General features: G+C 42.3%; 1 protein-coding gene across 1 annotated transcript; it reads right to left on the bottom strand.

Moving 5' to 3' along the window:
• Positions 1-48760: 48760 nt before the first annotated feature.
• MEOX2 (mesenchyme homeobox 2) lies at positions 48761-136146 on the bottom strand. Its single transcript, XM_054991688.1, has 3 exons — positions 135400-136146; positions 67491-67663; positions 48761-50078 (listed from the first exon to the last, which is right to left on the bottom strand). Exons 1-3 carry the CDS (start codon positions 135935-135937, stop codon positions 49854-49856), a joined length of 936 nt encoding a protein of 311 aa, XP_054847663.1. The 5' UTR covers positions 135938-136146; the 3' UTR covers positions 48761-49853.
• Between the last annotated feature and the right edge of the window lie 8033 nt (positions 136147-144179).

Genomic DNA, 144179 nt, shown 5'->3' with positions numbered 1-144179 from the left:
CCTCATACAGTTCGTCTCGTGTGTTTTAGCTCTTAGTCTCTGGCTGACAGAGTTACACCAAGGGATCCCAGGCCCCTGTTGGGGGTGGGGGTGGGGGGGGACTTCCCTGCTCTCAATCTCATCTGGCTGGTAGGGGGAAAGGTGCAGGAATGGGCCTGGGAGCCTCGCAGAGTGCTCCCATGCACTCTGGAGCACTTCCTCGTCATGCTAGGAATGATCTAATTCCAAGCGCAATGCTGAAGCTATGCGTCCTCCCAAACTAGCATTTGGGGACAATTTTTATCAAATTGGCCAGCAGCAGGACCCTCCCCTTCTGCATGATGTCATTTTTAGAGAATTGGCCCTGTTGCTTCAGTATCACACCAGAAATGTCATCATTTTCCATTGCTGTGGAAGTGCACATGTTCACTCACATGTTTAAGGCTTACCTCCTCTATTTTCTGGCACCTTTCCCTCCTACCAGCCAGGTAAGTGGTGGTGGCAGACAGAGACTGGCACAGGATGAGGGCATGAGATCTCCTTCTACCGGGGGTGGGAGTGGAAATGGCAAGCCTGGAGGGTAGGATATATTGAATCACATCCTTCCTGAGCATCTCTCCCCAAACTCCTCCCAGGCTACACCCCTAATCTCCAGGAATTTCCCTGGAGTTGGCAGCCCTATTGAACTGAGCATATGACCCTGAATCACTACTGCAAATCCTATGTACAATCAGAAGAGGAGATGGCTGTGTGTGCAGATGACCTAACTCCCCTATTCCTTGTGTTAAGCTTGTATAACTTCCTCAGAATTCAGGGAACATAGGACCAAATGCCTGAGAGTCTATTGTTGACTTTTGTAGTAACCAAGAAACTGAACTCTCAGAGGAAATTGAGGAACTGGCCCAATGTGATTTTCAGGCAGTTCATATTCTTGTTTTCTGTGAAGAACTCTGTCCCACCCACTCTATGAGCAGAAAACACCCAGACACTTCCTGTTTGGGTCTTTGCAGAGCTCTGCAGCAACATTAAATAATAATCTCATAAAGGGACTTGGGTTAGATTTGGAATGAGTTGGGCAATACCATTTGCCTTGGCAGCAATTCACTGCAAAATGAAATTGTATCCAGACGTAGGCTAAGCATAGTTTGTTTGAATGATTCAGAGTTCAACAATAATATGGGAAATAGTTTAAACTAATAAATAATAACATTGTTTTAAAATTAAAAAATACTTTGTCGTGTGTTCTTAGTTCACTAGGTAGCCTCAGATGTGGCAATATTGCTAACAAGTACAAGTTAATTTAATTGAATTCTTGTTAGCCAGTGAAGAATGAGTTTTCCTGTTTCATTCAAAACTCTTGTCTTGAGCAACACCTGCATTTGCTTTAAATTTCCCCACCACTACAGACAAAAAGAGCTGTGGTTCTCAAAAACTTATGCTAAAAAAGTTGGTTAGTCTTAAAGGTGCTACTGGACTCTCCTAGTCCGACGCTACTGTGGTCCTTGTCTGGTTTCTTCTAGGTGCTATCACTTGTGTGCACCCCCACCTTGGCCATTTCCACACGTCTTACCTTTTGCTGGCACATCGCGGAAGACAGCGTCTTTGCACGCGAAATTGTGCCAGGAAGATACTGTTATCACAGAAGACAGCGTCTTCTCCTGCAATTTCACGCGATAACAGCGTCTTCCTGGCGCAATTTCGCGCATGAAGACGCTGTCTTCCTCAATGTGCCAGCAAAAGGTAAGACGTGTGGAAATGGCCCTTGAGGGCAAGACTGAAGACATATTTGCTTTAACAGGTGGGAGAGGGTCAAAATCGAGCCCCAAAACCCAACAGGTAACATGGTGGTGGCAACATTTCCCAGTATCATCAAATAATTAAAAGTAAAAAAAAGTGTTCAAGCTGCAACTCCACAACGTCAGTTCAATAGAATTTGCTTCCTTGTGAGGATGTTTAGGATTGCAATCCTGGTTGCTGTAAAAACTCAGCGTTTTCTACTTCATTGCCATTCCAAAATTCCACATACTCATGAATGGTTCCAATCCATTAAGGAGAGTGTCAGAAAGGAATATCATAGCTATGGAATTCACTCAATTATGTTCAGTTGGGATGAATCTGTCAAGTGCAGCAAATTATTTTTGCAGCAGCTGTGATCAAGATGTGAAGAGATTGTTCTCTGTATGTTTTTATTTACCAGTCCCTTAAAGTCTGGAGACTTAAGATTTTATCCAAAGCTCACTGGTGACAATGGCAAGCTTTAATATAAATGCAATATTTTACTTTATATTAAGAACAATGGACAGAGATAGAATTTTGCGCTGAGAGAAAACCAGTTGTATGCCAAGAATCTGTTATTCTCAAGATTACTTATCAAACCATTGATAATCCCCTGGTAATCCATTGGTTTTTCAGTACAGTATAAAACTGGACTACTACAATGTGCTGTATGTAGGGCTGCACTTGAAGGTAACCGAGAAGTTTCAGCTGATGAAGAATGGAGCCACCGTTTTACTTATAGCTGAAGGCATATAACATGAATTTTGAAGTAATTGCATCAACTTCTGATTTGTTTCTGGATTCTTTTCAAAGTACACCTTTGTAGTGGCTAGAGTGTCAGATTAGTATCTGGGATCCCCACTCTGCCACACATGACCTTTTAGCCTGCCCCCACCCCTCTTTCAACCTAACCTGCTTCACAGAGATGTTGTGAGGCTAAAACGGAGGGGGAAGAATGATGTCACAAGGTACTTTGGATGTCACTGGGGAGAGAAGTGGAGTATAAATGAATAAATTAACAATTTAAAAGCCCACAGGTACATGTTAAAAAATCGTCTGGCCATGTCTGAGTCTGCCATAAGGTCTTTCAGTCAAATATTATTTGAGTTCCCCGCTGGGAACTCAATTCTCAGGCATGTCAGCACTGACTTGGTTTGGGACCACTGAAAGTAGGGCTGTTTGCCTCATTGATTGGGGCTATTTGCCCCATTGAAACCTAGCTGTACCCCATCAGTACATGTGTGGACCCCAAAATGACACCTAATGCTCCCTGGGGCCATTTTAGTACAGGTAAATGGTGGGGGGAGGCATGAGCCTGTTTTCTCTGGGTGCCATGGTCTTAGTTTGAACGTAGAGTAGTTAGACTCTGAAGTGTAGTTAGACTCTGAGAGAAGTGCAGTTAGACTCTGAGCTCAGCCACCAATCCCTTTTGACTCTCCTCTCTTCATAGATAGTCCACCTGGATTTGCCCAGGGACTGGGCCTTGTCTATGTCTATACCCTGCTTCACAACAAGCTCCTGGAGGCTGTATACTAGATCTCCATTTATTTAGCCAGACTTTTTGAGGTCTTTTGATGAGACCAATAATATTTGAGGAATAAAGCATTTGCTAGCTGTGTGGAAGGTGTGACAATGAATCTTTATCTGTCTGATTATAGGGTGGATTTTAATACTTTTAAAATACTAGAGTATATTTTAACATTTTGTTGTCTGCCATGCTAAGCTCATTGAAAGATTGGGTATAGATGTTTTAAAGAAATAAAATGTGTGTAACATTCTTTACGTGAGCCTGTGTGCCATTTAGAAAGGGCGGGAGATAGGGCTGCACTAGTCAAGTTGTGAAAATGAATCACATTAATTGTTGTGTTGTCTAGTTACTTTTAATCTCCACCTATTAACTATGACCAAAAAAAGTTGGGAAAGGATCATAGAAAATATCCTTTGGCTCATGTCAGGATTTGCTCAGACTGCCTTCTGAGACTTTAGTGAAGCTTGTTTAGGAGAGAATAAATGATGGAGAAGGGAACTATGCCCTCCAATCCTTTTTCGTTCCTCCTACAGTACCTGGTCCTGCATCTGTCCAGTTAATGTGCAAGTAGAATTTCCTGTGTAGAAGGCTTGTTCTTGTGTTTTCCCCAGGTACTGAATCTTTGACAATTTAATAGTAAAACACAAACACAGTAGCATTTAGCATTTATCCTTAGCTTGCAGAAATGGAAAGTCCTCAAAAGTCAGCTGAAGGAAGATTTGAGTTGCTATTCTGAGCACACCTCCCTCTTACTGATTTCAATTGGGTTTCATTAGTTTTCATGAAACTTAGTGTCAGTGAAGTGTGAACTGAATTGCACCCTCAAAGGCTAATACTTTCTACTCAGAAGTAAATCCTATCTGTTTAAAGGGGACTAACTTCCAAACCAAGTGTGCATATTATTGTGGATCAAATATCTTCCAAAAACACACTGTGCTATTGAGTCTGTTTTCTGCACAATGAAGAAACTGACTACAAAACTTAAGATTAATACCAGTCCTTCACTTCAGCCAAACAACCATCAGAGGTGGCCTTAGCCATAGGGCATTTGGGGAAGCTATGCTGGGGGGGGGCATGCTGGGCCCCAAGCTAGGGGGGCATGCTGGGAGCCCTCACCACACTGCTGTCAGTGGCCCCAGCTGCAGCCCTAAAGCTGCTGCTACCCCATATTTGCTGCTGATCCCTTGTGCTGCACGATCCCTTGCACTGCCAGAGTGATTCTCGGGCTTTGTCCTTGAGTTTTGCCTGGGGGCCCAAAATCACTAAGACTACTCCTGACAATATCCCCAAGAAGTGCTGCCAACGGCTCCTTGCCATTAGGATGCTTGAGTGCTGCTTTAAGTCCCTCACTAAACCTAATGCTTTTCTTAATGACATACCCAATTAAAGTGCACACACAAAAGATTTGAATATGGAAGATCATCAGCAACAGGAATGATACTCTTTCTTCAGAATACACAGCTTAAAAGAGGACTACTGTGCAGTAAAGTTAAATGGGATCTCAAGTTTTTGTGAGTGTTCAGAATGTTACAGAACCCACCCATCTCACAGTTTGAAACTAGGTTGTATAAAAAGAAAATAATTACAGACATGTTGCTTTTATTTTGATAAGCCAAATAGACTTGAAAGAGATAACATAATCAAAAAGGATATGGATTCTCCAACTATGTATTGCTGCTATAAATCTAATACAAACTATCGAGGCTTCCAGTGTACTTTTCCCTGTACCTTTTATATAGAAAGTAGTAATCTTGAAACTTACCTGTAATAACTACTCATTTTGATTTTTTAAAAAATAATCCTACTTTAGAGTGTCTGCAGTCTGCTGCAATAGAACCCTCTTTACTGAAAGGAAATGTAGGAAAGAAGATGGAGGAAGGGGGAAAGATGGAGCAGACTATAATCATTTTTATTTCAGTATTTGTATCCTGCTTTTCTCCCCAAAGGGACTCAAGGACAGGGGGATAAAACTGTGTTATAAACTCTTTCTTGTATTTTCTCATTGTCTACAAAGATACAAAACAAATCAGTGATGAGATTGTGAACCGCAGAGAGACTGGCTAATCTTCCTGCCTTTCTGCATATACAGCGCTCGTTTCCTGTGCTGCAGTTGTGTTGATAGCTGCTAACAGTATGTGAATGATTGCAAGAGCATTGCGTTATGAAACTGCCGCTACTTATTCCTGAGCCTAGAAATTCTATTTACTTTGTCCTGCAACTAAGTGTTAAGTTTCTTTGGAAGCTTACAGTAGTGTCACAATTAGACACGGGCACGAACAGCATTACAAATGGAAAAAAACCATGAACAGCCCATTCGTCTGTTCGCAAACAAACCGTTCATGAGGCTCCATTCCAAACAAACAAGTGGTCACTGCAAGCCTCGTTTGTTGCCTTCGTCAGCTGTTCATCAAGCCAGACAGTCGGGGGCCTTTCAATCAATTCCCCTAGCAACGGCAGGGACTGAACTCTGTCGGAACTCCTTCTGGCTTTCCTTCTAGCTTTAGCCCTTCGAAGTACTTCCAGCAGAGAGTCCCGTTTTTGCCACTGTGAACAGAAAATGACAACAAAGGGAGGGACCCATAGACCATGCCTTTGCCGGGGTGCAATTTCTCTGAAACTTGGGGAGTCTTCGGAGGACAGTGAGTACTATGCCCCCTGCAAATTTGGTGGGTATTGGACATTGGAAAGGTCAGTTTGTAACCCCTCAAAGTAGCTTCCACCAGAGAGTCCCGTTTTTGCCACTGTGAACAGAAAATGACAAGAAAGGGAAGGACCCATGGATCATGCCTTACCTGGGGTGCAATCTCTCTGAAACTTGGGGGGTCTTTGGAGGACAATGAGGACTATGTCCCCTGCAAATTTGATGGGTATTGGACACTGGGAAGGTCAGTTTGTAACCCTTCAAAGTAGCTTCCAGCAGACAGTCCCGTTTTTGCCACTGTGAAGAGAAAATGACAACAAAGGGAAGGACCCATGGATCATGCCTTTCCTGGGGTGCAATCTCTCTGAAACTTGAGAGAGGGGTTTGGAAGGACAGTGGGGACTATGTCCCCTGCAAATTTGGTGGGTATTGGACATTGGGAAGGTCAGTTTGTGTGTTGTTTAAAGGGCCCTGCCCCTTGCATCTTGCAGGAAAGGGCCCTTTAAACTATCAGCTGGTAGGTGGCAGGGGGGATTCCCCCTGCCACCTGCCAACTGATAGTTTAAAGGGATCTTTAAGGGGCCATGAACAATTAACAATGAACATGTTTGTGAACAGAGTCATGTTCGTTACTGTTCATTGTTCATGGATGGCAACGAATAACAAACAGCTTGTTCATTTTTTTCCCCGTTCATGCCCATGTCTAGTCACAATTCCACAAACTCCTCTTCCACCTTTCTTCTTGCTGTTCCCTGGAGAGCTTCCATTCCCATGGTAACAATGTTGATCTTTTCAATAACTGGGTTGGATCCACTGAAACAGTTCATAATGACAGTTCAGAGAGTGGAAGTTTAGCTACCTTCTCTTAGAAATCCACCATTTGTTCCAAAACTGAGGATTAGGAAGCCCTTGCAAACAAAATGGACCATAGGATCAGGCACTGCAGCAATAACAACAACAACAACAACAACATTCAATTTATATACCACCCTTCAGGACAACTTAATGCCCACTCAGAGTGGTTTACAAAGTATGTTATTATTATCCCCACAACAAAACACCCTGTGAGGTGGGTGGGGTTGAGAGAGCTCCAGAGAAGTGTGACTAGCCCAAGGTCACCCAGCTGGCTTCAAGTGGAGGAGTGGGGAATCAAACCCGGCTCTCCAGATTAGAGTCCCGAGCTCTTAACCACTACATCAAACTGGCTGTCTCTCAATGAACTGGGATCAGGTAAAATACCCTCTTCCACTGACAACTTGTGTCATTGGAGAGCGAGAGAGAGGCAATTTTACTTGATTCACCACTGCAGCACCCAATCCTGTGGCCCATTTTGCAACTGAGTCCCTTATGATTCTCCATGAGGATTTTTGGAGCAGATGGTAGGCTGCTTGGGAAAAGGAGAGGGATCCATTCTGCCAACTCCTTCCATGAGTTCTTCCACTAGATCCAACCCATTATTTGCTGTCTATAGAAACAGCTGAACTTACACTATCTGAGTCCTGAAGGCCTGAAAATCTTCAGGACACAAACAGGGAACAACTCACGAGATACATGGGGAAGAGAAATTCTTTATACCCAGCTGGCCACCCTTACCATTTTCACTCCCTCTTTCCCCATCATTCACCATTTATATGTCTGTGGATCAGAGAGACTTTAGCTCAACTATTGTTGTAAACTATCATCCTTTAGCCAACACATCAATGAAATGTTACTCAGTCTCTTGATGATGAGGATCTGCAAAGAAGGGGACAAGATGAATCATAAAAGCCCCTGTCCACAATGATGGAAAAACCATTTTGTCTCTCAGCTGTCTTTGACTGCAAGCCACCCAAACCAGTCTCCATGTTAACCTGGACTCTTTAATGAGCACATGTTCCTGAGACAAGGGAAGAGCTTTCATCACTGAACTGGGATAATGGTTTTTAAATGCTTTGCAACTTCAAGGATCAATTGCCTCTCCTAATTTCCCATCATTTAGGGTATGTAAAGAGTTGGATTAAGAGGAACATGGTTTATGGCCGTCATCACACGGGCATCTCTTCCGTTAAATTTACAGCATATAGCGTCCTACCTGTTATCGGCACAGTAACATTTCTTTGGGTCACCTAACGGCTCTTCGCGCCACCAGCTGTCCACACCGAAGCACTCTGTTCTGTTCTCTCTAACCGCGCAGAAGCAGCTCCTCCCCCTTTTTTTTATTATTCTGGCGTTTAATTCCGCTATAACGGAATAACAGCATATAAACATTCCATTAGAGCAAAAAATTACGACCCTTTTGTTTTTCCAACTTTGAAATTATATAAATAGCCCTTTGCCCGCAGAAAACTCCCTGTCTAACGTGATCCCCATTGCTGAAGACTCTGCCATGGCGATTGAGTCATTTTTACTTCAGCAGAAAGTTTGCATTGTGTTATGTCATTATGGCGTCATAAGGACATAATAAAATAAAAAAAGGGGCGTCGCAGGAGGAAATGGATTCTGGGATTGAAGGGAGGGCATAGGACGTTGCGAGGCAAAATACATCGATGTGAGGCATTCACACTGAGGCACAAAATAGCGCAACTATCAAGCACAAAGCAGAAGAGAGAAAATCGCTACAGTGTTAGAATAAGGTGGGTGTTTGCCGGGAAATAGCGCCATTTTAGCGCTAAATAAAAGCCCGTGTGATGACAGCCCGTGTGACGACGGCCTATCTTTCTTGTGACCTTGCTCAATCTGTTGAGTCTGCTCATGATGTGTGCTCTTTTAATATTTCTTTACTAAAATATCTTCACTTTTTCAATGCAATTTATATCTCTTCATCCTCAGAGTGTGCAAGTAAGAGTGCAAACCCTGCAGTAGCTAATGCAAGTGAAGTGGAAGATATGAAAATGAGGCAGAGCCTTTAAGTAGCAACAGAGCAGAGGTGGCTTGGGTTCAGATCACTCAGTATAAATTTCCCCTAGTTCATTGCCTGTAGTGGTGGCAGCATAACTTTTCCCAGAAAGAGTGAACAAGGAGTGCAGGAAGAGCCTGGCAGAGCAAGATGAGAAATTTCTTCACTCCTGCATGGAGAGAAATACATAGCAGCTCCATAGCAACTGCAGGGAACAACTATTGAAAAGTCTCCAGAGACATAATTCAACTCGGGATTTGGGGGAGGGTCTTCCCTCCATGCCAGTTTCCTGAGCTGAAGTGGCTCTGGGGAGAGGGACTTATTTGCCCCATTTTGGAGCTACACATGCACCTCCTTTCTCTCCCACCCCCAAACTACAGTCTCAAGCTCAATTGGGTCCCAATAGACTTTTTGTTCTTCACAGCTACTGTGTGGCTCAGGGGAAAGCATTTCAGGTCCAGGGGAACTCATTAGAAATCATAATGTGTAACTTGTACAGGTGATGCTGCTTCTACAGGTTAAACCTGAATATCTTTTGCTGATTTCCACAAATGTTGGCTCAAAGTTCTTGGAAATTCATGCAAAGCTTTCAGATGTTTTTTCATGCATAGTGTTTGCAGTAAGTGGTAGGAAAGAAGAATCTGAGTACGAGTGAAGATTTTATCATTTTCACGGTGATCCATGCCTCTACCACATCAACCTAATGTCAGGTCTTGCCAGGTACTTCCCGAACACTTCACTGCATCACTCAGGTAGATGAGTTAAAGTTGTTTTTATTAAAGAAAAATACCAGTATCATGATGCTATGACAGGAGAATTGGCTGGAATGCCTTAATGTAGTGAAACAAGGTTAATTATAGGTTGATGTCCCTTCCCCCAGTGGGAAGAAAAGTCCGTTAGGAGTTTTGGAGCACAGTGGCTGGGAAGAGGGGAGGAGGGCTTAGTTCAGTCTCTGTGTGTGGAATTCAAGGTCAGGTTCTCAGGCTTTTTGGCCGGAATTCAAAATTAAAACACCTTGCCTGCAAGATAAGCAGTTAGCAACAGCACAACAGAAATCAGGGTTTACTCTGCATATACTCAGAGGCATAGTACTCTAGCAAGACACAGTTAATACATTGCAGATATGCTGGAGGCCTGGTGAGGCCTCCAGCACCTGGTTCCTGGTGAGAGTTAGTATTATGATGCACGGAAGGATGATAGTCTTCTTTCTCTTAAATCTCCAGCCATTATTGGATATATAGCTTGCCATAAATTAGTCTCATAAACTAGCTCTCAGGCTGAATGGTTTTAAAAGGCTTCTGAAATGCTATGGTTGCTTAAGAAGCTGTCTCATAGTAATAAAAAGTACATGGGGAAAAATAAAGGCCCATAACTGGCTTCTTGGAAAACACTGGAATGTTCTGTTGTGTGCATCCCATGGAAATGAATGGGAGTCATGCTCCTAGTCATGTAATTTAACATTTTTATTCAAGAGCAAACCGATTGTACCAAGTGATTTATGTGAACTTACTGCTCAGTTCAGTAAGACTGGCCAAATTGTCAGTGTATGTCTGTATTTGGTCTTCTGCATCTCCACCTTTTGAGCATCAACAATACTATGAAACCCAGCGAGAGAAGGAGATCAGGAAGTGTCAGGAATAAACTGGAAGTTGGCCAGAAGGAAAACCTAAGATGTATTGGTGCATGTTGGCTTGGGGATTTACAAGCTGACACTTCTGTCCCTTGTCAATATTGACCTGATATCCTTGAGCAACCGTTCACTTAACAAAGGAGATATAAAACTGAAGCCCAGGCAATGCACATCGATTGAGAACCACAGATTTTTTTATACAAGCCTAGAAGTTGTATAAAGCAATGTCTGTAATTTTCAAAATGCAATGTGAACCCTTAGAGATCTCTTAAGATGTTGCAGCTGAGGTCTGTGAGAGTGGAAGGATCCTGTTCATAAAAAGACATCTTAAAAAACACATAAATCAGCTCCAAAATTCAAGCCTATTATGCTTATATAATTTGAGTTTCTAGCTGACTCAAGGAGCTCATACTTTTCATGCAGCCTTTTCTATCTAATTATTCAGAAGGTGGTAAAAAATCTAAGTTTGCCACTAATGCAGTCATGGCCAATACAGACTCTCTAATAAGCATATTACACCTCAGATGTCATACACTCAAATTTTAAAGCATATACGTAGAAAATAATAACATTCTTTTTTCTTTGGTGCATAGGGTTTTTATCATTCTCAGAGGAGGGAGATATTTAGTCTTGCCAAAAGGTATAGGTAGGCTAACTCCCTTGCTAAAGGCAGACCAAAATAAGAGAGCAGACTGGTGTGAGTCCATGGGCATGTGGCTACAAGAGACTATGCGAGCATCTCAAGCGCTTTTAAAAGTTTCATACACAGGAGGACCATAAGAAAAGTCCTACTGTATTACTTCCCAATACCATGTTTCCCTTGTAATCATAATGAGAAACATTTAAAGGGGAAAAAAGGTAAAGGTGCAAGCACTGAGTCATCACTGACCCATGTGGGGGGGGGGTGTTGCATCACAACATTTTCTTGGCAGACTTTTGTTATGGGGTAGTTTGCCATTGCCTTCCCCAGTCATCTACACTTTGCCCCCAGGAAACTGGGTATTCATTTTACTGACCTCGGAAGGGTGGAAGGCTGAGTCAAACATGAGCCTGCTACCTGAACCCAGCTTCCGCCAGGATCGAATTCAGGTCGTGAGCAGAGCTTGGGCTGCAGTACTGATGCTTACCAATCTGCGCCACAGGACTCTTGTCATTTAAAGGGGAAGAACTGAATAAATTAACCGTACCTTGCAACAAGTGCCCTACCTTTTTATGTTAACTATCAAATATACCTTGGAATAGAACTTTGTTTTAGCTCTGAGTATAAATAGAGAGGCTAGGCTGTCCTGCTTCTATTAACACACTCCATGTCTGACTTGCAAGTATAATTCCCTCCCGGTACTGGATTTGCAGGAGGACTAACTACCTATGGATGTAAATGGGTGTAAATTATACCATGGAAAGTATCATCAGTTCAATGAGGACTTACTTTCCCCCCAGCAAAACACCTATGCTTTTAACGGAGCTTGTGGGCAGATTAGTTCATCCAAAGCAAGGTCAAAAAACAAAAGCTATGTAATATTTTTGTTGGTTGTTCTAATAAAAAATAACACAAAACCTTTTGCCAACCTTCAAGATCTCTGGAACTCTTCATCACGCCCCCAACCTCTCACCCCACCCCACCCCTGGAGGATTCTTTAGGCATGACCTTAAGTCCCCTTGCCTGCATCAAGCATAGAACAGGCAGATTTTATTAGATAAAGTAAGGATGGAGGGAGTGGGTGTCAAATTGCACCTTAAGATTTCTGAAAGAAAGTGGTACCTTCTAGTTGAAAAAAAGTTGCTGATCAAATTGTTCTTTTACACCAAGCACAATACACAGAAGTAAAAGGCTGAGAGCAGAGGAAAAACATGGTAGTCATTATACTACCAAAATAAGATTTGTTTTAGATGATGCACCAGGTAAAGGGTGCATGAAAACCATATTGGTTAATTTTATTTGTTTGTTTGTGTTATTTATAGTCTGCCTTTCTCACTGAGACTCAAGATGGATTACATATGATCTAGAGATATGCCAAGAAACACACACCATAGAAGCACAGTTTTTCCTATGAACTTTTTCCTCCTGTGTGTTTCCACTGGCTGCCCCTCTTTCCTCGCAGGCACCCCACCTCTGCAGGTGAGGCTCACCAGGGAGGGGGCACTGCCCCTGACCATGGGCCTGCACGGTCCATGCCTGCCAAGGAAGCATACAAACAAGGAGCCTTGCTTGGCACAGCTGTTATGGGGTGGGTGGATTCTACTGGCTCATGCTGGGCTTCCCATCTTAGAGCCAAACTACACGAGATGAATTACACGTGTACGACATGTGAACACACATGTGTTACCCCATTGCTTTCCTGTTCACTCACTCATTGTGGTCAGACTGCACTTGATCTGCACTCGATCCCATGCTCAGACTGGCACGTGTTTCTTCCCCATTCCTCTCAGACAAGAGATGGTATCCCATGATGCACCTTCTCTTCATGCATGCTCAAACCTTCCTCTGTAGCTTTTTTGAGAGGGAGACTTGTTTACTCAATTGGACATATCAGGGGGGCGAACCCACCAGGTTTCCTGGGGGTGGCTAAAAAATGGGGGTTTCATACCTCTGCTGAGATCTTGTAGGTCGGCTCACCAGGAAGGGGGACATCTATGCAAAGAGGGGTGGACAATCCATACTTTGGAAGCCACAGCAGCCTTTCTTGCTGTCAGTCAGAATCAACTCTTTCCTGCCTGTTTGTCCCCAGCCACCTCTGATCTCCATTATTCCCTATGAAGAAAATTATGGGGGCTATCCAGGGGAATGCGGGTGGCATTTTGCAAAATAAATCTACAAACTTTTCAGAGGACCTACTGCTAACTGTCCTCTAAAGACACCCTCCCCCCAGGTTTCAGGAAGATTGGACCTTAGGGAGCCATTTTATGGCCCCTCAAAGAAGGTGCCCCAGCCACCCCATTCATTCCTATTGCAGGGAAAAACTGACAGCAACTGCAGAAACACATAGATCATGCCTTACCCAGGGTCCAATCTCCCTGAAACTTGGAGGGGGGTGTCTTTAGTTAGGAATAGGTCTCATACAAATTCTGTGGATTTTGCTTGCAAAATGCCACCCCAGCCACCTAGATAGCTCCTCTAGTTTTCCCCATAGGGAATAATGGAGATGAAGGTGGCTAGGGCACCTTCTTTGGGGGCCCATAAAATGCCCTCCAGAGTCCAAATTTCATGAAATTTGGGATTCTAGATAACAGCTAGAGGTAGGTCCCCAGAAAATTTGGTAAAATTTGGTCTTAAAATGCCCCCCAGACCCCCAGAAAGCCCCAAATCGCATTTTTCATTGTAAACAATGGCCACATTTTACCCAATTTGCTCTGTACTGCTGAACCAAACTGGCGAATGAGTACCCCCCACCCTGTCCTTTTCAGGTTCATGTATCAGGCATGTTTCTGAACTTTTGCTCAGATGCTAAATTGTGTTGCCACGATCTTTCTTCCCACCTCCTCCTTATCCTGACCGAAGATGTTGCATGGAGAAGAGGAGGAGGAAGTTAAAGGGGGAGGAGGGTGCAGGAAGGAGGAGTAGGGAGGTGGTGGCATCAACTAGAAAATGGGAGAATTTAAAACATGCCAGATTAAAAGGAAAACAGTTTGGTTGTAAGCCGTATCTAAGGGCAAAAAGAGGAGAGAGGGAAGTGGAAGCTGCCCAAAATTGATGCTCTGCAAAGGCAACTCACTGATGATGACCATGCACACTTGCAACCACCATGGCTACATCAGTTACCCAACACATACACCGACCAGGGCTGCAGGACATATGTTCACCGGGGGTAAATGACCACTGGCAGACAGGAACAGACATGATTCTAGACTCTTGCCTAATCTCGTGTAATTTGTCTTGTCTAGTTCAGCTTTTACACCCTTGGCTGGGCTCCCCTTTCAGGAAGGTTGGGGTGGCTGGGTGTTCGTTCTCTGTTGATGGTAGGTGCACAGCCACTTGACTGTCTCCTTCACAGGATCAGAGCTGCAAGCAGCCACGGGAGTGGACCATCCAGATGCAGATGAGGAGTACTGTCCTGCCAGAGGGTCAGGCATCATCTGGTTGCTGGCAGCACCTGTGATAATGGACTTGGCACCGCTGCTCCCAGCCATAGACACCTTCTCAAAACATGGCAGACTGGACTGGGGCTTGGACAAGGCAAGGCCCCCAGCCACATATGTGTCTGTTTCTCTTTCAGGCAGGTTGCACCCATCAGGGAGGCTAAGGAGCATGGCTGTCCCAGCCCCTGATGAGCCCCCTCGACTGCCATTCAAGTCCAGCCCAGGGAGTGGTCCCCAAGGCAGCCCGCATCTCAACTTTGCTCCTGTGAAGGCAGCACAAGGAATAGATCTTGCAGCTCTGACTGCTGTGCAAGCTGGCTTTGCTTCCTTCCTGGCTGGTTGACATTGGGAAGACATGTGTCCAGACACCTTCACTTCACAGTTCAATAAAATATGTGTTAAACAACAGTTCTTCTGGCATCTAATAAGACAGGCAGAGGACCTCTGCATGCAGGGAGCAAGGTTGTTACCAGGGGCAGGGAATGTAAACCTCTCGGGGGCTCTTCCTCTGCGAGGCCATACACCTTTCCCATTTGCCCTTTGCAGAGGTGGGAATGGACTTTGGGGATCTTGCACTGGGAAGTGGGATGGTGGTCACCTGAGCAGGTTCTCTGGCCCTGCAGTCCATCTTTCCATTCTGGGTGGGTGACATCCTGGGACTGGAGCATGGCTTGTGAGGTCCACCCTGCATTCTCCTCATACCTTTTTGATGTGGTGATGTGTAATGGAGCTGCTGAAAGTCGATGGGCATTGGTTGGCCATCAAGTCCAATGGTCATCCCAGCCTCTCTGATGGTTTCCAATGGGCACCCCGTCAGTTGTTGCAGTACCCGGCCCCGCTTGCTTCTACATAGCTGCCTCTCCTTAAACTTCTGGGGCTGCTCCTGGGTACTGGGTCCCACCACCTTTCTGGTCTTACTTTTCAGGGAGAGAGAACATGTTTCTCTGGGTGGAGGTGGGGATTTGCAAGCGAGCAGAGCTCTTGCCTTCATCAGAAATGGGGGTTGGGTGGGTGAGAGGGCAGGTGCCCTGTCTGCACTTTCAGTGTTACCTCCCCCGCAAAAGTCCACAGGGAGTGGTGGAGCGACACCACTTTTATGTTGATGAGCCGGCACAGGCAACAGCCTGGCCCTTTGGATTGGGCTGCCCATGCATTAAATTGAGCTACTTCTAATCCAAATCAGGGCCTAATGTTGCCAACATTTAAAATGGTCCCTCTAGCTAAATGTGCAAGTTTTTAAAGAGTTGGATCCAGGTTCCCCAGACCTAATTCAGGTTCCCTGCAGCCACACAGCAGCTGTGGAGAATGACTATTAAGAAATAAAGGAGAGCCCACATGGCCTTGGAATACCATCACAGGGGAAGGGAGAACTCTTGCCTCCCCCACCCCCCGCCATTTCCCCATACAAAATAGCATGGGGGGGAGGTATTTCCCTGTTTTTACTTCTCCACATATACCAAATACTCCATGTGGAGCAGCAAAAACAGAGACACCCCCTCGCTACCTATTTTGGAAAATGGTTTGAGGGGGGAAACAGGAGTCCTTTCGTCCCCTGCAATAGCATGCCTGGGCCATTTGGGCTCTTTCCCCTCAGGTGCTTTGTGGTTAGAGGGAACCCAAGTTGGGTCTGTTTTTTAAGTTCAGAAGATGAAAAACTTCAACAGCCTATTACTGCTCATTAACTCTCTATTAAAATGACAAGGCATTTTTAGGGCCTAAAATATTTCCCCGCCCTGCCAAAATAGTGCAACAATGAAAATTTCTGAAGAACCTGAAAGGCTGCAGTGCACACAGATAACTGCCACTTTTTTTGTCCTTTAGAAACGTATTTGATGGCTTTTGTGCTTTTAACAGTTACACCAAAAACAGAAACCCACCAGGGGAATACATTCATTGAATACTTTATATGTACAAAACAATTTCTACGGTCTAACATGTTGGGTGGTCTCTGGATCAGGGCCCCAAATGTGCCTTAAAACTGGACTCATCAACACACTCTGGACTATTGTCAATTTGTTTTATTCAACACTACTGAGGTAATTTGCTAAGTTTATCCTTACGCAGTCTGCGTTTAATTTTAGCAAGATCTTGGCTCTTGTTTTAGCCAGGTTGTCTCACCACACATGTTGGCTTTTTAAATTCATGTTGTGCTCATCCTTGAAAAATTCCACAGTAACTTTGAACAAGAATCTGGCACTGCCAGAAAGGAAACAATCCCAGTAGTACAGCATGCCCGTTGCTTTGTGTACATCTCATTATCCCAGGTCACTGAAACATTCAGATACTGAGCATATTAAGAACACCAGGACCAATCCTTCATCACAGTACAAAATTTCTTTTCATGGAGGTATGGTAGCAATTTGAAATTATCCAGATGCAGAAGAGCAACGGCAAAAATCAAACCATACCTTATACACAGTAGTCTGAGTTATAGTTGTGAAAAATGACTCACACCTTCCTTCACACTCTCTTGCATACACGCCTTGATCACCAAGAAATAGGGAGAGAAGATTGAATAGCATTGCACAGTGTTAGGGAGACATGCATTCTCTCTCCTGGTGAGCCAGTGTGGCATAGTGGTTGGTGTTGGTCTTGGACTGGGGAGTCCTGAGTTGAAGTCTATAGTCTATGAAGCAAACTGGGTGACCTTGGGCCATTGGTCTCTCTCAGTCTATACCAGGGCTTTTTTCTGGGAAAAGAGGTGGTGGAACTCAGTGGGTTGCCCTCGGAGAAAATGGTCACATGGCTGGTGGCCCCGCCCCCTGATCTCCAGACAGAGGGGAGTTTAGATTGCCCTCGGAGGGCAATCTAAACTCCCCTCTGTCTGGAGATCAGGGGCAGGGCCACCAGCCATGTGACCATTTTCAAGAGGTTCCGGAACTCCGTTCCACTGCATTCCAGCTGAAAAAAAGCCCTGGTCTATACTACCTCAATGGGCTGCTGTGAGCTGAAAAAATGTGAGTTCACTTCCTGAGCCCTTGGAGGAAAGAGAAACATAAATATGAGAGTTATTCAGTGATGTCGATAATATTACTTGATGTGTTCCACAGATAAGCCCTAGTGTCCAAACCTATTTTGAAAGGCTGGTTCAAATTAAGCTTGCTGAGAACTTCACAGCAAACATGTCATTTTTAACAGGATTAGTCATGAGCTGAGCCTCATATTGGCTTTTCTTGCCTTTACTGTTTGGCACCTGACTCGAGCATCATGCTGAGCAACTTTGTGGCTGCGTAGTTACTGGAGTGGCGGAGTTTCATTTCCTTCTGCTTTTTGGCCATTTCAGCCACACAGGGGGAAAAGTCAATCCCTGCCCTAGGGTCATGGATGGTTGGGTCAGGGAATGGACACTAGAGTGCATGCATGTTCATGCATGTGCAAAGCTGCAGCTCGAATGGGGGCTGCATGCAATCATGCACAGGCAAACTGCTCCAGATCCAGGCAGATCAGAAGTCTTTAATCAGACAGACACATTTCACCAAGGTGCTCTGGGGCACATAGGAATTCTGATTTTGGAACAGGAACAGGATCAGACAGACATGAACAAACACCAAATAGTAAAGCTTTTTAAAAAAGTGTTTATATTTTATATGACTGGCTCCTTTTGTTCATTCTTCATTTTAACAATTGGTGGTGGAGTGCAGTGAAGCAGTAGCAGTGAAGGGATAGATCCAGAGGAGTTAGCTGTGTTAGTCTATAGTAGCAAAATAATAGAGTCCAGTAGCACCTTTAAGACTAACCAATTTTATTGTAGCATAAGCTTTCGAGAACCACAGCTCTCTTTGTCAGATGCATCTGAGGGGATGTATGTGCACCACGTACCACTGTATGTATATGCTGAAAATAACCCAGCAAGCAGACTTGAGCAACCAGAATTGTTCCCTGTTCCCAATGGGCCACAGAGAAATGTGAGCCAGATTGATGTCTGCTCAAGCATCCCATGTTCAAATGTATTTATTAGTATCCTGACCTTCCTCCAAACTGCTTGCAATGCCCATTTAGCTTAATAACATCCCTGTGAGGTAGGTTATACTTGAAAGATTGCCTCAAACCTTTGTAGCAAGAAAAAAGAATGAAATGTGTCTCTTCCACCTAAGTAAAAACAAGAAGTAATTGGTGCAATGGGAGAATTAATTTTAATTTTAATTTTAATTCACTCTGAGACTCTTACATATTTTGTAGATGCTTCAACAGGGTATCTGAAATAAGCAGAAGAATAAATAATTAAAATAATTAAAAACATACTTTTAAAAGACAGAAAGAATCATGCATTTGCAGAAAATAAGCATTCCAAATGTCAAATATCCAAGCATATAAAACTGGGCTCAGAAAATTCTTTCACAAATGCAGTACAGAGGCAGTTGGCACATTTAGATATAATAAAGAACACTTCATTTTTATAAAACATGTTAAATATACAGAAATATCACATACCTGTAAAATATCATAGTCAGAACACTTCCCACAGCAACATTTGAGTAAAAAGAGAGGTGCTCTGGCATTTTATTTATTTATTTATTTAATTACATTTTTAGACCGCCCTCCCCGTCAGACCACTGGTAAGAGCTCCAGGCTTTCATTTAATTTATAATGGACCGAAGTCTATGGTTTTACCATGGCATTTCTGGTGATTCCTAGAGAGGAGTGAGGGGGATCACTGATGTCCCCACCTCCCTGAACTCTCACCAGCTGACAGACATGGCCTGGCAACCCTGAGGGAGTGAAGTGGGAGAGTCATGCCACATACACTCTCTGAAATTGCCACTCCTCTGGAGGAACTGATCTATGTCGTCTGAGATCAAGTGTAATTTCAGGAGAGCTCCAGCCCCCACCTGGAGGTTGGCAATCCTACCTGGAACCCACAAACAAAAGAATAAATAAGGGGGGTGTTTGCTAACTATTAAAGTAGATCATGGTTCCTTTTTATATCAATTTGATCTGAAGCAATTATTAAAGCATGATCATACGGTGTTCCATACCACAGAACTCTTGTTTATTTCTGCCTATCATATCCCTGTTAACAGCACAGTTTGATTTTTCCTCCATTCCTGGCCAGTTGGCAATATTTGATGAAATCCCCTTTTAAAATCCAGCTTTCTCAGCATTGTAAATTCCTTTCATCTTATTTAATTTTATTTTAACTACTGAAACAAAGTCAACACAATCCAAATGTGACCAGCACAGTCAATCCAAACAATCTGGTGGCTGGAAAAAATTAAGGCAGCAACAGAACCAATTCAGTTCTGGTTACTGAGAATAGAGAACTAGGCAAGAAGGGTTCAAAAACAGGCCATAAATTAACAAGGATCTGACAAACAAGTTTATGTACCATACAAGATGAAGTCTATTCAGATTGAAAACCTCATACCTCAAGACTACTGATATATAGGACATAGATCCAGAGGAGATAGCCGTGTTAGTCTGTAGTAGCAGAATAGAATAGAGTCCAGTAGCAACTTTAAGACTAACCAACTTTACTGTAGCATAAGCTTTCGAGAACCACAGTTCTCTTCGTCAGATGCAGATGCAGAACTGTGGTTCTCAAAAGCTTATGCTACAGTAAAGTAGGTTAGTCTTAATGGTGCCACTGGACTCTATTCTATTTAGATGTATAGGACAAGATTTTTTAAAAAAACATCTGTCCTACTAAAGGGTTCTGGAGAACCTGAAAGCTTGCAAACTGTTTTGTGTTGTAATTCTGACTTGCAAGCCATTTTTCTTACTCCAGGTAAACAAAGGCTGGCTAAAGTCCAACAGTGGTGAGGAAAAACAGCCCTACATGCTCAGAGGTACTCTGGTCGTTTAAAAGGTTATAGTTAAATATTTAATATTAATACTTTGCAGATGCCTATTTGTCAGAAGCTGTCAGCTTCTGATCAGTGGATCGGCTAGGGAAGCCAGGCTTCCCACTCTAGCAAGATATCTCCTATCCTGCAGTCTCCGTCTCCCACTGCTTCTTGATACGGCAGCAGGGGGGGGGGTTGATGGGGGAAATTGTTGTTTTTCCAATTCTGCAACTTCACTTCTAGTGTGAACCTGGAAGTGAAGTTGGGGCAATAAGATGAAGTCATTTCTGAGTTTGCACCAGGATGGGCTCAGAATAACCCCAGTTCCACCTCATCAGCTGATTCCACCAGTAAAAAAGCTTTGCTGGTTATAGAGCAAATTTTCCCCAACAGGAGATCAGAAGCTGATTCCCAACTGATTCCTCATCTGCTAGGAGTCAGCTTCTGATGGCTGCAAGTAATCTGTGCCCACAAAGACACACAAACAGCCTGTGGATTAACTGGCTGCCTGATCATTACAGCAACTAAAAATTCCAAAAAGCAGATCCACAAACTATAAATTGAGAAGGGTTTTTTGGTAAAGAATCTGGAATGGGGCAGATATGATCCAGTTGCAGGAGACAGAGAAAGGAGACAAGGGGATTAAACGTTCATTCAAAAAAGGTCCTCATTTTCAATGTACTGGGACAGACTGCAAGAGAATATATAGCACCAAATACTGATAAAGACATTGTGGTTTTAGGGATGCCAGTCCTCTGCTGGGGGTGGAGGACTCCCACTCCCAGCCTCCACTCCCCCCCACCACCACTCAACGGGCTGTTGGGGAGAAAAGGCAAGGGAATGAGCCTCTCAGGACACGCTCCCGGTCCAGCATGATGACATCACTCCCAGGAGTAACATTGTCATGCTGGCCTCAGGAGCACTCCCGCACTTCGCACCAAGGTGATTTGGGCCCCCAAAAGCTAATTCTTTAAGAATTGGCCTAGTGCGAGGAGTGGGAGTGCTCCCGGGGCCTATGCAATGACATCACTAGCAGAAGTGACATCATCATGCCATGCTGGGAGCATGCACACTCAAAGCGCACCTGTGAGGACATTGGCAAGGTGAGTGCTGGGACCCCCCTCCCATCAGGAGGGTATGGGGACCTGGCAATGAGACATGGGCACGAACGGAGTTAAAACGAACAAGCTGTTCATTGTTCATTGCCATCCATGAACAATGAACAATGAACAGTAACAAACATGACCCTGTTCACAAACATGTTCGTTGTTCGTGGCCCCTTAAAGATCCATTTAAACTATCAGCTGGCAGGTAGCAGGTGGAATTCCCCCCTGTTGCCTGCCAGCTGATAGTTTAATGGGCCCTTTCCTGCAAGATGCAAGGAGCAGGGCCCTTTAAACAACACACAAACTGACCTTCCCAATGTCCAATACCCACCAAATTTGCAGGGGACATAGTCCTCACTGTCCTCCGAAGACACCCCAAGTTTCAGAGAGATTGCACCCCGGAAAAGGCACGATCCATGTGTCCACCCCTTTTGCTGTCATTTTCTCTTCACAGTGAAAAAAAGGGACTGCCTGTTGGAAGGCAGCTACTTTGAGGGGTTACAAACTGATCTTCCCAATGTCCAATACCCACCAAATTTGCAGGGGACATAGTCCTCACTGTCCTCCGATGACCCCCAAGTTTCAGAGAGATTGTACCCTGGGAAAGGCATGATCCATGAGTCATTCCCTTTGTTGTTATTTTCTTTTCACAGTGGCAAAAATGGGACTCTCTAGTGAAAGCTACTTTGAAGGGTTACAAATTGACCTTCCCAATGTCCAATACCCACCAAATTTGCAGGGGACATAGGTCTCACTGTCCTCCAAAGACCCCCCAAGTTTCAGAAAGATTGCACCCCGGAAAAGGCATGATCCATATGTCCCCCCTTTGCTGTCATTTTCTGTTCACAGTCACAAAAACGGGACTCTCTGCTGGAAGTACTTTGAAGGGATAAAGCCAGAAGGAGTTCAGACAGAGTTCAGTCCCTGCGTTGCCAGGGGAATTGATTGAAAGGCCCCAGACTTGATGAACGGATGACGAAGGCAATGAACAAGGCTTGCAACAACCCCTTGTTCGTTTAGAATGGAGCCTCACGAACAGCTTGTTTGCGAACAGACAAACGGGCTGTTCGTGGTTTTTTTTCATTCATAATGCTGTTCGTGCCCATGTCTACTGGCAACCCTATATGATTTACGACTTTAGTCTTTATGTAAGAAAGAAAAAAATATTTAATGTTCTGAAAATGCTTGGCAAAAAATGACATTGTTTAATCCTAGGATTGTTTTTGTTTGTTTGTTTTAAAACAAATCCTAGTCATTTTAAGGTGAAAGAGAAACATGTCAGCTGTTTTCATGATTTGTGTTATCATCTCTTTGATTCTGGCAAGGATCCTGTGTTTTCAAGATCAACTTTTTGCATGACAAAAAGAAATTCAACTTAGAAATTTCTGCCATATCTATACTTGTTGGATATGCCAGCAATTTATGCCTGATTTGCAACTGTTTCAAGAAACCCTGCCAGAAGGATTTGGAAGCACCATCCTAGACTGTGAATGACAAGGCTGATGTACTGTATTCCAACATAAACTTAACTATACACAATATAAACACTGTATACATAGTTAGTTCCTGGGCATAGTTAAGAACATAAATGTAACAATGCATGAAAAGTGTTGTCATTATAAGTTAATGAACATGAATATTATATGAAAAAAAATCTTTTTGATTCATACAAAAAACCTATTTTCAGTTAATGTATAGCTGAATTGATTATTTGTATAGAAGAAAAAATTCTGTATTTTGAAAAGATTCTGAATTAGTGATCCAAAGAAGTAGAAAAGTAGGGCATTCCTAGAGCATAACCTGAAAATGACGTCACTTCTGGATCAGACACTATCTCCCCTTTTTGTCCCACAGTGAACACCAGTGGTGGCAGGAATGTAAATGCAGCAGAGGACTGCCTACTAGAAGCAGGCCCTAAAGCTCACTATCATGACAACTAAAACCATTATAATAGAGACTGGTTAAGAAACCACAGTATACAGGAACAAAAAAACCAGACGCACTTAAATGCTGACTAATGAAAAACACGTGCCAAAGACTACTGATTGCTAAAGGCCTTTCAAGGTAGGGCCCAAGGAAGAGGTACTTCCCTGCAGGCTTTTTGAAATGCCAGCTGGCTGGCAAAGATGGCTTGTTGCATACTCTTTCTGGGAATCTGGGTTGCCAGTCCCCTGATGGAAGCAGGGGATTCCTTGCTCCCCATCTTCCGTCCCTGCCACCATTCAATTGGGCAGCAGGGGGGAAAGAGTGGGAATGGGTCTCCCTGGTGTGGTGTGACAACATCACTCTCAGGAATGACGTGATTGCACAGGCCAAGGGAGTGCTCCTGCACTTTGCACTGGACCAATTTGGGCCCCAAATGTGCAGGAGCACTCTCATGGCCTGCGTGATGATGTTACTCCTGGAAGCGATGCATTGCACACTCACTTTGCTCATGAGGACATTCAGAAGGTGAAGGCTGAGTCCTTCCTCCCACCAGAAGGGTAAGGGGACCTGGCAACTCTAGGGTGCCATAAGAGAAAATGTATAGGGAAGGACAATACATATGTACACCATTGTCAATGAAGCACAACATATAAAAAGTGTAGCAGGCACACAGATTCATACAGGAAGAGGCAGTGAAAGCCTTTAAGAAGGCCTTTTCTTCACACAGCTGAGAAGAAGCACCATTTATATCCGGATGCACCTTATGATATGAGCTCTAATCCATGACAGTTTATGATGAAAAATCCTTTGTTAGTCTTTCAGGGTTCACTGAACTCCTGCTTTATTTTGCACTTATATATTGCTCATCTTGGAAACAAACAACAAATGAGCCAGTACAACAGTTTTAAGCTTGTTTGATATGTACATAATGAATAGACCCTAACTGAAGCTTCCAAGATTATCTTCAAGGGCAGCCCCATATACATCTTGTAGCAGTATTCAGTCTGGAAGCTACAGAAGTATGGATAATATGCTGCCATCCCAGCACTGGGGCTTAAGCCCCTTGTGATGGTGGCAGTAATTTGCCTCCCTGGCAGGAGGGAGGCAGACGAGCCTGCCCTGCAGTAAGGGCATAGCCTCAGGGAGGGCGGAGCTACAGGGCTGCTTCTAGCCGCTCCGCCCTCTTGGGCTCAGTCTCGCCTCGTGCACGGAGGAAGCAAGACCTTTCAGTCGCTTCCCCTGCACGAGGCCTTCGAGGGAGCAGAGAAACGGTTTGTCGGCAGCGGCGATCCGGCCGCCGTCGGGTGCCTTGCCGGCCTCGCCGCTCGTTCGTTGGGCGGCCAGTTTCCCGCCGCATTCCCGGCGCGCTTGTCGGGGCCGGCCCGTTGGGGCGCCGTTTGCGCGCTCCTGTGCCTGCCAGGCGCTCCGTCCTGTTCCCTGCTTGCCAGCCGTTTCGCCGGCCATTTGCCGACGTTCGGCCTCGGGGGTGTTTACACGCCGCGTCAGCCCATATACAGCTAGAGGCTGCGCGGCGTTTTTTACCCCCTTACCAGCCCGGAGCCCGCTCTGCGCCGATCGCGTCGGCGCATGCGGGCGCTTCCCCCCTTGCGGGCGTTTCCCCCGCTTTTACCTTGTCGCTTGCCGGGGCCCAGACGGCCTGCGTAGGCAGGCGCTCGCCCTCCCACTACCTGGGTCGGCGCTAGGGGCGAGGGTCGTTCCTTTTTGCAGGGACCCGTCCTTGGCTCTGGGTACCTGGAGGCCAAGACAAGGGGGAAGAGGAGGCAGTCGTTAGGTGGAGGGTGGCATTGACGGCAGCCATTTTACACGGGCCTAAGGACAACGGCCATTTTGTGGGGCAGTTTTGAAAGTTTTGACAGGGGCCATTCTGGGAGGGCCTAACAATTTTAGGAGGCGGCCTTTCTGGATCTGCGTGCCTTGGTCATAATTCATATTTACACTGGTGTGCGGGCCTATTAATTGGTCGCCTATTAATTAATCGCCCTGGTTGGCGGGTTGCCGGGTAGCTTTGTGATGGGCCCTAAAAAAGGGATTGGTAACTCCAAGGGCAAGCAGCCCGCCCCGCGTCCCGTTAAAAGGCCAGCGGTTGCCCTGTCCTCTGATGAGGATGATGAAGGGCCCTTAAGACGTGAGGTGTTAGCGCGGATAGCGGTCCTGGAGCGGGCAAGGGCGCCCCAGGGGGCCAGGCAGGTGAATAAGAGACCCGTCCGGGTGGCAGCCAAGTCTGCATCGTTAACTGACATTCTCTCTCGTTTGTCCGCTCTTGAGGGAACTTCGAGGGGTTCTGGGATTCCTGAGGCCACCGTGGGTAGCCAGGCTGCTGAAGAGTCAGCAGTTGAGGCCACATCAGCAGATGTCGAGGATGGTTGGCCAGCAGAGGCGGGCCAATTGGCTTTGGTGGTGCAGCCGCCTGAGGCAGAAGGTAAGTGCTCAGGGTTGCAACAGGTCTCTGCATGGCCTTGGGCCTATGACGCAATAACACCGCAGTTGGGCATGCACGCACACGTCCCTTCCACGGAAGGTATGGGGGTTGGTGCTCGGTTTCCAGATTGGGCACAGTGGTCACAGCAGGCTGGGCCATACCGGTCATCAACAGCTCCTGGTTGGCTTTCTTCCCCTACCCCTTCGGCAGGTGGTAGTAACACATGGGGCGCTTATGCAGGTGCTCCTTGGGCTAATTATGGGGCGGTTCCTTATAGGTCTTTCCCAGTGGGGGATACGGCTATGCCCCTGGGCGATCACCTTACCCCGGCCACATGGGAAAAAATATTGCGGGGGGAGTATGTGGACATATTTACCCTTCTCTTCAGGGACCTGGAGAAAAGGGATAAGGAGGACCTCGAGGATAGGGATAAAGAGCGTATTAGGCGCCGCAAGATAGATAGGACCTGGGCTAATTGGTTGCCAGGTTTCCTAATTTATGCGGGGGTGATTGCGAGGGTCCAGCCTTGGAGGGCCGCCCCTCTATTTCAGTATATTGATATAATATACCGCGCTCATGCTGACTTTGGTGGGGCAGCCTGGCTCCAATATGATGAGGAGTTTAGAATGCGGGCGGCTCTGAACCCCTCGCTGCCATGGGACCAGGTGCACCACCATCTTTGGATCCAGCTGATGACACCGACTAAATTTGGGTCGGGTGATAGGTCCGATAGCGGACATATCGTGCAGCGTTCTGGTTCTGCTTCGACTGCCTCAACTGCTGCCACTTATGGTCCCCGCGCATTCGCGGGGCAGTCGGTTCAGCCCCGGCTGCTCTGTTTTGAATTTACCTCCCGGGGGACCTGCAGCAGAAAATTTTGCCGCTATGGCCATGAATGCCCCATCTGCCGGGGGCCACACGCTATTAACGCGTGTAAGAAGCAGAAGCCCTTTGGGAAGAGAGGGGGCGGACAGGGAGGGCAGTCTGGCGCTGGAAAAGGGCCCCAGCCCAATAAACCTGAGGGTCCTTAGGGCCATGTTGGCAGATTACCCCAGGAGGGCGGACGCCCAATTTTTGTTAGACGGGTTTTCTGTAGGGTTCCGCATTCCCTTTCAAGGACCACGTTCTTCCGTCATGTCGAGTAACTTACGTTCCGTTCAGGGCATGGAGGACATTGTTAGGTCCAAGATAGCTAAGGAATGCGCTGAAGGCCGAGTTTTAGGCCCTTTTCCTACCCCCCCTGTACCCAATTTGAGGGTTTCCCCCCTGGGAGTGGTTCCTAAAAAGGCTCCTGGTGAATTTCGGTTAATTCACCACTTGTCTTATCCCAGAGGTGGGTCTGTAAATGACGCAATTCCTGAGCACTTGTGCTCAGTGCGTTATACATCGTTTGACCAGGCCGTTAGGGTCGTTAGACGCTGTGGCCTGGGAGCTGAGATGGCGAAATGCGACATTAAGTCGGCATTCCGTCTCCTCCCAGTGCATCCCAAGGACTTTGAGCTCCTCGGGTTTGCCTTTGAAGGCCAATACTATATGGACAGGGCCCTCCCTATAGGCTGCTCAATATCATGTGCAGTTTTTGAGCGCTTCAGCACATTCCTTGAGTGGGCATTACGTCACAGGCAGTGCTGCCATGACTCCGCCCACTATTTGGATGATTTTATTCTGGTTGGGCCCCAGGGGACTGGGCAATGTGCACGCCTTTTGGCTGACTTCGTCAGCCTGGCAGAGGAGCTCGGTGTGCCTTTGGCACACGAAAAAACTGAGGGCCCAGCAACTGTCCTGACCTTCCTAGGCATCGAGTTGGACACGATACAACAGACCTCTAGGCTTCCGTTTGAGAAGCTTGTTGATTTGGAGGCTCGCTTGCGCACCCTGCTGGGGAAGCGGAAGATTTCCTTGCTGGAACTCCAGCAGGTGGTGGGCCACCTTAATTTTGCCTGTAAGGCAGTGGCCCCTGGAAGGGCCTTTTTGCGGCGTCTTTGCGACGCCATGGGGACCCTGCGGTTTCCTCATCATAAGATTAGGCTTTCCAAAGACATGCGGGAGGATTTGGGGATCTGGATGCAATTCTTGGGCGGATTTAATGGGGTGTCGTTTTGGAGGCAGGAGCTGCTCCTGGAAGGGGAGCTCCAAGTTTCTTCAGACGCCTCCGGATCCGTGGGCTTGGGAATTTATTTTAGGGGGCACTGGTGTGCCGCCACATGGCCCGTAGATTGGGAGGGCGATTCCTGGCGTAGGGACCTTACGTTCTTAGAGTTTTTCCCCATCTTGGTCGCAGTTTGTCTTTGGGGGGATGAGCTTAGTAACTACTCGGTGCACTTTTGGTGCGATAACATGGCTGTGGTTCAAGTTGTGAACTCCCTGTCAGCCAAATCGCCCCGTGTCATGAATCTGGTCCGTGCTTTTACGCTGAGGTGCTTGCACCTTAACGTTCTGTTTTCAGCCAGGCATGTACCTGGCGTAAACAATGAGGTGGCAGACGCATTGTCTCGTCTGCAGATGGACCGGTTTCGACAGCTTGCCCCCGAGGCCGATTTGGAGCCAGCCCTGGTTCCGTTGGAGCTGTGGAAGATTGGGAAACCGAAGCCGCCAGGGCCATCCAGTTAGCCATCGCCCCTAGTACCGGGCGGGCATACGACAGGGCGGTAAGGCAATTCGAGGCATTCAGGCAGGTGTCAGGCCTCCGCCAGTCCTGGCCCATTCCAGTGAAGCACATAGCGCAATTTTGCGTGGCTCAAAGGAGTAAGGGGCATGGGGTTAAATATCTTCGCAGCCAACTGGCAGCGCTGGCCTTTGCTGCTAAGGTTAGAGGGTTTGTTGATACCTCAGGGGATTTCCGTATCCGGAAAATGGTGGAAGGCTGGTCGCGGGAGTCTGTTGTGACTAAGGATGATAGGCAACCTATTTCACCGGCCATTCTAAAGGGCTTACACGCGGCATGGGCAGGAGTTTGCAGCTCCCATTTTGAGGAGCTGTTGTTTCATGCCGCATCTCTGTTGGCGTTCTTTGGGGCACTTAGGGTAAGCGAGTTAGTGCTGCAATCCGCTAGGGACAACTCAGGCCGGGCTCTTACTGCAGGGGACGTCAAGTTCGTTGGTGAACAACTGAGCATTAAGATACGCAAGTCCAAGACGGACCAGCGGCAGAAAGGGGCAGATCTGGTTCTCGGCCCCTGCTCCATCCCTGAGTTGTGCCCAGTGGCAGCCTTAAGGAGCTACGTAGGGGCGCGGGGTGATCAAGCGGGTATCCTCTTCTGTCACAGGGATGGTTCACCATTGACCAAGTTTCAATTCTGGGCTGTCACGAGCAAGGCTCTTATCAAGTTGGGCCTGGAGGGGGTCAAATTTGGCACCCACTCATTCCGGATCGGGGCGGCGTCTACCGCTGCAGCCATAGGATACTCGGGCCCAGAGATCCAGAGGGTAGGTCGCTGGCGTTCCAGGGCTTACGTGTCATACGTTCGGCCGCTGGGGAATGTTCATCTATGCTGATTTGTTTTGCAGGCGCTGTGGGTCGGCAGGAGAGGGTCCGGATCCTCATCTGTGGCCACAGTATGGTCTTCTGGGCGGCGTACCAAGCCAGAAGGTCCTGGATCGGGTCCCAATTGGGGCTAAGCCGTTGGTCTACCATCGAGTGGCAGGGCAGAAGAGGCCTGCGGTGGTCTGGGCTGCTGCCACTTTTGTTCGAAGGGAGGACAACGCCTCCCCCGCATATCTTGGTAGTGCACCTAGGTGGGAATGACCTAGGGTTGATGAAAGGGGTAGCCCTTTCTTGGCAGGCGCGGGACGACTTCCTGGAAATCCGGAAGAGATGGCCCGGCGTCTTGATCTTCTGGTCGGCAATGCTTCCGCGTCGCGTGTGGCGGGAAGCATTGGACCATAAAGCGATTGAGAGGGCTAGGCAGATGGCCAACAGAGCCCTTTTTAAAATAATGGCGGGAGGTTTGGGGATTTATTTGCCCCATCCACAGATTCGGGCCGAGTCTGTCGCTCTCTACCGAGGTGATGGCGTGCACCTCTCTTACAGAGGTAACAGCATTTTCTTGGACGATTTGCGGCAGGGACTTAGATTGGCTTTATGCCATTTGTGGGGCGCTGAGGCCTAAGCAGAGGCTTGGCCTCTGCGGTGGCAGGATTTAGTTAGGGTTATATCTGTGGCGGGCCGGTGAGCACCCTTGGCACCTCCCCATTGGTGGGGAACAGGGGTCTTTCAGGAGCGGCAGGCTGCCGTACGGCCCAGCTGCGAGGTCAGACGCCCTTGGGTGGGGAACCCCTGGACAAGCCGGTCTCCCCCCGCTGCCGTTCGGCCGGGTGGGGGAGCTCTCCAGGGGCGATACACTCCGCCTGGCCAGGACGGGTTGCAGCCATTCAAGGGATGGATCGCACCCGGTGGCAGCGGGTGCTCGCCCAGACAGGTCAGGGCGGGGTCCCAGTGAATGACCCCAGGGCCTGACCTGTACCGCTAGTTAGGCTCCTTGCCGTATTTCTTGTTTGCTGTTCAGTTTAATAAAGCGGCCCGTTTCTCCAAACATTGTGTCTGTCTCTCATTCCAACTAGGGGGGCAATGCTGCCATCCCAGCACTGGGGCTTAAGCCCCTTGTGATGGTGGCAGTAATTTGCCTCCCTGGCAGGAGGGAGGCAGACGAGCCTGCCCTGCAGTAAGGGCATAGCCTCAGGGAGGGCGGAGCTACAGGGCTGCTTCTAGCCGCTCCGCCCTCTTGGGCTCAGTCTCGCCTCGTGCACGGCCCACCCTCCACTCCCTACTTCAGTGCGGGATTAGCCGGTCGCCGTTTCCGGGACCAGGTAGGAATTTTTTGCTTGCTACCCTGATTGGCTTGGGGGTGGTGAGTTTTTTCGCCTACCTCGCACTGGATTAGAGGTGATGGTTAAGGGTTTGGGGTGGACCATATTATCTGCCATGGGTGCAGGATTTAGTTAGGGTTATATCTGTGGCGGGCCGGTGAGCACCCTTGGCACCTCCCCATTGGTGGGGAACAGGGGTCTTTCAGGAGCGGCAGGCTGCCGTACGGCCCAGCTGCGAGGTCAGACGCCCTTGGGTGGGGAACCCCTGGACAAGCCGGTCTCCCCCCGCTGCCGTTCGGCCGGGTGGGGGAGCTCTCCAGGGGCGATACACTCCGCCTGGCCAGGACGGGTTGCAGCCATTCAAGGGATGGATCGCACCCGGTGGCAGCGGGTGCTCGCCCAGACAGGTCAGGGCGGGGTCCCAGTGAATGACCCCAGGGCCTGACCTGTACCGCTAGTTAGGCTCCTTGCCGTATTTCTTGTTTGCTGTTCAGTTTAATAAAGCGGCCCGTTTCTCCAAACATTGTGTCTGTCTCTCATTCCAACTAGGGGGGCAATGACCACATCAGCTTAGTTCTGTAGAGAGGATAATTTGCAGACTAGGTGAAAATGAAATGATGCACTCTAAGCCACTGCACCAGCCACTCCCTCCATCCATAATGTTGGGTCCAAGAGCACCTTAAACTCTTAATCAGCAAACCAAGCTTTGAACAAAGTTTCATGTCTTGCCCAAATTTCTTGTCACTGTTCAAGAGCAGCCCAACAGATTGCAGGATGCAAGGCAAGCAACAGCCAGTTAGTTCCAGCAAAAAACAAAACCTCAGCCCCAGGACCTGTATGCTTAGAAAAGAACATGCCTCCCAATGCTGCAATATCGAGGGAATTGGTAGAGCCACTTGGAACAAATAGCAGTGATTTTATTTCAAGGCTTAGGAGATTCCTTGAAAAGCTTCCGCTGAAATTCAAGGGAACTGAAATCGAGGATGTAAAAATGAAAAGAGAAGCTTCCTCCCATTTTGAGAAGCTTACATTATATGAGCCAACCCACATCCTCAACATTTATTAATGTTTTTAAATACAGTTCCCAGCTCTGTACTTGTAGCGTGTCATTTTAGCCCTTCCGAAAAGCCTCCCTATTCACTTGTGCTTTAATTCCATTTTATGTTCTAGTACGCTGTACTTTCCCAACAGAATATTGCAATTTTAGGCAATTCCAAGGTTAGACCATGCTCGACACATGACTTCACTTTAACAGCACCTGCCCAGAGAATAATTAGCAGTCCACGTTTTTTAAAAAATAACAGGACTTCCATATACTACAGATGGCATTTTTCATACCAGACAGCCAACGATGTATGTTGGAAACCAGCCAAACTGTCTGCAAAAACTGTGAGAAATTCAAGACAGACATCTGAGTGGAAAGAGAGCCTGACTTCTTTTTTCCCTCAAATTATATACGAACATCTGTTTAAAACCTACCATAATATAAAATGATTTACTCTTTCTTATCTAATGCCATACATTAAAACAAAACGGGCATGATAGCAGATTTGTTTTTTAACTTGTGAAATCGATGTTTGGCTAATATCGTTTCATGCAGAATTGCCTCTTTTATGATCTTGTGCCAGCTAGATGACCCCACAATTCTAAGGCTGTGATTCTGAGAAGCTCAGTTGTAGCCACGAGGCTTCCTATAATGTATGCACCTTTGAAATCAGCAGAGCTTACTTTCAATTAAATATGTTTAGGGCTGCAATCTCATGCACACTTTTTGTGGGCATAAGCACCATTAAACTCAGTGAGACTTAACAGTGCAATCCAAAGCAGAATTATATTCTTCTACTCCTATTGGCTTGAATGGATTTAGAATGGATTTAGTTAACAGTGCAATCCAGAACACTTTCCTGGGAGTAAATCCCATTGAATTGAGTAGGATTCTGAGTAGACCCACTTAAGATTGTTCTCTTATGTCTCTGTAAACATAAGTTTAATCAGGTAGAAAGGTAGGCTTAATCAGGTAGGTACACAGGTAGAATGAAGTACTGTTGAAAATATATGACATTTCCACCTAGCTACACACACATCTATACAAGAAGCTGCCATGTAAGCAGGCTTTGCCATTCAGTTGCATGGAGCTGCTCTCCATGGACAACTTTTTGCTGCTCCCTCCACAGATTTGAATGAGTAGGTCCCTTGTACAGGGAGCGAGGTGTTCTCAGCACATGCATTCAAGTTCCCACTCCAAAGCAGAATTGTCAGATCAGGGCAAATGAGCCTAAACTCATGTATCCAATTTGTGCCAGACTAAAGCACATAGAAGTCAATGGGGGGGGGGGAGTTTCAAATGCTTGCAAAAAATTACTTCTGGGAGTTTTGTGTGCACTGTACAATCAAACAGCTTAGGCAACTATGTTAGCGTAAAGCAATAAGCACGGGATAATGTTTTGACTTCCAGCTGGAATGCTTTATGAATTAAAAGGTCATGCAAACATTTCCTCTCTAAATTGCTTGTATGGAAGCAGCTTTCACAAGAATCACAGAAATACCATTTTTTTATTCCTGATGGGTCATATTTAGGCTTGGCTTCTTTTCTCGCTGGAATGCATATACTCCTTTGCACACAAAAAAAAATTGTGAAGGTAGTTTTAAAGATTAAATGTACTTTGGCAACCACATATTTCAATGTTTTGCCAGCTGCACGTGTGGCTTGCTTAGCAGATGATATGAGCAGTATTTTGAAGGATCCTTTAAAGAAACAAAAGTCCACAAGTCAATACAAATAACATAGGATGTAGAAACTGTTCAACAGGTTTTCCATAGTAATTCTATGTTATTAAAACCTATGATAAATTAAATATTTGAAGCTGTTGAAGGAAACATTTATGACACAAATTATTGCTTATTTTGTGTTATTCTTATACACAAAAACTAAATGTGGAAAATGAGCCTCCAGGTGGCAAGAATTACTAGAGCACTGAGGTTGTGGATGTTGATGATGCATTTATATGGCACTGTGTTCAAAGAACTGCACTTATATTATCCTAAAATAAAACAACCCTGTAAAGCTGGCCATTCCCATATTGCACAGGGGGGATTGAAGACAGGAATCATTAACTGAGGCAAAACTCAAACCAGGGACACCCTAGTTCTTAGCTCTGAACTCAATGCTCTTCGGGGCTTTTAGAAATGACCATATATTTGAATTACGGACAATCTAAAAACACTGAAATATCTTGGAAATATATCGGAACATTTCAATAATGGTTTGTGTAATACTGTATAGAGTAAGGCTTTTTAGTGGTGCTCCTCTTCTGAAAAAGACACACACACCCCTCAAGCACTAATTCTACCCATATTTTTCAATGTGAAGGAGACTACAAAGAAGAGGTATTCTGTGTAGGGTGCCAGCTCCTGGTTGGGAACTTCCTAGCGGCTGAGCTTTAGGAGGGTGGAGTCTGAGAGGGGAGGGAAATTAGCATGGTATAATGACATAGAGTGGACCCCCCAAAACAGCCATTTTCTCCAGGGGGATTGATCTCTGTAGTCCAGAGATGAACTGTAATTCCAGGAGTTCTTCAGATAACATCTGGAAGTTGACAAACCTAATTTTGTATATTATGTACACAGCCAATGTGGGGTAGCGGTTAGACTAGGATCTGGGAGACCCCGGTTCAGATCCCCACTCTGTTATGGAAGCTTGCTGGATGACCTTAAGCCAGTGCTTAACCTACCTCTCAAAGTTATTGTGAGGATAAAAATGAAAGAGAGGAGAATGATGTAAGACCCCGGGTCGTCACTGCAGAGAAAGGAGGGGTGAAGTATGAAATAAAAATAATCATTATTTTGTGCATGTTGTTATAAAGATCGGCACAATAGAAAGCTGTTGCATATCAAATGAGAGCCAGTTCATGCAGTTATTTGCACCTTCCACTGAGCAATCTGAACCAGTGATTAGAATGAATACTTACACAGAAAAATGGAAGCATGAATTGCAACATAGAAAAGAGTCCAGTAGCACCTTTAAGACTAATCAACTTTATAGTAGCATAAGCTTTCGAGAACCATAGTTCTCTTCATCAGATGCATCTGTGATTGCTTTGGCTAGAAGAAAAAGCTGCCTTGATCACTGAACTGTATGTATTGCCCAGGTTTTCCATGTGAACATGAGAATGAAAATAGACAATGTGGTTTGAATCTTATGCAAGATTCAATAGGCTCTATAGCCAATTGGCTCTATAGCCAATGTAGCTTGAATCTTATGCAGAAGAAAGTGATGGTGTGAATTTGCTCTTGGCCCTTTTCAAAAGACAACAGCAGATTCCAGCAGTTCAAAATATCTTTCTGGTACTGTACTGGGGCTCTCATTTCTACAACTAGCATTATCAAACAACATTTTTGAAGATAATCAGTGAAGTAAATATAATAATTTTAAGTGTACAATTGTTTTGTATTCAGTTTCAAATGTTTGTTTAAAATATTTCTATCCCACCATTTCCCAGTTTGGCCTCCAAAGCAGCTAATGCAAAAATTTAAAAAGACAATTCAAAACCAAATCAAACCATTGGGAAGTGGTTCAGGCCATAGTATCTCTATCAAAAACGGTAAAGCAGTTTCATAAATACCTTCTGTGACAGTAATTCTGTCTCCAGATGGAAAACTTCCTGTAAATAAGGAGTCTTCTCACCCATGGGGATGAATTTCTTTTTGTGGTACTCCCTGATATTTCCATTGAGCCTGTGGACTGTGCCTATAAACTTAGTAGGCCCCTTGAGATGTACAAGGGGATTGAGGGAACAACAAAAGGGAAAGGTCATCCAGATGGAAGCCTTGAGCTTTGTTCAGCAGCCCTGTCTCAGATCACCTTCCCTTCCCCCTTTCTCTGTTTTAACTCGATTGGAAACCTCCTTGCCACAGCTTCTGAAATTCGGGGACCTGTATGTATGTTTATGCTAAGCCTGGCAATGTATTACAATTACCATATTAAACAAATATTTACATAACTCACCCATAAAGAATACAGATACACGGTAATATATTCACTTGCAGGAAAGAAGTTCCTGCTCTGATTGGTTAAGTTGTCCTGAAGGGTGATATATAATTCAAATGTTGTTATTATATTATTTTATTTGATTGTCTTAGGCAGAACAGGCATGGACTGTCCATTCAAGTTACTGGGAAAATTTCTTTGGGGGCACAGTCCTGGAAGGCTGCCTCCTCTAGAACCTCCCTGCTCTACCCAGAGCCTTCCCTGCCTCATTCCCCCTTCTCTCCATGGGACGCTTGGCAGCAGCCCTCTCCAGCCCATACAGCGTCATCTGGCCCCAGGGCTGTAGCTGTTGCTTTGGCTGGCCAGCAGCCCACCATCTACTCGGGAGCCCCTCCTACCTTGTCCCCATTGGGATCTTCATCACGGGAGGGAGAGGAGCCACTGCGATGCCCTTTCCCAGAGCAATTTTCAGCTTCCTGGATGTCTTGGAGGCAGAGTGGTAATGCGGAGGGCTCATAACCCAAAAGAACAAGGCAAGAGGCATTTTGGGTGAAAGTGCAGTAAACACATTTTTCTACCTAATGATAGTTTCCTAAATTCAAAAATGCTATTTATCAAGCTCAATTTTGTCATTTCCGTTGAATAAATTGACTATAGAAGGCAAGGCCTCAGGAGGAGACGACTATTCTGAAAGAACATTAATAGTATAGGGGTGGTAACTTTGTAACTTGAAATTTTTTTTTTGAATGGCTTCAAAAATGCCATTTTCCAAGCTCTGTTTGGTCACTCTTGACAGTTTTGTCATTCTTTTTTTGGCGGAGGGGGGGAAGGGATGTCTGAAATTGTTGCATTTCTTCATAATGGACTAAGTTTGGATCAGTAAGGTTTCTTGCTCATTGCAATGACATGAAATACTTTTTGTTGACTAATTTTTTTAAAGCAAGAATAACAGCAGGTTGTATCATGAAGATTATTTTTTCATACTTTCAATATTTTTTACTACTGATACAGTTGAGTTGTTGTTGGAATTAATAATGTTACTCATTAATGTAAACATTTTCATTCATTTCATTTTGCATTCTGTTGCGTACATATATAGCTGTCTGATTTGGATTCCATAGAGTGCCTACAAGTCATGAGCTCCTCACAACATCAGAAATCAGAGATAGTGAGATGAGATTTGGCACAGGATTTACAGTGCATTTTGCCAACTCTGCATGGCACAGTTTAAGCTGGTGGTGCTGAGCATTCATGCTAATCAGTGCTGAAACAACTTGGGTTCCCATCATTCAGCACTGCATGACCTCGAGGCAATTTGGTGTCTGCTGATGACTCAAGATGTGACTGTTTGAAACTGCCTTTTGTGGGGGCTGGAGCCGAAATAATTTTTTTTTAATTGCATATGCATCCTAATGTTGCAATATTGAACCTCCCCCATCCCTGTATTTGCTGATTGGGCTGTCCTGTGCCCACTGGAGAAGCAATTGGTGGCACAGTTTTGGAGAAAGCATGTACTTTTTATCCTTGTTCCACTCTCATTTATTATTTTTTTAAAGCCAGGAAAGAGTTGTAATGTTGCTGCTTCGTTTGCTTCCTCCCTCCTGTCTTTAAAAGCCAGAAAAGGGTTAAAAGGCTGCTTCTCTGTTGGCTTCCCCCCCTCTCAGCTATAAACACACTCCAAAACCAGGGAAGGATGCTTCCCTGATGTTTCTTTTCTCCAGGCTGTGCAAAATGTTCCCTCCCTCCCTGGTCATTTACATACATCTTTGGTTTTTTCCTCTTTAGCATTAGGAGAAGCCTGAAACACAATGTGTTCATAGTCAAGAGTGAGGAAGAGAACTGAGCAGCTGCCTTTTAACCCTTTTCCTGGCTTTTAAAGCCAGGAGGAAGGAAGTGAATGAAGCAGCAACTCTTAACAACAACAACAACAACAACAACCATTTTATTTGCCCCCTCAGTCGGAATGAAAGGCAGACACAGTATTTGGGTTCTAAAATGGGCCGCTTTATTAAAATTACAACAATTAAATATAAACTACGGCAAGGGCCTAACTAGCGGTACAGGTCAGGCCCTGGGGTCACTCCTGGACCCCGCCCTGACCTGTCTGGGCGAGCACCCGCTGCCCCGGGTGCGAGCCATCCACAAAATGGCTGGGACCCGGCCTGGCCAGGCGGAGGCGGAATGGTTCACCCCTGTAAAGCTCCCCCACCCGGCCGTACGGCAGCAGGGGGAGACTGGCTTGTCCAGGGGTTCCCCACCCAGGGCGTCTGACCTCGCAGCTGGGCCGTACGGCAGCCAGCCGCTCCTGAAAGACCCCAATTCCCCACCAATGGGGAGGTGCCAAGGGTGCTCACCGGCCCGCTACAGATTTTCCCTAACTAAAATCCTGCCACCAGGGAATTACCTCAGTCCCACCAAGCCAATTACCTTCCTCTTCTCACAGTGCAAGGTAGGCGAAAAAACTCCATTCCCAAGTGCCAATCAGGGACAAGGAGAGAAAAATTCCTACCTGGCCCAAAAGGCGACCGGCTAATCCTGCACTGCAATAGGGTGAGGTGGGTGGGCCGAGCATGAGGCACAACTGAATGCAATGGGGCGGAGAAGCCAGCTAAGGCTACAGGCTCCGCCCCCAATGCTAAGCCCTGGATGCCAGGGTGTGCCTTCTGCTTTCCTCCTTCCGAGGAGGCAAAAGCAGCCACCGGCCTGAGTGGCTGTTGCCGCTGGCCGGGATGGCTGAATTGCCCCCTCAGTCGGAATGAAAGGCAGACACAGTATTTGGGTTCTAAAATGGGCCGCTTTATTAAAATTACAACAATTAAATATAAACTACGGCAAGGGCCTAACTAGCGGTACAGGTCAGGCCCTGGGGTCACTCCTGGACCCCGCCCTGACCTGTCTGGGCGAGCACCCGCTGCCCCGGGTGCGAGCCATCCACAAAATGGCTGGGACCCGGCCTGGCCAGGCGGAGGCGGAATGGTTCACCCCTGTAAAGCTCCCCCACCCGGCCGTACGGCAGCAGGGGGAGACTGGCTTGTCCAGGGGTTCCCCACCCAGGGCGTCTGACCTCGCAGCTGGGCCGTACGGCAGCCAGCCGCTCCTGAAAGACCCCAATTCCCCACCAATGGGGAGGTGCCAAGGGTGCTCACCGGCCCGCTACAGATTTTCCCTAACTAAAATCCTGCCACCGCAGAGGCCAAGCCTCTGCTTAGGCCTCAGCGCCCCACAAATGGCTTAAAGCCAGCCTAAGCCCCTGCCGCAGATCGTTCAGAAAAATGCTGTTACCTCTGGAAGAGAGGTGCACACCATCCCCTCGGTAGAGGTCTGCAAACTTGGCCCGAATTTGCGGATGGAGCAAATAAAACCCCAACCCCTCTGTCCTAGCCTTGAATAGGGCTCTGTTGGCCATTCGCCTAGCCCGTTCTAAAGCGTTCTGGTCCAATGCATCCTGCCACACCCGGCACAGAAGCATTGCAGACCAACAAATCAGGATGCCGGGTCAACGCTTGCTATTCTCCAGCAAGTCATCCCGCACCTGCCAAGACAGGGCCATGCCCTTCATCAAACCCAGGTCATCATCTCCCAAATGAACAACCAGGATGTGTGAGCCAAGGTCATTACCACGCGATAAATGACCAACGTGAGGTGGAGGTCCGCACCTCCCATCAAACCATCAGGCCACTACTTGCCTGGGCGGTGCAAGCCTGCGTGCGCCTGTAAGGAAGCGGCCATGCCCTGTAAGCCAAGGTCATTAACACGCGGTGAATGACCAACTTGAAGTGGAGGTCTGCACCTCCCATCAAACAGTAGGTCACTACTTGCCTGGGCGGTGCAAGCCTGTGTGAGCCTGTAAGGAAAGGGCCATGCCCTGTAAGCCAAGGTCATTACCATGCGGTGAATGACCAATGTGAGGTGGAGGTCCGCACCTCCTATCAAACCATCAGGTCACTACTTGCCTGGGCGGTGCAAGCCTGTGTGAGCCTGTAAGGAAAGGGCCATGCCCTGTAAGCCAAGGTCATTACCACGCAGTGAATGACCAACGTGAGGTGGAGGTCCGCACCTCCCATCAAACCATCAGGCCACTACTTGCCTGGGCACTGCAAGCCTGTGTGAGCCTGTAAGGAAAGAGCATGCCCTATGAGACAAGGTCAACACCACGCGGCGAATGACCAGCATGTGAGGTGGAGGCACGCACCTCCCCTCTACCATCAGGCCACTACTTGCCTGGGTGCTGCAAGCCTGTGTGAGCCTGTAAGGAAAGAGCCATGCCCTGTGAGACAAGGTCAACACCACGCGGCGAATGACCAGCATGTGAGGTGGAGGCACGCACCTCCCCTCTACCATCAGGCCACTACTTGCCTGGGTGCTGCAAGCCTGTGTGAGCCTGTAAGGAAAGGGCCATGCCCTGTGAGACAAGGTCAACACCACGCGGCGAATGACCAGCATGTGAGGTGGAGGCACGCACCTCCCCTCTACCATCAGGCCACTACTTGCCTGGGTGCTGCAAGCCTGTGTGAGCCTGTAAGGAAAGGGCCATGCCCTGTGAGACAAGGTCAACACCACGCGGCGAATGACCAGCATGTGAGGTGGAGGCACGCACCTCCCCTCTACCATCAGGCCACTACTTGCCTGGGTGCTGCAAGCCTGTGTGAGCCTGTAAGGAAAGGGCCATGCCCTGTGAGACAAGGTCAACACCACGCGGCGAATGACCAGCATGTGAGGTGGAGGCACGCACCTCCCCTCTACCATCAGGCCACTACTTGCCTGGGTGCTGCAAGCCTGTGTGAACCTGTAAGGAAAGGGCCATGCCCTGTGAGACAAGGTCAACACCACGCGGCGAATGACCAGCATGTGAGGTGGAGGCACGCACCTCCCCTCTACCATCAGGCCACTACTTGCCTGGGCGCTGCTAGCCTGTGCGAGCCTGTAAGGAAAAGTCCCTGCCCTGTGAGCCAGGTCAACACCACACGGTGAATGACCAGGACATGAGGTGGAGGATGGAACCTCCCCTCAAACCCTCAGGCCACTACTCGCCTGGGTGCTGCAAGCCTGTGTGAGCCTGTAAGGAAAGAGCCATGCCCTGTGAGACAAGGTCATTACCACAAAGTGAATGACCAACATGAGGTGGAGGACCACACCTATATGACGAGGAGGTGAGGCAGAGAACTACATCTCCCTTCCAGCCACCAGGCCACTCGGGCTCTGAGATGGGGGTGTGCCATGCATGTCAGAACAGTTGCATCTTATCGCTGGACCTCCATGTACAGGCCAAGGGGACCCCAGGGCATAGCTCCCAACCACCCTGGGGCCCAATAGCCTCCTAAGCCCCATTGCCGTTGGCTTGTTTGCAAACTTGACACCTGTAAGATTTGTGTCATGAGCCATAAAGGCTCCTCATGACCCATCCTTAAGGGATTAGGCCACAACAAGGCAGAACAGCTGAAAGAAGTGTCACATCAAAGCTGGGGGGCACGCTAAACCAAAGTTGCCATGCCTCCCCTCGACCTAAACAGGTGTTCAGCAGTATTGAAAGCCCATTGAGTGCTGAGTAAAATGGCAAACTAGACTGCCCTGTACACCTCTGCTTTCCAAGCTGGGGAAGGGGGAAATCCTGAGGAATCCAGGCCAGGGATCCATCGGCCTCAAGGGCAAACTAACTAGGGCCGCCATCAAAGACCTTCAAGCAGACATCGGAGAAGGCCTGAAGCACACCAACTAACAACAGGCCTCACTCTATAAAGTGACTCAGGTAAAGGAGTTGAGAACCCCCCATACTTAGAGGTCCTCCCACATGCCTGCTGTAATCCTAAAACTGAGATATGGAAACCGTGGGATAATCATGGCCGTGTTAAAGCTGCGGGTAAGCATTACATGCCCCCTCAAGAAAAGAGCTGAAGCAGCCAAAAGTCACACCTGAGACAGAGCACCCGGTTGGCAGAGCCTTGCCCGTGTAGGGATGGTCCTTGAATGACAACCCAAAAGCAAAGAGTCCGCAGGCAGGCCCCGGAGGAGGCAAAATGCCAACTCATTTTCACCTTTCTGTGCAACTGTGCACCGCTGATAACCTGATGGCCAGTCGAAGCATGTGTCCGAACAGGCATCATTTACTGGGCTTCTTTGGGTGGGAAGGGTGATGAATGGAATGAACTACAGCAGGCTGTCTGGTACCTGACCAAAAAGTGGGGGAGACCAGCCAGAAAGGAGGGAGTTTCCCATCCCTAGGAACATTCTTCCCCAAAACAAGGCATTGGCACGTTTGGGAGATGCTCCATGCTGCCGAGGTACCCTCAGTTGTATAGGGCTGGGTCCTCATACCAGACTACTGCTGGGCTTCCCACAGATCCACCAGCACCTGGCACCCACACTTAGCCACCTAGGGCAGGATATGGTGGACTGAAGCCATCCCTGAGGGACCTGGATAGCCATGACATAGCCAGTCCGTGCTCCAATGAAGGGTGTGTGTGTGTGTGTGCTGATAGGAACTTGAGTGGACAGCACCTAAGCTACCCCACCATATAAGCCCATTCACATAACCAGTCGGGACTAACCCTGGAATGTGCTAGCCAGGCCATGTTGGGTGGAAAGAGCCATGAGGTAAGGAGGCAGGGACTGACCCACAAGGCCCCCAATGGCCAAGCATACCCCAGCCAGGGCCAAATGGACCTACCATCACTGACCACTGGATACCTGCCAAGATACCACCTCACAGCCATGCACTCTACAGTCTGGAATCTGCTTCCCTCACTGCCAGTATGGCAGATGCTCCCATTACCTCCTTATTAGGTGGCTGCACTGCCACTGCTACCAGCCTCCTTCAGCCATATCCATGTTGTTTTTCACATTTCGCCAGATTCATCGCTGCCAGGGGTGCTGAACAATCCTCCTAGGCCATATGGACCCAGCTTTGTCACTCGGTTCACTGCCATGCAACCGGATTGGGTTAAGGCAGGCTAGCCCAGATCAGCTACCGTCCATCAGTTGCACTAAACTGTCAGAAAGGACAGATAAAATCTCAGACTTCTGTGCCCCACATGACAACTTCGCAGTTTTCTGCACTCCCCCCTCCCCAGAAGATTCCCCACCTAGCTTCCTCTTCTGGGCCCGGGCCTTTCCTGGTATCTAGATGTGCCACTAGGTCCCTGATGCCACTAGTACTCAGCAGAGGAAGAAACTTGCCTCAGGGGTCTCCTGGTTGTGGAGCACATACATGCTTCCCCTTTCTTTGGATAGCGTTCTTTGGTGGCAGTCCACCATGCTCTTACAGCAACCTGCAAAGCCTGACAACCATGATGATTGTTCTCCAACATCAATTTGTTCTGTTTCTTATAAATGAAATGTTATTCATCAAATCCCACACACTGCCAATCAAATGGTTAACCTCCTCTCACCCTTCAGTGCCTCTTTCTTTGCACAAAACCCAGTACTTGCTAAAACAGATGCAATAACACAATATGCCATTGGTGGCATGAGTGAAAAAGTAATAATGTGTGCCAGCAGCCCAGGTGTGAAGCAATCTGCCCCTCAGATGGCTGCAATCCACCTTTGTTGCTGTAAGTACTCTCACCAATATAGTAAAACAATTGAGTGGAGGAGCCTAGATAGGCTGGAGGCCTGAGGGGGGCTGGGCCTACCCTGCCTCAGCCCTCCTGACTGATGGACACTGATAGCCCAGTATTTCCCTATTTCCTTTGGTCTCTTAATCATTCTCAAAGGATGAGTCTGCAGGCAGCTGCACAAGCCCCACCAAAATGACTGCAACTGCTAGTAAGCAGGAAGCAAATCAGGTCACACAAATGCCACACTCAAAATGGCCACTCTTGGAGCTGTGCATATTGTAGATGCCTTCATAACATGGCTGCACTGCCAGGCTAAGAAGGTCACTGGGTGCCCCTCTCAAAATGGCTGCACCCACTGAATAAACTGCAAAATGGCTCCTGCTGCCTGCAGGCCAAGGCCGAGCTATTGCTGCTAGAAATACTCCCTCCCAAGTATGTGTAAATGGCGAGGGGGGATAAAGCCTAGGTGGAAGGAAGGGGGGGGGGACTACTAGAATCCACCCTGCTAGGCCAGTAGCAATAAAGTATGAACTAATCCACCCCTTAAATGGCTGCAACTCACCCCTGTGGCCTACAGCAAAGCCTATTGCTGCTGCTGCAAGTATTCTCTCTCAACAAAGTAAAACAGTGTTGGGGGGAGGGGGAAGGAGCCTAGGTAGGCCAGAGGCCTCAAGGGCTGAGCATAATCCTGCATTATCCCTCCTGACTGATAGACAACAGGCCCCAAATGTAAATAAGGAGAAAAAAGTCTCTGCCAAACCAGTGAGCCTGGCGCTGGGCCCTGGCTCTCCTCATGAAGTCCGATGGTAGCAAGCAGGGGAATTGCACAGCTTCTCTAAGGCTGCTGCTGCTGCCAAGCCCTGAGGCCCCTCAGTAAAACCAGCCTCAGAGGACCTCGGCTGAGAGAGCTTGAAATGAGCTCTGCTCAGGCCGAGCATGAGGCACAACTGAATGCAATGGGGCGGAGAAGCCAGCTAAGGCTACAGGCTCCGCCCCCAATGCTAAGCCCTGGATGCCAGGGTGTGCCTTCTGCTTTCCTCCTTCCGAGGAGGCAAAAGCAGCCACCGGCCTGAGTGGCTGTTGCCGCTGGCCGGGATGGCTGAATTATATACAAGATATGAAGTATATTCAAGTGTATACTTCTGGATGACTTAACATCCACTCAGAGCGGTTTACAAAGTATGCTATTATTATCCCCACAACAAAAACACCCTGTGAGGTGGGTGGGGCTGAGAGACCTAGAAGCTGTGACTGACCCAAGGTCACCCAGCTGGCTTCAAGTGGAGAAGTGAGGAATCAAACCCGGTTCTCCAGATTAGAGTCCCGCACTCTTAACCACTACACCAAACCGGCTCTTTCCTGGCTTAAAAAAAATTGTATTCATAGCTGGGAGGGAGGAAGGGAATGGCGCTGCAGCATTATGAATCTTACCTCGCTAATGATAAAAATGGTGGAAAAGGAGTTGAGAGAACTAAGGAGGGTGGGGAGTGGTTACCGACAGGTGGCCAACCAATCAGCACCCAGGAAAAGGAAAGGGCAGGGAGATGAAGTTAGGGACTAAAGACTTTCACACACACATAGGACTCAGCAGCAGCAACTCAGAGATGGCTTCAAGAAAATGTCGTGGTATGTCTGCAGGGGGGAAACTCGAGGGAAAGATGAACAATATTCGATTCTGCATTCCATGATTCCCTTGCACGTGTGGAACTCGGGAGATCATGGGAAGCAGAATGGAAAGTGAATGGCTAGAAAATGACCATGCTGAAAGGGCCTCTATTTTCTGGGGTGCAGGCATACTTGGAATGTTGCTTATTGCTTTCCTCCATAGTATTGATTGATGATGAGCACTCTTTATATACAGCTTTAGTGTATCACTTGTAGACAGCAATACTTCAACTGACTGACATTTGCCAATCAAACCCACTCTTGCCTTATCACAGCTCCCTGCATTGAGACGATTGAACATCTTACAGCCAAATTGCTGACTTGAAGGGTTTTCTTTTCTTTTTGGTGAAGATCATTGTTTCCTAGATTTTTAAGAAGATGGGAATAAAATGCTATCCAAGCTTCTTTTCCCCCCTTGCCCTGCATTGTGGAAGACTGTACCAGAGCCTGAGAATTGTATGAAATGGGTTGAATCCAACTGGTTTTTATGCTGGTGAAAAAAGGAGTTTGCTTTGACCACCCAAAAGCTTGTTCTGGGGATCATACCAAACCGTGTAAGATGGAGGTTATCATAGGGAAGGGAAGTGAGTGAAAATGTTGGTGGAATCCAACTCAATGCCAGAATATCTTCTATTAACTTGGACAGCTTAGGCTAAGTCCTGAAGATCTCATTCCACTAACGTGTGTGACAGAGGAAGGCTCTTTCTGCCAGATTATAGTGCTTCCAGTGGATCCAACGTCTTGTCACAGATGGTGCACAGAAGAATCTTGAATCAGGCTTCAGTGACATGCCTGATTTAGTGCACAGCCTTTTAGAAGGTTGCTGAAATAAGATAATAACTGTGCAGGAAGACCAGCATAACATGCTAATACTACACAAGTGCAGGCACTAGAAAGCCTAGATTGTAGTATAATTCTTGTGTCAGCCTCCTCATGCACTTATACCCACAGTGGGACTGGAAGACTTCACTGAGCTGCCTTTTTTGAAATCTCTGGAAACAATTATGATCTCTGTCTTAGGCTCCTGCGGTACGATTTGTTCAGACAGGAAACAAGCAAAGGCAGCCTTATTGCTTGGGAGTCATTTCGCTAGATGCTTGGAAGTCCTTTTGCTTGTTTGTGTCCCGTCCTTTCTTTGATAGATTCTGATTGGCACCTGTCAAATGTAATGCAAGTCTTGTCAATACGGTGTCCACTGAGAGATTTCATAAAACTGTCAGCTGGTCACCAAAATTGCTAGGGTCAAAAGGTTTGCCTAGTAGTACTTCTGAACTCAGAGGCAAACTGCCTTTTGAGGCCTTAGAGGGTACATCCTCATCCTCTGGTCTTCAGCTTGATGGGAAAACCCTGGTGAGGGGGGAATCTTATCTCATTACATGAGCCTTGTTGTTTTGATGGTACCACTGAACTCCACAACCCATTCTCCTTTCTTAGTGGCAACTCTGTTGACTTCCTTGTAGTGTGAAGACCCTCATGTTTACTTCCTATGAATGGTTGATGTGGTTCCACATGTCCCAACCACCTTCTGCCACAGTACTGGAGGTGCTGGCCTTCATCCTACTAAGCCCTCTATCTTTCCCATTCTTCTCTGCAAGGGAGTAGAAGACACTTGTGATGCCATACAGGCAAGCTAATTCTCTCCACTCTTCCCTATAGCTGGAGGGGAGGGGTTCCTTATATATCCTCTTAGCATATTCAGGCTCACATCAGCTTGCAAACCACCTGATGATGATATCACATAGATCTCACACAGATCTATTTCAAGTTGATCTGGTGAACCTGTTGTTGATTTGACTGTGGCTGGCCCACATCCCCTTTAACACCTGTCCACATTCTTGACCATAAATCACAAGATATGAAGTATATTCAAGTTTTTCTGAGTTCTTGGTTGCCATCTCCCTTTTGATTGATGATTGAGGCAAGGAATAGAAAATCTTGAACAATTTCAGTTTTCTCATTGCCAACTTTAAAATTGAGTAATTCCTCATTAGTCATTGCTTTTGTCTTCTTGTAATACTGCTTTGGCACTTTCTCCTTTAACCTTCCTCAGTAGTCGTTTCAAGTCTTCACTATTTTCGGCCAGTAACATGGTGTTTTCTGCATATCTCAAATTATTAACGTTCCTTCCACCAATTTTCACTCCGCCATCTTCTACATCTAATCCATCTTTCTATATGATATAATCTACATAGAGGTTGAACAGGTAGGAAGATAATATGCATCCTTGCCTGATACCTTTGTCAATTGGAAACCATTCTGTTCCCCTATATTCTGTTCCCACAGTACCCTCTTGTGTAGAGTATAGTACGCTCTTGTGCATCAAAACAATTAGATGTTGTGGCACACTCATTTCTTGTAACACTTTCCATAGCTTTTCAAGGACATTTTGGAGGTCTTTCATTCATAGGGTCATCATAGGTCGGAGGCAACTTGACTTATATGGAGGCACATAACACACTATATGGAGAGGGACAATGAAAAGAAACCTCTGCAACTCAAGTTTCCTCCTCCTACAAGCCTGTATAGGAGCAAGAACACTTGTTTTAATCTCTGAGTCTTGATTGAATCCAGCCATTTTAATTCATTTTAATTCAAATTGTCTTGGTCTTCATATGAGAATTTAGTTTGGTAAACCAAATATGTAGATTCAGCATATTCAGATTGTTGTTTTTTCTAGAAAAAAATGTCCCATTCACCCAAAATGCCTCCTCCTGAGCACATTTCTGAAAAACCGTTTCAGACTATCAGATGCTGTGGTTTGGATCTGATCTGCTTCAGAACCTATTCAGATTGTCTAATCTGGATTATGTCAGGATTCACCAATCTCTAAATTCGATCGTTTTAAAATCAGAATAATAAACTACCAAGAAATATCTTAACAATAAACCAAAAGGAAATGATATAATCCAGAAAATAACATTCAAAGCTATTTCAGATCTTACCATGGAGCAAGTATCGTCCGAGGAATTTCCTTTTGAGGATGGGAAAGTTATCATGGGGGTGCTAATTGTCCCTTCCAGACTGCCATCTTTGTAGACAGAGATCATGTTATTGTAATACACTTTATGAGGGACAGCCCTTGAAAATAACTTGGAAACTTCAACTGTTCAAAATACAGCAGCCAGTTTGTGATCTTAGATACAGGAACGCCTCACACCCCTGCTGTGTTCCCTTCACTGGTTGCTTGTTTCCAGGTCCAGTTAAATATGTTGGTGCTTACCTGGAACCCCTTCATGACCTGGGACCCACAAACTGAAAAGTTCACCTCTTTTTGTATATGCCCATGTGGCAACTCCATTCTACAAATCAAGACTTCCTAGCTGTCCCTCCTCTATGCTCTGCCACAATCTGGATGTGGACTTACTCAGTGACCACGTTGAACCAAGGGTGAGTGGCAAAAGACTGATGGGTATCATGACCAATTCGACATGCTTTCAGCTAACATATGTCTATTATCTTTTAGCCTTTACTTTTGTGCTATATTACTTATGAGACTTAAATATTTTCATATTGCATTGCACAGTTGTTCATCTTACATCACATTTTGAACATTTCGTGTTATTTCTTGACTTCCACAAGGTGCTGCAAATAACCCTTTACTATTTATATTAGATCTAGGAAAATGGGTTAATACAGTCCATGTTGCTCTTAAATAGCCTGAATAGCTCAGCATAGCCCAGGCATGTCAGAGCTTGGGAGATAAGCAGGGTTGGCCATGGTGAGCAGTTAGTTGGGAGACTATCAAGGAAGACTGAGGTTGCTATGCAAATCCCTTCTGCTTGTTTCCTGCCTGGAACACCTTGTGGCTGGAGTGGCCATGTATTGGTTGTGACTCCACAACACCTTTTCCTCCTTCTGTTTGCTCTTGGCTAAAGACTTTCTGTGCCCTTTGTTGGGGCACTTGGCACTTTTGACATGTTGAACAACTTACGAAAATTATGAAATTCCAAAGGAAAACAATTACTTCAAAAAAGTTCATTTATTAAAGATTCCTTTACAAAGTACAATCAGTGTTTTCTGTAAAGTTTGGTTTTAACACTGGACTTTATGTACACACAAGCTGGAAAAGAAAGGATGCCTTGACTTTTGCGCTTTGATACATAGCTATGTTTAACTGATTTGTCCGACTATTACCAGAGGCAGTCAAATCTTTCTTGAGACATTAAGAAGACCTGAATACAAAATGATGGTGCTGAAGATAAAAGCGTCCAGTATGTTAACACAAGCTACTCTCCACAACCCAATTCCTTTCAGGCAGTTATAGTTGTTCAGAGCTACCCTGGAATACATGGCATGTGCCTAGCAGCTGCCATGAGCCAAAATGATGTATTCATGTAAAATGTTCATGGTGATAAACTGTAAAGATGAAAGGATGATAGAACTTTGCTGTTATACAATAAGAAGATTTGAGGAGCAAGGTTTAATAAATTCCCATTAGCAGCAGTTGATAGTAAATGCAACATAAGATCTGTTTTGTCTGTATAAGGACTTTCCCTAGCATTCTTCACTCTCCACACTCAATTGTCTGCATGTATTATATATCGGTGGGGCAACAAAACAAAAAAGAGAGAGAGACAAAAAAAGCCATTTATTGTCATGAGTGACTATTGCCATCAGCTAATATGATTGCATTGCTAAAAGTGAGTGAAAAGTAAAAATGCTGTAAAATAGATATATACAGAGTTAAAATATATTTCTCATCTACTAGACAGTGTTTCTGTTGGCACTGTGGTATTTAATCCCCACCCCCCACCCCCACTGAATATTAAATCTATTGAGAACAATGGCATTTTCAGTGCAAGCTAAAGCAAAAATACCTGCCCATTGTCACTGAAATGACAAACAACACTGGAATGTTCAAAAAGAATTAGGTTCTTTTCCTTTTTTCTTTGCTTCTGCTCACAAGGCACCTTTAAGGCATGGCACTTACTGAACTCATTTAAAAAAGACTCCAAGGGAAATAGAAACCATAGATCCATTTTTGTATTGCCGGAGTCACTTGCATATGGGAACAATGTCTCTGTAAGGCTTGCCGTGTTAGCGCATTATTCCTGAGAATGGAGCTGTGACTTTCATGCTTTATCATAAGTGTGCATGCTCAGAGCTGTGATCGCTGTCGTGGCTGTCATCATTTGCTAGAGAGTCCCCTGTGTGCTGGAGGCTGGCTGCACCAATGCCAGAAAGCTCTGAAGGGAGCAGTGTGCCTTTTTTCACGTTCACCAGTTCCTTTTCCCGAGCTGCAGCCCCTTGCTGCCCCCCCTTTACCCGCTTCCATTTCATCCGTCGGTTCTGGAACCAAACTTTTACCTTTGAATTAAAACAAAACAGAACAGGGTCATTTGGGTCATGAAGCAGAGCAATAAATGTTCATATTTACCAATAATGAGCCATGTAGATTGCTGCTGCTCACAAAGGTAAAACCACTGAGTGGTGTTCAATATGCATATATTGATTCATTTAAATATATACAGTTTTAATATTGACCTGTCAACTGTCAGCACAAAAAAAGGTGTGTGCTTTTGAGAAAACAAGAGTGCAGAGAGGGGATGAAAAGGGACCAAGATGGCAAAGTCTGGCTCTATGGGGCAAAAAGCCAGCCACACCCAAACTGCAATCTGTATTCTTCATGCAATGTCTTGCCAAAGGGCCTCCAAAATTCTGCAGCCAGTTCTGGAAAGCTGAATTTAGAATATGCCAATATGAATAAAACTTTATGAGAATTTTTGTGGGCTTCCACTGATATATTTATAATTTCCATGTGGTCATCTCAATTTCCTTTTCTGTAACAGCTGCATATATTACCAAGTATTTTATAAATTACCTGTAAGTAGATTTTGGAGCTAACAAAAAGAACTCAAGAGGCTACAGGATCTTCTGCCCGTGTTCACTAATGTGCCTTTGTTAACATAAGGTTCAACGACTTTTCAATCCGTGATGGATTGCTTAATGTGGTGATAACATGCAGAAGTGCAAGGCATTCATTGTGCACAACTGGAATAAAATAGATTGTTCTTTAATCCCATAAATCTGGAATGTTCATACTGTGGCTACAATGTGGGAAGTGTAAAGAGAAAGGGAACATTGGTGCATTCTTGACTATGGTTGATGATTTTTGTTTCTAAGCTTTAAAAAGAAAGGCTACCAAGTATAATCATAGAATGAGACGCCATAGGTAACAAAACCGTAACATTTCTGCAGACTCAAACTGAAGATGAATGGGATTTGAAAATAAAGTTAAAAACTGTCAGAAGCAGAATTCAAACTGGCTTGTTTTGTTTTCAGGCTGCTATTATAACAAAACTAAATATAAAAATTTCAAAGTATGGCAAGATTATTCCAGATTTGTTAGAAAATGCTAAAATGGCACATCCTTGCTTCTAGACAGCTCATCACAGCCAAAGAAGCAGGCTAGTAAAATAAAACTAATATAAGGAGGAAAGTATTTATTGCTAGCTACTCTGATGTTAGGAAATATTGTTACGCCATCTGTCAAAACCTTTCACAAAAACAATGTCAAAGGGCTCATAATGTTTGTTCTATTCATGCAGTTCTTTGCGGTAAATTATATATGTCACTTTTCACAGTGAATTTCCCCTAGTAAAATAGTGGTGTGTTTCTGGTGCCAAGCACTGTATTAAGTTATAATGTTTGAGAATATGGCTCTGATATAAATCTAGAAAGTTCAATGAACTGTGGATTAGTCTATCTATCTGTAAAATAATATCACGTTTTGTCTTACAGAGGTTATTCTCTCACACACATATAGATCTACTGAGGAAGATGGCATCAGGCTATCATCTGCGGATGCCTGCTCCTCTCCCAACACTTTGTTTTATTTAGTATATTTGGTTTCTTTTAGTTTACTTTTAATTGAGAGACATTGTTATTTGGAGGAGAGAGATTATACTAAGGGTCACTCCATTACTTCATTTACAAGTTCACCACATTGCCAACTTGTGCTCCGCACAGGCAAACAGCAGCTCCTTGGAATGGCTTCTATAAAAAAGGAGAGCACAAATGGGCTCGAAGAGCTGCCGTTGGGGGAGGAGAGCTCCTGCTTTCCCCCCAAGTTCCCCCCCCCCTGTTCAAAAACAGTGTGGAGGGGAGTCATTTCCCCATTTCTGCTGCTCCACATGGAGGGGTTACGTGCATGTGTGGCAACAGAAACAAGAAAACTCCCCCTCCCCCCCACACACAGTTTTTGCAAGCGAAAGAAAGCTTGGGAGAAAGGCAGGAGCTTTTCCTCCCCCAGTGGCAGCTTTCTCAGCCCATTTGTATTCTCCTTTTTTATAGAAGCCATTCCTTGGAGCCGCTGCATGTTTGTGTGAGCCCAGGTTGACTTAGTCACTAACTCATAAAAGAAGTAACATCTAGAGTGACCCTAAGGAGGTTTGCTTTAGCCTCTTTCACAAACATAGGGTTAAAATTATGAGAATAAATGTTTCAAAGGCATTTGGCAATATATCTTTGAAAAGTACTAACAGAACAATGCAGGACAAACATGTTAATTATTAGATGATTAGATGATATACTGAATGCATAACTGGAAGTAGCATTGAACATTATTTGTAGAACGTTTGCAAGATTGCATAAAACTGTGTCCAAAATTAGATCTAGCTTTTTTTTTTAAAATGACCATTACACAAATTATGTATTGTTTATCTTCACATTTCATCCCAGACTACAGCTGAAAAGCTTGTGATAAGCTGGACCTCAATCAGCCTGGGGTTTAGTCAGCAGTGGGATAGAGAGCCTCTTGGGAATACCATATTACACCACTTGGAGTATCATGAGTAGATAAAAAAGTACTATATGCCTAAGTTAATGTGGAAATGAGAGTAGCATGAGGAAGCTAAGAATCATGCAAAGGAAGTATATTCTGATATGAAAATGCTTTGAGCTGGTCATCTTGAATCAGTTAGTTTTGCTGCAGAGTGGGGCTTTGCCGAAGTTTTTTTATTGTTTGTCAACCTCAGAATGGGTTAATTGTACCCTCCTAAACACAGGTGAAGTCAGTGGGCTTAAAATGGTTGAATTCTAGTTGTATCTGAAGAAGTGGGCTCATGAAAGCTCATACCCCTGCCACAAATGTTATTGGTCTTAAAGGTGCTGCTGGAGTCTTGCTCTTTTAGGATGGAACGGTAAGATAAGGCAGGTACATTCAGTTTTTCAGAATTTAAAATAAAGGGTAACAACTGAAAGAACCCTTAATGTTATGGAAATGGAATAGCAGTCTAGACAAATGTTTAGGAAAAAAACATTTTAAGGCAATAGCCTACCAAGAGAAAAACGACACCATGCAATTCTAATAGCACTCTTATTTTCTCACTGCCACTAAAAGTACAAGTGTGTTTGAGTAATTGTATTTTTATTTTAGATTACAGTGGAATGGCAACGAGAATGGAAAAATAGATAAAACTGCTTGAAATATAATAGGCCCAAATTGCAAAGGTCATATGTAAGAAGAGGTGTAAATTGGCAAGAGCCTGTGAGTCTAAGGAAGTGAGTAAGCCTGAGGGAGTCTAAGTCAATCTAAGGGAATCTACACTGGCCAGCAAGGGCTGGAAGACATCGTAAGTTAAACCATCTGAGCCTTCCTCTAAATTTAGATGCCTTACAGCAAAATTCAGAAGTAGTCTATGTAAGATGAGACAACCTTTTCTCTCCAAGCCCTTCTCTTCACTTTCTATTTCCATTACACCTCAGCTGTGAATAACAAAAGCCAATTAGCCTGTTTTCTCTAAAGTGACCTTGCACTGGTTTCATTAGGCTCAAGGCTACATAAGGCAAGCATACCAGAATAATCCATTTGAAGGGGTTGAACTGTACTCTTCATGTGATTCACAGCTGAATGCTAAAAAGAGGTAAAGGCAAGGGGGAAGCCATAGTTTTATGGCTAAGCATGTGTTTTCCATGTATAAGTTCCTAGGGTTCAGTTTCCAAATCTCAGATAACAGTGCTGGGGATAACTGAGACCTTGGAAAGCTGCTGTCAGTCCAAGCAGACAACACTGAGCAAGATGGACCAATGGTATGAGTCAGCGTAATACACTTTCATATATGTGTTCAAGATGATTCCTAGAAATACAAGCTGCATACCTTTCTTTGTATTTGCCAATAATCTGCATCCTAACAGCAAGCTGTTGATGCGTAGACACACTATTAAGAAAATGAATGACAATGCACAGACTTTTGTGTCAGCTACATACAATTTCACATTCTGATCATATGTAGAAAAAAGAAATCTTAAACTTTGCTTCAATCAGTCATAAAATGTCAAAGGTGGTCCACATTTCTTACTTCAGTTTTCTGAAATGACCCTGTTAAAATTCTGAATACTTCCAACTGAAAGAACTTCAGAGAGTTCCAAGATAGAATCTCAGCTAACAATTAGAGTTTTAGTTGAGTGATACAAGAGCTGAGGAGCAGAAAGTTGGCTTTAAACCAGCATTCAATGAGAGTAACTATCTGAAGGAATCCCTGAGAGAAAGGAACTATCATAATCAGGGCTTTTTTTCAGGGGGAACACGGGGGAACGGAGTTCCGGAACCTCTTGAAAATGGTCACATGGCTGGTGGCCCTGCCCCCTGATCTCCTGACAGAGGGGAGTTTAGATTGCCCTCCGCGGTGCAGAGGGCAATCTAAACTCCCCTCTCTCTGAAGATCAGGGGACAGGGCCACCAGCCATGTGACCATTTTCTCTGAGGGCAACCCTCTTAGTTCCACCACCTCTTTTCCCAGAAAAAAAGCCCTGGTCATAATAATAAGGAAAAGCACTCTATATTCATTTCTATCTGCTATGGCTGTAGTCCACAAAATCTTATTCCAGGATAAAATGTTATCTTTAAAATGCCATTAGACTCCTGTTAATTTGTATTAATTTGGTTAGTTTAAAATATTTTTATTCTCCTATCAACTATGTTCTTGAGGGGGTAACATGGTGCATTACTCAGTGGGCACTGAGGTGAATAGAGGGAGCAGAAAGAGGGATCATATGCAATAAGACTAGCAGATATAAAACAATGGGCAATGCCAATCCAACTGAGATGAACAGAAAAGAGGTATAAAAACAACCGCACATTTGAAGGTCAAAAGACTTTATGGATGTTTCCTTACACATTTCATTACCTACTGATCTATTGTATTCGCTTCCTCCACCACTGCCTGAAACACCGTCCATAATTTTCCCCCAGCTTCAATTTGATTTGTGAGGACTAGGACTTAAATTTTAGAAGTTATTTTATCGTCCTAGTTTCAAGGAGGCATAATAACTATTTGCAGCAACTGCAATGCTGACCATCAGTTTTTACTCTATTCCACTGCCTGCCTTCTAATTGTTCTGAGTAAATTGTTCTGAGTAAATTGTTAGGTATCAAATATGTGTATGTAGGGTTGCCAAATCCAGCTTGGGAAATTCCTGGAGATTTGAGAATGCTGTCTGGGCTGAAGGAGTTTGAGGAGGGGAAGGAGTTCAGGGGAAATGGGGTCACATCCATGTCACAGGTCAGCTCCTCTAGTTCCTCCCATTACTGTGAGTTTTCCCACCAAATTTTAAATTTTAAATTTAAATTTCCCTCCTCTGCCTTTTCCTCCCTGCTGTAGGTTTCTGTATGCATGTGTTCTGCATGTCATACTAATCCTAAGCATTCGTGTCATCTTCTATTTGATTATGTTCTACTCAAACTAAAAAACCTTTCAAGAATCTTCTTCATGGTTAAGTCAAAAAATGCACTCTGAAGACCCACAGGTGTATACCAGCACAAAGCAGTCCCATTCCTCTCTCAATCCCCAACTGGCCTCTAGCTTTTAGTGTTTTTCAAAGCAATGATAGATCAGTTTCTCAGAGTCTTCAGGGTATTCAATAGAGGTGGAAGTCCTAGAGCTTCCATTACTCCTAGACTTTATGGTATACCATAATGAGCCAGTTTGGTGTAGTGGTTAACTTAAGAGCGCGGGACTCTAATCTGGAGAACTGGGTTTGATTCCCCACTCCTCCACTTGAAGCCAGTTGGGTGACCTTGGGTCAGTCACAGCTTCTAGGTGCTCTCTCAGCCCCACCCACCTCATGGAGTGTTTTGTTGTAGGGATAATATACTTTGTAAACCACTCTGAGTGGGTGTTAAGTCATCCTGAAGCGTGGTATATAAACAGAATGCTGTTTATTATGATTATGATTGATTATGATTACGTCCAGCCATTTCATCCTATATAAATCACCATGGACGGTCCAAAACCATATGACCCATTGTCTCAAGCTTTCTCCATCCACATCTACAATATCTATTCGGAAATACAATCTTCATGTAATGGCCCCTCAAAACTGTTGATGGGAGCACATTCATCCTAGCTAGGAAGAAAGGTCAACTATAAGTGGAAATTGTGAAACATTTTAGAAAAAAACAGGAAGGGCTGGCAGGGGTTGCAAACCAACTGAAAATAATGAGCAAACCCTATGTGTTATAAAAGAAGTACTTATCCTACCTAATTCCACTGTTTCTTTTTCCAAAGAGAAATTGCTGCAGCATTACCTAACTCCTGCATTTTATTCCCAGCATTCTTATTTTTCCACTCTCATAATGGTCTTGCTTTACTCTGGCTAATAGCCGAAAGTCATCTGCAGAAAAGAGAACCTCAATTCTCATATTCATAGCCTGGAGCCAGGCATGCACCTTGAGCAATCTCAATACAAGTTTTTCCCTTAGGGCAGTACCAGAGACACAATAAAAAGACCCCTAGAATCCATCTCACAAAATGGATTAGAGGTTGATCAATCTTCTCATTTACTTCCTCAATCCATATATCAGCCCCATGGATTACTTGCAGAGTTACTGAGATTCATTTGAATGCCTACATTCAAACAAGGTTAGTGGTATAATTAGGTAATTTTAGACTTTGGACAGTCATACGGGAACCCCATTTAGATCACAATGGGTATTTCAAATGGAAATCGACAGCTTGGTTTGGGGTCTTCCTGCTGAGCCTATGAGGTGGGGCTCTGCCCCAAATTCCGGCCTAGTTGGCACCACGGACTTAGGCAAACGATTACCCCTTCAAAGCAACAAACTTTTTCTGTTTCCAAATCAAAGCTTTACTTTTAATATGCTACTTTTACTTTTAATATGCTAGCTAATATGTTTAAAAAGGATGTTTTGTACAGGAGAGCTTCAAATCATTTTAAAATCCATCTTCACTCAATACCATTAGTTTGCCATATTTTCACATCTTACAATGCTGTAGCTGGAACCAAAAAAAAAAAAAGCGTTGAGCTGCATTCATCACTTATGTGCTAAATATAACAATCTGTGAAGGACACTCCATGTGCTATTTCCTCTAGAGATCAAATTCAGAGAGATGAAATCTGAACTTCCTTAGGATTTCATAAAGTGTCGATACATGATCTTGCTACATTTTAGCAATAGAAAGGATGTGTGAATTCTGCAAATGAATTATTTTAAATTCCTGTAAGCCCACACTATACACAATTCTTGTGTGTCTGTTAAAGTCAGGAAGTTTGCATGGATACTATATGTTGAGAAGAAATGTTACATGTTGAGAAGAAAGAGGAATGCCAGAATCTGATAAATAAATAGTTGCAGGGGGGGAAAGGTTTGTTTCCATTTATTCCATCCATCCCTAATGTTTGGGGGGACAGAGTAGTTTAGTGGCTGATCTTCATAATAACCGATATAACTTTGACTGTGTAGCTCAGTATTTTACTTTCCAACAGTGCAGACCCAACAAAGTTATACTTTTCTATGCCCATTTACTTCAGTGGACTTAGAAGGATGTAACTCTGCTGAGGCCTGTACTTCAAATTCGCTGATATCCTAGTAACTTTTATCTATTATTTGATTATTAATTATTCATTCATTTATTTACAAAATTGTATGCTGCCTTTCTTCCCTCAAAAGGGCTACCAAGACACCAAACAAGCTAAAAACATACATAAAAAAACCAATTCTTAAAAACCATTAAAACCAACAAAACCCATATTATTTCCCACAAATCAACTGTACTTACATTATTTGCTTTCATTAAAATTCATAAATTGCTTTTCTAAAATGTTTTACTCAAGTTAGTCCACAAAAATGATTACCAATCATAATACACATTCACATAGTACTATTTAAACCTCTACCAGTTTAATCTTATGGAGAGTTACTTCAGTCTAAGTCCATTGAAATCGAAGGGCGTAAAGTAGAATAACTCGGTATAGGATTGCACTGTGAAAGTATTCCATTGCGATTATCATTGACACTCCGTTTTTCTAACTTGGAAGTTCCTGCAGAGGCAGGTGCATTGAGTCACCATGCCAGAACTTCCCTAAGCACAACTACACTGCACAGATCTTTGTGCTGTTTGCTACTTCATCAAACAGACTAACATAATCAATATGGATAGCCCAGCAATGGTGGGGGCCAAACCAGCTCCTATGATTTATTTGGTCCCTACAGCAATCTAAATGTTTTACTTCCTGTTCAACTTCCTCTGTTGGTGCTACTGTTGCTGAGGACAGCTGCTGTCTGGAAGCATTCCAAGCTTGACACATTTATTTTCTTGGAAATCAATCCTGTTGATTTCAATAGAACTGACTTCCAAGTACATACGCTTGTCCTATTAATATTATTACTGCATGACTTGTTGCTCCCCTCCCTCCCCTCCTCTAAATTCCATAGCACTCTGTGCATAATAAACCAATTGTCACAAGAAAACGCATCGTTCATGATGTTGCAACTCTTGCGAGCTGTGACAAATTGCTCTCAAATCATAGTATATCCATCTGGGATCAGTGTTTCTGGTAAATGGTTCACAACTTCAGACCAACACTTCAGCATGGCCATAGGAAGGAAGGAAACTTACATGCACCCAGTAATACTAGTATTTATTTATAAGTAATAGCTCCATTCCTGTGCATGTTACAAATCCCATTAACTAAACTATGTTCTGGACTGTGGCAATGCATTTAAGTATACAGTATCAGGAACTTAAATACAAGTTCTCTGTAGGTGGATTGTGGATTTGACACAAACATAAGCTAGAAAAACAATAATATTTGATGAAGTCATTTCCAATAATTATTCAAAGAAGTGCTTATGCAGATTATCATAAAAGCTTCTGGCATTCTTTTAAACATGCATACACTCTGATAACCATGCCTGCAAAATTATTATAGCATCAGCAACTATTTCTAAATCACCAGTTATGGACTGATCTGTTAGGCACATCTGCTAACTGGCATAAGAGAGCAGCGTCGTTTCCCTTACTTGACAACTCAGTACAGTATTTAGGTCTCCCAGACTGATGATTAAGCTGTTGCTTAAATAGGTTGAAGAATATATGACCTCCTAGTGAACATCTCCTTGGGAGCAGGCACCAGAGAAAAATCTCTAGCCATGTCTGTTTTAATCTGAGGAATGTGCCACAGTAATCATGGGACAGGATATAGGATGAGCACTTGAACTAGATGTATTATTATAGGGGTCCAGGCTGCACAAAGGTAACTAATCAATGCTTTTCCACTCTGGGTCAAACTCTGGGTCTACTTCCACCCAGGTGGCTCCCCTAGAATCAATGATGAAATTGTATGATCTTTCTGTCTGTGGAGAATTTACTTCAGTACTGTGAAAAGAAAACTGGCAGATTTTTTTTTAATAAAAAGGAATTACAGTAGTTTTACTGTTTCCTAAAATAACAATATATATTTCCAGAAAAAAATAATATGTTTGGGTGCATGAATGTGTACTTCGTGTAATGGTCTCTCCTAAAGGCAGTTCCATCAAGGAACAGATGGGATCAGATCTCACATTCCACAGTCAAAACTGCAGGAAATGGACACCATATAAAAAAAACAAAATAAAACATAAAAACCTTACCCCATATGTTTTGTGATCTGTCCTTCAAATAAGGGGGTTCCCAGCAACACATTATAAAAGCTTCTTATATAGAGGGAACAGGTGAAATATCCACCCATTCACCAACTGATTTTATAATCCTAAAGTCATAAAAAAAATGTCAGCCCAGAGAAAGCTGGCATTACTGCAACTCAAGTGAATGTTTCAAAAATTCAGTTAGAGTTTCATCCTGAAGTAAAAAGAGTGGCGTGAAGCTGGGAGAAGGAGTACTCCCCTGCATGACAAACTGGAGAGATTATCAGACAAGAAAATCCCACTTTCTCTGTGGTCACATACTTTGGCTCATTAAATCAAAAGAAACACTAATTCTAAGTAGTTTCTAATAACTGCCACAAAACAGAGGTCGTTTCCACATGACCTTAATGAGACAGCCTACTAATGGAACTTTGGCGAGTTATTTCACTCATGACATATGTGAGCGGGCCATGATGATCCTGGTTTTTAAGTGTTTTTTGTGAAACTTGTTCCATTTTCATTTTTGATACTGCTTTTTTTCATGCAATTATCTACCATATCAATGCATCTGGATGCTTTTTTCACTGCAGAAGAGCCCTCCCACAAATCTCCAACCCCTCCTCTCACCATTACTCCTCCTTCCGCCAGATGTATGCAAGCATCTGGCTCACATGCACAATCGTATAATCCCCTCCTCCCTTTTAAAAACTTTTTAAAACAGTCCTTGCACTATTATGATAAAGGGAATCATACTGCAGTGCTTGCTACATTGGATCACTTATCAATCGGACAGTCAATCACAATGGGCCCTAGCAGCACTCCCTCCCCCCCACGTCTCTCCTGGTGGCATCAGTCAAAGGGGGGATCATGGAAGAGATCAGGGGCTCCTCTTCCTCTGGCCCCTTGGCCGCCACTCAACTTGTGCACAGCCCTCTCAAGGCCCTGCAGAGGCAGTGGGGACGGGGAGCCCCACCTCCAGCTGCTGCAGGACCTTGGGAAGGCCTCACCACTGCGCTGAGCCTTTCCGTGTCTTTGGAAGCCCGAGGAGGCAGCGGAGAGGCAAACTGTCTTGCTCCTGATTTTTTTCTCATCCCTGTGTAATATGCCTGCAGGGGGATGAGTGAGTGGCTGGAAAACATTTTGCCTTTTATATAGAAGGATATGGAATCGTGCAATTCCTCTACTCACATATTTATGAAACACTTTTGCATTTAGAACTTTGAGTGGGAAAGCAACGGTAAAGAATGTTGTACTACACATGCCCAGTTTCTACAGAAGCTGAAAGATGGGACAATGGTATAGGGCAATCCTGCATGCACTAAAAAAAAAAAGGAAAGTTGGGCGGGAATGCCCCAACATCATTTGTGATGAGGCGCAGATAAACAGTGCATTTTCTGTTTTGGGACCTTTTTTTCGCAACAAACACCCACAAAACACTCATGAGGACGATGCATGTGAATGATGAGTTCTCAAAGTGGATTGGGAAGACACGGCTTTGGGACAGGGAAACCCCGAAAAAACTGAAGCATGTGGAAGCGACCAGAGACTGGCAACATGGTAAGATTGTCTGTTCATGCTAACAATTTAAAGAATTGCATATAAGTTCTTTTTTCCTGGTCATCTTATGAGCTGCAATCTTTTTATTATGTTTTGGAAGGCTGCAGAAATCTACTTATCAATCATCCATCATACCTTGCTGCAGCTGTTTCTGCTGCTTTTCACACTGCAGGATAGTAACGATTTGGATGGAATTTCCTTAAGATAAAGAAGTCAAGCACATAAAAGACAGGCTCACAAGTTCATGGAGAATATACAGCTACTATTAGACTGAGTTAGGATTTTTTTAAAGACTGATTCATCAAACAAGTTTGCCAGCCAAAATGTAGCGACTGCTATCTGATGAAAGAAGGGGCTTGCTGAAGTACAGAGTTGTGAACTTTAACTCACATTTCAAAGGTTTGCACATGTTTTATATTGTTTAGTGGCTACATTAGACTTGCCAGCGTCCAGGTGGGGCCTGAATTTCTCCTGAAATTTCAACTAATCACCAGACAGCAGAGATCAGTTCCACTGCAGCTCTGAAGAATGGACTCTATGACATCACATCTCAGTTGAGCTCCCTCCCCAGGCTTCACCTGCAAATCTCCGGGAATTTCCCAAGCCAGAGCTGGCAACCCTAGTCACCTAGAGGTGCCTATGTTTCTGAACTCTGTACATCATTCCTTTATTTCTGAGCTCGACTTTACCTGGGACAGTAAATATTTAAGTATCCTTTATACCCCATCAGTAGCCTTTAATTATTGAATTTCAAAGTACACACAAAAATTGACAACTATGAAAGAGAAGATTATCCAGTACTTTGCCTTCCATCTGTCTCTAACATGCTTTCATCACTGTCACTCTCTCCTTTCCTACAGCTCCTTCCCTTCCTAACTGAGATCCCCCATTCTACTCCAGGCAGGGGGAAAGGCAGACTGGTGGGTCATGGCCTTAGCAACCAGCAGAGCTTTTCTTGGAATGCTGTACTGGCTTCCATTGGCCTTCACTGAACAGTATCCATCTGCACTGGGCTTGAATTAGCATTCCAAGCTAAGTACAAGCCACTCCTCACCAGATCAGTATGAAGGAGCCCCAAGGAACTCTGGACTTCCTGTTTCCATTTGAAAATAGATGTGAGGGGAGGAAATCATTTCTCTGGTTTTCTGTCCCATCAGTTCTTTGATTGAGGGGTTCCCTCCTCCTCCTGTCCCTTATCTACAGAAACTGATGATCCAGGGAACAGTAGTATGTGGCCTCTTTTTTCCATCTCAGCTCAGCACGACCAAGAAATTGAAGTTCCATTGTTGGTCTTTTTACCATATATTCATACAAATCAAATGCCCTTTTATGATTGTTGTGAAGATACAGAATAATGCCTGCTGGTGTGCAATGAAAAAGTACACATAGACCTACCATCAGGCACTGGGGCATTAAAGAATAAAAGGAAGTTATGGAAGAAATGGCTGTACATTGTTATGCAGTAGAAGCTGGCAAGAGTCCAAGAATCCACAGGCCAGAGTTATAACATCTTGCACATTTGTACAGCAAATGAACAAGGAGCAATGGTGATTCTTTACATGAGGAAGAGCCCATGTTCAGTTTTGGGGATATCCAGTTAGAAGGATCTCAGATACCATATCTTGGGGAAAACATTTCTCTGCCTGACAACCTGGAGAGCATCTGCCAGTCAAGAGTTAATACTGAGTTAAATGAACAAAACGTTCAAGATGTATTTATAAGAATTATAGAAAAGGAAGACAAAAAGAATAGCTAAGTCTTAGGAAACATTTAAACTTTTTAAAGAAGGTGATAAGCATCAGGGAAGATAGCCTACGACCTGACAGAACTCTATCTATCAAGTTCAAAATTTTCCTATTCCAATAAGGGTAGGGTCTGGACTATATGTACAGATTATCAAATAACATTCAAATAATACTGCATTATCAAATAACATCCAAATAATACTGCATCATGGTTTAAGATTTTTTTTAAAATTGATGTATATTATTAGATTACTTATTCATGTAAGGGTAATTTATTTTAGAAACGCAATTTCAAGACAGGATTTGGAAATGAACTTTGATTTACACTCAAATAATACTCAAATAGTTTCAAATCTTTAATCCCATGTCAATATTAACACTTGGCCTAAATTTAGTATGAAAATATGGTCCTTAATCCCTATGCCTGCAGTCATTTTGATTAGATGAAATTTAATGCATGTGTGTCAAGATAACATAGATGATTTTCTATATAAAATTCAGGATTAAATCACAAAATCTGGATTGTATGCCTATACATCGTATAAAAATGTTACACAACCATGTGGATTTTTGGAAATCAGGCAAGCTTGCCAGGTGGGTAGGAATGGCAAGGGCCTCTTTGTTCCTCTGCTGCTCTTCTGCGTAAATCTGGAGGAAATCTATCATCTGATCCAGCCTCTTTTTTCTGGTGGATATAACTATAAACCATGGTAATTATTTGCACGGGTTATACAACTTACAGAACTTGTGTAAAATAACTAGTAGGGTAATTGGCAGAACACCTGCCCCCCTCCCATATACTCTTCTCAATTGTTTTCTTATACCAGACTACTTTCTCCTTTGTGTTCCACCCAGGAAGAACATATCATGTGAAATTTCTACCACTGGGACAGACTTCAGTTAGTTAAATAAAACAAAAGTCCAAAAGCACCTTAAAAACAATATTCCAGCATGAGTTAGTTTGGTGAAGTGGTTAAGAGCAGCAGGACTCTCATCCGGAGAACCAGGTTTGATTCCCCACTCCTCTGCTTGAAGCTGACTTGGGTCAGTCACAGCACTTCCAGAGCTCTCTCAGTCCCACTGGGTGATTGTTGTGGGGATAATAATAACATACTTTGTAAACAGCTCTGAGCGGGTGTTAAGTTGTTCTGAAGGGCTGAATATAAATAGAATATTATTATTATTATTTCATGAGTCACTTCTGCAGATGCAAGGGAAAGATCATTTTCCTTGTGTTTATCTAGAAAATTACAGAAATGGAACGGGAAAAGAGGAGAAGCTGGGCAAAAAGTAATCTGGTATGATTATATCAGGGCTTGAAATCCTTGGGTCATAGCAGATTCTGGCCTATTTCTCATTCTATCCTATTTCTCATTCAGTAAAGATAAACAACAGTGTAATAAATTGGGGTAAACAACAAATTAAAGCATGAAAGAATTAACTGACTTCAGTAAAGGGCTATGATATGATACATTGAGTTAAGAACAATGTCTAAAAATGGGTTATGTTGTATTATTTTTATTATTTTAACAAATAGGCAATAAATGCTATATGAATTCAGGACCTTGTCCCATGGCAATTTAAATGTGTGTGTCATGGGGAAAAACTGCTCATGTTGGATCTCAGCTGTTCTCAGCTTCCAGTGAACCCAGCACAATTTTAACATGATATTGGGGCAAAAGAAAAACTTACTTGTTTGAGTGGTATTTCCATACCCAACTTCTTTTATGCAAGATGTTCAGCATTAGCATGCCATGGATCTATGCCCTGTACAGCACCACATTGGTATACTCATATTTATTTCACCTGAACCTCTGGTTTATCAGCTCTGGTGTATAGGCTTTTCTTGCGTTGCTGGTATCACTTTTAAATCTGGAATCAGGTGTCAGCAGGGCTTTTTTTCAGCTGGAACGTGGTGAAACGGAGTTCCGGAACCTCTTGAAAATGGTCACATGGCTGGTGGCCCTGCCCCCCTGATCTCCAGACAGAGGGGAGTTGAGACTGCCACTTGGTGGCGCGGAGGGCAATCTAAACGCCCCTCTGTCTGGAGATCAGGCGGCGGGGCCACCAGCCATATGACCATTTTCTCTGAGGGCAACCCACTGAGTTCCACCACCTCTTTTCCCAGAAAAAAAGCCCTGGGTGTCAGCAAGTGACATCTTGTGCAAGCGACTGCCACCACAAAACTCCCAATAACACAAGCTACAATCCAGATCCTGCCTGCAGTACCAGGTTCACATGAGCTGGGAGTCAGCATGGGCAGGGTTTCCAAGCAGCCGCCACATGTTGGAATGGCAATGAAACAAGGCCCTTCATCTTGAAGCTAATTCATTCTGTGTTGGTTAAAACTTTCAGACTATTCTCTCTAGAAGACTCCTGCTGAAATCAATGTGATGTCTTCAAAATACACGCTTTGAGGACTTGCTGAAACAACAGCAGAGTTTCCAATATAGGAAGAAAAAGAAAGGAAGACTGAGCCACAATAATTTATACTAATATTGCACTACTGGAAGAAAAAGAAAGCCCCACTATCTGTATTCCAGATTTCCCTGGAGGTTACTACATAGCAAAGAAAATTTGAGAAATATATTTGGCTCAGCAGTTTAGAAGGCTGCTTTTTCTCCTTGAGATCTCCTAAGGTTCTGATATATCTCAAATGGCTGCAGTATGACCATTTGCTCCTATGCAGTGTATTGAACTTAAGCCTTTGAAGAATGTCCTCTGGGAAAACATCATTTAATCACACTGGTGCTGCAATGTACCCTTACAAAAACAGACCTGAAAAAATGTGCAGTATTCAGTGTCAAATCATTGACACCTTTTCATCCAATGAAATCGACCAACAAGTTCTTTCTTAAGTCATCAGTCAATCAGCAAATTAATTGTCAGGAAATTTTGGAGGGAGGATAAAAGTAAATTAAAGTTGTTCTATATTTTACCTGGGATACATGTAGCAAAATATAAATGGCTCTCAATGTGTGATGGCTTTTCTATACCTCAGTACAGTTTAGCATGGATGACAATATGATTCTTGGGGTATGGAGAGTTTCCACATGATGTAGAAGAATCACAAGACAATAGGCACTAAGCATTATGTTTCCAGCACTTTCCATATGATAGTAAACATGTAAACTGTTCCTTTCAATGGAGTGAATGATTACACATAGCATAATATAATACTACGCCTGGGAATAATCAGCATAATTATCTATAATTATAATTATATAATTTTATAATATATAATTATAATACTATGCCTGTGAATAATTTCACAATCCATTGCTCAATGAAATGTACTTAAATCCAATGATTTCAATGGATTTAAGCAAACTTGAGTCTGTGTTGGAATGCAGCCAAAGAAGGGAGTTCCTTGTGATCTATTTCTATTTCATTTGGCATAACGTACTACAACTTGTAAACGGAATGGAATGCTGTGATTTTTTTTTTACAGCACTCTAATTGGTGAATGAATTCATCTTTGCACAACTAAACTGAAACTATATTAATTCCTGAAAAAAGCAATTGTTAGGAAATACAAAATTATGATCATACTACTGTATTTTGTGGCAATTAAAATGATAAACTGAGATTTCTTGGAATACTTATTTGATTACTAATATTTAGGGAATCAATGTACTAAAATAATAATGTAATATTTATGTACACTATGTATGGAATTCTATCCAGTATCAGAGCTTCAGTTTCAGAATATGCAGAATTGAAATTAATGCTACCTTTATTTTTTCAAGTAATTATAGTAGCATCCAATCTTTTTTCACGTAATGTGTGGCAATGCTCTACAAACAAGCTCTCCTGAACTGTATTCTGTTAAACTCTCAATAGATAAGCAGTCCAGAAAATTAGGAAATAACATTATTTCTACAAATTAAAAATATGGCTAGGAATGAGTATACTAAACAAAACCAAGGCCTTAATCCAACACAAAGGTTGGCATCACTAACTCAGTGATTTTAATTTATTTACATATGACAAGATCTAGGCTGGAGATACTTGAACAATAAATATTGGAAGCCAGGAAGCTAGGAACATAAAGACAGGGTAGGTGCTATCCACTGAATAGCGCTTTCATTATTTTATCTTTGTGTGGTGAGGTGTATTTTCTGACTTGTTCCCTGTATTGCTGTAGGTCATATTTTTACCCAGTTCTGTTGGCATTAATACAGACTTTGGAGAAATGAAGATTATAATCAAAGGAGCCTGGAGAAAGGAATAAAATGTATTCATTTTATAAATATCTATAATTTTTTCCCCAAAAGTATATAGGAAAAGTTGAATGTTAAATGTACAACTTGGAAATGCATTTGTTTTATTCTGGCAGAAACAACACTTAACTCGTTAATTTTCCATGACTGTTACAGTGTGTTAATTGATTTTATGAGTATCTCTCTCAAAGATAACATTGATATTATCCAGTATGTATACACTTAATATAAATGTCATATTAGAATTTTATTTTATTCCATACATTATGATGTCAACCTGGAAATGCAATAGATCTACACTCAAAACTCCATTAATTTCTATCCTTACCTGTCTCTCAGTAAGATCCAGGTTTACTGCTATCTCATATCTTCGCAGCCTGGTGAGGTAGTTGTGGTGGGCAAATTCTGCTTCTAACTCTCTGATTTGCTCTTTGGTGAAAGCTGTTCTTTCCTTCCTCGGTTTACTGTTTACTTCTGATTTATAATTCCCCTCTTGAGAATCTGAAATAAACACAAAATCAAATAAGAAATCGCAGCATATATGATCCATGGGAATTCTATTATAACAGATAAAGACGTCAACACAAAAAGGAAAGGTTGTCTTCTATATTTGAAAAGTACTGATTGAACACAGGGTGCTTCATTCAAGAGATGTTCGGCCAAAACCACATCTACTAGGTATAAACTATTTAAGTTAATGAGTTCATGGGTTAATGGATATATTTTATGATTATATATGTCAAATCATCAAGGATGTAATCTGGAGATATTCATATGGGGCACTCGCTCTTGCCACAGGTGCTTACCTATATTTCACCTACGTCCAACATTTGGTCAGCACTGATTACTTGTTTGGAGTGGTAAGCAACCTGAATTTCTCACTCCATGGGAGAAGGAAAGTCTGGATTCAACCAACCTGATAATTGATATTATTAAACTTGACAGTGTGGGGAATCCATGCACAATTCCCAGACATGGGAACCGCATACACATTGCCTTTGCAACCAACCACATTTCTAATTATTGTACAACTATCATTCATTTAAATGTCCTCAAATGCTACCATTTCATAATGAAAGGTATTTTTATTGCTGTGACACACATTGGGAGAGATTCTCTTTTGCAGCACATTTCCATGAAGGGGGATATTTTGCATGACTTATTCTGTGAGTCTGGTAAAGCAAGAAAAGAGCTGGAGAATCTAGGTAGGGTAGGAGTGACTATCACATGCTAATCAGGGCCTCCTCCTGCAAGCAGAACCTGAAAAGAAAAACCAGACACTTGTTATAATCTGTGACTGGGTAACGAGTGGCCCTAGCAGTGATTGGTCTCTGGGGAGGCAATCTTTCCCCAGCCTCCGAGAAGCAAAAAAACCCCTGCAGCAACCAGAACATCTACAGGGCTTAGGGAGGGGAAGACTTATCCTAATACCCTTTGGCGTCTTATTCTGTTGCTGAAACAAATTCATTTTATGATGATGTTTTAACTGCAGATTGCTTTGGTTGCTTTTCATTGTAAACTGCTTATGAAGGCATTATAGCTGAAAGGGGTCTTTAAGCATAGCCAATAAATAGATGAATGGTCAACTGCTATTGTGCTCATTTATGTTGTGGGTATTCGGGATGTGTTTGTCTTGTCCAACATTTTTAACAAGGTATGATAAAGGAATGATAAGGCTATCACTGTTTTCCTCACATTATTTTTTCCTACATAAACAAACATTACTTCCCCATAGGGAAAAGTTTGCACCCCCAAACTTGCAATAAATGTACACATATCTATTTTGCCATGCATTCGGAAGTTGTATCCAAGTAGGAAAACCACTATGTGCAAAGTGGCCCTAAATCAAACTATGACATGCGTATCAGATTACTCCGCCCACCCAAATTTTATAGCCATTTGTTTCTAATCTTGGCATGCCATAAATCCAAAATTAGCTAGCATTCAGCCTGAGAATCAGAAGTCAACTTTTGGCTTCATCAACCATCTTAAAAATGTCATAGATAAATTCACACTTCAGCTGATGATTTAAATAGAAACCTGCATCAACTTCCAGCAGACAAGCCCATAAGCAGTCTCTTTATGACTTTTGCTGAAGGATGAGTCATCATGCCTGAGATTGTCTTGCTGGCAGCAAAGTCCAATTATGAGAATTAGATCTTATAAGCAGACAATAAGAATGATTTGAATCAAAGTTAACTGTCTGTTTGGGGGCCATGGGTACAAACAGGAAGGTTGAGGCATTTTTATTTTTTTTAACCAGAGTAGCCTTTAAACCATTGGAAATATCTATGGTGGAAAGTTTATCTTCCTATATGAGCACATTTTAAAGTAACTGTGAAATCCTAAACAGAGTTACTCCAACCTAAACTCACTGAAATCAATGGGCTTAGACTGGAGTAATTCTGCTTAGGATTTTGCTGTAAATATTTTAAAGCAAATATTATAAAAGCAAACTAATAAATATAGTTGATGGAACACTACAAGGAAGTAGATAGAAGCAAAGCAAGATTAAAGCAAACAAAGATTAAAATTCCAAGAAAAAATCCCCCGAAGGCACATACAAATAGAAAGCTTACTATACTTCCTGGAAATGCTTTGGGTAGATGCTTTGGCAGGCTACCAAGGCATAGCAGTTCCAACTATAGATCAGACACCCAGAATGGCTTCTATATGCCGTGAGTGTACAGTTGTGATTTAGGCACACAGATCCTGGACAACTGTGTAGATGCAACTATGGCATCTTATATGTAGCAAGGAAAGAAGAGCTGGACAGCTCTTAAAACCAAGGTAGCCATTGTAAAGCTGTACCATCCAGTTATGAGACCCATATAGTAGGAAAAAGGAACAATATCCAGACTTGCCCTTCACTACATAAGATCATCATGCAGTAAAGCCTTGAACTGTCATTCGTACACCACTAAATAAATAGGGCCAGCTAACTCTGCTGTAGCAAATAGACAGAGGTGTACCTACACGAGCCATTCCCCTAGCACGTCTCCCATCTCAGGCACAGCTGTTACAATCAAGCAGGATGCATGCTTCATTAAGGTCTGAACTAGACATGATGGTGTCCATGTGTCTGCCTTGGGGATGCCACCCCATTTTAAGGCTTGGATTTCCTTATTTCAGGAACACAGTGGGGGCCCAATCTAGAATGCCTTCCTGATGGTGGCCTGGCTAGGAGAAGATCCATTCCCCACATGCTGGTCAGATGGCAGCCTTGTAGGAGAGTGCCAGCTGGACACCAGCATTAACAAGCCCTATCTGCATTCATTTTATTTTCTTACCCTTACTCTTGCAGTGAATGACTGACAATATTTTTTTTAACCTTTCTACTGAAAACTCTGCATTTGCAATCCTTCCTTGTGGTCTTCTGTCTCCTTTCACAAAGTAGGGAAGGCTACTATTGCAGAAACACTCCTGACTCATTGGTCTGCCATCATTCTCTGTGGGGGACTTTTTCAGAACCAGGGCAGGACTGGCTATTTTTCATCCAAATTGCACCAAAATACCAGGGGAAGTTGAGCTGCCCATCCACTAAAGACGCCCCCCCCCCAAGGTGCCCAATTCTACAGGTGCCTGTGCAAAGTGCCTCAGCCATGCTACTTGGAGAGGAAAAAAGGAGTCTACCTATCCACCAAAAAGAAGGAAAGGAATAAGGAACAAGTCAGAATCACAGCTATGACAGGCCCCGCTCCCAGCTTGTGCTGACCAGAAGCTGCCTTCCTTGGACCACTGCCCAGAAAATCAATAGAATCAAAGAAAAACAAGATGCCTGCTGAATTCCTGATGGTAGGCACTTGAACATGAAACAACATGGATTTTCAGGGAGGGGCTTTTAAATCCCAAGCATCCCAGATTTGTGTTACCGTTATGGAAAATCATGGCAACAGCTCCAAACAATGATTTTCATGTACATTTTTGGTTCAGTAATTTTGTAATGTACACCCCTAGTGATGCATGCCCTGGTAACATCTAATTTAGATTGCTATGAGACACTCTACATGGGGCAGCCCTTGAAAAATGTTTGGAAACTTCAATTGGTGCAGAATGCTGCAGCCAGGATGTTGACTAGGGTTGGTCATAGGGACCATATCACTCCAGTCTTGGCCCATCTACATTGGCTTTCAATTTGTTTCTGAGCCCAATTCAAGGTGCTGGTATTGACCTACATGGCTTGGGACCAGCTTACCTAAAGAAACCCCAGCTTTCTTACAAACCTACCCATCCACTACAGTCAACATCCAAAGCTCTGCTTCATGTGCCCCTGCTTTCTGAGATTAGGTTAGTCATATCCTACGAGTGGGTCATGACACAAACTCTGGAACTTTCTCTCTAAAAAGACTCACCCATCCCATTCTGTTACCATATTCTACCAGCAGGAGAAAACGTTTTTGTTTTGCCTGGCATCCCCTGCTCTGTTTTTGTTGTTTTAGTTTTTGTGTATGTGTATCTTAATTTGGTTTTAATTGTTTGAATGACTTGTTTTTGTTTTAATGTTTTTAAGGTGTGTTTTTATTATGTATGTTTTTTAATGTGTTTGCCACCTTGGTGGCCCTAATGAGGGCAGAAAGATGGGGTATACATTTTGTAACCAAACAAACAAATAAATAAAAGACCCTAGAGGTTCCTTAAGATTATCTGCTGCCTCTATGGAAAAGGCTGATCCACTATGATATCCAAATAAGATACCTAACTTGCCTGCTGGTCCACATTTCCACCCTGGCTCTGCCTTGTGTTGGTCTATGAACTGCTTCTGGAGTATGCCCTGATTGTATATTCAGCCTGACAACCTCTGCACTTCCCAAGAAAAGTAATAAAAACAGCATCATATGTTCTTAAGAACAGTAGTATAGGAAGCAAGGTCCGCTGGTAACACTATGATAGTTCAGCTTCAGCAAGATTTTAGTGTACACTTAATAATAAAAGAAGCTACAGTTGGGCCATTCTCTCCTTTGGCTGTCTGCCCACATCCTTCATGACAAAATGAACTGTTACCTTCAATTCACAGCAGGGCACATTTTGTTAGCTCAGGAAGATCTCACATGAAACATAACCAGCAAGGGAAGACTCACTAGTTAGACATTCTTGCCATTACTGGATGCTAAGTATAAATGAATATTATGCTGTAAACTTTTGGCAGCAGCTCTTCTGGCATCAGCAGTGGACTTCATTGGCAGACTGGCATATGGGTAAAGTCTGAATTAGGGTTTTATGCCATTTCACTGAATGTATATGTATCATAAGGCAACTGCTCTTGGCAAGACTCCCTGGCTGAAACACACTGGGATGGTTCTACACACGGTGCCCCCATTGCCACATTTGTTTGCTGGCCTTCTGCTTTCTTACTAGTTTTACCTGACTTAGACTCATTGAAACGTAGTGAAATAATCTTTGCACGTTAACTTATAACCAGTAAATACAATGGTAGAATCCAAACCTGTTTCCATTTCATTAAATTAATATTAGATATCTACTATTATTGCTGGAGCAACAATTTTAAAAAAATAAAGGAATGGCAGGAGACAATGCAATGTCTTTTGCAACTGTTAATTCAAATAAATTGAATGCATTCCTTTTTTATATTAACTATTCATTTTCTCATTGCTTGTTACATTCACAAGATTCTGTAAAAAAATTCTGCAAGAAATAATCATCTTGCGTATTTCCTGGGTGGCATACTATTATTGTTTTGTTATATAAATCAGGAACCTAAGAATGTGATTTACCTAAGACCACCTAATGAATTCATAGCTAAAAGCTGTGAAAAAGCTCATTGCTGACCACACTTCTAGAAATATTACCCGTTTTGGTCTGCAAATGAGGGCATAAAGGATGAACAATTTATTTTAATGCTGAATACCATGGACTAGGACCTGTGGCCTTATGAAAAGTGGTCATTCTTATAAATGTTTTCAGCTATTAAATTAATTAAAAATGTTAAACCCTATTTACTTTAATTTAATTAATTTTTTTCTGCCTATTATAGCACCTTGTAAAATTCAAGATGGCATGAGGAGGCAAGAGAAAAAGGTCATACAACTAGAACAAACAAAATAAATTCTAAAATTGGAAAGGTACACAGAAACATTAGACGCTAACCACAAAGTCCTGGTAACAAGGCTTATGCATCAGAATTATAAACATTCTAGTGACTGTTTCCACAAATGTCTGGCTATAACTCAAGTTTCAGTTCCAATGGTAAAAAGCTCACTTGCTTTACTCAGAACTTCATAGATCTACAGCATCGAAGAGTGATATGCAAACTGTGGTAACAGAAAATTGTATATACTCTTCAGTCCTCAACAATCCAAAGATCTCCACTCCCTTAAACAACTTTGCTTCTTTCCGCTTGCTGTGGGAACAAGCCTAAGTACATCAACTCAGAAGTAAGTGTCATGTTATTCAATGTTCAGGAGGACTGGAAAAGGACTAGAAGTATTTACAGCATGACACCAGTTCTGAGTGAGGACAAAGTTTAATTTGAGTCTATTTTGTTGCAATGCAACCACATCAGAATGGCTATGTGATGTCATCTGAAATTATACCTGAAATTAGAGGTCTGGAGTCAGCTCAGGTGAATCTGTAACATGCAGAAAACTCACAAATCCTGGGAATAACAAAAATCTATCTCCTGGCATTTCCAAGAGTTTTTGAGTTTCAGGGAGGCACAGTTGTGGGGAGGGAAAGTGAGGAAGCCACGCCAGGAAATAGCTGTTAGTCGTCATCTCTCTTCCCTTGAGAAGAGAGGTATCGACTAATAGTTGATGGTCAGTTAGTCCCGGCCTCCACCTGTGGCCCTTTAAATTTTAAAAAGGAAAGGACTGAACTGGCAAGGAACTTACTACAATGGCATTGTCCCTGCTGGAATCTTCTCCCTGCCACCAGCATTGGGAGCAGCAGAGCCCAACCCCTTCAACCAGAAAATGGTGGGTGGGCTGGCAGGCTAATGGACCCCCATTAGACTTGATTATTGCACTAGTCATTTCCTCCCTGCCAAAGGGGGGGTCTTTCTTTTCAAAGCCAGTTTGGTGTAGTGGTTAAGAGCGCAGGACTCTAATCTGGCAAACCGGGTTTGATTCCCCACTCCTTCACTTGAAGCCAGCCAGGTGACCTTGGGTCAGTCACACAGCTTCTAGCTCTCTCAGCCCCACCCACCTCACAGGGTGTTTTGTTGTGGGGATAATAATAGCATACTTTGTAAACTGCTCTGAGTAGGTGTTAAGTCATCCTGAAGGGGGGTATATAAATCAAATATTGTTGTTGTAAATCAATTTAAATGTGTTATATCTGTACGGATTCTCTGAATTCCACATTTTCATTTTTTTAAAAGAAGTATATAGCTTCTTCCATTGTGGAGATTTAAAGGAAAAGGTATATATCTGCAACATAAGGAGCTAGAGGTTGCTCCTTGTAGTGTTATATTGATATAACACAATTCAATTAATTGCCAATTAAACCAAAATAAAAATCTCCCCAGTGGCAGGGAAGGAAACTACCATGGTACATTTTACAGCTGTGGGGTGGTCTCTGCGGTGAGGAAAAGCCACCATCAGAACGGCAAGTCTAGGGCTAGCTTTCTCTCTCTCTCCCAAAATCCAGATGCAAAATTATTACAAAATGTTTATGATGTGCACACCCCTATCTAGCTGTATAGCCAGCTAGCAAGAATGGATTCAGCAGCAAGTATGATATCAAAGAAGTTGTTGAGAAGGCAAGAAAAAAGAAGTTCGAAGAAGCAGAAAATGCGTAAGCATTTGGGCCATTTGGTAGAACCAAAGTTCTGGACAGCAAATGTTCAGCACAGTCCTACTTTTGTATTCACTACTTTAATCCTTGTTCCACAGAAATTAAGCCACTTGATCTAAACCAAAAAATTACTATACAATTATGAATAGCTATCCCAATTGATTTTTCCCTATCTTCCCTTCTCTCATTTCACTGGCATCAGTATATTTCATTAACAATAAGTAACAAATATTACAAGTAAAAACGTATAGCTGATGCACGTTGTTCTTGTTTTTGGATTTTTGTGAATGTTTAACATACTGCTAGATGAAATATCCAAGCAATCCCTTAGTGTGACATATGTGATACAATAGACACTTCTACAAACATTACAAATGCTCTCCTTCTTAGAGTCACCATCATATTCTGAGAGGTTAGAGTATTAGACTAGGAATTGGGAGACCCAGGTTCCAATTCCCACTCTGCCACGGAAGCTCGCTGAGTGACCTTAGGCCAGTCACACTCTCTCAGCCTAACAAGGTTGTTGTGAGGATAAAATGGAGAAGAGGAGAATGATGTAAGCAGCACTGGGTCACCACTGGGGAGAAAGGTGGGGCATAAATAAAATAAATAAGTGTGCATTATGCGGTGAATATTCTGTGTAGAGGTGGGCACAAACAGCAATATGAACCAAAAAGAAGCCATGAACAGCCCAATCAGATGTTTGCGAGCAAGGTGTTCATGAGACCACATTTCCGCCAAACATGTGTTCATTCCAAGCCCTCTTTGTGGTGTTCATCAGCCCTTCGTAAAACCAGACAGTCCGGCGCCTTCTAATCAATTCCCCAGGCAACATAGGCATGGACTATCTGAACTCTGTCTGAACTCCTCTTGGCTTTCCTTCTGGCTTGTGTAACCCCGCAAAGTAGCTTCCAGCAGACAGTCCAGTTTTTGCCACTGTGAAGAGAAAATGACAGGAAAGGGAAGTACCCATGGATCATGCCTTTCCCAGGGTCCAATCTCTCTGAAACTTGGGGAGTCTTCAGCGGACGGTGAGAACTGTCCCCTGCAACTTTGGTGGGTATTGGACATTGAGAAGGTCAGTTTGTAACCCCCCAAAGTAGCTTCCAGCAGACAGTCCAGTTTTTGCCAATGAGAAGAGAAAATGACATTAAAGGGGGAGAGCCATGGATCATGCCTTTCCCAGCTCAAATTCAGCTAAGTCCCAAGGGGGCTGTTCTGGCTCCCATGAACCTCCAACTATGAACATGTTAGTGAACATGTCATGTCTGTCGATGTTCGTGAATCCCTGTTCGTGGATGGCAATGAACAACGAACACCATGTTCGGTTTTTTTTTTCCTGTTCGTGCCCACCTCTAGTTCTGTGTCTGGTGGTCTTTCCCCTTTGACTTGTACACAACGGCATAAGCTCTCCTTGGCAAAGCAGATCCTAGAGATCCACAAAGCTGTCACCATGACACAGTTCACATATTTAATGGGGATTATGAAGAAGAAAATATTTCACTTGCTGAAAACAGATTTTAGTAGCTAAATGCTAAGAAACCTCTGAAGAACAAACGTTGGGGGAAAAGGGAATTTAACAGATACGACTATATGCAACTCCTTGATCCAAGTGCTTTTTGTCTTTGTCTTCTGTTGGCCTGTGCACCACCATTTCCCTGTTGTATTCTACTAAAACCAAGTTGCTTGGGATAGTATTTAGATGCATTATGTTCAGTTGTTTTGATTTCCAAAGCAGTAAATTTTGTTTTCCTGGAATATTTCTTTTTAGCAGTTTCTAACAAGCCAGGACAGGGAGATTCCATCCCTTTTTGACCTTGAGGTCTGTATTCAGGATCACCTGAATTGTTTTCTCTTTGGTGGAAAATGGGTGGAAAACCTGGAAGAGATTTCTGGCAGATTTCATGTCAGCTTCCCATCTGTTTCACAGCTGTTACAACTGAAGCAAACCCCCTCAGTTTTCCTCTACTGCCAATGCCAAATGGTAGGTGTAGATGTAGAGGGGGAGAAATCCCAAAGGGTCCAGGAATACACTCCCTTTCCCCACATAATACTTTAAGTATTAACATATGGTATATAGCACCTGAGGTTAAAGGAAAACATTATGTATAGCATGTATTGTTCTTCACACTCCCTCCCACTCACACATATATTTTATAAAATGTAGATGAGTGATCAGGTGATGGGTAATTTGATGGGCTTTGTTCTCTAAAACTCCTTTCATTGAGACCAAGCAAACTGAAATAGACAGCATAGTTGGGAAATCTATAAACTTACTTCCAAGTGTTATTTTCTCTTTAGATTATATAACTCTGAAGAGAAAAGGGAGCATAGATCCTTCACCAGCTAGGGAATTATTTAACTTTGTACAAATGACAAACAGAGGAAGACAGAGATTAGATCCTGTGGTCAAGTTTACATTGGGGAGAGGATTAAACCAGGGTACTCAACTACTGGTATTCCTAATAAGACGTTGTATTATTGTGCCGTAGCTTTCACCAGGTCTTGATTCCATTACAAGTATTTGTCATGCCTTTTGCCTCCCCAGTTGGAATAAGAGGCAGACACAAGGCTTGGGTAATAAAGGGCCATTTTTGTTTAGGCAACAACTAAAAAACCCTGGCAAGGGCTTAACCAGTGGTACAGGTCAAACCCTGGGGTCACTCCCCTCGACCCCACCTTCACCTGTCTTGGCGAGACCCGCTGCCCCGGATGCAAGCCATTCACATGCATGGCTGGGATCCGTCTGGCCTGGCGGATGGTTTCCCCCTTAAAGCTCCAAGCACCTCCGCCGCGGAGCATGAGGGAAGGAGTTGCCCAGGAGATCCCACCAGGCAGCCTGCCCTCCCAACTGGCTGCCGCCAAGCATGCCAGCCGATCCTGACAGGCCCCTAATATCCCCACCAATGGGGATGTGCCAAAGACGTTGTACTATTGTGCTGTAGCTTTCACCAGGTCTTGATTCCATTACAAGTATTTGTCATGCCTTTTACTCTTCAGTGGGGAAATGCATGTAAACTTGTTGCCAAGTAGGCCCCCTCCCCTGCTTTAAGGCCTGCCATGGACTGTGTTAAAGTTTCCTGCATTACTGTTTCACTGCTGCACAAAGATTGCTTTGCACGTATGTGTGTTAATACACGTGTCAGTTTCCTGCCTGCGTGTCAATTACCTTGCTGCTGCAATAGACTGTGTAGTTCCCTGACTCCATGTTTGGATAACTGCACAAAGGACTCTATTTCTGGGCAGCCCTGCCCTGACCTGTATCTGGACTTCCTAGTGTGTGTTTGGACTTTATTACAAGTGTGCCCCGTGCCTGCATTGCCATCTGCCACGGACCGTGCCTGTTCCCTGCTTTGGACTGTGTTTTGTGTGCTGTTCCGCCTGCCTCCATGGAAGCCTGCCTCATATGGGCCCAAGCCGCTGCTAGCAGCCGGGCGCCTGCCGGGGAAACCTCCAGCGAGCCTGGCTAGGCGCTCCCTGGTCAGTTCCCGCCTGGAGCCTCCCGCGAGCCGGTCCCCGAGCTTGCCCTCGCTACCGGGCAGCCTGCAAACCAGCCTCAGCTATGCCCAGCCGGCATCCATGTTCTCAGGCAGCCAGAAGACCCAGAGGAAAGGACTGCTTTGGGAAGCCATTTCGGCGAAGCGGGCACACCACGTCCGCAGCGAGAGTACCTCGCCCCGCTCTGCATATCTTAGGAGCCGCCCCGGAGAAGGAACTAAGTGCCGACCATCCCAAGCACTTAGAGAATGCATCTCAAAGAAACCTCCGCATTCCAGAAGCTGATGACATCAGGACAAGCCCTGTCCGCTGGAACATCCTTTCAGCCCACTTGGATTTCCCCCTCCCTCTTTTGTCCCCTCTTCCTGAGGTGTCACTTATCACAATCTGATTACTAAAGTGGCCCATCCAAGCCATTCAGTAGCCCATTAGAACCTTTGTTTTAAACTGTGAGAACCACCAAGTACAGCACCAGCCCCAGGGTACGTTTTGGGGTATTTAAGCTGGTCTCTCAGACCGCATGGTGCGCGTGCCATCCTATCCAGAACCCCTCGCTGTCCGTCTGTGGTCCCAGTGCTGGCATTGGGCCACCCTCGCTGCTGTATCTCTGCTTCGCTCCAGGATTGTGAGTATTTCCCTTATCATCGTTGGGAACCTGCTAATGCGAAAGTCTCTACATTTCCTACTCTGTATTTCTTAGGTCTTGTATGTTCTTTGTATGCTTGTGCAAGTTTAGGCTTACGCCACACTAAATACACGTGTTTGGAACCTATTTGTAGTCTGCCTCTTTTTCACTTGAGTGTCTGGGATCGGGACCTCCGTAGACATAGGTTAAGATCCGCGCTAAATTTTAAGTTACAGACTGCTACAGCTAATTCCCCATTATAATAAAGAGCAGTTCTGGTAACAAACTCCATTGCATGGGAATATTGTGGGTGGAGGGGGTCGTCTTTTACACTGAAAGCACTTCAGTGCAGATGAGATGGAAGGGCTACTGCTGAGTGAAGGTCTGATCTGTGATTTAAGGTGTCATCTATTCTGGATGGGGTTGCATTTCCCTTGAAGGAACAGGCCCATAGTCTGGAGCTCTCAGGCCTGCTGCCAGATACACGGGTGGCAGCTGCGGCCAGGAGTGCCTTTTGCCAGCTTGGACTGGTTATCAAGCTGCAGCCTTTCTTGGGCAGAAAAGATCTGCCCATTTCCCACCCAATATTTTAATTGCTGTTTGTATGTCTTTGTGTCTTTTAGATCTTGTTTTATTGTTCTAATGATTTTTTTTGTTGATTTGAATGGTTTTAAATGTGATTATGAATATTTTGATATGTTAGCCCTTGGGAGAGCAAAAAAGTGAGGTATAAATTTGGTAAAATGTTGTACATGCTTTCTGTATGTAGAACACTACACAATGATATATACATGCTATTTTTTCTGTTTGTGCATTCCGCTATGGATCAACAATTTGCACAATGTGCACACACACAGGCACGTTTAGCATGTTTCAGTCCACAGATTTGTCTTTAGGAATTCTTCGTTTTTGATGCCTTAGGTAAGCCTTTTCCGTTTCATATACTGAAATTTATGAAACTGCATTGCCTGTTTGCCTCTTGCTATTCTTTACTCCAGTTTCCTACCTTGAACTAGCCTCACATTTCTTAGAATGCGCCCGATCATATTTAAGTACCCATTCTTCACACCTTATATCAGTTCACCCTAACCCTCTTCATTCAATTCAATGTTTCCTTATTGGTCTCCCTTCTACATTCTTGTCTGCTGCCGTATTTCAAATATCTCCAGTTTCCTTTCTTACATTTTACCTATCACCTATGCTGTACATACTTAAAGAATTGTTCTCTATATGCATGTTTTTATACATTTCCTTTTGAGAGGTACTTATTTTGCCAACTAATATTGCTTCTTCTAAAATATCCTTCTCACCATACTTATTCTGCTTCACTGTCTTTTCCTAGATCCTTAATTCCTTATATTAACTCAATTTATATCCCTTGTCCATTATCGCAGGGGGAGTCATGAATGTCATTAATATCATTGTTTTATTCTCATTATTTTTTAAAAGTAGTTCTGTTTGGTAATGTGCATAGCTCCTCCCTCCAGTGGTCATACGTGGGATTGTTATACATGACGACTATCCAATTTTTGGTTTCACTTTAATTGTAACAAGAGAGATGGCTTTCCAAGCCCTAGGTCAAATGAATCTTGCAAAACCTAGTTTTACCTGTTGTCTATTTAAGTCAGCATCTGGTATTTAACCATGATCAATTGTTTGTTGTGCCAAAGAAAGCCATCTACTTTTTCTTACGTCCATCTATTGTCAGTTGAATGTATAGAGAGAACTGAAGCATGACCTTGTATTCACTGTGATTATCTCTTACCCTGGGTATACAGTGGGTAGTCATTACACTGTTCCAAAAAGCTGTAACAGATGATCATTCAGTATTTTATTGATGCCATTTGTAACATTTATATCTCCCAGTTCTGCCCAATCAAGGCCACAAAGGCAGCTATTTGTTTCACCTTATATAATGGGAAAGCGTACATCACCTTTTCATTGTATACAAGGTGTTCTAAATCAGGCTCTTGAATTAAGAACCTTTGCAAAGGTACATACAAAACATCATATTCCAGCCTCTATTTTGATGCAATGACAATGCCATTCAAGCACTACACATTATTTACCTGGAATAAAGGAAGGCAAGGCATGAGTTCATGTTTCTAATGGAAGTAAACACTAAATTGAGTTCATTTAGTTAGACTCTCTTGCAAAGCATGATTACAACTTTCTCAATAGCAAAAGTGGACTTACTTATTGCATGGTGGTCAAAAGAAAAGTAAATGGGAAGAGACTCATCATGACTCCCTTCAAGGCATGTACCTCCCCCAAAGGACAGTTTCAGGTGGGTAGCCCATATTGGTCTGCTAGGGTATAAGCTTTCGAGAGTTAAGCTCTTATCTGACAAAAGGAGTTTAACTCTCAAAAGCTTATACCCTGGAAACTCTTGTTGGTCATTAAGGTGCTATTGGACTTGAACGTCCTCTAAGAAGTGGATTTGAGTACCAGTTCTTAGGCTAGAAACAATGCCTCTGCATTCAACAGTAAAGAATCCAGAGTTCTTCACTATCCGTGGTATCAAACCCCCAGCACCAGACCATCCATCTACAAATGGGTTGGGGGAATGGACAGTAGTTTGAAAATTGCACAAAGAATTTGCAGGGATTGAAAACGAACATTCTCACTTGTATGCCAGGAGCAGATCGACAGAGACATTGATGATTTTAGGCTTAACTGTAACCCATGGGTCCTTTTCAGAAACCACTCCACAGGAGAACCTGAGTGCCTGATATAAGCTGATGCTAGAGTGTGTCACCTGCTATAAACACAGCCTTTTATCCTAATGTAAAAAGACTTTAAAAGTTGAGAAATGAAGTCCAAGTGCCATAGTTGAACTGGAACAAATTTACTCATACTTGGACACAGAGTAAGAATTGCATGTGCCCTTTTAAGATTTGCTCCAATTTATTCTTTCTTTAGGCACATCCATAAGAATGGTCCTGATTTGATTAAAATTTTATTTTCTTAAGCTCTTATGCAGCCCCCCTTCCCCACAAAATATGAGTACCTAAGTTAATTCAGACTTTGCTGCCTTTCAAGTTTGCTTTCCCCCCCCCCTACAAATGCACAAGCTCCTGTCTGACCAAAAATAATAAATAGCTTGCATGTAAGCCAAGGAATGTAAGCTTTAAGTTTTCCATATTTCGCAGTAAAATTTGAAACATTCACAAAGCTTAACACAGGTTGAGTTTCTTCAGAGATCCTTTATTACCTTGCTTTTCTGTTCTACAAGCCAGCCTTTGGGGTAGAGTTACATGAAGGATAATGACATGTTCATGCTTTGACAATGTCACTGTGCTCAGCTATGGTATTATATGTTCACAAAGAGAAAGATGAACATTGTATGATGACCAGAGAAGTTGCAAAGAAAGCTAGTGTTGTGTAGGGCTTGGAGAACAGGATGAGGATCTGAGAGATCCAGGTTTGAATCCCACGTTTGCCATGGGAGCTTGCTGGGTTAGCTTGGGCCAGTCACACCCTCTTAGCCTAACCTACCTCACAGGTTAAAGTGAAGAAGAGGAGAATGATATAAACCACTTTGGGTGCCCACTGGGGAGAAAGGTGTGGAATAAATGGAGTAAGTAAGCAAATAAGTAAGTAAAGAGCAGTATGATACTCTACTGTTGGGGACGAGCCTAGAAAGATTTGAAACTTGAGCTAGGGACCTTCTTCAGACAAATACATTCTTCTCTTCTTTCCCTCCTTCATCTACACATCTGTTTAGCACCACCAAATCCAGCACTTAGCACCAGCATACCAAGTGCTGGAGCTACTTCCAGCACAAGGCTCAAGGAATATCGGAGGAAGAGTGAAATAAGAGAATCTGGTATGACAGCCATAAAAGAGGCATAATGAAGGAGGAAAGCAATGCATGGAGTTGTTTCTAACGTAAGCCCAAAGTCTTGAAGAAGCAACAACCCTGGCGGATACTGCACTAGCAATTAGGAAGGATGGCCTGACTCTGGTCCACTGTTTTCACATCATATTACTTTCTCTTTCCTTGTTATAAGTCATTGGCTCAGTGTGTTTTTTTCAAAAGCTAATGCTACATATTAGCATTATACATTGTCTATAAAGCTTACCATGCATTTACAAACCATTTTCTATTTCATAGTTGGAATGGACTTTCTTCTTTGATTTTATCTGTTGAATTCTAGCTAAATTTTGTATATTAGAAAAGGATCTGCCTCACCATCCAGTTTATCATGTATGTCTGTATGTATCCATGCATGTACTTTATACACATATTTTACGCAGCTTAGTACCCCTCTGAAAGTATTAAAATGAAACCAAAAAATGGCCAGCTGTGCTCATAAATGTAGGTTAGTAAATATCCAGACGTTATCTGTTTTCCTTTTTTTTAAAAATCCATGAGGTTGCCAGTGTGCGTATTCTACTATTTCATTCACAGTTTACTTTTACAGCATTGTCTTGAAGTGTAACACCAACCATAAAAGAAAAAGGAACAGTGGAAAGTACTTTCCCACATGCAATTAAATGGAATTACCTGTCTTTCAGGAGAAGCCAAAAATAAAAAGGGTTGTAAAATATTAATAGTTTAAACATCTGAAAAGGGGTTTTATTGCCCACAGTCATGTCAAAGAGTAACACATTTGTTTTCTGCTAAAGCCTACTAAGAATATGGCAGATTACTTTCTAATGAACATGTTAGGAAATCCTAAATGCTTATTTCTCTTAAAAATGTAGTGCCTTGATACATTAATGCAAACCACCTCTTCAGGATGATACTCTCCTCTGCCTCGTCTCTAAGTGCAGTAGGAAGGAAGACAGCACCTTTCTGTGTACACCCACTAGGCAGGCTTGTGCCACCTCCAAAAGCCAATCCTCCCTGGATATGTGTGCATACTTACATGTTATTTAAATAAAATGTACATATAGGAATTCCAAATCATGAGCTGGGACAAAAGTAAATTGGCAATTTCCATTGATTCCCCCTTCCTGGTGCAGATCCTCCTCATTTTGTTCTTAAGTGTTCCCATCCCCTAGCAGCAACATTTTGTGGCAATCACATGCTTGTTGGAAGTGGGAATAGAGAATTGTGAACAGGGAAACCAGGTCCCCGGCAGGAGCAGTATTGGGAGGGGGGGTGTTACTTCCTGCCACTTATTGGAACTGACATCATATATCAAAGTGATGGTGTGATGTCACTACCGGTTATGTGACTGCAAGTGATGTTGTAGCATAGCCCCCACCCTCAAACTGAGGGCAACTTTAAATGGGAAAGATGTGCCTGCTGAGCAGATCAGGAATTCATGTACTCCTTTTCTTCATCATACATAGGGACCAGATCAGGAAGTGCATTATACAGTCCAGTCCACCTAAAGGCTAAAATAAAGCACAGGAGTACACATTTCTTTCTGAACCTGAAGCAGGCCTTTCATATCTTCTCTCATTTCTTACAATTAGATCTACAATGCCCTCCTGTCCCTGGGTCAATTTATGCATCTGCCCCATGAAAAACTGCATTGAATGGTAACAGCAAGTCGTGTTCACCTTCACAATAAACTGTGGTTTGCCTAAACTGCAATTTATTGTGCAGATCCGTATGTATGTAACAGACCAGATTCTTTGTAAATCCCAATTAGTCCGCTGCTATCTTATAACTAGATGGTGAGAATATCTGATGGCAAGAGAGGAAACAAAACAAGAGAGATACGTAACGCGTCTCGAGAACCAAATATGGTGGACAGGCAGTATATTAAATAACTAAATAAATAACTACTACTCTAGCACTCTTTCCATCGGAAAACGGAAGAGTGCTGCAAACCAAACAGCTGCAAAGAGTGCAGGGACTGGAAGAAGAATGGAACTGTGATGGGGAACCTGGACCCCTGTGCTTGAGGATCCATAAATATCTGCATCTATCCCTGGCAGTTTCTGTGGTGTTATTACTTGCATTTTTTAAAAAAATTTCATAATATAATATGACCTATTATGCCACCACCTCCTTATGTTGTGTCTTTTGCTCAATATTATAATAGCATAAATTGTAGTTGAAAGACAAAGCTTTTTTTAAAAAAAATCTTTTCTAAGAAGAAAAAAAGCTCCAGAAGCATCACAATGCATTTTAAAATACAGTATAATCTCTTAGCAGTATCAGATTTTAGGAATTTTAAATTTATGATCTAAATAGCTTTTCAAATAAGGAGGCAGATTCCACACAAGCATTTTTGGTGGTGTGTGTGTGGGGGGGGGGTGAGTTCTACAACTCTGCATTTTAGGATATTGTCACTTCCACGTTAGTAAACAGACTCTCCAAAATACAGCAGCTTATCACTTAGAGTTTTCTTTCTCTGAAAGGGCGGGGGGGGGGGGGGGAGACAAGACATAAAACAACCCCAGAAATCAACTGATTTCATCATTCTGGTGATTTTTTTTAACCAGCCGATGTAATGTATTGAGATTACAAAAAGGTCCCATAAGTTTTTGCAAAGAAAAACTTATCCATGGAAGAATTGAAATGTTACAGTTGTCCGAAGGTTGGCAAACAATGGACTTTCACTCAAGAATGTTCACTCCTAGTCAGCCAGATATGTTCAAGAGGTATAAAAATTACCCTGAATACAGATATCAAAAACTTTAATGATTATTAGTAATAGCTTGTCTATTGGGAGACAGTTCTGCTGCCTCAACATACATTAGTTTGGTGACATCTGGATCTTGGCTTGGAGTAGTGATTATACTTCCATTTCCTCCCACTTGTATAATTTTTTCACAGATCCACGGTGCAGTGTTTTGGGGGTGTTAGTGTGTGTTAGTATTACAAGGTAATCTGTTTCTAATTATAACTATTTTTGCTTGCTTTCCAGTGTTGTTCTCCTAACAATCTTGCAACCCTAACAAGAACAAAAATCCTTATATTTTTCTTAAAACTACCAAAATGTTTGGTAAGTATTCCCTAAACCAGAGACCCATGTGTGCCGTTTATGTTCGTTTCTATACATATGTCCCCATTCACCTCAGTGACAGAAGCAGTACCTTATGAAGATTTCTTTATCACTAGCACAGATGGCAGATCTGTGAATGATAAAATCGTTGTGAGTAGCATCAGGCTAGGAATCCCATTCCTCTGGTAGCAGGTGTGGGATCCCTGCTCTCAGCCTCCCCCCACCCCACCCCACTTACCTGTCCAGTGGGGGGGAAAGGAGTAGGGAATGGGCTCAGGAGGCAAGGAACGCCCTGGGCAAGCGCGCAGTGGGCATGATGTTATTTCCTCAAGTGACATCATTGCACCCAGCAGCGGGGATGTTCCCACACTTTGTGGGAGCCAATTTTGGCCCCCAACTGGCTGAACTGCCCCACAGCAGCTGGTGCGATGATGTCACTTCCTGGATTTAGTTTCCAGGTAAGTGCCAGGTGTCCCTTGCTTGGGAGGGTATACAAACCTGGCAATCCTACATAAGACAGCTGTGCAGGGGGACATGGATAATCAGGCTGTCTCTTCCATCATTTCCTAAATTGTGATCTTGAAGTTACCACATACCTGTACCTTCCTTGTGGAGGGAGAAGGATGAGCCCACTGAGACCTGAAAATCCAAACTATTTGCTTGTCTATGAACTAATGGTTAACAATGGTTAAATTGCTTTCTACCTGCACAATAGTTATGGTGCTCTGCCTCATCAACAGCAAGCAGCAGCCACTGGGCCAAACTAGATGTTATGGTGTCCATAGGTCCAACCCATGGATGCTGATGCCATTTTGAAAAATGCGACAAGGGCCTACATCAAATCCTGGCGAAATCGCACCAGGAAGTCGCTGTTGTTCTGGGAGCATGGTGTGATGTTCCATGGCTGGTAAGCAGTGTGAAAATGGCCAAAGTCTATGAAAAATAGGTGCTATTGCTGCTAGCTCATTTGCCTAAAGCTGCAATGGCAGCCAGGCAAAGTATTGCTTCTCATTCACTAAATTGTGTGCCCGCCTGGGGTACCTCAATGCCTGTCCTCTGTAGGGGAAGGTCCTCGGGCAACATCCTGAAAAAGATCTCATAAACCATGGAACCATATGTTTAGTGATTAAGGACAAGTAAAGTCTTGCCAAGTCTAGTCATCCTTGGGGACCTTGCTTCAGGCCAGATGGGTGACAACATGAGAAAGGTCTTTCTCAGTTGTGTAATCTAAAAACATCTACACTCTAAATCTGATACTAATAAAGCAATTGTTTTGCATGTTTATGTTTTTATTATTGTGAACTATCCATAGGATTTAAGCATGTGGGATAATTTTTTAAAAAAAGTTAACAATGCTATCCTAAGCAGGTCTACTCAGAATTCTACTCAGTTCTAGTCAGTGGTGCTTCTTTGCAGAAAAGCATTCTTAGGATTGCACTGTTTGAATAAAAGTCAAATAATCTGTATTTGTTTGTACAGTTTAACTGAAACTGGTGAACTAATAATCTAGCCTATTCAGAGCTTGAGCAAATTCAGGACAGATTTACATACTCAATGTTCTGAATGTGACTGCCTGTCTTCTCTTTCAGCACAGATTGCTCATGGTATGTGGCAAAGGGGTCATCTGAATCAATCATCATAAGCACAAATCATGATTTGGCACAGCACCAACCAACCCACATAAAGTTCACTCAACATATATTTTTCTTTCTTTAAACTCACTCCAGCCTCTGATTAGCTACTAAAATATGTCAACAAATTAGAGCTGAGTGAGTTAAAAAGGATATTTCAGGATGACTGAACATGTAAATAAGTGATCAGGACTGCTAACCAGCTCATTAGACATGCCTGGAGCCCCTTGGGCTAGCTTTTGTCTCCAGCACCCCCCGGTCTCACAGGTCAACGGCCCACACTGAAGCTCCACAGAGTGCTCAAACACAAGTCTGGTTAACATGGTTCCAACAAGAATGTTCTTTGCAATTGGGTCCTCCTGCTCAGTGCCTCGGATGCTCTTGCTTGAGCGGCAAATGACCAAGGGTAGCAACCTCAACCACTGCCTTGTAAAGGTGGTGCTTTCTGAATTTCCTTGTTCAGAAACTAGACAAAAACCTTTCCCTTTGAAGTCTATGAAAAGTAGTGGGATTATGAAGCACAATATATGAAAGAAGTGAAAGAGCAATCAAAGAAAAAGATTGGGATTTCATTTCTATAGGTGCACAAAGATAGGCTGGCTACAGTACTTACATAAGCAAGTATCTTGGTTAACTATAGTCTTTCTTGTTCCCAAAAGCTCAGTTTCTCTCTTTCGTAAAGCACATGAATAAAATGGCTGAAGGGATAAATAATAAAAATAACTAGGCTACTAGAAGGGCAGATCAGTAGTCAAGATTAGAGACGGGCACAAACAGAAAAAAAAATAACATGATGTTCGTTGTTCATTGCCATCTACGAACACGGACTCACAAACAATCACGAGCATGGCCCTGTTCATGAACATGTTCATGGTTGGCTATTCGTGGGGTCCAGCAGGCTCTTCTCCAGCCATGATCCAAGTTTGGTCATGATCCACCACTCCCAGAAACCTGACCTGAGCAGGCACCAGGAAAGGTACCAATAATAAATAATAGCTTGGCCCCAGAGCCTGGCAGCAGCCCTGGAACTTAAAGGGGTAGATCCCTATCACATCACTCCCAGAAACCCGACCTGAGCAGGCGCCAGGAAAGGTACCAATAATAAATAATAGCTTGGCCCCAGAGCCTGGCAGCAGCCCTGGAACTTAAAGGAGTAGATCCCTACCGCACCACTCCCAGAAACCTTACCTGAGCAGGCACCAGGAAAGGTACCAATAATAAATAATAGCTTGGCCCCAGAGCCTGGCAGCAGCCCTGGAACTTGAAGGGGTAGATCCCTACCCCACCACTCCCAGAAACCTTACCTGAACAGGCAGCAGGAAAGGTACCAATAATAAATAATAGCTTGGCCCCAGAGCCTGGCAGCAGCCCTGGAACTTGACGGGGTAGATCTCTATCCCACTACACATAAAGAAAATTCAAGCTCCAATGCACTCTCGCTATCAAAATGCCAACAGCAACTGTCTCTCCACTGTCTGCAAAGTCAGAGCTGGGAGCCCCCCTCCCCCCTGCTCTTTGCTCCCTTGTTATAACAAATTTGGAGCTCCACACTTGAAAGGAAGACCTGCCTATCAAGCTAAATTGGGCTTAGATTGGGGTTTCCAGGGCAACAGCAGGAGTTCAGACAGAGTTCAGACAATCCCTGCCTAAGTTGCCAAGGGAATTGATTGCAGGTGCCAGACTGTCTGGCTTAAAGAACAGCAACAAACAGCAATGAACAAGTCTTGCAACGACCACTTGTTCATTTAGAATGGGGCCTCACTAACAGCTTGTTCGTGAACAGCAGATTGGGCTGTTTGTGGCATTTTTTTTGATGTATTGTTGAAGGCTTTCACGGCCGGAGAACGATGGTTGTTGTGGGTTTTCTGGGCTGTATTGCCGTGGTCTTGGCATTGTAGTTCCTGACGTTTTGCCAGCAGCTGTGGCTGGCATCTTCAGAGGTGTAGCACCAAAAGACAGAGATCTCTCAGTGTCAGATCTCTCGTGACACTGAGAGATCTCTGTCTTTTGGTGCTACACCTCTGAAGATGCCAGCCGCAGCTGCTGGCGAAACGTCAGGAACTACAATGCCAAGACCATGGCAATATAGCCCGGAAAACCCACAACAACCATCATTTTTTTTGTTCGTATTCCTGTTCATGCCCATCTCTAGTCAAGATAGGAAAATAAAATGCTTAGGCTGAAGCTGAAGCCCTCAATAGAACCAAATGCTTAGTTTCAGATATTCAGGACATGTTAAGTTTGATTGAATATTATTAGCAGTCATCATGGCTCATCTAGATAGGAAGGTAAGTCTGTTCCTAAAGGGCCAGCATCCCATGGGACAAGATGTCTCTCAAAATGTCTTAAAGATCTACGTATCCCTAGGACAAGCTAGGGTTGGAGCTGGGACTGAACGGATTCTCCTATCCCACAAATGGAGACAGAAAAGGACTCCCCTACTGCTGTAGAAGATTTTCTTTAAATATCTCTAATATTGTCCCATATAAGGGGCATTTGCTGCAAAAGTACTACATTCTAAAACAATGTTGGATTTTTTTTAGATATTTGAGATGAACAAAATTTTGTAACATTATATATTCTGCAATCCAGTTTTACGCATCTGAAGCAAGTGAGCTTCCATTCAATTTGTCATAGTTTTTTTTAACAATTACATTTCTGCATTTGTTCAAGTGTTAATTTAAAAATGACATGTTATGACATATCTTGGCTATTATTTCAGAGCTTTCAGAGTCACCAAAGATGCAATGCTTTCCACATGGGGCTGACTGTGAAGACTATTCTGAAACTTCAACCAGTGCACAATACAGGCTATTAACTAGAACAGATAGGAATGAACATATCTTGCTAGTACTTATTTAGTAGTTCTTACCTTAAAAATCATCATAAATGTTCTTCCAAATGAGCATTCCATATTAGTGTTACTATGAATTTCATAGCAAATGTGTTTGATAGTCGAACATATATTATTAACAACAACAATAACAATAACGTTTGATTTATATACCGCCCTTCAGGACAACTTAACACCCACTCAGAGCAGTTTACAAAGTATGTCATTATTATTCCCACAACAATAATCACCCTGTGAGGTGGGTGGGGCTGAGAAAGTTCTTAGAAGCTGTAACTGACCTAAGGTCACCCAGCTGGCTTCAAGTAGAAGAGTGGGGAATCAAACCCGGTTCTCCAGATTAGAGTCCCGTGCTCCTATCCACTACACCACTAAATAAAGGTGGTCAAAAGACCACCGGGAAGGAAAATTCCACAATACTATAGTGCAACAGTTTATAAATCTTTTCAAGTGATTTTAACAATAATACATGATTACATATCATTTCTCATATCATTTTTCAACATTTTTCAGCAATCTTATCATTCATAATACACAGAAACAAGATTCCTCTGCAAGAGGACCTGAGGGTGTGACGGCAATGCAGCAGGAAAAGTCTTTAAAGACTCAAAATAACGTGTCTTCTTTAACTTTTTTCTTTTTTCAAATTTTTCAAAAGCCAAGATGGAAAAGTACGTGGCTGGTCCAAAGATGAAAGTTGGAAAGCCCAGCGGTGCAGCCACGCACCTTTCTATCTTGGCTTTTGAAAAATTTGAAAAAAAGGAAAAAAGAAAAAAGTTAAAGAAGACACGTTATTTTGAGACTTCAAAGACTTTTCCTGCTGCATTGCCGTCACACCCTCAGGTCCTCTTGCAGAGGACTCTTGTTTCTGTATATTATGAATGATAAGATTGCTGAAAAATGTTGAGAAATGATACGAGAAATGATATGTAATATGATGTAATCATGTATTATTGTTAAAATCACTTGAAAAGATTTATAAACTGTTGCACTATAGTATTGTGGAATTTTCCTTCCCCATGGTCTTTTGACCACCTTTATTTAGTGACTGTAATCGGGAACAGCCTTATCTTTTGGCCTATCCACTACACCAAGCAGTCACAATCACCTGTAAACTTAACGTCCAATATGCTTGCCTGTCCACTGACCATCTGTAATGATTGTTGAACTGCTTTCCACCCGCATAATAGCTCTAGTGGTAGACTCATTTCTTTGCCTTGTGTGAGCTTTTCCACTTGCACAGTAAGTCCAACTGATTCTCCTGAGGTCATGGATGCTCATTAAATTACATGGAGGGGGAATGATGCGCATGCACATTTTTGCACTGCCTTATATTACACGTCATTTAATGCTATCAATGATGCTTCTGCATAAGGTAGTGAAAAAATGTGCAGGTACAAAATAATATCGATCGCACTTATACAAATACTAAATGGAAAAACTTAAAATAGGTTTACTTATAACAACTGGCTGACCAATTTGCTCACTGTTAGTTTATACTATTGGCTGCCAAGTGGCAAGGTCTCTGTGGGATGAAGGGATGTGGAAAGCAGGATTGCCACTGGGCTCTGTGAGAATGTACAGGTGTGAAATTCTGCCATTTGCTCTGTCCTGAACCATACTGTTTGAATACTTGAAAATAACCTGACAGACAGATGTGAACTGGGCACAAACAGCAGTTCCGTGTAGGTGTAGAGCACCTTGCAGCTGACATTCAACAGCTTCCAAAATACTGTAAGTTGTCTGAATTGATATGCTTTTGGTAACTGGGGTTAAGCAAAAAGAGAAGATTTATTACGTTTCGTTTTTGTTTTTTATAAGAAATTCCTGAGTTCTGGAACTGGGTACAAGTTAAAACATACACAAATGTACATATTTGCCTTCAGATATGAATGGGGGTGGGATTGGCTGTGAAGGCCACTTGGAAAAGTCCCAGTGGGCCAATGGTCTGTGAGGCCATTCCCCTTCCCCTGCCAGCGATGCCCTGAGGCTGCACTGAGTGAGATAGGTGGGAGCCAACACGACCACATGCTGGTGGGCAGAGACGGCTGGCACAGTAAGTGTATGGTCCCTGCCTTACCCAAACTGGGAGTAACTACCTCCATGCACCAGTGGCTCCAGCACTGGTATGCAGGAGTCACCGCAGCTGCCAAGAGCCTGATGCTTCCCCCCCACCACCTTCTGTCAGGAGGCAGGACTGTGACCATCCTTCCCTCCAGCCACCACTGGGGGTGTGGGGCTAGAGGCAGGATCATTTCCAGGGCTCTTTTGGTCTCCCAATTTGAATCCAACTTGCGTTACATTAGAGAAATGTTCTAACTGATCTGATGCACCTTGAAATGGATATGAAAATAGAACTGGATATGAAAACCAGTATTTTGAATAATATATGGTGATTTATTGGCAATTGTTTCTGAAGCATAAGGTAAAACTTTTGGGGCAATTTGTCTATTTCAGGTCAAAAGCCTAAATGGTTTTATGTGCCATGTTCATAAATTGTTATCTAGTTTCATTGGTTCAAAACCAATTTCATAAATTAATGAGTTGTAAATTCCTGAACACAGAACACTGCACTATTTTTATTTAAGGTAATCCTGGGACTTGGTTTCCATTGGACACTTCTTGGGGATTGTTTGTGAGAGTGCTCCCAATATGTAGTTTTGGAGGGAAAGCTGTGATATATGAGAAACATTGGGAAGTGGGGGATGGATTAGTCATGCAGTATCTGCTGAAAATGTGTAGCCTAGCAGGGCGAGTGATAGCACAGCCTCAGGTCTGGCAGATGCCGGGGCCCAGTGCTTCTAGCAGGTCCACTCCCACTGACCATATGCCTCCCTTTTGCCCACTAGCTCCCCCCACCCACTTGCTTGCAAGCACTCTATCTATAATCCCAGCCATATACACTGGCCAGCATCATCAGGGAATGGGTATGTGGGTAGTGCAGGTATCTGTTAAGTGCTAGGGTACCAGGTCACCCCTGGCCACTGGCAGAATGGTGGTGTAGTGGGTGCCCCCTGGCGATGAAATCATTTCTGGTGTGACACCATCATGTCCCGTGTTGCACCAGGGACAAACATAGAATTTCACATTTTACTATGTTTGGGCTGATTTGTAGAGAATCGATCCTGGAACGAAGCTGTCACTTCTAATGTTGCAGTAGAAATGACAATATTGGTACGAGTCATAGCCACGTGCATGCCCATTTCACTGTTTGCCTCCTCTGGCTGGGGCCCATCTCCTGGACCTGCCTCCTCCTACCAATCAGCTGGTGATTGGCAGGGAGAAGCAGGAATTGCCAGGAGTTTGCCCACCACTGGCAGGTACTTGGAAAGTTCAGAGAGTACAGGTGGGTGGGGGAAGGATACACAGGCATGTGAGTCAGCAGGTGGGAAGGAAGGCATCTGGGGGTTCTTTTGGTAAGCAGAGGAGAGGAGGGGGCCCTGGGCACTCTGCTCAAGGCCCCCCAAAATCAAGAACAGCCCTGTATCTTAGTAAGGAACACAAGCAGCATGACTGAATGTGTTTAGGTGCAGTAAGGGGCCCAATTGTGGCTAAAAGTGTTTGAACCTTGGATGTTTGAGCAAGTTTGTATGACTGGGATTGCATTACTAGGATCTGGTGTGAGATCCAACATGAAATGTTAATCTGAATACTAACTGTCAATATGAAAAGTCAGACAGCTTTCTCAGTGAGTGCCTGAGGAAGGAGATTTGGATCAGTGGCTCTCAAACCAACATTGGGAAAGGGAGCTAGTGATGTGCACAAGTCAGGCACAACAGTGCAAAATGGGATGCCAGGTAGGTCTCTGCATGGAAAGAGAGTGGAGGAGCAAACATGGTGAAACCAGCATTTGTTGATGGAAACCAGGATTGAATGATCATCCGTGAGCTTAATCCTGGTTTCACTTAAGTTCCACAATTAAAATAAACCTTAGTTTCCTATTATGACTTGATGAAGCCCATGTTTTGTTTCGGCTTTCATTTGGATTCCAATACTACTTCCACAAGGCTGGTACTCGCTGGCAAAAGGTTATTTTAAATAATTTAGTGTAGTACAAGATTTGTACGTCACTAGAGCAACAGATATATGTTGCAATTTTGCTGATATGAAGAAGACTATGAGTAAGTCTCTTTTGGTATTCCAGCATTTATTAGGAAGAATAAGCACTTATTTTCTATTGTACTTCCTCTTTGAAAAGAATTTTAATTTTCTTTCTATATATGAAATCTCTCACTTGTAGAATGAAAATGAATAATAATAACATTCAATTTATATACCACCCTTCAGGATGACTTAACACCCACTCAGAGCAGTTTACAAAGTATGTTATTATTATCCCCACAACAAAACACTCTGTGAGGTGAGTGGGGCTAAGAGAGCTCCTAGAAGCAGTGATGTTTTTTTTGGGGGGGGGGTTCGTGCCCATGTCTAGCTGTGGCTGACCCAAGGTCACCCAGAAGGCTACAAGTGGAGGAGTGAGGAATCAAACCCAGTTCTCCAGATCAGAGTCCCTCACTCTTAACCTCTACACCAAACTGATTTGGTGAGAGAGTATCGAGAAGACGCAAAATCAAGGCCATCAGCAAAGCCAGTCCACATGTAAGAGTTCTTCATTTTGCCTCTAAAATGCAAATGGTTCTGGGTATCTAAAGCAATCATATATTGATACTTGCCGGACAAAATACCTGCACTCATTGTACCAATTAGCTTTTTTTAAAGCCCTGGATCACCAGGGCTTTTATTTTTATTTATTTTATTTATTTTTATGTATTTATTTTAAAACATCAGCTCTAGAACATCATATTATATACCCTTGTAGTTAAAGGTGTAGCAGGTTTTATGAACTCCCAGCTTTAATTTTTTAAAAGTTGTGGGTTGTTAAGTTACAGGATAAGGAAAGAAAGACATTTTTAAAAAGTAAGTTTCTACCTTCTTCCCTTGCAAAGACATACCTTTCCCTTATATCTTTACAAAAGAAGGGGCTAGAGACTTTTAAAAAAATAAAAGCTGAGAATTCAGAGAACCTGCTGCACCTATTGTTGCAACAGTGAACTGATACAACAGTTTTCTAATTCTTTTTTTAAAAAAATTAAAACCTCTCTGGTGGCAGGGGAGAAATAGTTGTTATATGGGCCAGAAAACCAAATAGTCCCAACTACACAGCTGCTATCCAGGCTTTCCTGCAATCTTACCCAAAGCTTCACAGCAAAGTAGGTTTCAGAAAAAATAGATAAAAGCCAGGGAAACTCCCATATGTGTATGAATGTACCCGGATACTGTGGGGAGGCAAGAAAAAAACCTACTTCCCAAAAGCATTAAGATGATAACCCATGTGGAAGATCCCAATGTATTACACATAAACTTCAGATTTGGTTAACAACACCACAAAAGACAAACTAAGATAGCCAGTCAAGTAGCGTTGCCAGCTCCAGGTTGGGAAATTCCTGGAGACTTAGGGGTGGAGCCTAGAGATTCACCAGGATATAATGCCATAGAGTCCACCCTCCAAGGTAGCCTTTTTCTCCAAGGGGATTGATTTCTGTTGCCTAGAGAACAGCTGAAATTCCCGGAGATCTCCAGCTACCACTTGGAAGTTGGCAACCCTGCTTAAGCAGAATGGGTGTCAGAAAAAGAAAACACATTCCTATTGTTCTGTTCAGCACAGCAAAACGCGGGAACATTTCCTGTTCTGTTGTGCTGCACTGTGGTCTTTTCATTGCCTCAGTGCAGTACACAAAACAAACAGCATCAGCCTGGTTGCTGCAACAATAGGAATACATTCCATCCAACTGACACCTGTTAAGAGCAAGGGGTGCTACACAATCGGCAAACAGTTTTTCTCCTTTCACAAAGGGCACCATATCAATCACAAAAAAGATGCCTTATTTGCAGCTTGTAACCAGCTTCAGCAGAAACTGCCCCTTTGGGTTCAGCTCTAAGTATATCAATGATTATATAAGTGGTTGGCAGCTCTTGTTTTAAATCTATACCAGATGCTTTACCTGTAACTACTGAAAGTATTGTCTGACACTATATTATTCATCCACAAGAGTTAAGTCCTCCTAATTATTGAAATCTGAAAGCATTTGCTCTTTAAACATAAACAGCAACACAATTTGGTATACAGAAAACCAATCAACATGTTAAAATTATCAATTCTCTTCTAAAGGTAATGGATCTGATTATCAAAATGATGCCCATTGAATACTGGCAACAATCACCAAACTTTTTGGCTGTTAATTTTGTTTTGCTTCTGGTAGCATTGCCTCTGAAATTTTGCTTAAAGCAGCACTGGAAGCAAATGGCAAAACATCTGAGGAAGCTAAACGTTTTTTGATGAGACAAGAGAAACTTCGTATAGAAGTTTTACACATTGCTAGCCTTTGCCAGCTCAAATAGTTTCATTTATTGGGAGAGGGGAGTTGTTTGCACTGTATAACGTGACTAATTCATGCATGGAACAACTAACAAAGGCAACCACATGCGTACTAACATTGCAAAACATATCTTTGTGAGGCTGGAAAGTGTGCTGTATTGGCTCAAATTAGATGGATACTTGCTTAGACAACAAAAATGAACCAAGTTTATTAAAGAAAATACGACATAGATAAAGAAAGGTATCTGGCAAATTGTTTTGTTTTTTTTAAGTATTTTTAACCATTCATTACTGAATATTCATTCAAGGTATGTAGGCATTTTAAGGAAAGAATAATATTCAGTTATATGAACAGAAGGCAAAATGGACACTTATGTTGCAGAAAAAGGAATTTAAAAACCCACTGGACACCTCCAAACTGTTACGTAAAATTTATAGCTTCACTTCTGCTGTCACCGCTAAGAAACTGTCATGTTAAGATTACTTAGGTACAGTGTCCTATGAACAATTACTTCAGCCTCCCCATTTAAATTAATGGTTTTAGACTGCAATAATTCTGCATAGGATTCCACTTTAACAGACAATACACTAGGGCTTGGATTCACCAGAAATTTTCACAGATGGAAGACATTTCTGTCAGTGTAGCAAGAGTTTCTTACCACTCCCCTCCTGTTGATCCCTCAAAATTATGCTCCTGGAGGACAGAGAACCCCAAGGAACAGCATGAGTAGAAGAAAGATCTGCAGAAGGAGAGGAGAACTGGTAAAAATCACTCCCCTCTCCATCTACAGAAACGCTTCAGTGGATCCAAGCCACCACACTCCTGTACCCTTCCCATATCACCTCCATAGATAAGAATGATTATAATACTAGTAATAAAGCCCATTGTGGGGGAAAATACAATGGGCTCTAAAAAGAGGGGGTGGGCAAATGGGCATTGCCTCCTCCTTCGTGGCTGATCCCGGCCGGGTGAAGAAGGGCGGGCATTGCCTCATGCTCCACACCTGATCCCGGCTGAGTGAAGGGGGGTTTGGCACTACCTCATGCTCTGCTCCTAATCTCGGCCGGTGAAGGGGAGGGGCAGGCATTGCCTTCTGCTCCATTCCTGATTCCAGTAGGTGAAGGGAGGTGGGCATTGCCTCTTGCTCCGCTCCTGATCCCAGCTGCATAAGGGTGGGGACAGTGATTGCCGCCTGCTCCGCACCTAATCCCAGCCTGGGCTTCCCGCCATGATGCATCCTCTGGAGGGGCGGAGCAGGTCTTCTCTCCATGGCAGCACCCTCTGGTGGCACACCAGGGTAGGAAGTGAGTTGCCTGGAACACACTTAGCTTTTTATATGGTAGGACGACACTTACTGAATACTGTAGGAATTAAAATAGGCAGGAATCAAAGGGAAAGCCAGTGTGATGGAAAAATTTCAAAACATCAGTCTGCCATGAAGCTCATTGGTTGAAATTTGGGCCGGTCACTCTCCCTCAGCCTAATCTATTTTACTTGGGTTTTGTGAGGTTAAGACAGGGGCAGCATGTATACTGAAGGAAGGGCAGATCAAAAAATTAACCAAATAAATTAAATAGTTTATACTTATTTGTGCATAAAATGTCTATTGTACATCTTTGGGAAAATGAGCATTCGCAAAACTACTTAGTACAACAGTGTTTATATCTAAGAGGCATAAACATACACACCCCAAATAGAAGTTCATTTCAACAAAGGAAAGTATGCATTTATGAAAAAATAATGTGGCACAGATGTATACTAAGGGCACTTCCAGAGAACTGCTTTCCATAATAAAAGCAGCATCAAGTAGACACTGAGGAAACAGCTCACACATTCACTATGTGAACTCTTTTTATTTGATTTCCCAACACTTGTGAGTGATTCACTCATGCATTTTCTGACCTTGGTAACAGCCTGCAGTGTAAGTGCTGGCTTGCTAGTGTGAATGCATCATGAATTTAAAAAACCTCCAACCAGGGCTTTTTTTCAGGCAGAATGAAGTGGAATGGAGTTCCAGCACCTCTTGAAAATGGTCACATGGCTGGTGGCCCCACCCCCTGATCTCCAGACAGAGGGGAGTTTAGATTGCCCTCTGTGCCAGTGGCGCAGAGGGCAATCTAAACTCCCCTCTGTCTGGAGATCAGGGGGCGGGGCCACCAGCCATGTGACCATTTTCACCAAGGGCGATTTAAACATTTTAAAACTCCCCCCTTGTTCCAGCTGACCCAAAGTGACATCATTGTGTGGTCCTGGGAGCATGTGGTACCAGGGACAGCACCTCTCGCCAGGAGTTGCCCCCTGTGCTGGCAACCCACTGAGTTCCACCACCTTTTTTCCCAGAAAAAAGCCCTGCCTCCAACCATACCTTTTATTTCATTCACATCACCTGAAACATAGAGTTTTTCTTTTGGTTATACTGTCCTGAGAATATGTGGTGTTAATAAAATTAAGAAAAAATACTAATGAAATCATACAATATTGTAATAGAAGCTTGGATCCTAACCTACTTTTCTGCTCATAGAAGAGAGGAGGGCCATTTTTACCCTTTCCTATTTCTCCAACCTCTATGATATTCCTGGGGGTCCACAGACCTACAGCAACATAGTTCTAGGAGGCTAACAATGCAATCCTATGGTTAGTTAACCCAGTCCTATGTTTAGTTAGCCCATTGAAGTCAATACTAGAATAACTCTCCATAGCAGGGTTAACAGGTCCCCTTACCTTTCCAGTGGGAGGGCGGACACCCAGCACTCACCTTCTCTATGTCCTTCATGTGCATGATCCCGTATCTCTGTGTTGATGTCAGTTGTCACTTCCAGGCAACGTCATTGCACAGGAGCATGTGCACTTTACAATGGCCCACTGAGAAGAGCGGAAGGGCTCTCAGGGTGCTGCGACGTCACTCCCAGGAAGTGATATCGTTGCTCCGCCCCAAGACCATGCCTGAGAGGCCCGTTCCCACACTTTCCCCCCACACTGTCCAGGTGAGTTGTGTGTGTGTGTGGGGGGGAGACTGGAGGGTGGGAGCGGGGGATTCCCCGCTTCCACTAGGGGACTGGTAACCCTACTCCATAGGATTGCACTGTTAGAGGATTGCAGTGGAAGCTGGGAAATGGAAAAGTTGTTATGTAAAAGCTCTACTCAGGCTGCATAGGATCCAAGCCAAAGTAACTACTTGTTAAGGGATACCTACCCCCATGCTATGTACAAAGGCTAGACTTCCCTGTAAGAAACATGTAAGAAAAGTCCTCAGCATTATCTTAAAGAACTGCTTCTTAGGAATATCCCCAAACAGTCTCTTACCTTCATACTAGCTCTTAAAGCCACTTTGTCTGCTAAAGGCAAATGGATTTTTAAAAGTTTCAGACACCCTAATGTTAGGAGGACCCACTTTGGCTTCTGAAGGCAGGTTTTTTAAAAAGGTTTCATACACTTTAAGGATCAAATGCTGTCCTCATGCAGCTAATAACATTTTAATCTGAGTTTCCCCACACCTGGTTTGATCTAAATTTTTGTGGTTGTTGTTGTGCGTTATCTTAAAACAATTTTGCCTTCAGAAGCTAACATGAGAGGCCAAATGAAAGTAACCTTCAGTTTCTTACCAGACATCCTAAAATAGATCATCAAAAGGCCAAAATGCTAAACTTTTTGTGCTGGCTTCTGAAGCTCAGGTTACTGGCAAACTATGCTTTATTTGTTAGATCAAGCACATTTTAATTATCCTCAGTCATATGCATCATAATAGGCCCTTATTTTGATCTACAACCCCTCACCCCCACACCATGATATTCCAAAATAACTCTCAAGCAAAGGAACACAAACTCTTGTATTCCCAACCCCGTAAAATATTTTCAGATACAATTTGAACACCAAAGTTTGTCAGAGGTATTTGAGTGACATTTTGCATATCATTTGAGTGAACTGGGAATTTCTTAATTGCAAGAAAAACAGTAAATTTGAATAAATGACACAACTGTAATGCTTCTTTTGTATCTAAGTGATAAAATTATTGGAAAATTTCTAAATGGTGAAACTGACTGAGTAAGGAGGGCAAATAATATACAGATTACTTTCAAAGGCTGTTTTTTTTAATTAATTGTTGATCTTTAAATAAAAATGAACTGTTTGTAAATGTTTATTATTTTCTATGGTTGTTGGGGGTTTTCCGGGCTGTATTGCCGTGGTCTTGGCATTGTAGTTCCTGACGTTTCGCCAGCAGCTGTGGCTGGCATCTTCAGAGGTGTAGCACCAAAAGACAGAGATCTCTCAGTGTCACAGTGTGGAAAAGATGTAGGTCATTTGTATCTACTCAGGAGGGGTGGGGTTGAGCTGAGTCATTCTGTAAGAGTTTCCCAGGGTGTGGAATGCTAATGGCGGGAGGCTTCACTGTAACCTGAGGAGGTTCTTTTGCATATGGATTGGTGCTTGATGTGCTAATCTTCTCTGCAGGGCTATTGTCGGGTGTGGAGTGTTTTGTTGGCCTGGTGTTTTTCAGAACTGGAGCCCATGCTCTGTTCATTCTTTATTATTTTCTGTTTAGCATTTGGCATTTCCCCTTACTTGTTCAATATTTGTTCTGAGCTATTTTGTGCTGCTCTGTTATTGTTTTGAAGAACAACCGAACAGATTTAAAGCAGAAGATCCACAATGCTCTTCACTGCACAAATTCATCTACAGGCCATCAAATGGCAAAGAACCAAGCGATATGTGCAAAGGGTTGCCAGTGTCCCCATGTGCGCACGAAGATATCTGCAAAGATGCCAGGTCTCCCGCCTCCTGCCCAGAAGTTCAGGGGACCTGGCAACCGTATATGTGCACAAACGTGAACTGAGAGCCAAACTACAAGTGACACCTGATACAGGTTGGACACTTGTCAGCTTCCATCAAGTTTTGATGGGAAATGTAGGCAGCTTGGCAGAATGTTGGACAAGTGACAGTTGAAAAGTCCATTGGACAGCAGTCGGAGAGCCAAGCTGCAAGACCAGGACGCCTACATTTCCCATCAAAACTTGAGGGAAGCTGACAAGTGTCCAACTTGTGTCAGGTATCTCTTGTAGTTTGGCTCTTAGTCAGCTGAGTACGTGAAAGTGCCTTCACTGGGGAGACTGTGCAGAAGATGGTGTCAAGTAGCAGACTTTGTGATGTTTAATCTGTCTGTTTCACATCATTTGATATGATGAACATACTGAGCGATGAAGACCTTACCCAAGGCTACAGCTGGCACATATCTGGGGATTTCAAACTAGAATTCATACTGGTTTGTAAACCATTATTTATACTAATTGTGGTTTATTTGTGAAACTGGAATTCACAAATCACTATTTGTTTAGCACTGTCTCTTGTAGCTATCTGGCCACAGAGGGAGGATAATTTTCTACTGCATAGCATATAAGAGGCAAGAAACAGACAAAATTTAGACACAAACAAGGATTTGTATTTTACATCTGCTATTCTAGCATAACCTAAATTTTAATCCCCACTTTGCTGTGGAAGCTCACTGAGTGACCTTGGGTCAACCTCTCTTTTTCAGCCTAACTTACAGTATATACATGGAAGGAAAATGACCCTGCTAAAAAGTTATGCACAAAAAGTTACACTGTAACTTTTATGCAATTGTAAGACAATTGCTTCATATTCTTCATGGCAACTTGGAAAAAAATCTTCCATTTGTGTAAATATGGCACCTCTCAGGGATGTTGGTGTGAAGATAAAATGGAAGAAGGGAGAATGATGTTGTAAACTGCTTTGGGTCTCCATTGAGAAGATGAACATAAATATTTAAATTAACAAATAAGAAAAAAACACATTTTATCATAACATCCAAATAAAGCTCAAGAGAAGTAGCATTTGCGGCAGTTTGGAATCAAATGAAGGGGTCTATGGCAGTTTGGAATCAAACTGTAGTAGTGGCAGTTTGGAATCAAATGACGGAGAATGTTTTTAAAGAAAAGTCATGTGAGAATATTGTTCTGCTTTCTCTTACATCATATTTATGATATAAAAGGAACGATTGAGTTTGAGTATTTCATTCCAATGTGTTTCCTATTTTTTTTGCTTTTTAACTTCATCTCTTACAGTGCAATCCTAAACAGAGTTACATCCTTCAAAGTCAATGGGCTTAGAGAGATGGAATTCTGTTTAGGAATGCACTGCTGATGGCCAATGTCAAGGATTCTTCTTGATCAGGACTCGGTCCAAGGCATAATGCAAGAGACCTTACTCTGTGGGACGAAGACCATCTGTATTTCTCCTTATCCCACTTTATACAATACACATATTGATCTCATTCCAAGAAACTGCAGGATGAACAAACATTCTTGGAAATGTCAAGTCTTTCCTTTCAAATCTATACATGATGAAATCCTAGCTAGTGGAGTTTCATAATGTTCTCCCTTCCTTAAATTATGCAGTTGTTGAAATGCTGGGTATATTCATGCTACTCTGTTCTTTGTGGCTTTTATATAAAACCCAACTACAACCCCACCCTCAGATTCCTCAGATGGTAAAAATCAGGAAGAAAGGATTGAGGGGGAAAGCAAGACTGATGTGAATAGTAAAACAAAGGGTTGCCTCTGTTCTAATGATGCTGCATGCCTACTCCTGAAGCATTCTGGGATTCTCTGGCAATTCCAGGATCCCCAATAGCCATGGCACTAAAAAAGTCTCATTTCTAAGTTATTGTATGCCATGCCTCTGGATATATGCCCAGCATCTGTAATTAGGATTTACTATTGGCTTCATTATTTAAACACACATCTGGGAATGATGCTGGGAAAGTTCCAGCTGATAAAAAAGGACTGCAGAAGTCTGCCTGGCAACATCATCAACTCACAGATCTGGTCTCCATCTCATTTTCTCACTGAATGCAGGCTTCATGTGCTATGTCATCATGGCTGCATCTGTCTTTAGTTCTAGAACAAGAATTCAGCCTCCAATCATATGACATGGGTTGCTTCCACATGCTCCTTTTGGGGGGGGGGGGTTCCCTGTCCCAAAGCCACATTTTCCCAATCTACTTTGAGAACTCACCTTTCACATGCATCGTCCTCATGCGTGTTTTGTGGGTATTTGTTGCGGGGGGAAAAAAGGGTCTCAAAACAGAAAACGCATTCTTTATCTGCGCCTCGTCACAAATGATGTTGAGGCATTCCCATCCAACTTCCTTTCTTTTTTTCTGAGCGCATGTGGGATTGTGCTATACCCTTGTCCCATCTTTCAGCTTCTGTAGAAACTGGGCATGTGTACTACAGCATTCTCTACCATTGATTGCCCACTCAAATCAATGCAAAAGTGTTTCATATGCCAACAGTAGAGTAGTGCAATCGCACAATTCTATATCCTACTATATAAAAGACAAACTTTGTAACTGACCACTCACTCCTTATCCCCAAGCAGGCATAGTACACAGGGATAAGAAGTGAGTTGGGGCAAAACAGTTTGCCTCCCCACTGCCTCCTCAGATTTCCAGAGACATGAAAAGGCCCAGCACAGTGGCGAGGCCCTCCCAAGGTCCTGCAGCAGCCGGGGGCGGAGCCATGCACAAGTCGAGCGGCAGCCAAGGTGCCAGAGAAAGAGGAACCCCTGATCTCTTCCCCAACCCCCCCTTCAACTGATGCCACAGGGGAAGGTGTGGGGGGAGAGTACTGCTAGGGCCCATTGTAATTGACAGTACGATTGCTTAGTGATCAAATGTGGCAAGCACTGCAGTATGATTCCCTTTATTGTAATAGTGCAAGGACTGTTTTAAAACGTTTAAAAGAGGGTATTATATGATTGTGCATGTGAGCCAGACGCTTGTATACATCTGGGGGAAGGAGGAGTAATGGTGAGAGGAGGGGTTGGAGATTTGTGGGAGGGCTCTTCTGAAGAGAAAAAAGCCTCCAGGTGCATTGATATGGTAGATAACTGCGTGAAAAAGCAGCATCAGAAATGAAACTGGAACAAAACAAGTTTCACAAAAAATGCTTAAAAACCGGGATCATCATGACCCGCTCGTGCATGGGAAACAATGACGTATGTAAAAGAGTGAAATAACTGGCCAAAGTTCCATTAGCAGGTTGTCCCATTAAGGCCACGTGGAAATGACCCTAAGAAAAAAGAAAAAAGGGATTTCATTTACCAGTGGATAACAACAACCAGCCCTTGTGCATCTGGGAACAGAGACTATGGATATCTAGATCAGGCAGATGTAGCTTCCAGACACACCCAGACTTCCAGAACATCTCAACTGTAATCCTTTCATTGTTATCTTTCACATTCAAGTTCGAGTTACATTGCAATCCTAATGCAACAAATCATATGTCTTAGTCTTTAAATTTAATTCAGCATAAGCTTTTGTGAGTCAGATGTTACTTCTTCAGATGCGTATGTTATTTTACTGAAACCTTTATAACCAAAATCAGTAAAAAGATGTGGGGAGGAGGTGTTGAGAGAGAGAGGCTTGTAAATCATTCAGATGTGAGTCCCAGTGTAAGGGACTGGAATAGTGGTAGGCCGTTTTCACATGTCTTACGGGTGCTGGAACATCGTGCAAAATACCCGGACAACAGAGTCTTCTTGCATGAAATCACGCCAGGAAGACGCAATTTCGCGCAAAACTCCCGGATGACAGCGTCTTCCTGCCACGATTTCGCGCAAGAAGACGCTGTCTTCCGGGTATTTTGTGTGATGTTCCAGCGGTAGGTAAGACGTGTGAAAATGGCCGTAGTTACACAATGAATGATGAAAGAGGTCAATAAGGTGCAGTTTCCAAATGGGTAAAAGTTATAGAGGGAAATCAAGGAAAGTGCAGTATTAAGCATAAGAAAAGGGTCATAGTGTGATATTATGACAACATAACCAATTGACATCTCTGAATGGCAGTTCCTGCTGAACTATTAGCAAGTATAGTGAGTTAAGAAATTCAAGTCTCCATTTAAGTTAGGGAGTGATATAGTATTAAATCTATTGATCAGTTCGAATTCGGCACTTTTGTACTGGATTCTCCCTTTGAAGAAGAGTGACATAAAAGTGCTGAACTGCAGTGGCAACCGGGACAGAGTGACAGTAGCCCCTCTGTGGCAGGAGCAAAAGGGCAGGAGATACTTACAAGGCTAGATGAGAGCAGGCCCAGGGACTCCTCCAGCAGAAAGCAATTGAGGCCTTGACTCACACATACAAATGTGGACATCCTGGCTTAATCCTGGTTTGTTCCTTAATGCCACCCTTATGACAAAGCTTACCACGAATACTAGCCAGGTCTCTGCATTCAGAGGCTAGAGAAAGTGTGAGAGTGGGTGATTCCGCACTAGTGGTTTTCTGCTGTTCAGCTTCCAAATGTCCTTGATTTTTCTTTGTGTTTCCACATGTGGGAAGGCAATCCTAGCAGCAGCTTCAAAGTCACTGCAGGTTTTGTCCTTTTTTCCCCATCCTGCTTTTCCCCAACTTATTTGTCCATTCACAACAGATTAGGGATTTTAATCATGTGAAATTCTTTATCTGATGTTCTCCCCACCCTTGCCCTTCTCTCACCCTTCGAATCAATTTAATTTGATTGGCCAATAATGTTTTCTAAGCCATACCCACTACCTTTCCCATCCCCTCTTGTTTTTAAATATATATATATATATTGCAACGTTTCTACAAGTCTATGCAGAAACATAACCTGTGTCATGTAACGACAGCTGACCAATAATGGATCCGTTTTTCAACGTGCCAAATTTCTTACTTGTTGCTCGCTGACAGCGGACAGCTTCTGAGGCAGAGGGAAAGCAGGGTCATTGGTAACAATTTTCCCTCCAAACGTCAATAACTAATACTCATTCCACGATATCGGTAGGAAATGCTCAGATGTGTTTGTTTGATGCAACGTTTATATGTAGCAAAGATTTTTTGCGGAATTTTTTTTTTAAAAATGAAGAAGATGCACGTCTGTCAACACTTCCCCCAGAAAAAGCAATGAGGAATCAATTTTTATACTGGCAAATTCCGCACGATGGACTTTGAGCATGATGAAATGAAATGTCAATGCGAAACAAAAGCCTTAATGTGGAATCGGGGAGTGGTGGATTTGTACAACTCCACTGCAGCACGACTGCTCAGAAAGTCTGATCAAAATTGATCATATGGAATCCTCCAGTGATGAAAAAACCATTTGTCAAGCTACATCAGGATCTCAATTATCATCTGTAACCTGGTTTAACAAACTAAACATAATTAAAATAAACCATAAATAAATAAAAATAGACCACATGGCTTATTATTACTCTAATTTTGAAAATCATTGTTTTATACAAGGATGAAGAATAATGTGCACTTTATTGCTCTTAGAGGAGGTAACAAGGGCAGGCAGCAATCTACATGTTCAAGATGCTCAGAATCGCCAGCCCTTTCCAGATGATCTAGAAAATATAAAAAGGTCTACACAGATTCATTGGAATGCATGGATATACCCCTACATGTGTACACAAGATATTGTACTAACAGTGTCATCCTAAGCAGTGTTTATAGCCTTTAACCCCATTGATGAAAATGGACTCAGAAGCATATAATTCTACTTAGGAAGGCACTGTAAGTGGCCTATAAGTCTAATGCAGCACTTATGTTTAAAGGCAGCTGAAAGATACTTTACAATCCTAAATAGAATTACTTCACTCTAAGCCCATTGATTTTAATTGGCTTAAACTGGAAAAATTCTGCTCGGGACTGCACTGTTAACAGATTTTGTTCATAACCTTCTTAGAAACCAGATTTTAAATTATGCTATATTAGAAAATATAGACCATAAAATTGTGGCTGTCAAACATGTTCAAATTACACACAAATTTTGGCAAAAAAAACCACACACATCCATATTGATGGCCATTGGTCAAGGATATGGGATTAAGTAGTCTTTTTTCTACCACGTTAAAGATGTTTCAGTAGACAACTGGTGGGAAAAGATATTATTTAAATTTTGATTATGTACAGATTTGAAATTCTGACTGTCCCTTTGCAGCTGTCAGGTGGCCAAGACCCCCTACAGTTCATAAAATGTAATTCTAAGTGTTTAATAGTCCTCAATTTTTTCTTCCTTCCTGCAGTGAGGTGGTTTAGCAGTTACACAAATAAATTATCTAAGGACATGACTCAAAACCTTTAAAAGATCTTTTTCATACTTCCTGAGAAGTGCACCTGTGCTTATTTAGATTTCTTTGTTCCTCTCTCTACATTTATTTTTAAACCATTTTATGAGGTCTGAAAATATGCATTGAATAATTTTATTTCTATTTAAAAATGCCCAAAGCAAACACAGTAAAACTTGGTAGAAGAAAAAATAAATGTACAGTAACAAAGATACTTGCTCATGGATCTACCTACATAGTAAGAAAATGCCAAAACAATGAAATCATGTATAGAAACCAGTCAGCAATATGCTTCACTGAATGCTCAAAGAAAAGAATGTATGTGTTCAGTGTATTCTTACCCCTCATTGCCAGGAGTTTTGGCACCCTACTCAACTTGTGCATCTTTAGAACGAAATATGAAGACATCCAGAAATCTAAATATTCAGTAGGTACTAAACTGACATACACAAGGATAGATATATTGCCTTGTTATATTAACTAGAAGAACAAGTTGTTCCAGGCTTTTCCAGAACTTTACAAACATTATGATCAAATTAGATGCAATAGCAATAGGCTCTGTTTAAATCCAGGAGTGCCCAATTACAGAAAAAGGAGGAGGAATGCAATTGTCAGATTAAAAAGGGCATATCTAGCTAACTATTCGGTTTTTAACCTGCCCTTCTCACAATGAGTTCCTGGTCAAAACTATGGTTGTTCCCTTCTCTATTTTATCTGCATAACAGCCCTGTGAGTTAGGGTATGGTTGGGAAAAAGTGAACAGCCAATGTAATCCAGTGAGCTTACGATTTGGTGAAGATGCTAAATAAAGTAAGGCTGTGCCTTCACCATGGCAAAGTTCTAATTCTGGAAGTGAGCTTGGTAGGAGTGGGGGGGGGGGGCAGATGCTACAGGGAATCTGATGAAAAGGGTTTAGCTCCCTTCATTTACATTCCCCTTTTGTATTAAAAATCAGACCCTCCCACTTCCCACACAGCCCAACGACTGAGGCAAAATTATTCTGTTTCCATCATGCAAAGTTTGGTCCTTATATTCCATGAATTTGCAGAGAACTGCATACAGTATCTTGCTATAACTTCTTGCTATAACTTCTATAGTAGTACATTCCATTTTGTATCAAAATACACTCTAAAATGTTATGTTGCAATATTATTTATCTGGGGGGGGGGGGATGACCAACGACTTATTTTCATCGTTTAACAGACATTAATTATTTCTGCATCTGCTCTCCAAAGATTTGTAAAAGGAATGCATCAGTTAGCTGGCAAAACCACTGAGGCAACAGCTGTATGTCTCCATCCCAAAGGAGAAGGAGTGATTCTTGAGTTATATTTAAAATATTTATTCTCTGCATTTCAGATTTTAAAAATTACAAGGAAAAATATATAAACCACTATATCAAACATTTCTAACAACAAAATGGCTAAAACAACAGCAACAGTAGCTAATAAATCAGTTGTTAAAAGCAACAGCTAATAACGTAATCTTTTCCAAACACCTGGAATACATCAAAGGCAGCACCTCTGAGAGGAATATTCCATAATCAGAGCTCAGTCGCTAAATATGTCCCATTACAATCAGCCTAAATTTTGAAGGTGGAAATCTGGAAGCACCCAGAGAAATGTCTCTGAAGACAATCTCAACAAACAAGTAGGTTCATATAGGAGCATGTGGCTTTATGTCCCAATAAATTCTGAATTTATAAATCTGCAGTTATTGGAATACATTCTTGTGTAAATAATGACAATTGTGCTATGAAAGGTAGCTGAAAATAGGAATATTTACAAGAATAATTTCTAGATTAATTTCTGTTTCAAACTCTAGATTTTTATTTATGTCTCCAGATGAAATGCTGTGTGAGGCTTATATCAAAGTTATAGGGCAAAAGATACTGGGTAAAAGTTTTTCCAAGTATCAGAATGCCAGCATAAAAATATAAATTCAGAATTTCAAATCCAGCAAACCCAGCACATTTTGCACTAGAGAATTAGGTCTTCTGTGGTACCTTCTATTGGTGTCTTTGTTAATTGCTGGTCATTGACCGTGAAAATAAAATAGAAATAGGATTCTACAAAAAAGGGGAACCTCAAGGACTTGTGGGGGGCCATCTGATTTCCCTTCCCCCACATTTCTTCTTCCCCTTCTCTGAAAGCCCCCATAGCCTCCTCCTTTTCTTGTTTCATTCTCTCCTTTTCCTGAAAAGACCCTCCCCTATTTCACTTTTTACTGACAGAAATCATGGCTGGAAGCTGTTGTTTCTTAAAAATTTCTGCTTCTATTATTGAGGGGGGAGGTTAATTTGAAAGTTCTTCTCCAATCTTGGGGCTTTTCTCTAGTTTGTAGGAACACCCATTTTGTCTTTTTATGGCTTGTCTCTTCTTGGCTCCAGTATACAGATTTAAGCATCTACAGATTTGGCCACATTGAGAATTAGATATATTGAAATTATGAATATGCTATTTTCAATATTCCCTGAAACTCATCCCCTTCAGCTGTGCAGATGTGGCATGCAGCTGGAATGAAAATTATCGTGACTATTATTATTTGATGTATTGTCGAAGGCTTTCACGGCCGGAGAACGATGGTTGTTGTGGGTTTTCCGGGCTGTATTGCCGTGGTCTTGGCATTGTAGTTCCTGACGTTTCGCCAGCAGCTGTGGCTGGCATCTTCAGAGGTGTAGCACCAAAAGACAGAGATATCTCAGTGTCCACTGAGAGACACTGAGAGATCTCTGTCTTTTGGTGCTACACCTCTGAAGATGCCAGCCACAGCTGCTGGCGAAACGTCAGGAACTACAATGCCAAGACCACGGCAATACAGCCCGGAAAACCCACAACAACCATTATTATTATTTGTTTGTAGTATTGTATATTTCAGATATGCCCCTTATTACTAAGACAGTCTGTAGTGGATTGCCCTTTCCTAGCTCATTGGACCTTTAATTCATGAGATTATTAGCATTCTCTATATTAAAAAAATATCAGAACTGAGGTAACCATAATTTTGTGAAGCAAAACAATTCTGTAAGAACATCAGTATTCTGAAACTTGTATATATTCAGCTAATTTAAAGATTTTTCCTTAATTTGCATTATTTCTTGTTCCTGATAGCCAAGTAGAAAAGCAAAATGCTACTGCAGGACACAAACATTCCTGACCACTGGAAATCCTGTACAGCTACTCTTTGGCTTCTGAGAATTCACTAAAGCACTGCTCATACCCTTTCTGTTTGTTTGTCTGAAGTTCCTAACTCTCCAAGGTATCTTGGGTACAGAAAGGTCTTTCCAACAGCTGCACCCTAAGATCCAGGGCATTTTTTCAGCTGGAACGTGGTGGAACGGAGTTCTGGGACCTCTTGAAAAATGGTCACATAGCTGGTAGCCCCGCCCTCAATCTCCAGACAGAGGGGAGTTTAGATTGCCCTCTGGAGATCAGTGGGTGGGGCCACCAGCCATGTGACCATTTTCTCCAAGGGCAACCCACTGAGTTCCACCACCTCTTTTCCCAGACAAAAAGCCCTACTAAGATCTATTAACTAAAGACGTCAGGATCAGGAATCAAACCTGTATTTTCTAGATGCAAAGCAATTAAACTCTACTCAGCTAAGGCCCCTCCACATTTACTTTAGCAGCCATTAGGGCTAAACGTTTCTCTGTTAAGAACATGGATTCTGACAATACTTAGTTCTGAATCCAGTACTGGATCCCACACTTGCAGAGGGAAAAAGTGCTTAAGGAGTAGCTAGCAATTGTTGAACATAGCTTAATGGTAATTTCAGGTAGGTAGCCCTGTTGTTCTGAAGTAGATCAGCAGGATTTGAGTACAGTGGCACATTAAAGATGTTCAGCATATAAGCTTTCAAGAGTGAGTCTGAAGAAGGGAGCTTTGATTCTCAAAGGTGCCACTGGACTCCAATGTGCTACTAGATCCCAATCCTACTCAAGTTTAATGGATAATTTGTACTAAAAAAATACAGCAACAATCAAATGTAAAAAAAAACCTCCACATAATCAAAACTGGCATTACTAAAACGTATTAACCATACAGAACACTAGTATGCAGTAAGATGAAAACCAGGGGAAAAGAAAACTGTTTAACTATTTCACTAAGTGAAATAACTGGCAAAGAAGAAAGTGAAATTATCATGTTTCACAAACATGTAGAGCACAAATGTGACGGCGACAAGAAAAGTGTCTACACATTATTGATATTATGCTGAGAGAACTATGAATGGTTCCAGTATGGGTGTCATACAAATAGTTGGTAGCAGGGCTTTTTTTCAGGGGGAACGGAGTTCCGGAACCTCTTGAAAATGGTCACATGGCTGGTGGCCCCACCCCCTGATCTCCAGACAGAGGGGAGTTGAGATTGACCTCCAATCTAAACTCCCCTCTGTCTGGAGATGAGGGGGCAGGGCCACCAGCCATGTGACCATTTTCTCTGAGGGCAACCCACTGAGTTCCACCAGCTCTTTTCCCAGAAAAAAAGCCCTGGTTGGTAGCTTAAATACAGTGAAAGGGAAAAAGAGCAGCTAACTCAATGGAAGTGACAGACCTAGTTGGGTTTCCGGTCTGCTTTCCATTTTCAAATTTCCTATGTTCCTATAGACCTGGCTTTATTTTCATCATTTTGAAAGCTCCACAATTCATTCCTTTGGCTAGGCAACTTCACTTTCACCAAATGCAATGATCTGAGGTTTGTTTGAATTCCTGCCGTGTGGAAATCTACTGTACTTTCCAGCAGGTGTGAGAACACTGAAACTCCTTCAGCTGCAGTTCATTTCCACTTACTGACTACTTTATCTCAGTGGATGAAGCAAAAGTGACTTTTGTGTTTCCTGGCAGTCTGCTGCTTCAAAGAATCTAATAGTGATTTGTTTATTTCAAAGGAAATGGAGGCCAGTCAGTGATGACAGATTTATTGGTTATGTGAACATCACACACACAAAAAATCATGCTGTAAAGGCTGAATTCTAACCAGAGTATAAGGAAACTGTAGTAAAAGGTGATACTTTGCATTTCTGAAATCAAGCCAAGCTCACTATTTGCATTTATAAGCAATTTTCACACACTTCCTTAACATTTTGCAGAAATGTTATATCTCAAGCGCTGAACAGTTGAGTTATAAAGCAACACTGGATATGATGCACATGAAAGCCCATCAAATATAATGCATTAGTGATTATGTTCTAGCAAACATAATTTTTGTGATCGTTTCAGGTGGCAAGCACTAGGTGTTCAGATGAAGTCTGAAGAAGCAAAAAGGGTTCATATTTTTTGGCTAGATCCTTTGGAATATGAGCATCAATAGTTCCTATAGAACTAGACAGTGGAGAATATTACATAGGAGCAATAAAAAATGAAAAATTAGTATGAAACCTGTGAGGGAGCCAAGTTAAATTGTACAATGTCGCTGATCAAATTTAGGCTACAGAACACAAAGAACAGACCTGTCCTCAGTTTTGAGGTGTTAAATGGGCAAAGACCATTTAAGAGGGGCAGCATATTATATCAAAATAAAGGAAATTTGTACTCTAAAGAAAAGGCATATTATTTAGTACCTTATTATTATAGCTCCAAAGAGAATAGCATAACTTCTTTCACAGTTAAATCGCTTGAAAAAGCCAAAGGTTGGAGTAGCAACAGCCCAGTCTACAATATCTGGCAGCTTCCAATATATTTGAAGATGTTGACTGGACCAGACAATGAAATCCATCAGTGAAATAACCTTTGAACTAGATTAATTTTCTTTTAAAGTCTGACTCTTCAGCCAAACATATATAAAAATGGTCATTTAAAAAGCATATGCAGTAGAGCAGAAGCCCCCAAATCCTGTATTACATCTATAGATATGGTTAACATGAATAGAACAGTCAGATGTGTAATGCTGCAGTAAGGCCCAAATTCATCAGATCTTGGAAAGCTAAGCAGGGTTGGTACTTGAATGGAGGACCACCAAAGAAGACACTACAGATGAAAGCAATGAAAAACTACCTCTGCTTCTTGTTTGCCTTGAAAGCCCCTTGCTGGGGTCACCATAAGTTAGTTAAGACTTGACAGCATACATACATATATAAGTAGAATAATTCCACCAATAACAAATACACATAGATTAGAAGGGCAGTAGGGCCTGTTGTGCACATGCAGCACAACAAGGTGGTAGAACAGGCTGTACCATTTCAAATTGCAAGCAGGGCAAAAAGCACATTGCAGAAATAATTAAGGCTAGGCTTTTTCATTCTAATAATTTTCCACTTTCAGGGAATTATTGTTCTTAATTTGGTTTTGCTACTGTGGTAAACACTATGGTAACATGTAGATTAGATTGCTGTAATGCATTCTATATGGGGTGCCCTTGAAGAATATCTGGAAACAACACCTGGTACACCTGGTCTTGCTGCTGACTGGAGTGGGTGATAGGAATCATATTATCCCAGTTGCGCTGCATCTATACTGGCTCCCAATTTGTTTCCAGGTCCAACTAAAAGTTGTAGTGTTGACCTTTAAAGCCTATATGGCTTGGGACCTGTGCACTTGAAGTGCTCCCTACACCCATACAAACCTACCCAACTACTAAGGTCACCTTTTCAGGTCCTGCTTCAGGTCACCCTGTCATATGAGAGAAGAAAACTTGAGAAAAGGCATTCTCAGTCATGCAACCAAAACTGCAGGGAGATTCATCTGTCTCCCTCTTCTGTCAATGGCTAAGACTTTTGGTTTGGCTATCATTCCTGTTTGTTTAAATTGCTGATTTACATATATGTTGTTTTTAACATTGATTTTTAATGTCTTTTTAACTATTTTCCACTTTGAGGGCTCTAACTGGACATAGTGTACAAATGTTTTTAAAAAACTGGAGAACTTTGAAAAATTTTATTCCATTTATAGTCTAAAGTGGTTCAGTTTATTCTAATACCTTAGCACTCTACCACTTCATTCTGGTGTAGACCTATTATATGCACAACATTTTTTTAAGCGGTGCACCCTGGGTAAGTGTACTGTGAGCATCATACCTTAAGAAACTCACCTGGGCAATCTGTTCGAATACCCTTCATTATCCACAAAGTTGCAAACATAGATGTGCCACAATAACTCAAGTAATACTTTTTCCCAGGCAAGTAGGTCTGCTTCCACACAGAGATTTTAAAATGCTTTATATTCCACCCTATAATAATGGTATTTCACTGCAGTCATGTTGTGAGTGACTGTACTGTATAGGAGAGCCACATATCCACTTGTAACGCTCCCATGTCGCCCGCACTCACTTGATAGAGTGGCAGGGGGGAAGCAACAATGATACCCTAGGAATTCCTATAGCAGCACAACATGGATTGAGGCTTCCCCTCCCCATGCCCCCCCCAAAGTTCTTCAGGGTGAGAGCAGAGGCATTGGGATATGGTGTATCTGGCAGGTGTATTACTATATAAAGGATATTGTCCTATACAGAAGCTGTCGCATAAGTGGGGGGAGTGGGGGGGGGACCAATTTATAATATTAGCACTAAGACCATACCTGTCAACCTTATTTGCTGCCTTAGTAGCCACGTGGTTCAGCTGAGTTCCAGTATGTTGGTTGTAGGAACAAACGGTAGGAATGAAATGCTTTGAAAACTTGTCAATGGTCCTTTCCGTTCATAAGGACCTGAATATTTAGGCTATTTCCTCATTTTCCGCTACACTACCATTTTTTTCTGCCAGCTCTTTCTAGCCTCTCAATTATTTAATATACTGAGGTGAATAAAAACACTATTTCAACAGCATGTCCTTTCAGAGTTTTCTTTACATTTGCTACTTCTTGCCTATTAGCAGACAGCAAGTTCAATAAGTACATAGACACAGACAATAACAAGCCTTCCAAAATAAGTATTTAAGAGGTGTATAGACTGGTATAAAATGTCTAAACCCACCTCCTTTGGCAAATGACTGGATAAGAATGTAGGAGCTGGGGTAGACTGAAAAATCAACATGTAAGGAAAATGTCATAATAACTAAAAAGCCAGTGAAAAGTCTGCTAAGACAGCCAGATCAAAATGTCAAAATAAGGGATAGTACAGTTTTAGTGCCTGAAATAAATGTCATGACGAGTAGCTGTGATGCTTTGGAATGTGAAACAGTATTTTAAAGTAAAGGGCAATGGGCTGCCATAAAGAAGACTGAAAGGTTTCGTAAAATGAAGAATTCAAGAGTTCTTTAGCAGATTGTGCTATAAAGATATAAGCTTGTACTGCAACAACACCTGTTCACTTAGTGCCACAGTAAGGGGCCGATAGATCAGCTGAGTTTGTTTAATCATTTACAGCATGCTTTCTCCAGGGTTCAAAATAGCTAAGAATTAAAATAGCTAAGAATGACCGTAAAAACAAACTACAATAAAATGTCATACCTAGCAACCCCCCCCCCCCCCAGAACAATCACAGCATAATCATCTAGAAAGTTCCAAAATCTTTAAAATGTGTATTTATTTAAAATATTTCTATGCTGCTTTGTCCCTCCTCCATTTATCCTTACAACAGTGCTGGTAGGCTAAAAAATATGCAGTTGAATATTTGGTCTTTTCACACATCAATCCCTGCAAGATATTTTTAAAAAATCTTCTAAGAAATGATGCATATTTATTTACTTTTTCATTTAAGACATTCATACTGCTTTTCAGCCATAATGGTTCTCAAAGTGATTTGATGGAATAATTGACATTGGATACTATGTTTATATTATATTATGTATATTTACGCTTTGTATATATTGATAATATATTATATATTATTATGTATATTTAGGCTTTGTTGTCCTTTCTATATTATTACATGGAAAACAAATCATGTTTATCTTTTGGTTCAATTCACGAACTTCTGGGTCTTCCTCAAACTGATTAAACAAGTTGAATAAGAATGATTATTTAAACAAAGGGCATCCTATCCTATCTTTTGATATGCTTCCCTTTTGTTGCCAACAATCTATTCTGTTATGAAACCAAGGTCTGAGGATCTTTTTACTTAATGTATTTTTTTCCTGTGGGTTTGGACAAATGCCCAGCACCGCAATACCTGACAAGCTTCCCACTGAATTATTCAATTTTTCCATGGAGAACCTCATTTTCTTTTTCTAGTTTTGTTTAAAGCTGAGCTTTTACTAAAGTTTTATTGGTGCTGCTTGTTGGTTCCTTGGTTTTTCTTAAGGAATACATTAGAGTAAAGGAGGATTAGCTAATTGCAATCTGAATGTGGTATGGAAAAGCCTGATCTAGTGCAAAGGTTCTGTATTCCTAAGCAATTAAGACCGATCCCATATTCTTAATGAGAAAACATGTGTGTTTGTAACATGTCTTTAAGTTGGATCTAATAAAAGATATCGCACGGTTTGTGCTTTCAGCTTTTTGACTTGCACTCTGCCCTTTTTTGTGAACCTAACCAGAATGAAAAATGTCTGCTGAAAACCGTATTTACCAGCTCGCTGCTGTTTAAATGCATGGTCAAGAAAAAATGATGGATAAGAATCGTATCGTAACTGTCAGTTATCAAGCTTTGTCTGGTCTGAATAAAATGATCTTTGAGTTCGTTCTTCAATTACTTCCCTGTTATTTGGACAAGGTGCCTACAAGAAATCACTGCAGACCTCAAACATCTGTGAAATCCTTTTATTGTCTTCGGATAATGTCTTGATTTACTGTCCTAGGCTGATCCCTGTAAGATTATTATTTTACTTCACAAAGTACCCTGAAGTTTGGCTTTTATATGTAAGATTAATTTAGCATTCATAAAAATTAGGTGATTTATTCCTGGCTAAAGCCAGGTATACCTCAGACAAAAAGCTGTAAAAATGTCTCCAAAAGAACTCTGTAAATGCATCTCAATCCTGACACGCAGTTCTCCTTGCTATTTCTGTCTTGGAACAGAAGCCTCTTGAGTTGAGACTTCAGTTTGTGCCAAACTGTGTGGCGGGATTGTGAGATGGAAAAAAGTCCTCTGGGGACTAGCAATAGAGTGGCCAATTTATAACTCATATGATCTAATTCTTATTTCAGCTAGCGCTGAGACTCTAATACTCTGATCCTAAACAAATTGGCCATTTAAGTCTCATGGTGTTTAAGTATCCATAGAAGTTAGGTGGTACCTAAATCCTACTGAAATGACATGGGGCCCCAATCCAAACAATGTTTACCAGGAAGTAAATCACATTAAACAAAATTTGATAGTTAAGCATATAATAGTGGATCAAAAGTTGGGGTGATCCTGCTATCTTAATAGCAGCATTCTAAATACCACCTGGAGTGAGTTGTCTTTTCCTATGCTTGCAGGTACTAAACTTGGGAGTGGCCAGGTGCATTTGTGGCAAGGGAGAAAATTAGGAAGAACCTGCTGCAGCAGCTGAATATAGGGTTGCCACCCTCCAGGTAGTAGTTGGATATCTCTTGGAGAATAGTTCACCTGGAGAAAATGGCTACTTTGGGGGGTGGACTCTATGGAATTATGCCATGCCAAGGTCCTTTCCCTCCCCAAAACCCACCTTTTCCAGGTTTCTCCAGGTTTCACCCCCCAGATCTCCAGGAATTTCCCAACTTGGAGCTGACAACCCTAGCTGAATACCATCTGGGCTGGATTTGTTTCACCTCTACTTGCAGGTACTTAACCTGTGCTGCCTAGAGGAACAAGCTCCTAGGTACATGCCAAAGGACAAGAGTCAAAGTGCTGTTAGCCCATGACTCACAGCCTAGGACCTGAACTAGGCAGCTTTGTGGACCAGGAGGACCAGCCTAAGATATGCTGCTATTTTCTTTGGTTTATTTCAATTGCATTGTTTATACTGGTTGTTGTAATTGTACGTTGGAATTTTCTGAATGCCACTTTAGGTCCCTTTGGGGGAGAAACATACCACAGAAATGCTTAGATAAATAAATACATACATTTCAGTAGCAACATTAAGTCAACTGAAACCCCATTCATTATCAAACTCACTGGCTACACGTGTTACAAGGAAATTGCATCTCAAATTATTCTATTGAATATATCAATATATTTCATTCTCATTGTGGCTCCATCTCTGGATATCTAAATTCAGAGACTTGAGGTCATGGACAGGCAAAACAGATCTTTCTACAAACCTGAGAAAAGCTGAAGAAGGATTGCAAAAAAAAATCTAAAATCTAAAAACAAATGCGGGGGCGGGGTTAAACCCCTCCAAAATGATAGAAGCATTGTCTGTAGCTTTACGAAATGAATGCCCTCAGTGGCCATTGCTAGGCAACAACAACAGTATTTAATTGCCTTCAAGCCTTGGTTTCTGTCAGAAAAAGATAGGAGGCAGCCCCCCCCCCCCGGCGGAAAATATTAGCTTCCGAGAGAGGTTTGATCAGGTCCAGGCTTGCCAGTCAACGCTGGATGACTTGCTGCTATGCAACTTACATGACTCACCCAGGCCTGGCTGCTTGGAACTGTGCAACAGCACTCATCCCACTTCACCAGAGTGCGCTCCAGAGGACTTCCTTGTTGTACCGGGAATGCTGTCAGTGCTATAAGGATGTAAAGGCCCCTGCACAGGACCAATTTGATAAAAATCGGCCCCCAAACTAGTAATTCTCAGCATGACAAGGAAGTCCTCCAGAGAGTGTGTGAGCTTTACACACGTGTGAGGTAAGTTCCCCACATACACGCCACCCCATGACCCCTCCATCCTCCGGGTTGGGCCCTGGGGGACCTGGCAACCCTAAGGAAAAGAGAACAATGTAAGCAGTTTTGAATCCCCATTGGGGAGGATGCAGGGTATAAATGAAGAAAATAAATAATGAATATAACTGAAGATACATATATTAAATTATGTATCCACACTGTTTCTCTGATATAAATGTTGCCAGTCTAAGATGCTTAGTAGGGGAGAAAAGAGAGGCAGGCTCAGAGCCCACATGTAAAAAAGTAACATGGAGGTACAAGATATGTTAAACAAAACTGAATCTAAACTAAGTCCCATCCATTGCTTTCCTCTAGAGCTTTGTCATGGTGTTAGCAGTCATACCTCTTCTCCTCACTTAAAGGGCAATTTATGCACACTGCCTAGCCAGGCAGAACAGATGCCAACCCTGGCTAGAGTTGGAAAATTACCAGAAGGTGTGTTAGATTGACTAACTGCCCCTCCACACCTCAGAGAAACAATTAAGTGAAACAAAGAGATCTTTCAGGAGTTCCTGCTTGATCTCATCTACACTCTTCCATACCTTCCTTTACCCACCTTCCCAATCAGCACTATTCAGGGACCTGACAAGCCCTTCCCATCTTGTAATTGCATGACGTCAAGCACCCTTCTCACCTATATTTCCTCCCAGATCTGTATAATCAAGCCTTTCCCAATTTATTGTTTCACATCCAGACCAGCCATCGAGCTATTGTTTCAAGAGCAGAAGATGTAATTCTACCCTAGGGCATGTTTTGCACTATAACTAGGTTGCCCCAGCCATGTGCTGTGTGCGTGTTCCTTGGATCCATATGCACACCCTCAGACACGTGTCTGAGCTTCCTTCTTCTTCTCGCTGCAAAGCGCTGGTTGCTTACACTGCTGCCTCTATGGATATCCTCCCTCTCCTGGACTGGTAAATATCACCCTCCCCTGAACCTCTCCCTCCCTGATTTTCTAGTTAGCCCTGTCTGTATGCTGTGTGTGATTTTCTGTGTGTTTGCCTTGATTGCTAAAGAACCATTGTCTTTAGAACATCTGCCTGTTCATTTAAGAGCTTCTCTAAGGGAACAATCTTGGTATACAATCCTGGTGGAGATCTCTAAATTACCCCCTCTTACTGCATCTCCTTTAATGCTAATTCCTCCAACTCACAAGAAGACCACCCCCCATTTAAGGTAACAACAGTTTGAGTGACTTCAGTATTGGACTTGGATTGGGGGAGGGGGGGAATCTAAAAATAAACATAGATTCTCTCCACTTTGGGTGTCCTGGAAATGGAGGAAAAGCTCATTAACATGCCAATGTCATTTCTCTGCAAGAGAAAATTTTAATTGCCTTTAAAGCTACTTTTCTGTATTTTTATGCAATTGTCAGGGTGCATTCCTTCGGTGATCACTACAGCCCTTTTAGATTTTCATCCCAAATGAGTGTAGGTGGGAAAGCTGAACTCAGAATTGTATTTCTCATTGAAATTGAATAGAAACAACTATCAAATCAAATAACTTGCAAGCTTTAATTCCAATCTATATTTAAAACCCCAACACCACCTACTCAAATTTTTTAAAGGGGAAAAATCCCATAGTAACTAACTTCAAATCTGTTCTTATTTATTTTGTGCACCCTACTGATCAGACATAGCTTCATCAAGATTGCTCAGTCCTGTGCCATTCAACCATACACCGTGATCCAGATAAACACCATCAGAGGCTCCCAATGAACTCAACAGGATTTACTCAGACTAACTAAAGCATTTTACATTTTCACGGCTTTTGGTCCCTCTCATTCATCTACACACAACTGTGTCAGATTTAGTGTTCTTACTCCTTCTTTACAGATGAAGAATCAAGTCTGAGAATTAGTGAAACACCCAAGACCACAAGCAAACCTATGTTCAAGCTATGGATTGAATTCATTTCTATGGCTAACATTTTATCCATTGGACTGCACTGACAGGAAAGAAATTCATTTTATCCATTGGACTGCACTGACAGGAAAGAAATTCATCATTTCCCTAACTCCATACATCTTCCAAGTTATATTATTAAAATTCATTGTTGGGATAACCATGTAATTACTTATTTCATAAGAAGGAAAACAAACTGAATCTTAAATTGGTTTATATACTGTCAAACTGAATTTCTGTGAATTATATCAAAAAGAGTCCAGTAGCACCTTTTAAGACTAACCAACTTTATTGTAGCATAAGCTTTCGAGAATCACAGTTCTCTTTGTCAGATGCGAAGAGAAGCTATGTCTGATCAGTAGGGTGCACAAAATAAATAATCTGACGAAGAGAACTGTGATTCTCGAAAGCTTATGCTACAATAAAGTTGGTTAGTCTTAAAGGTGCTACTGGACTCTTTTTGATTTTGCTACTACAGACTAACACAGCTAACTCCTCTGCATCTGTGAATTATATATTTACTCTACTGACACAAATTGTAGTATTTTCCTTAAAAGTAATACTAATATGGGAAGAGTAACTAGGAAGAGTAACTGTGAGGAAACCAAACAGAATGGTTTGCTTGATAGCTTCTTAATATATGGTTCCCTACCATACCTCTTCTATCGGCCATTACCACAGTACTGGCTATAACCTTGTTTCATTCAGGAAGCTGAGAAAACATTGGATTTTTTTACTAAATGCTGTTTCAAAAACCAAAATATTTTAATTAAAATATGAGTATATGTAGTGGAATTCAGGTAGTTATGCATCCACTTACTGATTAATCTTACAGTTTTAAGTTCACCTAATATAAAAGAGGAAAATTATTATTATTATTATTAATGTCATTTATAGTCCGTCTTTCTCACTGAGACTCAAGGCAGATTACTCAGTGTGAGATTTCACACTGATGATTTCAACAGAACTTACTCCCTAGTAATGTGTTTGGGAGCCCATATACTTAAGAAATATATCCAATACATTTATACAAGTTTAGTATCTTCTTATTGACAATTATTGTAAAAATATGATGCATCAACCATTTAAGATTATTTGTTTTGACTTGTACTAATAGAATTTTTTCATGGTCAGGCTGTCCATAACTGATAATCCCTTCTTTAAATTAAACAAATAAACCAATCCTATGAATATTTACTAAGAAGTAAACCTTGCCAATAGGTTTGCAGCCATAAATATTCACAAATAATCTATTAGTTGCACATAATAATTTCCCCCCAGAAAAATGCATGTCAACTGCCCTAATTCCTACCTTTGTAAGTGCTGGCAAGTCACAACTAATTTATGGCAACCCCAAAGGGTTTTCAACGCAAGAGACAACAGAGGTGGTTGCTATTGCCTGCCTCTGCATACTGACTCTGGACTTCGTTGGTCATCGCCCATCCAAGTACTAACCAGTCAACCCTGCTTAGCTTCTGATATATGATGAGAACTGGATAGCCTGAGCCATCCAGTTCACAGCCTAATTCCCATCGTCCTGGGTACACCAAATTTACCTTCGCATCCTACACAAGGAATGAAATAACTAGAGCTGCCAATTCTCCGGTGGGGGCTGGGGATCCCCCACTCCCAGCCTTTATCCCCCACCACCACTCACCTGGTCAGCAGGAGGAAAAGGCCCTGGGGAACAGCCCTGGGGAACAGCCCAGGATGCAAGAAACCTCCCAGGCAAGCACATAGTGGGCACCCGCCCATGGGAGAAATGATTTCACTTCTGTGACTGACATCATCGTGCCCAGCAGCAGGTGTGCTATTGACGGGCGAGATGATGTCACTGCCGGAAGTGATGTCATCATGATGCGCCAGGAGCACGCGAGCACTCCACGTGCGCGCAAGAAGTCTAAAAAAGTGAATTAGAAATAACAAACTAACTTCAAAGCCAAATGTTTCCTTACTGAAATATACAATTGTGATGCATCTTTGAATTGTTCTGTTTGTTAAATGCCATCATATTATTCATATCATTCCAGAATTTTCAATTTTATTCATTTATTCACATTGCACAGTAGATTTTACAAGATTAAATCCACAGCAGCAACAGGCTGAAAACATTTTAATTCACATGATCATGTTTTCTTTTATGTGGATTATGAGTCCAACACAGCACTAGCTTCTATTTTACATTTATGCAGGTTAATTGTTGGTAACATTTCACATCTAAGTCCTGCTAATGATATTACAAACCTGCTGTGCTGCAGTGACCTGCCACATATATGGTGCACAATAGAAAACTACCAACTATACTTATGCAGTTCTAAATTTTCCCTGTAAGTTTTTCTTGGGAATCAAACCATGGAGAAGCAGATACCACACTCTTCCAGCAATATATGCATGGGACTGTGCTTTATTAAACTGTATGTGTTAAATAATCCTCTGTTAATGCCTTTTGGAGTGAATTTGCTGCTTAGAGACTGAAGCAGCAGCATTAGAACTCAGTGATCCAGAAACAGTGCAATCATAGAATTCTAGCCTCCTAAGGCCATTGATTTTTATGCTCATAGACTCTGCTTAGGATTGCACTTTGAGAATATTACTACTGTGATGGCAAAACCAGTAATTTAGTGTGTGTGTTTTGCATGGATTTAATCCTAATAGCAAAGTCGAACACCCAGTTTACTTGTGACTCATGAGGAACTGGGTAATGAAATGGACAAAGTAATACTCTCCCCTAACATTTTTTGGATGTCACAGACCAGGTGAGAGATCCACAGAATTCAAGGAGATAATGCAGTTTTTATTGTGCACCATATATGTGGCAGGTCACATTGTTGTTGGGATTGTAGTGAGTGTGCATTCATGTAAAATGTGCTCGTCATTTGTGTGTGCTCCACTTGTTATCTCTAATTCTGAACTGAGCTATAGAGTTTGGATTAAAAAGTCTATACAATATCACAGACAAAAGGGATATTTCTACAAACATGAGAGAAGCCCTAGGTTTGCAGAAAAATCTGAAACCTTAAAAAATATGGCATTAGCACCCCAGCCATAACATAAGCAATATGAAAACCCACTGAGATCTCATGAGACTATATTCTGAGACCTCAGTGGCTAATTGGTATTGCTAGGCCATCTCAACATTTCTGAGCCTTCAAATCCTGAAAAAGATAAAAAATGGGAGCAAAGGAGGCAGAGAAAAGGAGAAGCTGAAGGAGAGGAGAACAGAAAATGGTAGGTGGGTGGGAGAGAAGAAGAGGCTGCCAGCAGGGAGGGAAAGGGGGCAAGCTGAAAACTGGAGCAGCAGGTTGGTGGGTGGTGGAGAAGCAGAGAAGGAAGTAGGGAAAGGGCAGGGGCTATGGGAGCTACCAGGGAGAGGGAAAGAAGAAATAATGTGGGGAAGGCAATACATGGAGAAAATGACACGCTTCCTGCAAGTCCTTGAAGGTCCACTGCTGGTAAATACCCAACATACTGAAAACAGCACACATACTGAGGACCACTAAGTGATAATAAATTCAGTACAACTGCCTGAAAATATTAAAAACATTTTACAATAAGAGGAAAACAAAATCATAATATAAAAGGCCAACTAAAACAATATATAAAATATAACAGTATCATTCTTCACAAAATTTCTGTTTTCCTTATATGCACCTTCTAGGATTGCCAGCCTCCAGGTAGGGGCTGGAGATCTCCTGGAATTACAACTGGTCTCCAGGCCACAGAGATTAGTTCACCTGGAGAAAATGGCTACTTTGGTGGACTCTATGGAACTATCCCATGCCAAGGTCCTTTCCCTCCCCAAACCCCACTTTCTCCAGGTTTCACCCTCAAGATCTCCAGGAATTTCCCAACTTGAAGCTGGCAACCCTAGCACCTACTCATACCACTAATGTGCATCCCACTAAATGCAAAGGACAATACTTGAACTTGGTTGTGCATCCAGCTGTACATTGCACTGAAAGCACATGTGTTTGGACAGATCAGTAGCTACATTAACTTTCTTTGGAGCTGTTCAGGCAGGAAACGGCCTCTGAAAAAGCTATGCTTAGTGTATTTCCCTCCTCTCTAGTAAATAATCTGAGCCATGGTTTACAACTAAAGCCAGCAAACCCCACATCGGTTAGGAAGGCCAATACACTTTGAGGGTTATGGTACAATGAGAAAAACAAATGTGTATTCTACAAACATGCTGTTGCAAAACATTATACAATTCACTGTTGGAAGTAGGGAGCATTCCATACTTCTAGCAATGAATTGTATTATTCACATCATTTTCAAAGACATAAATGTCCATTTTCAACTTCTGAGTTCTTTAAATATTAGAGTAGGACTACTAGCAAACAACACAATTTTGCTGGGCTAGAGAGTAATGCCACAGACTTCTGATTATGCAATTATGCTAATCCCACCATCTCCCAATTCTATCAGATTTAGTTTCTGCCAGAGGTCACTAGATGCACAAATTCTTGTGCAAGGAAGCTCAGGATGCATAATCCAAAAGTGCATCACACTAAATGCAAAGGACAGTACTTGCACTTGGGTGTGCATTCAGCTGCATATCACACTAAAAATAATGTTCAACAGTTGTATTTAGATGAACAATGTGATAATAATTTGATTTGTGCCCTATTTGGAAAATCAAGAATAGCTGAATACTCAATGGCATTGCTGTGGATATCTGACATGGAAAAGCAAAGCAGAAAACAGCAAAATTCAGGGACAAGTTACCTCTAAACTGTGTAATCCATCTTGAGTCTGGGTGAGAAAGGCAGACTGTAACTAACTAACTAACTAACTAACTAACTAACTAACTAACAAATAAATAAATAAATAATTCTGTGTGCGCACTTGAAAAAAGTTGTATAAATCAACTTTTTTCTCCAAAAGCAGAAACGGTTTTTATCAACAAAATGTTAAATACTTATTTGGCTTCAAGTAAGTTTTCAGACAGTGGTATTGAGTAAAATTTGTTGTTCTTTCCTAACTCAATAATTTGATCCATTCTTGTATAACTGTTTTTTTTCTTATACACATTATTATTTTTTTGTCATAAAAAAAGTACATAAAATACGGTGACGATCTAAATGGCAAAGGCCATTTACTTACCATTGTTCACCTATTTCAAAGGGGTTCTATCATGGAAGTACCGCAAACTTATACAACATCCACTTTTATAACAGGCTGAAGGACTGCATATTTAATGCAGATCAGTGTTCTTGGAAAGGAAGGGTTGATCCTTTCAGTGCAAACAACCATGGATTATTGTGTTTCATGGTCATTAGAAAGAGTCAACCTTCTGAGTTACAGGAACGATCCCTGTACTACTGCCTGTATATAATTGTTAGCACATTTTAAAAGATTCCTTCCATTAAATTAGATATATCAAATATACAGTATGAAAGTTCACTCAGTTTTTTACTACTCTTTATCATCCATTGTTAGAACTGCCAGCCCACTAACACTCTCTAAGGCTTCCCCTGCACTTATATGGAAGAAAACTGAAATCAATAGGATTACCTACATTTTTTTTTAGGATTAGGGAGTGATCTTTGTACCAGAAATATTGCTACATGTTTTCCTCATCTCTGTATCCCCTCTCATCTCCAAAGAGGTTCCGAGTAGTTGAACCTCATAAATGAGTTTATAACTGAAAGTTAACCCAAACCTTTTCTAAATGGTACAGGGTTGTTTCACTTTCAAATGGATTGAATTAATATATGTCATTAATATTTATTGCAATTAAAATTGAAAAGACAAAGTTTCTAATGGTCAAATACACAATGACAGCACAAAAGAATATCACAGTCGTAAGCTGTATTTACTAGTATAGACAGAGAGGCTGTATTTAATATCACGCAAAACTCACGGAACTAGGGCATTTTTATGGCGTGATTTCTGATGTCATCACGCCATGAAAATGGAAACATGACTGGGTGACATCAGAAATTGCGCCATAAAGACGCCCTCATTTTGTGAGTTTTGTGTGATATTAAAGAGCGTGAAAATGGCCCAGTACATGGTGATATCACTAAGTCTTCAAAACAGTGAACTGAATTAATAAAGTACATAAAGATATTGACTTGACTATTAGATCCACAATATATCTAAATGCTGAAATTTTATCTGGATATTACTTTGTCTGTGTCCTTGTAAAAAAACCTTTTCTTGCTCACAATCCCAACAACTATTTTATATATGGCCAATAGTCTTTGTAGGATAAGTAAGTTGGGAATCAAATTTCTTTTCCCTTTCACTTTATCACATACTTCTTTTGATCCTTGTGTAATATATTGGGGTTTCCTAGAGGATCTTGTCACAAATAAACAATATATAAGGTATATATTTAAAACACCAACATTATTTTAAGATACAGTCAAAGACATTTGTAACATTAGGCAACTGTTCTCGAAAGGAGAATTTCAAAACATTCTTTTTAAAATATTGCTGTTATGGTCAGGTCTTGGCTCTAAACAGAGATAAAATTCTGTTGTTTCACTTGTCAATGTAACTGATATTATAAAACTAATACAAGGTAAATGAGAAGGAACTTTTAACTGATAGTTTTTGTTTTAGAGCCAGTTATTCAAACAAGTTACACTTTTGCACATTTAAGATGTACAAACAAAATTTCTTATGTTTAAAATGAACTGTCTGTTACAAGTCAGCACAAATTATGTTTCCCTTGCTTTCAGAAATACGGAGGAAAACACTAACTGTAGGCATTTTTCACAGAACATAACCCAGACCAGATTTACAAGAACTGGTTCTAAATACATATATGGCTTCATAGGACACTGTCAGTGGAGTTAAGTGGAGTTTACCATATGAAGCATATTCAGTTGACTTAGAAGCATGTAACTCTGCTCAAGATTGCACTATACAATAATAAATCTTACTTCCTGCAAGGGCATCTCATTGGCATCAGTCTTCATGTGGGAAAATGGGCAGACCTGAAAATTTTGCAGTCTTTCAAATAAATTAATGTAGGATTTATATCTAAGACTGCAATCCTAAGCACCTTCTTGCAGTAAATCTCAAAGAATAAGACAGGATGTACTTCTAAGTAAATTTGCTTAGGATTGCTCCTTAAAAGGTTTACTACATAAACAGTGAAATGCTTAGACTGAAGTAACTCTGCTTAGATTCCATAATGGTAAAGTGCACTGGTAGCAAATGCAAATGATTTTGAAGCTCTTATGATATCAATTCCTGGGCCTGGTCCAAAGAACTGCACACATAGCACAAGGAGTCATGGGTGCTTTGGGACTTAATCAGTGGAATTTTTAAAAAAGTTATTGATGGGACATGGTCCTCCTGAGGAATTCTGTTCAAAGGTTAGATTTTTTTTAAAAAAAATTCATTGGTACATGCAAGCTCTCGACTCACTTTTTGGATCCAGCACTGAAATAGTATGCTGTCAATGTTAATGGTAAACTGGTTATTTAAAAAAAAAAACCAAAAACACTAGTATAGCACTAAGTATAGATATAGTAATAATCTTCTAATGTGTAAACATAATCACCATGACGACTATTAGAAAATACAGGCGCTTATATCCAACGAGAACCATAAGCTGAGTGGAACTCACAGAACAGAATTTTCCCACTCTTCTGTAGCTCACTCTGGGGTAGAGATGGGCACGATCCGCATTACGATCGAAACCCCCCCACGATAATGGCGATCGCGCAATCATGAACCGGCAGATCGTGATCGTCCACGGCCAATGATCCAGCGATCAGGAGAGGCCTGGATCAGGGCGATCGGGGATCCAGGCACTCAGGCGCCAGCAATCTATTCCCCTGGCAATGGAGCCAGGGGAATGCCTGAGCTCTGTTTGCCCTCCTCCTGTCGCCCTGGAAACCCGGATGGAAGCCCAGCTTTCCTTGATCAGCAGGAAGGTGGGTTCCTTCCGACCACGGAGCAGCAAAGCAGTCACAAGTTGGGAGAAGACACCCAGGGGAGGGAGGGGGAAGGGGGTGTTCTGTAGCCATGGGCACTCCAATCTCATCCCTGCAAACCCTGATAGGCAGCTCTGACGGCCAAACACAGACCTCCTGTGTTGCTGAATGGGACCCATGCCATGGGCTCCCAGGCTGGGTTTCACTTTCTGCGAGCAGTGGAGTGGGACAGAGCTCTTGCTTGCTACTTGCTTGCCTTTAGAGAGAGAGAGAGAGAGAGAGAGAGACTGAGAGAGTCGGCCACTGCCACAACCCACCTTCCCACATAGCTGGGAATACCAGCGTGCCCCGCTTTGGCATCCACGATCCACGATCCACGGTTCGGGAACGGCAGATGATCGGTGTGGATCGTTAATTCGGGATCGTCACCGGTGCTGACCCACGATCATCTGGATCGTTAATTTTTTTTGGATCGTGCCCATCTCTACTCTGGGGCCCCTCTGAAAGGTGTCCCAAACTTTAGAGAGCACATCCAGGCACAGCACTTCATACCATGTAGGACTTTACAGAGGGAAAAGGGAATCTTTTGCCAGCAGAATTGTCTTACCAACAGTGGAAAACAAGTATTGAATAAAAACCACTGTAAACAAAATATATTATTTGTATATATGGATTTTTGCCCTGATTTCTGTATCAGTTGATTCCTGGCATTTCAATTATAAGCCAGCTTAATAAAAAAAGCCTCACTCATTCCAGTAAGATATATTTTTAAGAAAGCATGCTTTGGTTCACAGTCTAATGCCCCAATTCCAAAAATACGTAGCCTAATCCAAATTCCATGGGCATTCTACTATACACATGAAGTTCCATGAGGCTTCTGGTTTCCTGTTCAATGTAATACCAGGGGCAACTCCCTACATGTGATGGGATTGCACATGCTGAGCTGTCTTTGACACAGCACTGAATGAGAAAATCCTTATCTGTTTTGGAACAGTCCATCCATAACAATGCTCCCCCAAACACACAGGGAGCCACTATGTCAGAACCTTTCTAGAAGTTAATTCATTTGAAACTGATGGTCTTTATTTTCTTACCATGAGCTTAGATTAGATTAAATAAGGTTTTCTTCATACGTAAATTTATGATTAACTAAAGCTTCATGGATCTACTGATGATTATTCCTGCAATTCTTATTGTGACATATCCAACTGCATACTGTTATCATGTGATATCATTTTATGTGTACCATAGTTACAACCTATTTTCAGTATGCAATAAAAACATATTTTAGATTGTCTATGGGACATAATCCAAAGAATTATTTAATTAGTGCCAAGTGTCCAAGGCAGCTTTGGACTTACTTTCATTGAAAAGCAGCTGTCTCCCCTGCTACATGGAAAAACTACTTTTGAAATGGGACTTTTAAAAACAGGTTGTGAAATGGTGGGCGAGATGGTCTCCTGTCCAAAGAAAATAGTAAAGGGCACAGCCTTGGATTGCCTAAAGTAGCTCTTTGGATATCAGTCTATATGTTTTGGCATTCCCATTTGTGATAAATTATATTTTGATATTAAAACCCAAACATAATTAACAAATTAGCTCTGTCCAGGAAAAATAACAACATTCATCTCATAGTGCATATATTTCTCTCGCCCACTAGCAGCATGTTGAAAAGTTTAAGAACTTTGATGAATCAGTTGCACAGTTTGTTTTGCATATATAACTCATTTTTCTTATTGAAATGTTTTGTAGAGTAATCAAAAGTCACTAAAACGAATGAATTCATACTATTAACACATGTTTATTAAATAATTTGATCCAAGGTGATTTTTTTTATAATAAGTATGTTGATGAGGGCAAATGTTTTAGGAAAGGTTTCTGGGGAAATACATCAAATACTTAGGAAATAATCAGACACGAGTGCTGGGGAACTTCTTAGCAATGGAGTTTAGGTACGTTCTAGTTAAATTAATAGTAATTGTACAACAGCAGTACAGGACCCACATTCTGTATAGCCCATTCATAAACACAGAAAGAGAAACTTATAGGCCAAAATCCACTGTAAATTAGGAACACCTAAGTCACAGATTTAAATGCTTTTAAGCATGCCTAATGCCATGTTGGATTAGTGGCCAGTGAGTTTAAGATCAAAATAACAGGTGGCCACATGTTAGAAGGATTTCAGAATTTTTTTAAAAATTAAAATTACTTTATCTTACAATGAATAAATAATTGATAACCCATTCCAAAATGTGTATATTTGAAATTCCCCTATCAATGTGATCAATTTTCCTGCTAGTATATCAATTAATTAATTAATTAAATAGAACAGCTTAGCATAAAAGTGTAGGAAAGCTATTACTAAAACTCTTAATTGATATAGGAAAGATTTTATAGGCCCATCTTAATATAAGGTTAAACTGCATTTGTTTCACATTTTCTTTAAATTTTAGATTAATATGTTGAATATAATATTAAAGATGTATACATGTATATGAGACATGGTGTATCTCAGTCTAAATCTTAGTAACTTTTGCAACTGATAGTTTGTATGTGGCTGATTTTAAAATTACTCACAAAATTAATGGGATTGCTGAAAGATGTATAAGTGCATGTGTGAGAGAGACAGAGACAGAGACAGAGAAAGATTATTCAGTTACAAAGCTTCTAGCATTTGTTTTGGTAATAATTTATTCCCTGAAACTCTCAAGTGTAGTTGTGATCTGTATATTCATTTTTATTCAAAAAATCTATTGAATAATATTTCCTAAAAAGAATGTCAGACATTTTAACATTCTTGTGAAATTGCTTCATTTTATCCTTATCAAATGTTTCATACAATTAGTGAAATTTAATAAGATCTACGAAGGACCTTCCAGTTAGGCAAAGTGTTGTACCCAAGGTACAACACTTTACAACTCAATCCCTATCTCGTTTTACTGATGCAAGATTCACTGAAACCAAGGGGACATGCAATCTTATGAAGTGTCAGAATGAAGTGGTAGGTTTATGACACTTAATTGCTTGAGCTCCATTGTAATAATAAATTATAGTTTTGCAAAGAAAGTTGAGAGCAATAGAAAAAAATTTGCCGCAACATAAGTAAGGAATCGTATTCCATTAATGAATACTCATTTAGGGAGCATATACCAAAAACAAGCTTCTAGCATCCCAGTAATACAGCATAGTATCTATAAATTATACCCTACATACCAAGATAATACTGATACTCTGTTCTATATTGTAATAAATTTTGAAGATTCTGATATGAAAGATATATGGTGATGATGGAGAATGTGGATTATTTGAAAGCAAGCAAGTTAATTTTTTAACTACCATTGTTCCTCTCAAGCTAAGTTACCTTACAAAAAGCAGAAATATTTAGGCAGAGAGGGATATCAAAACAGAGCTGCTGCATACACATGGGCGAACTGTCAGCAGTTGTCCGCTGGTTTTGATGACTGTATTTCCCATCATGATATCATACACAAATCGTGTAGGAAACAGATGACAGTTACTCTGTGATTCTACTGCAACTCAGTCATCTATAGAGAAGTGCTTTAAACCTGCTGAACAGCAATTATAAGGCAAGGACAAAACAGTTTTTTTTAGCCTGGTTTTGTAAGCTACAACTAAAATTGTAACAAAACACAGAGAAACACACATTGCTTTTTCTCTTCACAGGGATCTAACCACTCTGTTAATGCAAGAGGGGTCATTGATTTGTACAACAGTGATGCCTGATGAAGAAAATTAGTTTCAGTTGTTTAGTGTCAACACCATTCTAAAGATACACAGACATATTTTGTGAAAAACTGTATTGGAATCCCCGGAACACACAAGTTTTAACAATCCCAATAATCTGTAATAGTTTGCACAGCCAACTTGACTCTTCAGTGTAACAAATTACTAAAATGCAAGTATCATAAACATATACATAGATACATATTAGCACATAAGTATATGTTTCAAGGGAAATGAAATGGTAACTCAAAACTTACTCTCTACTAGTATGGAAAAGTGGTCCCCCTCCCCCGCAATTCATTATTCAAATTATGTCACGCGGATAGTGATTTGAACCAGAAACCCAATGTATTCACAACTATTTCTTATAAAATACTGGCACACAATCACTGAGAGCTGCTGGCATATGCAAAGCCGGGGACTTACTGTCCCTCGTTAATACAAATGTTAAATATATTGTTCAGCATATACAGTAGTAATAAATCTTGTATTGTCCTCTGAAGGCAATGTTTATGTGCAATACAAACTGAAATGGGAAGCTTTTGGATTTGAGATCATTTCTGCTAGCAAGACTAATACCCAACTTGCACAATATTGGCAAGTCAGTTTCTGTATTATTTTCATAAAATGTGGCTATAAGGCTGCAATTCTGAACAAACTTTCATGGGAAAAAATTCATTGAACATCACTGAAATTCATTGAAGATGCAGATCTGTTTAGGATTGGGTATGCTTTGACTTAACTAGTGAATGATGCTGTAACTCGTTATAACCCACCCAGAATCTCCCAGATTTCTGTATTTTTTGGTGTATTTCCCTTGAATTACAATCAATTTTCTTCACTTTCTGTATTGTAACTGGATAGCTATTAGACTTAATCCTTCACCAATTAAAGATAATTTTCCTCTAGAAACAAAGACGAATGAATTGTTGTTTTTTACAATGAATGGTTTTTAAAAGCATCATTTATTGTATTTTTATACAGTAGTACACCTACAATTTACTGAAAAATCAAAGTCTTCAGGACCATTTTTTTTTGTAAAAGGTCACACTACTAGAATCAGAACCACACGAAACTGACATCTCTTATTGTAAAAGTGTGTCTAAGTTTCCTGATGTAACTGGCAATTGGCAAAGAAAATGACTCAAGAAGAAAATACAGTTGCAAAATCAAACAATTCAGAAAATCTGGTCATTTACTCAGCCACCCCCAGGCCACCCCCTACACACTGGAGCTGAGATTTGTTTCACTTCAAGTAGAAATACTGTTTTCAAAGTTCATGGCTTCCATTGTCAACATTTAGTAACATCTGAAAAAACATTTTTCTTTCTCCTTTGGAGGGATATAGCTTCATTTACCATCTTAGTACAGAGACATGAAGGTGTCTTACCTTTATAAGTTTTATTATGAAACCAACTTTTCTGTAACTTGGGCTGTTGGTGACACAATCTAAAATTTTGTAGAAATATACTCACTGTTTGCAGAATATCTACATTACTAACATGCGTATTTCAATTTTACTTTTAAAAAGACAGACTATATTAATAATAAAGCCTCTGAAATCAATTGAACTTCCACAAAATGTGCTCAACCTAAGAGTGCCAAAGAATGAAATTGATTGGATTTACTTTCAAATACATGTCATCAAAATGGAAGTTTTAATAATTTCTTTTCTTTTAATCTGTGTTCTTTACTTGACCAAAATGGCATTCCCATCTATTACTATAAAACTAGAGTTGATATTTAGTAGTATATGAATACAAAACAGTATACAATAGGCAGAGAAGTCCTGTGATCAGCACACCTATTTAGATCTGCGTGGTGCTGTACGTGCTTGGAGGGCAGAGGGCTATTTCTTTTACTATCTTTTAAACATAAAATTGAACAAACATCTCTGTAACACACCCTAGCTATAAGATCAAGAAGAACACAGGCGAGTTTCTCATCGGCTTCCCTCCTGCTGAGCAACGGTTCGAACCCCTCGATCCGAAACGGACCCCGGAGCATCTCAGGGCTTCCGCAACTTCTTCTAAGCCTGCAGCCTACCTCGACCGAGAGGGAGCGCGGCGCGGCAGTCGCGGGAGGGAAACCAGGTGTCAGAGAAGCACGCGCTAAAGCCGCCCCGCGCCTGCTTCGGCCCAGGGAGCGCGCCGGCCGCCTCCTCTATGCGCCAGAGGCACCGAGCGCTCCGCCAGCTCCGCCGCGAACGCACCTTCCTCCACAGCCGCCTGCCCGGCCAGCCTTGCCCGCCTCGCCTTGCCCGCCAGGGCGCCGCTGCGCTTACCTGAGCTGTCGCTTTTCCTCTTGCCCGCTCTCTTCTCGGTCTCCGCAGGCGACAGCGCCTGCCGGCCGTAATCTCCTGGCGCGCACGCCGCCCCCGTCGGGGTGCTGCTGCCCAGGCTGGGGGAGTTGGAGCACAGTCCGGGGGGGCTGGTGCCGAGCTCCGGGGGTCCCGCCGAGTCGGGCTGGAGGCACAGGCTGTGCCTGGCCGAGGCCGAGGGCGGAGGGGGCGGCGGTGGCGAGGCCATCTGCGGGAGGTGCCAGTTTGTCTGCAGGGACTGGTGGGGTTGCGGCGGCGGCGGCTGGTGGTGGTGGTGGTGATGGTGGTGGTGGTGGTGCCCCCGGTGGTGCTGGCTGCCGAACATGCCCTCCTCGTTGGGGTATCCCGCTATGATGCAAGAGGAGGACGACGCCGAGAGCTCGGGGTAGGACATGTGATCGGAGCGGCCGTGCAGGGCCAGGGCCGACTGCGAGAACGGGTGCAAGCCCTGCCCCGGGGCATGGTGGGGGCTGCGCAGGCAGCCGAAGAGCGTGTGATCCATCGCATGCAACGGGGCTCCGCGCGGCGTTAGCCCGCGGGCGAGAGACGCGCCGGTCCGCAGCCCCTCCCAGCCACCCCCCGAGCGAACAGCGGCGGCAAGTGGCTGCTGGCGCGGCGGCGCGAGTAATCCAGGTCTCCTCGGCCGGCGCGCGCCTCGCTCTGCCCGTGGCCTCGCTCCGGCGGCCCAAACGCGCGGCAGAAAAGAAGGTGGTCCCGCACAAGCGCTCCGAGGGGGAAGCGGCTCGCCGAGGTTATAAATACAGGAGTGTGTAACGTGAGCCGGGGGCTGGCTTAGCTGCACGGCGCTGACCACATGCGAGCTGCCTCCCCAGCGCCCAGCCCAGCAGCCACACCACCGGCGACCCGCGGCTCCCCTCGCCCTGACCCCGGCTCAGCCTCGCCCTGCGATGCTCCATATGAGACAGCAAGGGGGGAGCCAGCCGCATCCACTGCTTTCGCCTTGCCAAACGCTTCCTGTTCATTTTACTTCCCTTCCCGGCAGCGCTTTCACAAGGGTCACTTTTTATTTCCATTCTGCCACTGGCCTACTGAGGTTCACGTTCCTGAAGGCGAAGACCCCCTTCACATTTGACAGAATTTCTGCATAAAAAACACTGCGATGTAGGAAACAAGGCATGTGCCATAGGGATCATCAGTTGTGATGACTGTAGATGCCCCCTTTATTGAAGATTGTGCTCACAGGGTGGTAACTGCAGCATCAAGTACACAGGATTTTAAAAGAGCATCCCCATCAATCACCACGTGGTCATTCACACTTTGCAAACTGCTCTGTGAGAATGGATCTATGTTTGTAAGAGATTTGAAGTTTGCATTTTTCAAACAACCACAAGCTGCTTTGGAAATTAAGGGACTTTCAAAAATATAGGAGGAATCCAATGACTATGTAAGCCGTGACAGAAGCACCTCACTGACTCCTGGGTTTCACTTACTAGCTATTCTAGCATTTGAAAGAAATTGTAAAATGCAGAGTAGCCTCTCTAAACTTATTCCTCAACCTGGGTCTTGAACCCAGCATTTCCAGACCCATATTGAAATATAGATCCACTAGCCTCAGAAGCTCAGGAGAGTTATTTCCTATCCTCACACATCTCTCTCAAATACACCAGAGGGGATGGGGGAATTCCCACATTCATATATCATGTTACAACTATCATGATTTCATCCACTGGCAAGCAAAATGCTCTCTTTCTTATTTTCTTAACAGGATTTGAGAAGGAGCTAGTTAGGCTGATGCGTTATATTTGGCTAAGAGTGCAATCTGTGAAGTGAATGGTTCACCTCTCGCCTATGCCTTGAATTTATTAGGAGGCCAAATCTCTGAGCTCAGCACCCTCTCCCACTCCCACTCCCAATAAGAACAGTCAAACTATCTCCCTTAAAGGTATACCTATAAAAGTATCCCCAAATTTAGGAATAACAACAAGATTCAATTTATATACCACCCTTCAGGATAACTTAATGCCACACTCAAGAGTGGTTTACAAAGTGTGTTATTATTATCCTCACGACCATCACGCTGTGAGGTGGGTAAGGCTGAGAGAACTCTGAGAGAGCTATAATTGACCCAAGGTCACCCAACTGGCTTCAAGCAGAGGAGTGGGGAATCAAACCCCGCTCTCCAGATTAGATCCTGCCACTCTTAACCACTACACCAAACTGGCTCTCATTAAGAGTCTTAAATCTTGACAGGTTAACCTTGAATCCCTATCAGTATTGCAAAGTACTATATAAATGGTAAGTAGTATTTTGTTTCTGGATAAGACTCTGTCTCTTCCTGTCATTACAATGTTCTCTCTGAACACCATGTTCTGAGTGAATTTAACTGAGAAAGGTGTGTACAGAATTTGACACAAAGATTGCCACAAACAAGTCTAGGGATACTGTAATGTTCAATGTAAATTTTCACTTCCATTCCCAAGATCATATTCCAATTGAAAATAACAATTACCTTCAGCAATATATATGGTGGTGTATATATTAGCTTGTATGGAAATGTTACTTTAAAAATGAGTATTAGGCCTTCCTACCAGTTACTTGGTTTACCATCTTGACAAAGTATAGGCTTTTTTTTCTGGATTAGTAAATATTCATGAGATAGAATGGTTATAAAATTACTTATCCTTTGGTTTTTCTGGGGAAAATGCTGTCCCTATCAAAGGATTCCAAGATTTGGTAATTATTAAGAATAACCGCCACCCCGACTAAATTGGCTGTCATAGCAGAGTGACCACTGGCAGGATTTGGTTCTTTGGATGTCTAACAAATCTGTCTCTTCCCTGAGAATTCAGGTTAATATCCAACAGCTTGCCAGATATAGTTGACACCCTGCCGGAACTGCTAAAGGGCTTCAAGGTAAAGTACAACAACACCAACAGAAATTGGCACATATATAATAAAGTTATTTTGGCAATTACTTCACAGTTCACAACTTTTCCCTGGAGACATTTTGAAAAGCTCTGATTAGCTATGAGATGACCAGATTTACCCAGAAATTATGGCCTGAGCACTTTATATGTCAGTTTGATTTTAAAAGCTAGATTTGTTTTAACGCTGTTACTTTGAATACCACATCTTTACTGGATGAAGGCCTGGAAAAGTCATAGTGATGATGGACTAGGATCTGGTCAACACAGGTGCGATTTCCTGCTCTGCCACAAAAGCTTGCTGGGTGACCGTGAGCCATTCACATACTCAACCTAACCTCCCTCACAGGGTTGTTGTAAAAAAATGGAAGAGGGGAGAATGATATAATCTGCTTTGGGACCCCACTGGAGAGAAGGTTCTGGTATAAATGTAGTAAAATAAAAAACAGTAAAGACTGGCTTGTGTTTTGATTTGTGTTGACAAACAAACGTAACTCCTACCTAAGCCTATGAATTCTTTACATGGGGGAGGGGGGATTTAGCACCTTTGAAGCCAATGGGGCTTGTAAACAAACGTGGCTAGGACTGGCCTACAAAAGCTTTATAAGCAACACCCCCTTTGGCCACTTAATATATGAGGTGTTGCCTGAGAAACAGAGCAGCCACCGTGTGCTCGCGGCACTTCCTGCGCTGAGCACCTGCGCAACTATCTTGACTGAGTAGCTGTCGCGCGCGTTACATCGCCCGCCAAAACTCTCCCGTTTGTTGCACTCGATTGGCCACTTCCCGGCTTTTGCCGCTTGACAGCTCTAGTGTGCCTAGCGCAATTCAAAGGAACTCAAGAATCCAGCTGCCTCCTCACTTTCTTCGAAGACAACTCGGGGGGACAAAGAAAAAGAGCGCGATTCGGGGGGGGGCGGGGAGCGAGAGCGTGACAATGCCTCAGAGAATGCCCCTGTGGCAAAACAATTAGCACGCTGCTGTTCCCCGTTGTTTACAACAGTCCCCTGCGTGCAACAGACTTGACTCTTGAGTAACTTCAGGGCATCAGCTCTGTGAAGTGATGACCATTTCTGTACTCGATCGCAATTCGTCAGCAAAGATCCAAATTGATAGAGCCAAGGACATGCTTTCCGCCGCAATTCAATTAAAACCTGTTACACACTGTTGATTTCAGAAGCTTGTTAGTGAGACCCATAATCTACCAAGAAAACAAAGAGATTCAGCAGGCGTACAAACAAGTCGCAGGACGTTCCCCAGTCAAAACAAATTATCCCGCCTCTGCTACTTTTCTTACCCCTCACCTCACCCCGAGCATCGGGAAGTTTAGTTTAATCGCTTTGGTGATGATAGTGTTTGTATTTTCTTGAGTGTCTGGAGAAACTTTGAGTACTTTTTGAAAGAGCAAACAGCAGATCTGCTTTTACATTTGGATCAAGTACCGCTTAGGTCGTGGGTATTTTTCCCCTTTGTGACTAATTTTGCGTCAGTTTGTTTTTTATCAAATCCAGAACCTTTGGTCCCCCTCAGGAGAACTCTGAATTCTTCCCTGGGTGAACACACACACACGCTCACACACAGACACATTTCATTTGCCATTGGGAAAAAATCGTCAGCGTTTGTATGAGAGTTGCAAGAGGTAGTTTCTTAAACGGAAATTGAGCCCTATTTTGTGGGAAATTAGTTTTGCAGACTTTCTTTTTTTAAAAAAATCTAAAAGTTTTGTTCAGCAGCTGCTTCAGTATGCCTCACAGTTTTAGACTGAGCTGGAACCTGCAGCGATCTATGGCCGGTAAGAGTATTTTAACACTTTGTGAGATCTTTTGTTCACTAGGTTTAAACCACTTTGCAGATTAACTACTATAGTGTCCTACTAGAAGAACTAATGATGACCATTGTTTCTGGCCAATGCAAAACTACAGATAGTTTTTTTTTCCTTCCGGAAGAAAAGGAAATGTACAGTTACAATACTGTTGAAATATTTTGCTCCTTTTATTGTGTTTATCATTTCCATTTGTGTGTGTATGTTACAAAGAAAATAGAATGGTTGAATTTTTTCTCAGCTATTTGAAGCTGCTATTTCTGAAGGAAAATCTATTACTAATGCATCAAACATTTTACTGATCATATGTTATACAGTTAGAGAGACAGATTGTTATAAAAGTATTACATGGTGCTTTATGTTAAAATTATATAGTGTGACAAAACTGTCACCATGAAATACTAAGGTCACTAGATTTAAAAAAAAACTGGACCAGACTTGTTCACATTAAATTGGTCTTCTGAAATAAATAACAGGGACAAAAATTCAAATAGCTCTCTGCTCATTCAGGTGAATTTTAAACAGTGACCAACTTTCATCTCTAATAGGTGCAACTTCCCCTAATGCACCCACTGACTGGGCTGAGTTATCTCCTCCCCAGTGTCAGATGTTAATGTGCCCTGAAATTTCTTCTCAACCTGTTGCTGTCAATCAGTCACTTGTTGATATGGGACAAGAAGTCTTGAAAGGGAAAAAATATAAAGGCAAGGAGGGGGACAATTCAGTTTGAGCCATAAAATGCTTCAACAGCTGAGTAAAGGGTTAGAGTAGTTAATGTCCCAGATCAAAGACAATATGAACTATGGCTCTTTAATTCTATAGATGGGAAGGATGCTGTCACACTTGATCCCTAATTGTTCTTTGAGGCAAAGATTGAGGGAGAGTCCACAAATTAACAAAAACAAAAGGCTAAACAAAGCAACCCACATTTGGCAAAGGAGCAGGGAAAGATTTTAGAGTGAGAGAATTTTTTTTTAAAAAAAGAAAATGATTGTAAGCTATACAGGTTTAAGTGTATTTCATCATCAGAAGTTTTCATTATTGTATCTTTCCTAGACATCACATCAGTTGTATTTAGGGTTCTATGTTTTCTCAGAATATTCTTGTTTAGATAGGAATATGGTTGCTGATACATTGAAGAAGACATGAGTACTTAATTTACACTGTAATTGCTGCTTAGTCACATCCATGTGTATGAAGTAATTATTATATTTATATTTATCCTTTGTACAATTTTATTTATCAGTTCATTTAATAAGGTTTTTGACATATTTATAGATATTTCAAGTATTCTAGATGGTGGATGAACTTCAGTATAAGTGAGAACAGCAAGTCATATGATGTCTTTATGGAATGTTTTAGAAAAAACTGAATAAAATCACTGCTATAGAATAGAATCTGAAATAATTTTTTAAACTGTATGCATTTTATGTAATGTGTTAAGATAACAAAAACTATTTACCTTTATAATACATTGCATGCTGACATGTTTCTATTGGTTAATTTTGTGTGTCATATGTGTGAAATTTCAGTTAAAGTATTGAAAACTGAAGATTAACAAAAATGTATGTAACAAATTAATTTTTCATATCAACATTTTCAAAAGTTCAGCGAAATTTTATATTCATAGCTCTCTTTTATATAAAGTTGCAAGGATGTTTTGTAATTGTATTTATTGGCACAAAGGATTATCAGTCAAAATAACAATTTTATTGTGCTTCTGTGGCTAATGTTTCATTTTCAAGAATAGTTAGTGGCTATTTTATTACTTAAAACTGTGGTTTTTAAAAAAGATCCCAGTAGTAGATTACATGACATTTAGCTATTGCTAGTTTATTTGCCTACCTTAATAAATATTGTGTTGTGCTGAATTGTGAAATATGTGGGTCTTCTGCCAGAATTTTACTAAAACGCCATTAACTGCTTACTTAGCCAATACTAGCTTTCATCTACCTGACTGATACACATATTTGGGGATAAGTTCTACTGATTTCATCAAAGCTTCCTCTTAAGGCACACTTAGAATTAGAACTTTTTTCTCCGATCCTATTTATTTATTTATTTATTTATGAGCCTCTGTCCAAGGCAAAAACCATATCATGATGGCGTGAGGTGGGCTAATGCAACAGGTCAACATTTCAAATTATCATGTTGCACACATCAACACAGGAAAACACCCAAGATGTTGCACTGATACAAAAATACAAAAAAACTTCCCACAACTTAACTGTATAAATGAGATGTGTTCAGAGGTGGCACCGAGAAGAGAGGGTGAAACAGTAAGTGCAATCCTGTTCATGTTAATGGGATACATGATACCCTTGTACAGAAAAAAACAACCATGAGACAAAGAGCGTCTGTCTGTCTGTCTAAACCCTTTTAATTTCACTTTTCCACCCAATTAGGGTCCTGTAGGTGGTGAGCCCTTAAAAAACATTAAAAATCAACTTTAAAGGATAATATATAACAATAACGAAGAACATAAACAGGAAGGTAGGTCAGTAAGGGAATGTCAAGTGAAACAAAAAGATTTTCACCTGCTGGTGGAAGATAATTATAGAGGACAGATGAATCTCGCTGGGGAGGGGATTCCATAGTACGACATGCATAATATTGGTTTAAAGTGAGCATTGCGTATTTTATTCCATAGCCAAACTCTCAAATAACATTGCTTTATCTCACATTTACTTGTGCATATGACATAATTTGCTTGTACTGTGCAAATGCTGGCACAGCAACAGCTTTCCACAAGCACTCACAAGTTTGGCTACAAGTTACTCAAGCCCAGTCCCAATCCAAAATGAGACTACAAGAATGGCAGATCCTATTCACAAACGAATGCACATTTGAAATAAATGAACCATCTAATTACATGTAATGACTGTTAAAAATCATTCAGTGCTTTTCTTCTAATTTTCATTTAAAACCATTTATCATATATTGCTGGTGTGCAACATCTTGTTGATTTAAATAGGGCATCTTTTTGGAAAAGGATGGATACAAGGTGACAGTACTACTTTGTGGATTGCTATCATAACCTCAAGAGAAACTATTTGATGGCACAAGATTCAATGAAACAAAAGAATATATTATAGTACTTTTAAAATGAGTTATTAAAAATGTATGATGGTTGAAATAGAAAATAGGTGTAAATTTTTAAATGCAAAGATTTGGGTTGACTGTATAATTACATTATTTCCATTTTGTTTTGGTAAGAATAAATTATCTGCCACATTATGGGCTTCAAGCAAAGAATCATGGGCAGAATTTCTCCATATGAAAAAAACCCCTCCATCTAGACTATGGCTGCATCGTTCTGGGGCTTCTGAAGGACCCTTCCAGCCATAGCTTGCTCATGGTCCATCCCAAAACCATTGCGGAAAGTTGAAAGACTACCTGGAGTGGTTCCAATGCATCATGAGAGGCAGCCGTCAGAATGGGATGAGGATCTTTTTACTTGTTTGTCTTATTTTTGTATTTGTAATCTTTTTAATTAATGTAAGAAACTCTAAAACCTTAGATTAATAGCTTAAAATGTTTCTAAAGTTAGGTGGAAACTTTTAGGTAACATGAATGAGGGTTTTTTTGTAACGTTTTATTATTTGCTATTGTATTGCTTCTTTTTTACTTACTTTTTGTAGTGAGTTGTACTGGATTATGTAAATTCTGTATTTATTTCCTTTTATGCATCTCACATCTGATGCCATTACTAAATAACTATTATACTAAATAGCTATTACATTATGTTTCACCATATGCATTAAAGTTGCTTGTTCACTTATTTTAGACTGTGTGTCTGTTAGGGAAACAGGTAAATATTCTCTATCGTTTATTTATCTCCATCATTATATTATGAGTATCTACTTCCAGCCTATCTGTACCATGAGTTTGTAAACACCCTTCTTGAAAGATCTGCAGGTGTTCCAGTGCGCACACCCAGCTTGTGGATAGCATAGGCTTCCTAACTAGGACAATTCTGCATTACAGAATGGTGATGCAAATAAAGAATGAAATCCTGACATTGCAGTGAAGAGAGA

This window comes from Eublepharis macularius, chromosome 11, assembly GCF_028583425.1.
Source record: "Eublepharis macularius isolate TG4126 chromosome 11, MPM_Emac_v1.0, whole genome shotgun sequence".
In the NCBI taxonomy this organism is placed as follows: domain Eukaryota; kingdom Metazoa; phylum Chordata; class Lepidosauria; order Squamata; family Eublepharidae; genus Eublepharis; species Eublepharis macularius.
This window is presented reverse-complemented; position numbering and strand designations above follow the sequence as displayed.

Coding starts and splice junctions, on each gene's coding strand:
- MEOX2 (XM_054991688.1), bottom strand. CDS start 135,937: ATGGATCACACGCTCTTCGGCTGCCTGCGCAGCCCCCACCATGCCCCG. Junction 67,664..135,399: donor GAGGAAAAGCGACAGCTCAG/GTAAGCGCAGCG, acceptor TGTTTATTTCAG/ATTCTCAAGAGGGGAATTAT. Junction 50,079..67,490: donor TGGATCTTACTGAGAGACAG/GTAAGGATAGAA, acceptor TTTAATTCAAAG/GTAAAAGTTTGGTTCCAGAA.